Consider the following 144,179-nt stretch of genomic DNA (forward strand, 5'->3'; position numbering starts at 1 on the left):
TATCAGTAGCCACGGAAATGGAGAACAGTGCACCAGGACTAACAGAAATGTACCTTAGGATATAAGCCTCTTGAAGAGTAGGACTTTTGTCTCTTTTGGCGTCTGCTTAGAACAATGCCTGACGTACTAGGCACTCCATAACTGCTTACGGAATGATGAATGAATGAAAGAATGAATGTCTGAGTGGGATCCCAGCCAGGCCCTTAGCCTGCGATGCTGTCTGGGTTTCAGCACCACAACAGGTGTCCTGGCAGGGAGGAAAAGGCCCTGGAGGCCACGGGGAAGGGCAGGCGAAGTCTGAAGTCAGTGATCAATGAGTCAAGCATGATTTACACATAAAAGCAAAACTCTTCACTAGCTGATTCTAGAAGGTCAAGACTAGGGTGCTCTGTTATCCCACTGAGGACCAGGAGTGATTTAACTGACCTCTCTGCTCATGTGTGCCCTCCTGCATATGTGACTCTGCCTAAGAGAGCAATCTTTCAGCACACAGCACAGAGGGGGTTCTAGACAGCATATATATGCCAAGTTTCAGAAACAGAAATGATCACTTTGTGTGGTCCAGAAATGCAGCTGTAATCTTGCTTAGAGTTTTTGGTTTTTGAGGGGAGTGGGGAGGTGGGAAGAATGTCAGGAAATATCCTTTAAAATAATGATATTAAAAAAATTATCTCTTAAATGGATCACATTTATAATTTAATGGTTAGGCTGTAGATGTATGTATTATTCTTCCTGAAAAATGAGGATTTAAGTTCAAAAAGTCTAATAAAATGCCTTATTATATATTTCTCTCTTCTGAACCAAGAAAATGCCCAAGAATGTCATAATTGTCATAATGTTTTATTGCCTAAAAAAAAAGGGAAACTTTTTCTGATTGAAAAGTAGTACAATGCAATCCAGATGACTTAGCTGAGACAAAGAGTAGCCAATAAAATACTTGACTAATGGCAAGAAAAGTTGTCTCTAGGTACTGGTTGGTGTTCTGATTGCATAACATCCACATTCTAAAAAAAAAAAAATTAGTTCATGTGAAAGCTTGGACATGCTTGAGGCATGAAGACAGTAGTAATTGTGTAAAGGGACCAGAAAGGTGATAGTCCTCTTCATACATGTCCCTACTCTGTGATTGTTATGGATATACTCCAAGATGTTAGAGTTTCAGGTAGCACTGAAAATCATTCAGCATACACTGTGGCATACACTCTAAAACAGTAGCATTGCCTACAGGAATCACCTGCAGACCCCAAACTTCTTAGACTCTGGATGCTCACCCTGACTGCTCCCTTCACCTGGAATACCCACTGACCCAAGTCCTCACTTCTTCATCTGGCTAACCCTACTCATCCTTCACAACTCAGGTGAGTAATTGTCTTCGCCAGGAAGCCCTCTGTAACCATGATTCACTTCCCCGCTTGTCTTACAGGCACTTATAAGCTATAAGAATAGCTTTCACATTTCTGTGTCATAACACTTTTTATAGTATATTTTGTTTATTTGTCTTTCTCCCTAACTAGAATGTAAGCTTCTTAGTCTATCCATGCACCTAGTACAATGGCAGTACCATAGTAGGCAATTCAATAAATGTCTATTAATAAATGTTATTCAGAGCCTTGAAAAGTGGTGAATTTGTTTAACCAAATAAAAGCCGTTGCTTAGAGAGCTCTATCAACAACAAACCTCGATGATGCAGTTTTCAGTGGTCATTAAAAGAAGAAAAAATTGAGAAGCACTGTTCAGTTTTCTTTCAGTTTCTTCTTTCCAAAAGGACACTATGAATTCACTATGGCTTAATTTTTATGCTCAGAAAAATCTAAGAATGAGGATAATCACCTTTTTTTTTCCATTTTCAGCAAGGGTTCTTGCTGTGTGGAAAATGACTAGCAGGAAATTATAACCAGGTACTGCTCTGCAGAATCTGGACCCTTTCTTTCTCTTCCAAGTTCAGGATGGCACATTCCCAATTCCTTCTTGACCACAAAAAATAAGAATCTAGCCTCAAATCTGCAACACCTATGGCTATGGAGAAAAATTGTTCTTAAATTTCCATTTGATGGAGAAATACAGATGCAGAGCAGCATAACCACTGGTCTCTGATCAGTCAGCAAATCACAGAACCTGTAACAGACCCCAGAAGGGAATTGCGGGGAAGGATTTGGTCCTATAGGCCGAGGAACCTCAAAATGGAGCTGAAAGATTTTACCATATTAATTATAAGGCAATCAAGGGACAGATTTTTATTTTTTAGTCCGATCTTTTTTAAGAAATTGTAAAAGATGGCAAGCATGTACTTTTCTTGGGATACTTAGCTAGGGCCTTATATAAGTATTATTTGTCCTAAAGTCAGTTAGATCTTTCTTTATCCTCATCCCACATTTTACATTTCTGAAAATAAAGCAGGAAATTACTTCAAGAAAATGCCTGGAAGAAAATCAAATATTTGCAAACCACGCAGAGAAAAGGAATTTTTTTTTTAATTAAAACTTGCCAAAGGGGAAAAAAGCAAATAATGTCTAATTCTTAAAATCCCAAAGAGGAAAAACCCAACTCTATTATTGTGATATATATGCCATCATGATTAGACACTCCTTTCATTGAGTTATTTATCGTTTGTATCTGGGAACACACCAGGACTCTCTCTGATCTCCTACGTCCCAGCAGTCCAAGGAGGGGGAAAGGCAACTTCTCGTCTGTGTTTTCTGGCCATGGAGAATACTTTGCTGTTACTTGCAGCTCTGCTTCCAAGTCTGTAGTGACTGGGGAAGTGCCTGGCTGGTTTTATCTTTTCTGAGTGTGGAGGATGCAACAGATATCCAGAAATACCTTCCAGAAAATGCCATTTATTCCTGTTTTCTGGGTCTCCTACAGAGTTCTCTGGGACTCAATGCAGGGAGGCAGAAAAGGATTCTGTCTGTGATTTTTCCTCAGTCCTAGGATTTCAAGATGTAGAAGTGGGGCTCCTTCTCATCGTAATTGAATGAATTCTCATTTTCTGCATTTCTTTTTCATGTTAAAGAAACATAATATTTGTGCTCCTTTAAAACTAAAATTACGACTGAAATCAGTGTAGTGAGTGGTTAACTTTGAGTGGAAGGTTTAAAGTACTAGAAGAGTTTATATTTAATAAAATTACTCATGAATTAATTATTGCTTCTTCTTTCTACCTGTTTTTACATTTTCCTATATTCATTTTCACAGAGTACAAATGTGATTTATTGCAAGTTACTGTAAATACCTTTTGTAGTCCAGATAAGTAATACTAGAAGTGAATAACAACAAATGTAAAATTACATTTCTTTAATCATCATTAACTAACTTTGAGTGCATATGTGTCCTGACACTATTCCGTATACTGTGGAGGAAGGCTAAGGAGACCTTTTCTGTCCCATGTAGATTGTAACCCAGAGACTCACATAAGGAGTGATATCCTATTATACTATTTATCCACCATAAGTCAGGCATTACCTTTGAGATGTTTTTCCAGTAGTACTCATGAGTTTGTGCTGCACCAACCACCTTCTCCTAAGTGGCCCTTTCTTTGACTAAGGGCGTACATTTTTCTTGAAGTCTTATAGTTGGGAATTTGAGTTTTGTTCTTGGAGCAGAGCAGAGATAACTAGAAGATAGGGGGTACTAATTCACAAGCCTGGCCTGATTTCCATCACCCTCTACCTGCTGGAAGGGAGCTGCATGCAGAGAGTAACATGTTTTCCAGTTTTAATTGTGACAATTATATATCAGCGTGTGACACTAAGCTCTAACGAATTGACAAAGATCAAATCAACAAATACATAGTGCAATATATGATGGTATATGATAAATATATAATGCAAGTTTATTTTATTTCTTTTGGGGATAATGGTGAAAGGAAGAACAGAAATAGATTCAAGGGAGAAAATAATTTATTTTCAAATATACAGAATGGCCTCTGAAAAGGCCAAGAGATGGAAAGGAAATGGAGACTATGGAAATGACTTTTTTAAAATAAGGAAACAAAAGTACCTGATAGAATCATAGATTGTGAATCAGCAAAGAAATGATGGATAATGAAAGCCATTAGGACAGAGCCCACTGGAGGAAAATGCTGGAGCCTCAGTCAACACCTTTAACTTTTTTAGAAGGGTATTGTAGAATTTTTGAAGCCTAAAAGACAATAGATGTGGCATTCGAGAGAAGGATTTTAAAATCAGTAAGAAAATAAACCACCTAGAATCAACTAGATTGATAGATAAGGGTAACACTCTATTTATGGAAGAAGACCTATGGGAAGTTAAGAGAAAGAAACAGTGTAATTTAATTATTAATTGTAGGGCAAGGGGCAGAAAATAAGTCAAAATTCCTCAGACATGAAGTCCATGACTTGCCTTACTCTTCAGTAGGACTCTGGGCACTGTAGCATTACAGAGATTTCAGATCAGATGCCATGTCTGCCTTTAAGACAAACATGGGTTCCCAGCCTGCTGGCAGCCATTTACTGTCAGACTAGGTCCCTTATGACAGCAAGGATTCTTCCTTCCACCCATTCTCAGAGGCGCAGTGATAATCTCAACTCTTTAGAGTCAGAGGAAACTTAGAAGACATTCTAGTTCAATCTTCTCACTAACAAGTTAGGAAACTGAGGTCCAAGAGAGGATACATGATTCTTTCAAGGTCACACAGTCAGTTCAGTGCTGAAGAAGAGTGAAACCCAGGCTTCCAAGTTCACCATGTGCTATACGCCAAATGCATTCTTTTTTCTGTTTCAGGAGGGCAAATTAGCTAATATTCTTCTTGATTTTGAAAAGAGATAAAAAGTACAGTGTTAAACATAAACCAGTAAGGTTTTCTCACTTTTACCTAACATTTTTATTTCAAAATATTTCAAACATGCAGAAAAGGATAGAGAACAGTATAATGAATACACATGTACCCACCATCTTGCTTTGGAATAACAACATTTTGCAATTTTTGCTTTACTTTTTTTTTGGGGGGGGTGGGAGGAAGATTGGCCCTGAGCCAACATCTGCCAATCCTCCTCTTTTTGCTGAGGAAGACAGGCCCTGGACTAACATCCATGCCCATCTTCCTCCACTTTATATGGGATGCTGCCACAGCATGGCCCGACGAGCGGTGCGTCAGTGCGCGCCTGGGATCTGAACCGGCAAACCCTGGGCCTCCACTTCGGAGGGCGCGCACTTAACCACTTGAGCCACCCGGCCAGCCCTGCTTTACATTTTTTTAAAGAAATAAAGCAATAAAAATATAAAATCCCTTGTGTATCTTTCTCCGAGCTCATTCCTCTCCCTTCCTCCCTGGAGGTAACCACTACTCTGAAATTGTATGCATCACCTCCATGCATATATTTATAATTTTATAATATGCATAGGTATCTACAAACAACAGAATATTTTTCTTACCTTTTTTTGGGGGGGAGGAAGATTTGCCCTGAGCTAATATCTGTTTGCAATCTTCCTCTTTTTTTGCTTGAGGAAGATTAGCCCTGAACTAATGTCTGTGCCAGTCTTCCTCCACTTCATAGGTGGGATGCTGCCACAGCACGGCTGACGAATGGTGTATGTCCACGCCCAGGATCTGAACTCATGACTCCTGGGCCGCCAAAGTGGAGCGTGCTGAACTTAACCACTACACCATGGGGCCAATCCCTCTTATTTTTAAGTATAAGGCATAATACACTACATACAACTTGCGTTTTCCACTCAATATTAGATTTCTGAGATTTATCCATGTTGATACAGGTAGTTCTATTTCTCTCATTTTCACTGCCTTATACTACTCCCATTCTTTTTTTTCCCCACTGCTTTTCTGCTTATACAAATAAAAATGTATAGGGCCAGCCCCGTGGCTTAGCGGTTAAGTGCTCGTGCTCCGCTACTGGCGCCCGGTTCGGATCCCTGACACGCACTGACTCACTACTTCTCCGGCCACGCTGAGGCCGCGTCCCACAGACAGCAACTAGAAGGATGTGCAACTACAACATACAACTATCTACTGGGGCTTTGGGGGACGAAAAGGAGGAGGATTGGCAATAGATGTTAGCTCAGAGCCGGTCTTCCTCAGCAAAAAGAGGAGGATTAGCACGGATGTTAGCTCAGGGCTGATCTTCCTCACACACACAAAAAAAGTATAAACCTCCAATTTTTTAATTCATTATTGATTACAAGAAAAGTTGAAATAATAGGTCCTAAATTTCAATGGCACTTAATGAAAAATGTTAAGAAGCTATTGAAACAAGAGATTTTGAGAACTTCAAACACCAAATTAACAAGTATCCTAAAAGGATAATATCTAAAAGAAAAAAATATAAAGATGAATATTATATTTGCATACCAGTTACCAAAACTTTAAATGAAATCTATATATTTTTCTTATCTTGTCAATGGAAAATTGGTATTCTTCGTTTGTTTACTAAAAATGGCCGAAAAAAACCTTTCCAGTAATATTTCAAGGTTTATTTCAATCAGCAAGTACATTGGTTAAAATGTTTGCTGTGATAAACTGTTTACTTCAAATTATAAATTATGTTTGTTATAGGAGGTTGATTTTGCTCAATAACTTGGTCGTGTTTAACCACTGACTATCACCTAACTGATAATGTAAAACATTAAACTTTTCTTATTAATGTAACTATATAATTAATATGTAATGTATATATAATATATAGGGGTATTTCTCTTTATAAATAAGTTCTTTTCCTAGAAAAATAAATAAGGGACTCAAATAGATTAACTTTAATATCCATGCAAAATCTCAAGTTTTCAGGAGACAACTGTATCAACAAACCATGAATTATTTCTCCACTTTCTATTGATACTCATTTAGATTATTTCCAATTTTTTCACTATTACAAACAGTGTTTCTGTGACCATTCTGGTACATATCATCTTGAGCACATGTGAGAGTTTCCATCGGATATATACCTAGGAATGGAATTGCTGGGTCACAGGGTGTGAGTATCTTCATTTTTACTAGATACTATCAAATTCCTTTCCAAATTGAATCTACCAATAAGCATTAAATATACAAACATCACTTAATATTATGAGATTTTTGAAAATTTTGCAATTCTGATGGGTATAAAATTTTTGCATATTATTGTTTTTTTGTGTTTCATTGGTTACCAGTGAAGTTGAGGATCTTTTCGTATATTTATTAGCTATTCAGCTTTCTTCTTCTATGAATTCTTATCCTTTGTGAATTTCTACTTACGGTGTCTCTCTTTTTCTTATTTATTATTAGAAATTCTTCAAATATTCTGGATTCTTATACTTTGTTGGTTTTATATCTTGCAAATATCTTCTGCCTGTGGTTTATCTTTTCACTTTCATCATAGTTATTTTTGTCATATAGAAGTTTTTTACATTAATCAAATTTATCATTCTTTTCCTTCTGTTTTGTAATTTTGTGTCTTGAGCTATCCTTCCCTTTTCTGAAGTCATAGAAATATTTTTTTCTAAAAATTTTAGAATTTTTATTCTCATTTTTAAATTGTTAACCATTTGGAATTTTGTGTGTGTATATTATGAGGTAAGAGGCTAATTTCATTTTATTTTTCATATGGATACCCAATAGTCCCTGCACCACTTACTAAAAAGTCATCATTTCCTCAATGATTTCTCATCAGTCACAACACTCCTTTCCACATATGTTCCGGCTTGTTTCTCAGCTCCCTACTCTTTTCCATTGGCTATTTGTTTATCCTTCCACCTATACCAACTCTCTTAGTTGCTATAGCTTTATAAGTCTTTATATTTAGTAGAGTAAGTTCATAGACACACACATAACTTCCTTCATTTTTTAACCATATATTTTTATCCATATATTTATATTAGACTGAAAACTATGGGGACTTGACTAGATGAAACTCATCCACACAAAGATATTCCACAGAGTCCTGATGATGGGCAACTGCATGCACTGACGAGAGTATGAGAGATTCTGCTTCCAATTAATACTGAGTTGTAAGGAAACAGGAAATTGACTTTTAGGGAGAGGCAGGAAATATTACTGTAATCAAAATAGCCAATAGGTAAAAAAGAGTTAAGATGACACTGGGAACCCTGCCTCACTACTGCTGTTTTCATGGAAAAATCTTTTGAAGTGAGTTATTGTCAGACAAGAAATGTCTTTGCAAGAACTTATATAAGTTTTCATATCAACTTTATTATATTGGCTTGATTTATGAATGAGTTTTAAGGAATAGTATGAAGATATTGGGTGTTTCTGTTCAACTTTCAGCTTAGGAGAAAGACAGTCACTGGTATGAAGAGTCATGTTTAAATACTTGGGACACAATCTCTTCAGGAACAGTGAAGCTAAAATAATGTGAGATGGCACGTGTAATTGCACTGGAATCTGCCTGCAGCTACAGTTCTCATGTAAATTGATTAACGTGGTGATGCTTGTTCTAAAGCTGAAAAGGCTTCCCAGAGCACTGTTGAACCAAAACTGTATGTTTGCTCTCTTTAGCTTATTAACAAAGACCTGAGCGAGATATCTATAAATGTAATGCTTTCTAAAAAAAAAAAAAAGTAAAATGGCAGGAAAATTCCATTCAGAATAACAAGTGGGCTTTGTACTAAGAGAAGAAAAATATAGGCTGATTTTTTATGGAAAAAACACATTTATATTTGGGAATTTCTTTAGTTCAGTTTCCATATAATCTAAGAAAATTCTATGTTTACATTAGAAGTTATAATTATTTTAGTGAAGTTAACAATCTGAACTCTTGTCAAGATTTACCTCTTGGAATATATTTAGGTTGAACCCCGTGAAATTGCTGTTTTTGTAGGTCAAAAATGGCCAAATATCAGAGTTTCATAGAGTTCAACTCGATAAAACAGGCCATAACTCCCTGTACCTCATAATTTCATTAAACAAATGTTTATTGAGAGTCCTAATATGGTCTTTCTTCTCAGGCAGCTCCTATTCTATTTGGCAATTCTAAAATATAAACAAATAATTGGAAAACAGAATGATAAATGCAGTAATAGAGTAAGGTAAAGAATGACACAAAGGAAGATGTGATAGATTCAGCTCAGTCAGGTGAGGAAGGCTTTTGCAAAGCAGATGAGGTTTGAGCTGAGTGAATAGAAAGAAGTTGAGCCAGTTGAGGGATTGGGAGTGTCTTTCCAAATGGAGTAAACTCTATGTACAAGATCTATGAGGCATAAAACAGAATGGCAAGTTCAAGTAATGAAGCTGTTAAATCATTTAGGCTGTGTGGATCATATGGGAGGGAAGGTGGCTGGAGGCTACAGGAAAATAGGAGTAAGAACAGAAAATAAGTTTGGAGGGAGTTTGGCCAGTTGTGGTTTGTGGAGAGCCTTGAATGTTGTACTACAGACTAAGAATTTTGGCTATAAATTAACAACAAATTTAAATATCCTCAATCAGATAATGGTGGGCCAGTGAAGAGTTTTAAACTGGGAGGTAACATGATCAAGTACCATTTTAGAAGGATAACTCTGTGAATTGAACAATTAGGGGGACTTGCTAAGTTGCTACAGATGTGAGAAATTGAACCAAGGTAGCAGTTTGGAGATTGAGAGGACTGTGAGGAGAGAGAGATGGTGGTAAATTCAAAAGGGCTTAGTTCCAGAATATTTTGCTAATATTTGAGTTCTTTTTAAAAACGTAACATTTTCTTTATTGAAAGTTTATATGACTAAAATAACTGGGTTGAGGCTTACATAAAACCTGTTCTTCTAAATATCTTAATAATAGAATAAAATCACTGCATGATTAATTCAATTATCATCTAACCTAAAGATGAATTTTAAAAAATCAGTTTAGGGGCCGGCCGAGTGGCACAAGTGGTTAAGTGTACGTGCTCCGCTGCGGTGGCCCAGGGTTCGCCGGTTCAGATCCCAGGCGCTCACTGAGGCACTGCTTGTAGAGCCATGCTGTGGCAGCGTCCCATATAAAGTAGAGGAAGATGGTCACAGATGTTAGCTCAGGGCCAATCTTCCTCAGCAAAAAAATGAGGATTGGCCTCAGATGTTAGCTCAGTGCTGATCTTCCTCACAAAAAAAAAAAAAAGAAAAAATCAGTTTAATTAGTTATTCTATTTGGTTTCTGGTTGAGACATAATAGACATAACCGCAGTCTTCATAGACTCTTCCACTCCAAAGGAAGATTCCTTTTCCTAGTTCTAAATGAAAGCATTTCTGATATGTGAGGAGAAAGTCTCTTTTTTTTTTTTCTTTCTTTTGGGAAGGATTAGCCATGAGCTAACATCCATTGCCAATCCTCCTCTTTTTGCTGAGGAAAATTGGCCCTGGGCTAACATCCCATCTTCCTCTGCTTTATGTGGGATGCCACCACAGCATGGCTTTGATAAGCAGTACAAAGGTCCATGCCTGGGATCTGAACGCATGAACCCCAGGCCACTGAAGCAGAGCCATGAACTTAACCCCTATGCCACCCGGCTGGCCCCAGGACTTCTCCTTCTTAAAGGGGGAGTAATAATACCCACAATCTTCTCATCTTCATGTCACTTGATAAATGAAAAAGCTAATTTTCTCTTCAATCTTCCCCACCCCAGAAATCACTATCCATAAGAAATAATTTCAAAAAATAAAAGTTAAGATTTTATATTAGTTTAATCATTAATTTGGGCAATGATGGATTAAAATTATATCCATCTGAAAAATTCAAATAATAATATTTAACTTTCCAAATTCCTCCAACTTGTCCACTAAAAACTTACCCCAAAAGTTAAATAAAATAAATCTTTTTCTAGAAATTGCTTTACAGGTATTTGTTACTAAAGAAAAACATTATATAATGTGCTTTATTATAATGGACAGCATTGCCTCTGGTCAACAGATGCTATCTGATGGGACAAATACTTGGCACAGAAATTACTAACACATTCAGAAACTAATCTTGTCTGAATCCAGCTTCAACTCTCAAAGGCTGGCTGTGGAATACACTGTACTTTGTAATAGAAAATTCACGTTAAAAAAAAATAGACAGAGTAGTTATCTCAGATCCATTGTTCAAGACTACTCCATACAGTTCTTTCAATATTAAAGGAATATTTAAATTTCATGGGCATGAAAAGAATTGAGCTGGTTGAGGGATTGGGAATGTCTTTCCAGGTGGAGTAAACAGTCATTGATTGAAGGTGTATTGTATTTTTCTAAACTTCGTCTTTCTTTGTATCCCTGTCTACATCAAAGAGAAGTAACTTGGATATCTGATTCTGCTGCCAATTTTTATCTTTTGCAATGGGTTTTACATTCTACGCCCCGTACTCTATTTATCCCACTTTGACTATTTAAACGTACATTTTTTATTTTATTAAAATCAGTCAATGGTGTAATAATAAAAATGCTGCTTATGTAATACTGTTGTTAAACTTTCATTACATTGGTTGTTAAAGTCGAAAAAGGTTAAAAAAATATAGGTTGCTTTTGGACTTGATAGCTGCTGCTTCTAAAGTTTGTTTTAAATAAATATTGAATTTTAAAAGGAGAAGAAATCCCTCTGTATGTATGCAGTCACATTTGGCATTTAGTAGTTCTAAAAAAATTTCCGAAAAGTCAACAGTTGGCCGGAAAGTTAAGCCAGACAAGTTCTGGATCTGCTGAACTAGAAGAACTAGCACAGCTAATTCTTTCTTCATCCCTGTTGAGGAAGGTGAAGTGCAACAACACCAAAGCTAGTCTGCACCAAAGTCAAAGTTAAGTTTTATTTCCTAACTATCTTAACTACATATTGCTGCTTACACTACCCCAACTTCATGGCTTAATACACAGCCATCTTATTTGCTTACAATTTTGTGGATCAGCAATTTGGTCTGTGTTCAGCTGGGTGGTTCTTTTCTGATTTTGCCTGGGGTCACTCATACAGCTGCAGTTATCTGGCATCGAGGCTGGAGTTGGATGGTCTAGGATGGCCTCACTCACATGTCTGGGATTAGTGCTAGCTGTAGGTGGGGCCTCTCTCTCCATATAGTTTGTCATTCTCATGGAGGTTACCCCAGGTTCTTCACACGGTGGTCTCAGGATCCCAAAAGGGTGAGAACTCTCACAAAGTCACTTCCACGGCGTTCTACCAGTCAAAGCAAAGTACAAAGCAAGCCCATATTTGAGGAGACAGAAAAACAGTTTCCATCTCTTGATGGGAAGAGATATAAAGTCACACTTCACAGGAGTGTGCATACAAAGGTGGGAAGAATTTGTGGCTATTTTTTCCCCTCTACTACACTAACAATGGCCCCAAATTCAGAAACAAAGAGAAAAAGATTGATCAATTTGATTGCATAAAAATAAAAAATCTCTTGTACTATGAAAACACCATAAATAATGTAAAAAGATAAATGACAAAATTGAAAAAATATTTTTAATTTATATCATAGACAACAGTTTACTATTTCTATTATATAAAGAGCTTCCAAAAAACTGAAAAGGGAAGGACTGACAATACTATGAAAAATGTGCTAGAGATATGAACAGTTTGCAGAAAAAGAAATATATGTGGCCCTTAACCATATGAAAAAATGTTCAACCTCACTCTAATAAGGGAAATGCAAATTAAAACTACACTGAGATATTTTTCGTTTATCACATGAGCAAAAATCCAAACGTTTGACCATATACTCTAACAAGAAACAAGCAATCACACACATTGCTATTTTGGGAATGCAAATAGTATGACTTCTATGGAAGGCCTTTTGCAATAGCTGGCAAAATTACATATGTATTTGAGCTAGCAATCCCTCTTTCAGAAATCTATCCCAATGATACACTGGCAAAAATACAAAAAGACATATGCGTGAAGCTATTCATTGCAGTGTTATTCGTAACGGCAAATACTAGAAACAACTCAAATGTCCATCAATAGGAGACTGGTTGAGTAAACTCTGGTACCCACACATGGAGTTCTATGCAACTGTGAAAGGTAATGAGGAGTATCTCTGTGTACTACAATCAAGTGATCTCCAGGTGCATAGTTAAATGAAAAAAGCAAGGTGGAGAAATGTATGTCTAGTATACTACTGTTTATCTAAGAGGGAAGGGTAACAAACATATATATAGCTTATACAAAAAAAAGGAAGGAAAAGCAAACCATAAAGTTTTATAGTTTTTATAGGGAGATGGAAGGAATAAAGACAGAAGGTAGATTTCTCTGTATATGTCTTGTTTCATAGATTTGACTTCAGAACCAAGGAAGTACTTTACATCGTTACTAAGAAATTTGAAATAGTTTAAAAAGGCAATCCCTCAAAAGCAATATGAAACTGAGATTTAAGTTGTGTCGTAACTGCACAGAGAGGAACGGCTCCAAGTGACTTTAAATCACAGTAATTTAACTGCATGTACACCACAGATAACAAGTGCTCCCCAAAACAATCCTGAAGTGTGTTTAATAAGTATATTATTAATGATAGAATTTGTTATTTTGGGACTGCTATTTGTGTTTTGTGGGATAAATCACTTGAGTAATTATGTTGGTGTCTTTGAGATCCAAATTTTTGGAGTGGAATAGGAGATCGATCAGGTTAAATAAAAACCCTGTGGTGCTAACTTTGAATTGGAAGTATCAGCATGAATTCCCAATATATCTTATCTTTAAAAAAAAAAAAAAGTACTTCTTAGCTCTGTCTACTAAAAGGCCTTAATACAATGACCAACCAAGTAGCAATGGGCACCCCATAAACACCCAGATTGTACTTTAAGTACTTAAATCCTTAAATACTACAGTACTTAAATCCTTAAATACTACTACAAACACATTAAAAAAGAAGCAGGGGTCCTTGAAGAAAGTGCTGATCCCAGGTCTAGGGTAGGATATTTACATCTTATCACACCAGAAAGCAAGGAAGCTACCCAAGACTACTAGGGTTGTGTCAAAAGGAATCAGAAGCCCACTTGAAGAATCTCCCATTTGTCAAAGATGGAAAATTTGAGCGTTAATAAGGATAATAACTGCAATTGGACTGAAGCACATAAATCATGTTTAAATTGCTGAGTTCACAACGATACAAAAAAATAATGTATTGGTCGTCTACGGAGGATGCTAGGGAGCTATCTCATTATTTTGAAAACTGGAAATAAAAGGAAAAATCCAAGTATTTATTTTGTCTTTCCTATAAGAACTGTACCTCCGTGCAACCAAATAGTTGGTGAAAGAGGCTCCTCTTTATAGAATTAGTCCAGGTAATAAATAAACAATGATAAAATTACAATATCACTATTTTACAACTCCTAATGAAATAAGATCAACGGATCAACGACTTCTAACGTCACAAAGAGAAAGACAGTCAGATATTGTGTGTCTCTTGATGGAAGTGTGAATACCACCTATTAAGTATTCCTGCCAAAATAATAAAACTAAATCTGATCAAAACTCTAGATCTCAATACCAGCTTATAGGCAGTACAGGGGAGAGGAACACGTTAAAATTAAACAAAAAATTACACGTGGTTGCAATAAGCAAAACCCAGACTGTGAAAAATTCTACAGATCAAATGACCTGGTTTATTCAAAAAATAGAAGACAGATCGAGGGGGAACCTATAGAAAAAGAACTTAAGGATATATTGACCAATTGCAATTTGTGGACTTTAATTGGATTCTGATTCAAAAAACAAACTAAAGGGGAAAAGAAACCCTTTATGAGACAGTAGAGGAAATTTGAGCCCCGAGTAGTTAGTAATACTAAAGAATTATTATTATTATTATTATTATTATTATTATGCATACAGGGAGTGAAGGTGGTAGAAGTTAAGTGGGTGGGACTACGAATACAAGATTTGCCAAGAGTTGATAATTGGCAAATCCGTGTGTAGGGCACATGAAAATTCCTTATACTGTTCTCTCTACTTTTGTTTGAAATTTTCCACAATAAAAAATTAAAAAGAAAAAACAATGTATTTAAATTATTTTTTTAAGACGAGGAAATTCTTCTTTTTGAAAGACTTCTAGTGGACGTTATTGTGGCTGAATAAAGTACCTAGAATTGTGGTGATTCATCCTGTGTTTATGAACCCTTGGCTTATCCTGCCAAGGATAAAGCCAAAACATTCCTGATTGTAGAGCAGAATAATACAAATAACCTGGTTCTTGACAACCCAGCTACAGAATAAATCAGCCCTGGAGCTGCCCGACCTCTGGATATCTGGTTAGATAATAACTCTCTCTGTTGTTTAATCCATTTTGAATTTGTTTCTGTTATTTGCAACAGAAACTATCCTAACCAAAACAATGGAGAAAAATACATTTTTTGGTATGTATTAAGATCATAAGAGTGGTACTGTATAATGTTTCTGCTCTGTTTTACAGAGTGTTTAGTAAAACAGCATCCCTTAATAGACTTCATAATAGACTTATGAGTCTATTGCAACGTCGGTATTGAGACAAATTCAAAACAAATCCAAAGAACCATCCTGTACCTTCGTCACCCTGTTCTGCAATGATTAAGTACTTATAATTACTGTTTTTCTGTACTTTTCAAATTCCAGAGGCATTGAGCCAGCTGGTGTATCACCATCCACCTATATTCAGTCCCAGTTTACCATGGGTGAAAATCTTAGCAATCACGCTGCTACAGAAAGCCAGGGACTAGCAATCCTCCACCTACCACCAGTGATGGGTCCTTGTTGCCTTGTAGCGGAGAGGGATACAATTCCACAATCCAATTCTTAGAGTCTGCTTCCTAGGACCACATCCAGTACCAGTGATATTAGGTGGAGTTCCCTTGAAACAGGAATTTTTGGGCAAGTGATTTATTGAAGGAGGGCCTCAGGAGAATAGGAGGAGGAAAGCAGGATAGAGCAGGGGAGAAAAGCTAAGCAAGGATGTAATTGCAGCTGGAAACCAGCTTCAACTTAAACCCTTGGGAGCTCTGGAGCAGGAGCTGTCCCACAGAGTTGGCCTCACCTGTACCACTATGGCAGTCAGTCATGGTTGTGAGCGGCCTGCGGTAAGGGTGGGGATGGGGTGTGTGTGTAACACTCACAGCAGCTAGAAGTAAATGTACTGGCTCAGTTAAGGGCATCTAGGCAGAGTATAGCATCCACTACAACTTCCCAACTTACTCCAAGTAATAGCCCAAAGCTTACTAGACCCTGCATGATCTATCCCTGCATAACCATTCTCTCTCTCTCTGAAATCATCTCCAACTACTCTCCCTCTTTTTCACTCCACTTTAGGCACACAGGCCAATTCTCAAATTGCAATTCTCAAATTGCAATTTCTCAAATTCTCCAGCATATTCATGCTTCAGATCCTTGCACTTCTCAGTTCCCTCATCTGGAATGATCCCCACCCCTACCCCACCCACCCATGTCCTCATGACTGGGTCCCTTATACATCCTTCAGGTTTTTACTGACAAGACATCTTCGTAGTAAGGCCTTCTCTGTCTGCCCTATCTAAAATCACAACTTCCACCCCTAGCCACACTTATAATCCCTTTACTTTCATTACATTCTTTTTAAGCACTTATCAGTACTTAACATACTATATAGTTTTCCTATTTATCTTGTTTATTATTTGGTCCTACTCTAGAACATAAGCTAAAAAGGGTAACAATTTTTATCTTTTTTTTTTTTTTTTTTTAAATCTCAGCACTTAAAACAGTGCCTGCTAAGTTACAGGTACTCAGTTAATATTTGTTGAATACATGAAGGAATGAATGAATGAATGATTCCTAGCACAAAGTGAAGTCCTCAATAAACATTGCTTGAATTGAACTACACTGAAATGGAAAATATCAGCACAGCCCCCATGTAACAGAGATGGGAGAAAAGACACATATATCACTATATGCAGAGTTCTCCATAGATTATATGTTTTCTTTGATAATGCTGCAGTGGTCATGTGATGTTATGTATGTGTATGCTAATATATATAATGTTATTTATATATATAAATATTAGCAAATAAAAATAGAAACACTAAAGATTTTCCAATTTTATTTGTTGGTTCAAATCAAAACATAGGAATATAGATTTACATACATTAAAGTAACGTAAAGGTATAGCAAAATTAAAGTGAATGCAGGTTGTATAGATAACTCAATTCCTATGATATAACATTTAAATCCAAAGATGAAACTCTTTAAGCTCTTTACTGCAATGTCATATGCTGATCTCAGAGAGTAGAAAACTATTCAGACATGTAAAATCTCAAACCTCTCAATCCTGAACTCTATCAGTAGATACCAAAAATCTTCAAGGCACATTAACATTTTCTAGAAAAAAAGCCTTTTTAAAAACTAAGATTACCAAAACTACAAAAGCATCTCTCAGAAGCTCTGTGGCATTTTTTGCTGAAGCGTCAATCAGCATGAGATTAGCCTTGAACCTAAGCGGCCTCAGAACCAACACCGGCTTCTTCCTGTAAATCATCCCCAGCAGAGGATTCTGACTCAATTGGAGAAGTTTCTTCTTCTAGTTCAGCATATTCACCAGAGCTTTCGTTCTCTGTCGTACCTTTATCATTATTGATAGCAACAGCTTCATCCGGAGCTGCACTCGTAACCTCTGAGGCCGCTTCAGCGCTGACGTCTGCGGTTTCCCGGGTCGCTGCATCTGTAACCTCTGGCCCAGTTTCGGCGCTGACTGCGGCGGTCTCCGCTGGAGCAGCCTCCACATTATGTGGACAGGCTGAAGCCTCTTTCATGACTGCAACCGTAGCATCTGGAATATCTTCAGCATCTACCACCTGAGCTTCCACTAAAGACACTTCCGGGGCTTCTGCACGTGCTTCCTTGGCTCCCGCAGGGTTCTCTTTTTCACCTTTAAGATTTAGTCCATTAAGCAAAGTATTAATTTAAAGAGCATAAGAATACAGTGGAACACTGTGCAGTCATTTAAAAAAATGAGACAGATCTATATGTACTGATATGACATAGTCTTCAAGGTAGACTGTTAAGTGAAAAAAGCAAGGAAAAGAGCAATGTATACAGTATGGAACTATTTGTGTTTAGGACAAAAGGAGGGTAACATATACCTAGATAGTTATATTTGCAAAGACTCTCTTCAGGAGGATACAAAGAAACTGGTATTATTGGCTGCCTCTGGGGAGGGAAAATGGGGAATCTGCTTTTCTGTAAGCCCTTTTGAACCTGTTGAACTTTAAAAAAAAATAATTTACATATATTATTTATTCAAATACAAAGAACATGAAAATAAACAGCCAATCTGTCATGAGAAATAGCATGGAAAAGTAGCCAACTTAGCTGATAACTCTGATGAATCACTAATCCTCTCTCAACCTCAGTTTTGTCATCTGCAAAATGGAGATATTGACAATATTTACCTCACAGAGCTACTGTGAGGATTGATTAAAATAATGTGTTTGAAAAGGAGTTTAAAACCAATGAAATGCTATATTTTATTGTTATTATAATCAGTCTTCTCATAATTATATTTAATAACATTTATTGATGATATTCTGTTTCTTATTGTTGTCATGACTAAAAGGTTAAAACCGGTCCAACATTATCTCTGTCCCTAAATAGTGATCATAGTAACTGATAATAATGGCATTTATAGTTGAGATGGAAAGAAGTATGGTTTAAAGCAAGCATTTTAAGGCAAGAAATATACATTAGGGTGAAAATGTAAAGTTTCTCTTCCTGTAGTTGTCATTTTATCAGTTAGATCAACTGAGAGACTCAATAGACTTAACTGATTCTAGTAATGTCAAATGTACTTTGGGCAAAGACATACAGGTGGTCTTAGCCAAAACTGAAAGAAAAATTAGTTTTATGATTTTAAAAACTAATGAGGGGGGCCAGCCCCGTGGCTTAGCAGTTAAGTGCGCGCGCTCCGCTACTGGCGGCCCGGGTTCGGATCCCAGGCGCGCACCGACTCACCGCTTCTCCAGCCATGCTGAGGCCGCGTCCCACATACAGCAACTAGAAGGGTGTACAACTATGACATACAACTATCCACTGGGGCTTTGGGGAGAAAAAAAGGAGGAGGATTGGCAATAGATGTTAGCTCAGAGCCGGTCTTCCTCAGCAAAAAGAGGAGGATTAGCATGGATGTTAGCTCAGGGCTGATCTTCCTCACACACACACAAAAAAAAACTAATGAGGGAAATGAAATGTCAAGCTGCTGAGAGAGAGAGATACTAAAATTATGCCTGCATGAATGGAAGCCTGAGGAGGGGGAAAGTAATATCACCACACAAAGAACTCAAAGCCACTGGTCAGCAGTACAAATGTAAAACGTTTTCATCTATCAGATGCACTCATCCAAAACGTATAACAATATTCTTTAGGTTTTGGTTAGGCTTTTTTTTTCTGAAGGAACTCCTATCCAGAGCCATTCTGGATTAAGTTAGTAAAAAAGCCAAAAGCAAATAATAGTCATTGACTAAAATGAACTAAGACTAAGATGATGGAAATCAGTGCCACAAGGGAAGAAAATAATAAATTCACTTTACCTTGAAGTGGATGTAACTCTGCTTTGGTTTTTTCTTTCAGATTTGTTATATGTTCCGTGTGTTTGGCTTGCTCTGATGTAACTGTCTTGTAAGTCTGAAAGTAAATGTGTGCTTAAGTTTATTTCTTGAGCTCTAAGGTTCATGATAAAAGGTATATACAATTCAAAGAGGAGAAATCAACGCACACCATCTACTCTTTTGCTTCCCCTTTGGAAACCTTTGTCATTAAGTAAAATACTTAAAAAGGGAAAGAAACAAATGCTCAAATAGAGGTCAAAGATAACTAAAAACACACACAGCAGAGAGAAAGATGAAGACAAACAAGAAAAAAATAAATTATTCTAGAATTAAAATATTTTGACAGGCATTTACAAATATCCTCCAGCTTTTATCCCAGAGAAAAGGAAATTTATGTGCACATGAAAACCTGTACACAAATGTTCATGGTAGCTTTATTTGTAATAGCCAAAAACTGGAATCAGCCCCGATGTCCTACAACAGGTGAATGGTTAAACAAACTGTGGTACATCCATAATGTGGAACATTACTCAGCAATAAAAAGGAATGAACTGTAACAATTTGGACGAGTCTCCAGGTAATTATGCTGAATGAAAAAGCCAGTCTCAAAAGGTTATATACCTTATGATTCCATTTATATAACATTCTTGAAATGACAAAATTATAGAACTAGAGAACAGATTAGTGGTTGCCAGTATCTAGGAGGAAGGGAGGGGAGGGCAGGAGAGAAGTGAGTGCAATTACAAAAGGGCAGCACAAGGGATACTTGCGGTGATGGAACTGTCCTGTATCTTGACAGTGGTGGTGAATATGGAAATCTACACATGTGATAAAATTGCCTAGAACTAAATACACACACACACACACACAAGTGCATGTAAAACTGGTGAAATCTGAATAAGGTCAATGGATTGTATCAATGTCAATTACTTGGTTGTGATATTGCATTATAGTTATGAAATACATTATCACTGGGAGAAATGAGGCAAAGGGTATATGAGATCTCTCTGTATTAGTTCTTATAACTGTATGCGAAACTCAATTATCTTACAATAAAAAATTTTTTTAAAATCTTCCAATATGACATATTTATAGACCCTAATGAAGATTCCTTAAGTAAGTAAGTCATTAAAAGCAACAATATGACCTGATCATGGGTTACTTGAGAAACAGAATTGGAAATAAAGCTGTCTTAATCATAGATACAATGTAGGCTTCCTTTTATTTCATATCCAAGTAATCGTCTCTGGCCTGTATTCATATTACATTATACCATTATTACAATGGTATTTTAAAAATGAAAATCTCACTAGCTAGATAATATTGTTTATATTATCTCACCTTTAAAAAAATGTTGGTAGTGATTTATCTCTTAGTGGTAGGTTTACAGATTTTTAAAATTTGTATATTTATATATGGTATTTCCTAAATTTTTAATAAGCATAAACCAAGCACCTTATTAAAAAATTGTACTATGCAAACTACAAACCATTTTATAGTATGTTAAAATTAGACTCTGGAAATGGAAAATCCATAACCTCAGGGGTGGATGCAAAAGTGGCCCTTTAATAAACTCCTCAGGGTTTGGTGAATTCAGACTTGAATCATCTGACTTTGAAACCTGCAGGGCAAACAGGATGAGGAGGAATGACAATCAACACTTTCGTATCAAAGCAGGGAATATTTTCCTAGTAGGGTGGGAGCTCCTGACAGCTTGCAGGACCAATATACGAAGTCAGCATCCTCAGATCTCAGTACACTAAAGCCAAACCTGTTCACATTCCTGAAATGACCACCCCAGTACAACATCCCAAGGGACATCAGTCTTATTGTTCAAGGGGCTAAAACACAAGGTGAGAAAAAGGACTGCTTTAGGCAGAATCAAAGAGATGACAATATTAGAATAGTTCACATTCACGTGTGGCCCAGATAATCTAGCTTTTCCAAACCTAACATAGTCAAGCACAGAGTAGAAGAAAGGCCTATTAGAAGAGACGGTCTCAAATTCAGACGTTGGAAGTTATTTCCAAATGACATTATTTATTTATTAAATGTAAGCATTTAAAATATACCACAACTTTTATAAACCAATCTGAGATTACATTTTTAAATATACTCAGACACTCAAAAAATTGAAGTGACCTGGGCTTTCCTCAGATTCTAAGAGGCCCCAGTAATAAAAGATTTTACGTGGAAATGAAAAACTGCTCTTGGCTACTGAGCATCTATGGATTCAATTCAGGTAAATCTAATACAGAGCTTATTTTAGTACAGGACGAGGAAGGGACGGGGACTAGAATACAGGTTTTCAAATGCCCCACATTCTGTATTTCCTCCTATAAGTAGCCTAAAATTCCTGGGAATTAAGGCTTCCAATATTCAAAATTAAAACTACTTAATCTTAGAGGTAGAAGGGGACTTAGAGATCATCACCCGTCCAACTTCCACTCTCAGTGGGAGAGAATGATGCCAGATAGGGCTCTCAGGAGGAGCCAGTTGAAGATTACTTTTGCAAAGAAAGATTTAGCAGACTGGAGAGTTTCATGTCTGGCACCGTAAACACAATTAGGGGTATAGTGATGTCCAGATGCAATTCAGTCTTCCAGTGTCCCACATAATCACATGGCCTAGTCCAGTCTCTGTTTTTCCAGTGGCCTATATCCAACTGTCATAGCCCTGGGCAGCAAATTCAACAGTAAGCAATAGAAAGCTGCTAGAAGCAAAGAAAGCTGGGTAGGCTGATAGATGAGTGGAGGACCAGCAAAGGAAGGCCGGTAGATTAGTGGAAGACAATAAAATGTGACATGTTTGAAGTTTCTTGGCTTCTTGAGGCTCTCAAAATTCTGAAGATTAGAATGTGTATTTTGGTTTGGCCACCTATATAGTCCTACAAACTGCTCCTACTTATGACTACAAATCCCTTCATGCATATTTCTGTAGGGTCAAACCAAAATGTAGTGATTGTGTACTCTTATGGTTTCTGAAGAATTTATACTTATTCTACTTTTATTCATAATGAAGATTAGATTTTGATTGAGAAAGGTTATGGCAAAATGGGGAATGATTTGATAGGCTTATCTTATTTAACTCACAAATGTTCCGTTGTTTTTCTCCAAAATCAGACTATTAAAAACTTTGTTTTATAGTGATTACCTGGGGGGAGCTGGATAGAGGGACCAGGGAGGAAAAAATTCCTTTAATTTTATATATGTCTATTTTGAATTTTAAAAAATTTATGAATAAATATTACTTTTAAAAAATAATAAATGTATATAAAGATATAAAACTAATAAAAACTATGGCGACAGTAAAAAGATCGGGGGGAGGGAGGGAGGAATGAATGGGTGGAGCACAGGGGATTTTTAGGGCAGTGAAACTATTCTGTATGATACTATAATGGTGGATACATGTCATTATACATTTGTCCAAACCCATAGAATGTACAACACAAAGAGTGAGCCCTAATGTAAACTATGGACTTTAGTTAATAATAATATATCAATATTGGCTCATCATTTATAACAAATGTACCACATTAATTCAAGATTGCTGACTTGAATTAATGAGGAGGAGAAAGGAGGAGAAAGGCTAAGAGAAGGTATATGGTAACTCTGTACTTTCTGCTCATTTTTCTGTAAACCTAAAATTGCTCTAAAAAATAAAATCTATTAATTTTTTTAAAAGTTAATCTTTCAAAAACAATTCTTATTAAATGTCAATAACAGTACCTACCTTACAGAATTGTTGTAATTATTAAATGAGCCATGAGTCTGTCATATGATAAACACCCAAATGTCAGCTATTATTATTTGTATATATAATAACATTGTTTTTACCGAAAATCACCCATACTTAGTGGTATTAAGAAATGTTGATTTTATACTTAAAAAGAAATCTTCATAATCTTGTATATTTAATTAATCCCATGTCCCAACCTTGACATTGCTTTGAGTTTTACCACAGGTTGTAAAATATATGAATTCCTGAATACTACGGTTATTTAAACACTTACATAATATCCACCAGCACTGACTGTGACACCTACAACCAGATAATAGATCATATTTGATCCAGATGATCCAGGGAATTTGTTAGATGATAGCCAGCGAAGAGATGCTAGGAAAACAAGTTGAAACACAGTTAGCTCCACCACTTAAGCAAAACTATTTTAAATAATTACACCTTTAAAAAATTTTCCCTTGAGGGAACCTAGAATCTAGTAACATCAAGTGATTTTAGCTTAAGGGAATGCAGTATTACAAGGGAGGGTAATAATTCCACTTGACATTTTCCCAATCTAATTTGATATGTACTTATGAAACCTGTCATCTTGATGCTTAGCATCATGCTTCTCTTGGAAGGAGTGCAGGTGTGGGTAAGGAGAAACGACAAAAGCATTAAACAATTTTAACAGTCAAATGAGATGCATATTAGCAAAAGAAATCCATTTACTGTATGTACTGACCACAAAATTCAGTGGAAAAGATTATTTTTCCAAAAGATGAATTAAACACATTTGTACTTAAAATTTGTATGTTAAATAAAACATTTGTGTTGAAACCCAACACATTTCTATAAATCTATATTACAAGTGTAGATATAGGAAGAAACTTTAATTTTTCTAATATAAAGCCTTTAAAAAGGTGCAGATATACACTTTTTTAAGACAAATGGTTGCAAAAAGGTCATATCTGAAATAGAAGTACAATTCTGTACAAGCTAATAGAAATAGATAAAAGTACTGTGTTATTATATTTAAATATATGTACTCTGTAGTGCTAGAATTTGTATATAGCATGTGCCCTAGAATTGAAATTTTTCTAATAGACTAAAAGTTAGAAATAGCTTAAAGTTCATATAGCTCAATTCTTTATTTTAAAGAAAAAAAAGTAGAGACATTTATTCATTCAATAAATATAGTCGACCACCTACTCCATGTTTGGCATTGTTAGAAGCATCAAGAATGTAACTGTGAACAAGACACACGAGGTCCCTAACCTCAAGTAGCTCACAGTCTGGAAGGAGGGAACAGACGTACAAATAAATGTAGACAAATAATTGCAATGCAGTATGACAAATGCTGTAATAGATGTAAGTAGAAGCTGCAACAATAGCGTGAAAATACTCTGCTAGTTGGCTCAAGGTAGCTGTCACAATTGAAGAGACATGACCTGGGGTTTGAAGGAACGTAGCAGTTCGTCAGATAAATAAGGGAAGGGAAAATTGCATTGGAGGCAGAAGGCACAACAGGTGCAAAAGCAAGAGAGTTGTGTGACTGGGAAAGTGCAAAGTAATTTGATGTGGCCTGACATAGTATGGGTGCGGGGACTAGTGAGAAGTTATGATTTGCAGAGGGCCAATCTTAAGATATTTGCACTGATTACAAACCTTTTTAGTAGTAATATTGGAAAGATTTCATATATATGTTCTTAGTTTGGATATAAATGACCATCTCTTGGAAAAAATATTTTTTCCCTACAAATGTGCCCAAAGAGGCTATGCTAAGAGGTTATGGCTTTGACTTATAGTGGGGCTTTTGTGGGTTTAAAAATACATCTGTTATTAAATAGGGAATATGTAGCTTTCATAGTTGTCAATCAGACATAAATATCAAAAAGACTTTTTTAACAGGAAGAAATAAAGAAAACTATCAGAGATTAAAGTAAAGACGTACATACAAATACAATTATGGCAAAGTTATTTAAAAGAGCAATGAAATGGGAAATATTCAATAAAGATTAATTAGACAAATTTTAGCATATTCATACAATGTGAAACAAATAGACAAGATAATTTTTGCAGAAGAATATTTACTTACGAGAGAAAATATTTACAATATATTAAGTGAAAAGTTACAGCAAAATAATCTATATGGGACTAGCCTAGATTTGTGGAAGCAATGTGTATAAGGAAAATAAAATGCACGAAGGAAAACAAAAGTCTGGAACACTATATATACTAAAATGTAAATGGTGGTATTCACTGGGCGGTAGGATAACGGATGACTTCTGTTTTGCCATTCTGTGTTTTTTCCAATGATCTACTATGAACCTAAATTATTTTTTCACAAAAAAGTTACATTTTAAAAGCAAAAACCAGGGAACATTTGATGAGGCACAGTTAAAATTTTATCCTTCAATAAAACTGAAACAATTTTATTTTTCATCAAAGTAGAAAGTACCAATAAAAGGTTAATTAATGTCCATTACTGAAGCCAAATTTCCAGTCAGTCACAGTTTTTAAAATACATAAATCAGCGCTACAAAAAAAGTAATTAGGGGGTGGACCCGGTGGTGCAAGCGGTTAAGTGCGGGCTCCGCTGCCACCGCCCAGAGTTTGCGAGTTCGCATCTTCGGCCTGCACAGACAAACCGATTGTCAGGGCATGCTGTGGCGGAGTCCCATGTAAAGTGGAGGAAGATGGGCATGGATGTTAGCCCAGGGCCAGTCTTCCTCAGCAAAAAAAGAGGAGGATGGGTAGATGTTAGCTTAGGGCTGATCTTTTCCACGGAAAAAAAAAAAAGTAATTAGATGAAAATTAGAGAAAGACCGGTACTGCTACAACCAGTTTTGCTAACTGTTTGAAATTTTAAACTACTTTTCTTTTGCCCCAAGTTGGGGAGGAAATTATTTGAAACACGTGCAGCTACAAAAAAAAAAGTGTGTCTGTTTGTGCGTGATGACTGGGGCGGGTGGGGGGGGGCTGGATGCGGACAGATAAGGCGAAAGGTCACGGTCAGGGGGCTCATCTTTCTCCCCACCCCCGCCCCCAGTAGCAACAGCTCCGTTATTTTCAGAAGTTTAAAATGAATGGCTTCTACTTGTCCCATCAGTGAAAAATTTGCTCTATCTTACTCGGTATAAAGACCAAGGAAAAAGAAGACGCCTCATTTCTGTTACTTGTGAGGCAACTTCTCCCCACCAGCATTTTAAGAGAAATATATAAGCTAGTTGGACAGACCTACCTTCCCTCCCAGCACCACCATCACCCCCACAGGCCTAATTAAAGTGAAAAAGACTGCCCATGGAATTTTCCGCAGGAGTCTTTCTCTCTCTCCGGCTCAAAAGCACGAACTGGGCTAAAGCTACATCACAAGCTTTAGGAAGTGAGGCGAAGTGAAGCGAGACCTCCATGAGGTTGTCTAAGAGCCGCCCCCCTAATCAGGAACAGACGAGAGAGGAGAGACGGACGAGGACTAGAAAAGAAAGGGCTGGGGCAGAACTGCGCCGGCGGCGAAACCCGGTCCCAGGGCGCGGGCCGCGGGGATGGAAAATACCCTCATGCTCACACTGAAGCACCTACGATGTTCCAAGCACTACGCCAGGCGCTTTCGCACATGTCAAGATTTATTTAATAAGCTTCCAGCTCATACTGCAACTTCTCCTCTAGAAAATTTCTTAATGCGCTCCCTTTTCCCCATGCATTCGCAAATCTAAAGGTGATAGATACGCGGACGACAGAGCCAAGCAACTGGAGAGCTCCAAGTGTATCTGCAGCCCCTCAGGAGGGAGCTTCGAAGGCCGCTTCCTCACCGGGGCACGCCAGGGCTCAGGCTTGTGGGCTTCAGGCTGCTGAGCCTTGGCCGATTCCTGAGTTTATTTACTCAAGAGCGTGTACCCAGCATCTGCTGGGCGGGCACTCCCTCCTGCACCTCGCCTCGCTCGCTGATCAGTGTCCATCTTCCCACCCATTCCTCTGCTTCCTCACGAAGCTGGAGAGCGCATTAGTCCCTATGATATAAAAGTGGTAAGATACACGTATGTTAGCCAGGCACTTTCCTAAGCGCTTTTAACTACATATTAACTCATTACAACTCACAGCTATTATTGTCCCCATTTTACAGATGAGGAAACTGAGGTGAAATCACTTGCCCAAGATCAAGATTCGACCTCAGGAAATCTAGTCCGGATTCGGAAGCCGCGCTGGAAAGGTTCCTACTTCCAAAGTCTCCAAGAACTTGGGCGCGTCTTCCCACGCGACTCTCCCGCATTTCTCCCCCCGCTCCCCAATTTCAGGCTTCTGCTGCTCCGGGTCGAGTTTGCCCCACCGGGTGAGGGCGGGGACAGGGGCGCCCGCGGGATCCGCGCGCGAGGCGCCCGTCATCGTCAGGCTCGGACGGCGGGAGAGGCGCCCGGTCCAGCGCCTGACACTCACCGTCATTCCGCAGCGGCGCGGGGCTGAGGGGCGCCCTCAGAGGCAGCGCCAGGGTCTTGGAGACCGCCCTGCGGAGATACATCGCGCCCGCTTCCCGCAGCGCAGCAGCCTCTGTAGCCCCGCGCGGCGGCGGGGCGCGGTGAGCCCGGGCGAGCCCCGCCCCGGGGAGGGGCGCCGACCCCCGCCCAGCCCCGCCCGGGCGGCCCGGGGGAGGTGGGTAGGAGTTGGTCGTCCTCACCATCCTCGGCAATCCAACCTCCAGGCTCTGTTGCTTTCTCCCGGGTCCAAGAAGCTGATGGCGGCATCTCAGAAAAGAGATGGAGAACCGAGGAGCCGCCGTCACCTGCCTGTCCCGTACTGTTCCACTGAGTGGAACTCCTCAGTGTAGGGCTGGAAATGTTTCGGGATTCGCATCCGGAATAAGACATAGACATGGTTTATCATGCCGGGTGAAATGTGAACCCAGTTTATCTCACGCACTCCGTTAGCTTTCCAAGGAGCGGAATGGGTAGCTGGAAGTTTTCTGGAGATGCAGCCAGGAGAGGGTTATCCTCAGCCTTACATTAGTGCACTGGTGATGTTCAGAATCGTAAGAAAATCCCCAGGCAATGGTTGAATCTCTAGGCAATTCACTGTTACAATGACTTTAAATATAAACTCCCCAACTGCTGAATAATCCTTAATGGGGTGTGAAACTAGTATTTCCACATCAACTAAAAATGCTAAATTATTGGTTTCTTCTCCTAGATTTCAAATACTTGCCTCATTGTGGCTACAAGAATTTGTCATGGTTTGAATATGGAAACCAATAATTTATGCTTATAACATTTTCTGAATGATTAATCTTTGAAAGGGACCGTTTCCTATTATAATAGTCCCTCATGTGTGTTTGGCACTTGACAGTTCATAAAGCCCTTTCACAGATACTATCTCCTTTAATTCTCATTTCAACCCTGTGAGGGAGGTGGCAATTCTTCCCTTTAGCAAAGGACCAGGTGGTGGGGAGGAACGTCCAGGGACTGATGGTCATGATTTTTTTCTAAAAGACATGAACATAGTTCTTCTAGTTCCAAGTTCTCCCGACATGTTAGAGGCAAAATATTTGCTCATTTGCGATATGACTCAACATTCCTCAGGGGTTCTAGTACTGAACCCAATTCTAATAATATTTAACATATTCTCATTTGAAGGTACAAACCAATGGTCAGGACTGGTTTTTTGATACTCAGAGTTGCTTGCTATTCCTAGTGATTAAACACTTAACAAGAGCAATTAGGTAATCTGTAGTAAATGAGAGGTCATGTTCAGACTTCCAAGTAGCACAAGAAGGGGCTAAACCCAGACCCTCCACCAAGAAGTTAGGTAGTCCTGAAAGTAACAAAACACTCATTAGTACACTTGCTACTTTTGACCAGCATCCAGTACACCTCCCCGGCAATTTACCATTACCTGTCTCACTGGTTGTGTAGAACATTTAAGGAACTGCTAGCAGCTAGGGCAGATTGACAAATCAAACCAAACCTGTCTGGAGCACTCCTAACCACTTCCCGTTTGGTGCTACCCGATTTAAAATTTAAGAACAAACAAACAAACCTGTATACTGCTAGGCTCATTCTTTCCCAGATGTACTTAGGGCTGCATTTTGTCTTGGTTGCCAGGGAGAGGAAATAGTCAAAGGCAGTAAATGCATTTAAATGAATTAATGCATGTATTATGCTGTTATTTAATGTGTTGGAAGCTCCCCTAAAAAGGATTCTTTTGAGTAAACATTTGTAAATGATGATGGCTCCCAGGACACTGTTTTAGGCTCCTCTTCGGCATTTAGTTGTAGACTCAGGGTCTTCTGGGTCACGCCAGGTTCCATAGCAGCCACCTAATCTCAAATTGTCTGTAAGTATCTGTCAAAATGCCTACAATATGCTGGGGACCGTGCTGTATGCTGGGATTGGTTATAATTTATTTCACAAATATTTATCAAGCATCTAATGTGTTAGGCACTGTTCCAGGGCATTCTTCAATGAACAAGATAGGGATTTCTGCTATCACTCACAGAGGTGATAGTTTCAGGTTAAAGAGACATGGAACCAACATCTTTTCTCAGGGGTAGCTGCCAAGCCCACCATCAATGGAGTCAATGATCACAAAGAAATCTCTGACTAGATATTAATAATTAATGTAATTTAAGGGTTTTAGTTAAAACCAAACTGGTTTAAACAATGCAAAAATAACACACATGTATATAGGGCTTTAAAAACTTTTCCCAAAGTATTGTCACATCTATTTTTGTACTTCACCCTCTTAACAATCCTGAGGAATAGGCAGAGGAATGGTTATTATCCCTATACTACATATCAAAAAAATTGAAGTAGTATAATATTGTGGTTAAGAGCATTAGTTTGAGTCAGATACCTGGTCTGAGTAAAATGTCGATGATTCCTTTATTGATGGGGTTGTTTTGAGCTCTAAAGCCCATTAGGTATGAAATGTGCTCAGCTAGTTGGAGGAGGTAGTGCTAGATTCTGCCTCTCAGCCTAAGCCAAAATCAAGTCTCCCTTACTAGGCTCTGCTGCCTTTCAGTGTGCACATGACAGGATCCATTATATTCCACCATCTTTTCAGATGGCAGGGTCCAGTGGGGAGCTTATCAGGTCCTCTGGATGTGGCCATTCCACCTGGGAGAGGCAAGAACTGTGAGATAAATAGTGCCACTTCTCCAGATCCCTTTTCATCATGCCTCTTGGATCAGAGGGAATTTTCTACCTGTTCTACTGCACCTGTAGGATATGTGTCTTGCCATTTTGATGGCAAACTCTTTTCACATCTTGATGAAACATTTTCCAAGAGAGGACATGCCTGTGGGTTGTCAATTCACTCTGTAGCAAGCTGTTTCTCCCGAACCCGAGAGAATTTTAACATTAGGTCCCTGCTACGAAAGACTGTGAGGCTCCAACAATCGTTTCCCAGCTGTGAGTCATATTGTTTATAATGCTGCCCTTGAGCACATCCTTGACATTTTTCTTGGTTTTGTCAGGAAAACAAGAATCTAGGGTCAGAGGTTTCTTGGCTTGCCTATGATGACCTCCACCTAATTTTGATTGTTGACAAAGATGATATTAATTTTGAAAACATATTGTAAGGGTCCTCTACTGGCAGTATTAATTATACTTATTCAAAGCTTAAGTGCTATATAATTAAAAGCAATTTTTAAAGATTGAGTGATTTCCTAGGCTCCACAGAAAGCTAGAAACAGCTTTGTTTTTCTTAACACTACGTTCTTAGGCTATAACCTGTACTTTCAACAGATAAATATGGATATAAAGTGAAACAATTTAGAAGAGTATCTAGGAAGACAAATTGGCAAGCAATTAAGAAAGTCCTGATAGGCATCCTTTTGATGACCTAAAATATTTAGATAAAATGACGGGGAAAGGGTAATCAGGATGGTAAATTATTAAACTATTTTTGGAGGTCACTAAGTACTCTCCCCATCTATTCACTTTCCCTTCTGTAGTAAAACAAACATGATATTCCCTAACACTTCTGTATTATTTCCTAAGGCTACCATAACAAATTACTACCAACTTGGATGGCTTAAAGCAACAGAAATTTATCCTCTCACAGTTCTGGAGGCTAGAAGTCTGAAATCAAGGTGTTGGCAGGGCCACGCCTGCCCTGAAACCTGTAGGGGAGAATCCTTCCTCGCCTCTTCTCCGGTGTTTGCAGGTAATCCTTGGCTTGTGGGTGCATCACTCCAACCTCTGCCTCCATCATTACATGGCTATCTTCTCCGTGTGTCTCAGTGTCTCTTCTTTTCCTATAACTATACCAGTCATATGGGATTAACGGCCTACCCTACTCCAGTATAAACTCATCTTAACTAACTACATCTGCAACTGCCCTGTTTCCAAATAAGGTCACATTCTGAGATACTGGGGGTTAGGACTTCAACACATCTTTTTGGGGGACACAATTCAACCCATAACAACTTCTTATACTTGAAACTGAGTTCATATAGCCTGTTTTCTTCCATGGCAGAAAGAAAATAATTTAAATGACTACCTCACAGACACTAAATCTGAAAGGTCTGCATGATATTGACCTAACAAAAACCTTGACTGTAGGGGCCGGCCCACTGGTGAAGCGGTTAAGTTTGCTTGATCCGCTTCGGTGGCCCGGTTCGAGCGCCTGGATCCCGGGTGCAGACCCACGCACCGCTTGTCAAGCCATGCTGTCGTGGCGTCCCATATAAAGTAGAGGAAGATGGGCATGGATGTTAGCCCAGGGCCAATCTTCCTCAGCAAAAAGAGGAGGATTGGCATCAGATGTTAGCTCAGGGCTGATCTTCTTCACACATCCAAAAAATTGACTGTATTTGATATAAAATTTTGCCTGCATCCTCTTTTTCATGGAAACTCTTCATCATTTGACCACAGTTCCTCTTGGGAATTCAGAATCAGAATGATTCTTGTTCAGTACGGCTACTTTCTTGAACTGATATCAACTTAGGAACTATTGACTGCAGCCTTCTCTTTACAATGTGACTGGGGAAGAGGACTGTGTGCAAAGGAAATAAAGCAGATACACAGACAGCAGAGCCAAGAGCAAAAGTCTTGATGACATTTGAGTTCTAGGACCCAATTATTCCTGGGCCCAGGTACACTCCTGTTCTTGGGGTCTGTGAGTCACTCCATATCCTCCAAACCTCTTTTTAGCTTAACATAGTTTCAGTTAGGTTTCAATATTTAATTTCGAAAGCATTTTTTACCAGTGCCACAACTCTATGAGGTGTTACTCATAGAATGAATCTACGTCTGTGCTGTCCAATATAGCAGCCACCAGCCCCATGTGGCTATTTAAATTAATTAAAATTAAGTAACATTAAAAATCCAGTCACATTAATCACATTCCAAATGCTCAATAGCCACATAGGAGTAGGGTCTACTGTATTGGATAGCACAGACAGAACATTTCCATCACTGCAGAAAGTTCTTTTGGACAGCCTTGGTCTTCACGAATGGCTCCCCCTGGAGTTATACACGAAAAATCAAGATGAAAGTCCACACAGGGTAACTATAAGCTTAAGGCCTGACACACAGTAGAAATTGTTTATTAAAGTTATATTTTATTTCCAACTGAGGCTATGAGTTTCCAGAATTTCAAGTGTCTCAGAGTTTTCTGTTCCCTTTAGGGATATGAATTTTTAAGTGTTTCTTTTAGTGGAAAGTGCCTTGACCTGGGAGTTGACACCTGACTTCTTGGTCTCTATTACCATGTGACAATATTAGTTTCCTACTGCTGCTATAACAAACTTAATGGTTTAAACCAACACAAATTCACCATCTTACTGCTTTGTAGGTGAGAAATCCGACACGGGTGTCACTGGGCTAAAATCAGGGTGTCAGCAGGCCTATGTTCCTTTCCAGAGACTCCAGGGGAGAATTTGTTTCTTTGACTTTTCCATTCCTTGGCTTTTGGCCCGCTTCCATCTTCAAAGCTAGCGATGGTCAGTTGAGTTTCTCTCACATTGCCTCACTCTGACACACTCTTGCGCCTTCCTATTTCACTTAAAAGGACCCTTGTGATTACATCAGGCCCAACAAGATAATCTAGGATAATCTCCCCATCTCAATGTCAGCTGATTAGCAGACTTAATTCCATCTGCAACCTTAATTCCCCTTTGCCATATAACCTAACATATACACAGATTCCAGGCAGTAGGACATGGTCATCTTTGGGGGTTCATTATTATACCTACCACAGTGATCTCAGGCAATTCACTCTTCACCTCAGGTTTTGCATTTGTGAAATTACGAGATTGGTCTATATGACCCCTAAGGTCCCTTCCAGCTCTATCAGCTAGGACTCCAAATTGAAAACATTAACAGTTACTATTTATCTAGTCTTTCAATGAATTTGGATTACGTTATTATTCTGAAATAATGTAACTCTGAATTTATGTTCAGAAGTGACTTCCGAAGACAGTGGCTCATGAATCTCCCAGAGTAAGTGCTGGCCACAGCCCAAAACACACACAAAATCAATTATAAGGTAATGAGCCTTTCCACTTAACATCTGAATGGAGACCAAATAATGAATTTTTAAATGTATGGTACACTAACCGTTTACACTACAAGTTAATGAAGTGGCATATAAATAAATTTTAACTGATTCATAAAAAAGGGTTTTGATGAGGGATAAATGAAGCGTATTCTAATTTGTGTCTATTAACTCTCATCCTCCTCCCCTTTTTAAATTTTTATTTATTTTTTTGTGAGGAAGATTAGCCCTGAGTTAACATCCATTGTCAATCCTCATTTTTTTGCTGAGGAAGACTGGCCCTCCTTTGCTGAGAAGACACATGCCCATCTTTTTCTACTTTATATGTGGGACGCCTGCCACAGTATGGCTTGATAAGCAGTGTGTAGGTCCACACCCTGGATCAGAACCTGTGAACCCTGGGCCGCCGAAGCGGAGCATGCGAACTTAACCACTACGCCACTGGGCTGGCCCCCTCCCTTCTTTTTTTTAATTTTTTTTTATTTTTATGTTTTGTGAGGAAGATCAGCCCTGAGCTAACATGGTGCATCGGTGTGCGTCTGGGATCCGAACCCTGGTCGCCAGTAGCGGAGCTTGAGCACTTAACCACTACGCCATGGGGCCGGCCCCCCGCCTTTTTTTAAATAGTCAGGAGTTTGCTGATCATTGGGTGAAAGTCATACTAGCAAAAAAGGACAACAAACTTCGTGTTGCCATAACCAGTGAGTAAAAACAGTCACCCAAATGAAAATCGTTCAAATTCAAGGAAATGGAGTCAGAAGAAACTGTGGTAATAGGATTCATCTTTACTTTCTGACTTACCAAAATGCCTCCTCTAGTGGAAAACAGTATTTGGACTCTTTTGTATTTTGAGTAATAAAGTAGTTCTATCACACCAATACACTAAAGAATAAGTGTTTTGATTAGACATTAAAAGTTGATATAAAGAGTAAATTCTTCAGCAGTGATTTTTTAATATGTCTCCTTCACAAATTTTCTTACCATGTTCTTAATTACCACTGACCCTATTATCAGATGATATCTCCCACATTGAAATATATCTAATAATGTACCTTAAAATTGACATTTTCTATACATTGTCACAATATACAAAATCTGAAGAATACAGAAGTATTTTTATTTTTTAACTTAATGATGCAAAACAAATGCTGACTGACATATATTCACATAACTTTCTCTTTCACGTTTACAACTCAACAGATTGGTGAATCGAGAGGAACTGCTATAATCACTTACATGGAGCACACCTATAACGAAGAGAAAAAAATTAAAACTATAGCATTAACCAGTGGAAATAATATTAAAATTAGACCATTCTGAATAATTCACCTTAGAGCATCAAAAAAAGTCTAAAAAACAAATCCACAAAGAGTATCAACCCCTTATTTTACTTAAGTTTTAGCAAAAAATATTTCATCTGATCTATAAAAGGGGAGCAAAAGCATCTGGTTTTGATTTAAATACCAATTTTATTTTTATCTTTTGATTGGCTGAAGGAAGTAGTGAAATGGGCAAGGTGATATTAATAGAAAAAAAGAAGCAAAAAATTTGGATAATCAAACCCAAAAGAGCTGAGTTTGAGAGTTGTTAAATATGAAAAAAAGTGTACATTAGTGATTACTATTTTATTATGCAGCAGATATAAATTACCTACTTTAATCAGCTTAATCCATGAAAGCTGACATTTGGAGGAGTGATTTTTCACTTTACAAAAGGATTAATATAGGATTTCTTTAAAAGGATTTTCAGAAATACACCACATACATACATATAAAATAAACTCACTCACTCTCTTAAATCACAGACCATGCAGAGTATGCTATCTTGTTCACAGCTAGGTTTTATCAGAAATTGTCAAATTGGGTGTTAGTTGTAGTGACAACCATAATCAAATGAAAATGCAGTAAAAGATTTAACGACCTACTACATTTATCCATTCTACAAATATTAAACTCCCAGTTGGGCCAGGCACTGGGCAAGTTGCTGAGTACATGATGATTAACACAACAGACAGGATTCCTGCTCTCATGGAATTTACACTCAAGTGTGGTATATGACAAACAGGTATTAAGAAATACATACACAAATAATGATAACTTGTCATAAGTGCTATGAAGACACTGTGTACAGCACCATTAGATTTAAGAAAATATGATTTGGGTTTCATTCTTTCTTTTTGTTTTTTCTTTTCTTTTTTTTTGGTGAGGAAGATTGGCCCTGAACTAACATCTGTTGCCAATCTTCCTCTATTTTGTATGTGGGACACTGCCACAGCATAGCTTGATGAGCGATATGTATGTCCGCACCCAGGATCTGAACCTGTGAACCCTAGGCCGCCGAAGCAGAGCCATGAACTTAACCACTATGCCACTGGGCTGGCCCCTGGGTCTCATTCTTTTTTGTTGTTCTTGTTAGGAGATCAGCCCTGTGCTAACATCTGCCAATCCTCCTCTTTTTTTTTGCTGAGGAAGACAGGCCCTGGGCTAACATCCATGCTCATCTTCCTCCACTTTATATGGGACGCCACCACAGCATGGCTCGCCAAGCAGTGCGTCGGTGCATGCCCCGGATCTGAATTGGCGAACCCCGGGCCACCGCAGCAGAGCACACGCACTTAACTGCTTGGCGACCGAGCCGGCCCCTGGGTTTCATTCTTAAACACAACTTTCTTTGAACATAGTCCAAGTACAATGATCAAAAACGATTATGCTGGGGCCTCTGGTGGTGTAGTGGTTAAGTTCTCGAACTCCGCCTTGGTGGCCCGGGGTTTGTGCGTTTGGATCCCCAGGGGCAGACCTATACACTGCTTGTCAGGCCACGCTGTGGCAGGCGTCCCATGTATGGGGTGGAGGAAGATGGGCACGGATGTTGGCCTGGGGCCAATCTTCCTCAGCAAAAAGAGGAAGATTGGCAATGGATGTTAGCTTAGGACTAATCTTCCTCACACACACAAAAAAAGATCATGCTAAAAGATGCTTGAGCCAAAGTATTAAAAATTCATAATTTGTCACAGGAATATAGGTGCTAAAAAGTACAAACCTAATTAAAAAAAACTCAAAATACATTATTTAAAAAAAGGCCAAATTAACTTGCATAATTTATTCATCCTATAAAATTACATACTTACTATATTAGTATTTCAAAAGTTTATTCCAACCCATTTCTTCTTTTATACTCTAAAACATCTTCATTATGTTGTTTGATGAGCTAGAAATAGGTAACAGTTAAAATGAGAAATGTAATCTTCCCGGCAAGTTAAAGAGGAGGAGGCTAACTAATGATATTTATATTTTGCAAGAGGAATAAGGATAGATTAAAAGCATTACAACTATTCTAGTTAGACATAAAATGCTAAGAGATGCAAAAGTCCAAAAAACTATGAATAGTATATACTTGTTCACCACAATCTGACATACTAAATTTGAGAAGGCAATCCTTAAAAGTTTAAATTCAACTTCTGCCAAATAAATTATTTCATTCAGTGGGTAATTAATGTAATGGAACGCCTTACCACAGAGGGGCTAAACCAACACAAAAAGGCAGAACTTGGTTATTAAATGGGGTCCAGGCTGGTTGGTGGGTGTGTATTATACTTCTAACGTTAGAAGTTTGATACTGTGAGTGAATGAAGAACCCCACCCCACAACTATATGTGTATTAATTAGATGTCATGGAGGACAGCCACTTTCTTGGAACCACTGTCTGACAGAATATGCAACCGGAACAATGGTTGATATAGAGTGACATTTGTTTCAAAGATCCAATTTCAATCAGAGTTCTCAGTAGGAATCAAGATTTTCTTCAGGAAATCTTTAAATTAAGAACATATAAACTTTCACTATAACAAACATTTTGAAAAAGAATTAGTTACTGTTGTTAAGTTGTAAGTGACTTTGAACGTTTCTTAGTCCTTCCCACGTCAAAGAGCTGACCACTTTAATGAGAAAATCCAAAATAAGAGATCCAAGAGTTGGAGGTGGGGGCCAGTGGAGGAAGCCTCAAACCCATTAGATACAAAACAAAAATTTTAAATACTAATGTAGCACAAATAACTTTGAGTCAATTTTTTTAAAACGTAGATTAAAAAAACGTATCTGCAGGCAGTACTCCACAGTGGTCTATAGTGTAGCTCTGAAGTGAGGGAGAACCAGGTTCAGCAAACTAATTTCTGCAAATGTTTTTTTTATTTTTTTTTGTGAGGAGGACCAGCCCTGAGCTAACATGCCATGCCAATCCTCCCCTTTTTTCCTTGAGGAAGACTGGCCCTGGGCTAACATCCGTGCCCCTCCTCCTCTACTTTATATGGGAGGCCGCCACAGCATGGCTTAGCTAGCGGTGCGAGCCCAGGATCTGAACCTGCGAACCCAGGGCTGCAGCGGCTGCGCTCGTAACCGCTACGCCACCGGGCCAGCCCCTTCTCCAACGTGTTTTCTTCCTCTGCACAAGGTTAACTTGTACAGATACCGTTAACTTGTACAGACACATACCGTCGTTGAAAAGCTTAAATGAGTTTTTACATGTAAAGTATTTGGCATACTATAAAGACAAAAAAAAAAGGCTGCTACACACTAACTACAATTCCAACAATGTATTTATACAACATTGATTAAAATCTTATGTTCTGTAAGTCTAATGGGATTTAATTCGTATAGCTTGTTCATTGATGGTTTGTCCCTATGGTATCTGAAAAAAGTGCCTTCATAAAACCCCAACCAGCCTCCATCTTCATTAAGAAATGAAATATATGATAATTAATCCGTAGTAAAACTGCCCTTCATGACAAACCCATGCTAAGTAATAATGAATGACAGAAATTCCAGTCTCATCATGTTTTACCGATGCTGCTGAAATCTTAATATTTTTTAGTCCCTGGGATTTCCCTCATGGAGAAATATTAGCAATTATATAAATATCCTATTGTATGGGAGATCGGCTCAGCAACATTCACCGTCACACGTATTTCTCCTCCCCACTGTGCTGGGGTCGCACGACATAAGGGAGTAGACTTACATAGATCCACAAGAAGATGGAGGTGCCCAAGGTCAGTCCAACTTTCAGCCAGTCAGGTTGGCCATGCGGCGGCTCCCGAATGTAAAACTTGGACCGCGCTGAAGCTGGAAGGGGACAGAGTCTGTAAATCTATAACTTACCGCCTCGTAGGAAAAACCTAACGTGTATTATCGCTTTTAATTCTCTCTGCAACACTCTCTTCCTTAAACAGCCAAGGAAACAGAGGTTCAGAGAGGTCAAGTAAGTCGTCCTGGGCCACCGGCAGAGCCTGGCCGGTCGTCCCTGTCCTCCAGGACGACTTCAAAGCCTCGCATCCAGGCTCCTGGGGACCCTGTAGACGACTCGCGAGTGGGCGCGTAGGAAGCGCCCCCGGAGGGTCTCCCTTCCGCAGGTCTGCAGGACCCAACCTGCGGGGGGGGGGTGGAGGAGGGACCCAAAGACCATTCGCAGAGACTAAGAGGAGTCGGGTGGCATTTGGCGGAGGGTCGGTGGCGGGTGATGGGGAGCTGGGAGTCGGGGGTGGGGGCAGGCGTGGGCTCGGGGACGCGGGCCGGCGAAGGTCACTGCAGGACGAGCCCAGGCCGCAGTCGCTCCCTGCCCCCCCGGGCTGGGTTCGCCCTGGGAGGGGCAGGCTGGGATGTTGGGTCGGCCTGCTCGAGGAGGGACACTCACAGCCGCTCGGGAGCCTGGCCGGGGCCAGCAGCTTGGAGAAGGGGCGCACCAACGCGGACGGCGCCATCTTGCCGGGCCGGGCTCCGCCTCCCCGCAGCCCTGCCCCTCCGGTGTCGGCGCCCGGCCGAGCGCCCCCTGGCGGCCGGAGGCGCGGGACTCGCCGGCTCCGCAGCCGCGCTCGGGGGGTGTTAACTCCAAGAATCGCAGTCCGGGCGAGGTACTCGAGCTCCCCTTGTCTCAATCCTCAGTCTCTTAAGTGGGGTCTGGAAGGAAATGATTAAAAGAAAAAAAGAAAAGGTCGTTTATCCACTTCTCTGTCCTCTAATAGTTTATTTCAGATCCCCTTCCCAGGGACTCGCCTGAAGAGATTTACTAAAATCTTCCTACATGAGCCAGAAAACTGAAAATGCAGTGTCGTGTTGTATAACAACTAGCATTTTGATTGGATTCTGTGTTCCAGGCACTGAGCACTAATGTCTCATATGGTTTATATGCATTGTCTCATTTCATTTTCACAACGACCGCGTGACATGCCGTGATTATCCTCCCTTTACAGATGAAGCTCAGAGTAGACAAACCATTCATCCAAAGTGATATATTATACGTTATATTTGAAAAGATCGCTTACAGGTCCCAAAGTCTGTTTACACACACTACTCATAGTAAAGCCTCACAACCCTGTGAGGAAAAGAGAATGCTCGTCTGTATTTTAGAAGTGCCCTGACTGGCTCACGATCACACAGCTGGGGGCGGTGGGATTCAGACGGAGGTCTTCTGACCCCAGATCTAGTGATCCCCGTTAGTCCACCCAACAGGCTTGGACAGTCCCCTGAGGGACAGTCCCATGAGCTGTAGAGCAGGGTTCAAAGTGCCAAGCTCAAAGCGCCATTCCTGCTCACCACTTTTTAGCTGTATGATTTTTAGGCAAATCCCTTAACCTGTCTATGCCTCAGTTTTATATCTGTAACATAAAACCTATCCTGTAGGGTTTTGGGGAAGCTTAGAAACTGTCTGGTAGTTGTAAACAACTTGTTTTTGCCTGTCAAAGACATTGTACTGGCCAATAGATTTTATCTTTCACGCCTGAGCCAGATTTTTGTGCATTCAATTCTCAATTCAATCTGATGTCTAAAGACCATGTAAAAATATGTATAGATAAAAGAGATAATAAATTGTAATACTTTAACTCTCATCCTTTAAACATAATGCAGTTTAGGTTTATTTTAAAAGCAAAATAAATGTCAGCAAATCTCTTTTTCCTTCTTTATTTTCTTTAGCAATGTTATTGAAAAAAAATTTTGACCAAAAATTATTGGCCAAAGAGTGAAATAATTGTATTATGCTTTCTGGTTCACTTTTTATGTAACTAATAATAGATTGCTAAACTGTGAGTCACTTTATAGTTGGTAACCTAGTTTAAGCCTCCTCGACTCAAGCTCAAGTAAGCAAACCACCCACTAATAAGCTGACTCAGTTGTTGGTTCTCAACTTCTTGGCTTCTCATCCACTCAGCAACCTGTCAGTTGTCTATCCTTTCTACACCATCCCTTGGAAGATTGTCCTGACACAGCTTTTGCTAGTATCCAACAAGTTGGAACAGAAGCCACATTTAGTCAGAGCATACAGAGCCAGTAAGCAAATTACTAATTTCAGTACTGCTGTTGGAAAAGTGTGTTTTGTTCTTTTGGTCTCTGTATCCTTTTACTAGTGTATATTTTGGGAAAGTGATGAAGTATAAGCACGTTTCTCTCAGCATGTTAGAGCTGATGGAACCCTACACTTGGAGTAGGCAGCTGTAGATGAAACTCCATCTTGAAAAGAATCCTGATGAACCAATTCCAGCCAGGAGCTAACAGCTATGATATTTGGTAGAAGTTACTACATGACATTCATTTATGCATCTCAAGAATTCAAATGAAAAAACCTTATTTATGACCTAGGCAAAGGGAGAGGGATTTGAGTCAGCAGCTAGAAAACTAAAGTTTTAAGCCCCAGATTTTTCAAAACATCTTACTCAACCCACACCTCCCAGGGAGGGTTAAAGAAGAGCAAGAGTTGAAAACAGTATAAAATGTACTACATCTATGTCTATTGATTTATGATGCATGAGAATACCATACATCAAATTCAGGATCTGGAGAGGGATGGAGCTCCTGATATATATGCAAATTTTTATTAAAAAAAAACAGAAGCAATCACAAAATGTTAACATTTGTTAAATCTGGGTGGCAAATAGATTTCTTTTTTGTTGTATTTCTATAAAATTTAAATATTTAATAATTAAGATGTAAAAGTGTCAATAGAGAACATCTTACATATATGAAGATGGAGAAATTTCACTCTACATATCCCTTTTGTAGAATTAAAGTTTGCAAGGTAAATGACTGATTGATTGACTGATTGATTTTTGGTTAATTTTTTCTGGAAGAGCCATTTTGACAATAGTGGTATGCAAATACATCATCATCATCATCTAGCCTTGAATATGTTAACTTCCTGCATAGCTGTCATTCATAGCATAAGTCATTAAATGAGATCTTCATTTGTCAAACAGTGGTGACCTGTCAGAGTAGACATTTTATTGTTGAGTTCAGGCTATAAAGTCACTGACTGTGTGGTCCAACTGTTATCTGTAGGTGCATTTTTACTAGCATATAACTCAGATAAATGTTGAATCAAACTAGTATTCACTGAGTCTTAAAAATTGCTATTTATTCATTATCAGCCAAAAAGAACAGAACATTTGACAAATTATATTGCTTGCTCATCTATTCAGGTACTCAGTTTCTGGTGGAAACTATTGTTTGTTTCAAAGACCAGAAATTTTCTTCCCCTAAGGGGAAAATAGTGTATTATTTATAGGAGAAATTTAGAAAACCATAGCAAATAATATTGCTGTAGGGAATTTTGGATATGAAGCCAGAGATTTGGAAAGCTAAGTTAGTAGCTAAGCTAAAATTATCACCTGAAGTTAGACAATTTTTCTACCTTTTAATAGTTCAGATAGTTATAAGACCTCTTGGGAGCAGTGAAGTTCAAGGTTCTCTCTAAATAACTATTTTTATGAATTCTAAGTTTGCTCTTAGTTTTATTTTTTGTAAAGTTAACTTAAAAAACTGGCCATATTCCAAAACTCAAATGGTTTCCTGTGGATACAATTTTCTTAGTAAAACTTTTGAAGAGAGATTACAGAATTTGAGGCGATTCCAGGATTTGACTGCTAAAACCTTATTTACCACCCAGGCAAAAGGAGAAGGCATTCGAGATGGCAGCTAGAAGACCCAAGGATTAGTCCCAGATTTTTCCACTGGGAAACATCTTACTCATCTCACACCTTCCAGGGAGGGTTAAAGAAGAGCAAGCTGAAAACGGAAAATAACTGTCAATAAATTTAAAAGAGCAAAGCTACTGCACATATTATTTAATGATTCATGATGCAAAGAATATTACAGACGGAATTCAGGATCTGGAGAGAGATCATCAAAAATAATCAAAGGTAAAAATGGGTCATATGATGTGAAAAATTGTAGGTCACCAATGGAGTGCCATTTTTAACACAGTTTTACTGCCGGTCGTTAATGAAATGACATATAGGCGGAAGAGGCCCTATTCGGTATCTAGTCTGACCTTGCCTACTGCAGCAGGTCTCTAGTATTCTTGCCAAATACTCTTCAGCTTCTAAGAGTTGAGGATTTCTGGTGATGGGGAGTTGAACGAGTCTTGAAGCCAGCACCAGGAGAGTCAGTGTCCCTGAACTCTCCACTTCCCCCAGGTGACTCATGCAGTTGTCAACCCTGCATGTACGGACTCAACGATGAAATAAAAAACACACACTTTAACCTTCAGATGCTTCTTTGGCAGTGCAAATATGACATTTTTTAGATCTGGCTAAGCACCTTTCCAGGTTCATCTTAAGTAACAAATTAAATCACCAATATCCCAGCCACGCACATTTAATTGGTCAAGGTCTTTCACGCTTTTCAGATTCCATTAAGCCCCACTCCTCTCCATATCTGTTTACAAGTCCCCACTGGGGGGAAGCCTTCGTTTCCCCTCCGCCTCTGCCGCTTAATGAGGCACTTGGTCCACGATCAAACACAAGGCTTCTTGAACACCTGCTTTTTAGCACTTCAGGCTCGATCTATGATCCTACAGTCTTGAGAGAATCTACTCAATGAATGAAAGGCCAATCTAGCAGGAAGGAACAAAAAAGCTATTTTTAATACGCAGGCGGTCAGACGACCACAGACGACCACTACTCCCTCGCTACCCGGGCGCCTCCAAGATACTCTGCGCCGACAGAATGGGCGGGACCTGCCCCGACCCTCGCGGCCTCCGCCGGCCGGCCGGCCTCCAGATTTCCCAGCAAGCTTCAGGACAGAGGAGGTGGGGAAAGGAGGTCACCGCGCCTGCGTGCTAGGAAGTGTGACCCGGGTGGGAAAGCCCTCCGCGTCCGCCATTTTGGCTGCCTCTGTCGGTCTGTTCAGTTACCACGTGAACCGCCGACGGAGACCCGTAGGGGGGTAGGCGGCGGCAGCGTTAAGTGAAAAAGAAAAAAGACAACGAAGGGAAGGGGGTTTCGGGGTTGGGCAACGCGGTGACACCCGAGGCTTGGTGGCGGCGGTGGATCGGGCAATCAAGGCTGAAGCAGCCAGGGAACGGCGGCGGCGGCGGTCGGACAAACAGACTGACGGAGCCGGGCGGTGGCGGGAGCAGCGGGAGGAGCCGGAACGATGCCGGCCGTGAGCCTCCCGCCCAAGGAGAACGCGCTCTTCAAGCGGATCTTGGTAAGTCTGAGCCTCCGGGCAAGCAGTGGGGAGGATTTAGCCGGTACCCAGGCCTGTCATTCCTAACCTCGGCCCGGCGGGCACCGAGCCGCCCCCGCCCGGGACCCCGCCTTCGTACTCCTCGTCAGGCCGAATGCACTCCCTCGTCCCCTTCCTGTGCTTTCCACTCGGCCCGCGCGCCGAGGACCACAGGCTTCCCCCTCCCGTCCCCACGCTTCGGAGGCCGTGGTTCTGGATTAGGCCCTGTTATCCTAGCTTCTCGACTGTGGGTTTTCATCCGCCCTGAGCGAAGGGAGGAGAGGCCGGCCTTTAGCAGGGTAGCGGGCAACACGGGCAGGAGTCGCGGCCCGGATGGTGCGGGGACCCTGCCGGCAGGCCGGGGTAGCACCCTTGGAAGGAACAGGTGGTGCGGCTGCGGCACAGCTCATTCATTGCTCAAGCGCGGCTCTCCCTCCATCGTCCGTCCCTCCCTCTTCCTCTCCTCTTGGCATTCACCTGTCTCCGCCCGGCCCGGGGTCACTGAATGACCTGGGAGGAGGGAAGGAAGGAAGGAGTTCGGAAGAGGAAAGGAGGCTTTCTAAACGACTACCTCCTTGTAGTAAGTTGCATACTCGAGTCTGCAACTTCTCGTCCTCTCTTTTTTCCTCGGTTCTGGAGTAGGGAAGAGACATCTATTTCTTAGTTTCCGAGCGGGAAACAGCCCCACCCCACCACCCTCCTCGGGAGGTGGGGCGCATTGCGAGGGGGCGGTCCCATAGGAAGTGAAAAGTTAAGAGCTTTTAGTTGAGTCGTTGTAGACACGGATTTTCTTGTAGACTAAAGTGTATTAACACTGATGCAAAAATTTACCAGCAGAGAAAAGAGAATATAAGAACTTTTGAGATGGATCTTTTTGACACTAGCTCAAGCTCACTTGTTCCCTACATTTCAAATGTGTGCAGTTTGCATTTTTTTAATATCATAAATGATATTGGAGGGACTGTTTACATTGTAATATATGTCTTGTAGCCTTGGCGCTATAATTAATACATTGTAGCACAGTTTTTGTTTGGCATTTAGTGTGTGAGTTGCCCCTATCCTGCATACATTTCTTTGTGAAACTGTATTTGCCAAACTTAAGACTTAAAATTTGGAGTGTGTGTTGGAAGTGTTAGCTTTTTCCCTTGCTAGTTTAAATTTATTTCACTTGTTTGGAAAGTAGAACAACTCTGGGGATCCAGTTTTTCTAGAAATAAGAAAGAGTAATCTATGTTGAACTAACTTTGATTTTACAAAAATATCTATATGCCCTACAGATTTAGTCAATTCGTGTTGAAAAACGTATTAGAAAGTTACATCCAACTCTTAAGATTGTAACTTAGTTACAGTCCAACCCTTAGTTACCTTGAAATCCATATTGCCATTTTTTTGTTTTGTGTTAAGACTAATTGGAGTGTGGGTGGGACAATAGCATAGTTTTACCAGAACAGTTTATTTAATTTTAAACATTTTAAAAGACTAATTGGTGGGTAGCTTCGAGGATAACATAGTTTTGGAATAGCAATTTCTCTTTATTCTTACCCCAAACCCCCCCCTCACTCTTTATTTTGAAAAAATTCAAACTGAAAAGTAGAGAGAAGAGTACAAGGAGGGCTCTTTACCTAAGTTTAATATTTAACCTTTTGCCAGATTTGCTTTCTCTGTCTCTTCATTCGTGTAAAAGAGTTACAGGTAAGTTGCAGACATGATACTTCATCCCTAAATGCTTCAACAAGCATCTCCTAAGAATAAGGACATTGTCTTGTCCATAGTACTGTTAACAATCCTTCTCTAATATTGTCTAATATACAGTTCGTATTTATATCCCCCCAGCTGCTACAGTAGCACTTTTTAAAAAATCAAACTTTTTATTGAGATAACTGTAGAGTCACATGTAGTTTTAAGAAATAATACAGAGAGATCCTTTGTACCCTTTACCCAGTTTCCCCAATGCTACTGCCTTGCAGAACTGTAGTTCAATATCATAACATTGATATGATCTGCCAATCTTATTCAGATTTCTCCATTTTACCTGTACTAATTTGGGTATTTAGTTTTATGCAGTGTTATCACATGTGTAGTTTACATAACCACCACTACAGTCAGTGTATAGAACAGTTCCATGAGCACAAGGATCCCTCTGTTGCCTTTTTAGAACCACACTCTCCCACCTTCCTCCCATCCCTTCTACCCCAAACCTGACAACCACTGCTAATCTGTTCTCTGTTTCTATAATTTTGTTATTTCAAGAATGTTTACTAAAGAGAATCATACAATATATAACTTTTTAGAATCGTCTTTTCTTTATGCAACATAATTCCTTTGAAATTCATCCAAGCTGTTGGGTGTATCAATAGTTTGTTCCTTTTTATTGCTGAGTAGAATTCTGTGATATGGACTAGCCACAGTTTGTTTAACCATTCATAGAATAGCAATTTTTGATTAAGCATCTTTTTTTTTTTTTTGAGGACTATTGACCCTGAGCTAACATCTGTTGCCAGTCTTCCTCCTTTTTTCTCCCCAAAGTCCCAGTGGGTAGTTCTATGTCATAGTTGTACATCCTTCTAGTTGCTCTATGTGGGACGCCGCCTCAGCATGGCTTGATGAGCAGGGTGTAGGTCTGTGCCCAGGATCCGAACCAGCAAACCCCAAGCCACCGAAGTGGAGTGCACAAACTTAACTGCTATGCCACCAGGCCAGCCCCATGATTAAACATCTTAATTTTTTTGGTTGGTGATAGTGGGGCAGAACCTTTAAGTTCATTGCTAAAATCAAAGTGCTAAAGGATTTATTGTGACAAGGTGTATGCAGAAGAAATGTGAGAATCCTCAATGAAAGAAAAGGGGATGTAATGTCCTTATTTGTCTCTTCCATTAGGAAAGAAGATATTACTAAGCAAAATTATATTTAGTATTTGCTTTTTCAAAGTTGCTTCTGCTTCCTCAGTTTCGTAATAGTTAGCTCATTTGATTTTAAGCTTTCTTTTTTTCTCCTGTCCAATAAGGTAAAAGTTTGGCATACTCTAATGCCTTATAATTAAGTGTTGCTAGATTGGTAATTGTTAAATCATTCCAGCAGCATTCAGTTTTTGAGCTGTTACTTTGTTAGTTGTACCATACTTATTTGTAGTAAACTTGGTTAGGAAATGAAGTTAGTTTGTATTTTTTTTTAAATTTGAAACCTCAATTTCAAAATAATGAAGTATGTTTTTGCCTCAGTTTTTCAAAGGAAACCTGGCTTACATATCAGTTTGCAAAAAATTTCAGAGTTTCTGTGGTGGATTTGCCTGGCTTGTTCTAGTCTAGTTGATACCTAAAATTCAATTTTGTTACATATTTGGCCCATATTTTTTTCCATGTTGCTCTCCTGTTTTCTGACTAAAGCATTGTCATAAGTTAGTCAAAATGTCTGCAAAATGTGTTTTGTCGATAATTTGTCTAGAGAAAGGTTGGGGGATGAATTTAATGTGATATATATTATGTGGGAGTTTGGTTTAAAAAAAAGTTATTTGTGTTTGCCATAAGCTTTTTTGTTGTTGTAATTACACACTATTTTAACAATTTGGAAAAAACTAAGTCATTAGAAAATTGTGGCTTTACTTACTCTTGATGCTGTTTATCTAAATAGTTTGAAGGGGTGTTACCAGGTCTCTACATCACTTTCTTAGGATATAGGTTAAGGGTAGGAGAAATGAGATTGCCAGGGTAGAACAAAATCCACACCTTTTTAGATTTTAGTCCACTTGGAAAAGTTGAATGTACCCTAATGCGTTGCAGTCAAGGTTGCTACTGCTGCTTTCTTCTCTTTTTTCTCTTCAGATGTTAATGTGAGCTATAAGAAAAAAATCTAAGTTGGGAGTACTTAAAATATTGTACATCGTTAATCTATTTTTGGGCTTTTGCCTTAATGATTTATGTTGTTAGTTAAAAGTCTAAAGGACAGAATTTTCCTTTCCTAGAAAAATGGTAAGAGAAGTTAGTTTAGGGCCGGCCCCGTGGCTTAGCGGTTAAGTGCGCGCTCTCCGCTACCGGCGGCCTGGGTTCGGATCCCGGGCGTGCACTGACACACCACTTCTCCGGCCATGCTGAGGCCGTGTCCCACATACAGCAACTAGAAGGATGTGCAACTATGACATACAACTATCTACTGGGGCTTTGGGGGAAAAAAGGGGAAAATGAGGAGTGTTGGCAATAGATGTTAGCTCAGGGCCGGTCTTCCTCAGCAAAAAGAGGAGGATTAGCATGGATGTTAGCTCAGGGCTGATCTTCCTCACACACAAAAAAAAGAGAAGTTAGTTTAGCATAGTGATAATATTTGTGATTTACTGAAAATTTACCACTTGTACTGCACAATAGAACTTTGCAGTGATGGAAATGTTCTGTATCTGTTGTGTCCAGTATGATAGCCATTAGCCATATATGGCTGTTGTACACTTGAAATATGGCTAGTGCAATTGTGGAACTGAATTTTTAATTTTAATTAATTTAAATTTAAATTCAAATAGCTGCATGTGAATGGTTACCATTTTGGACAGTGCACTTTGTACAATTTTTTTTTCTCAAAACTTCTCAAGGTGGGGACATTTTTGTTAAGGAACAGACTGAGATTAAGGTTAACAGCTAGTGGTCGTGTCAGGAATCAACCTTTTTTTTCACAGCATTTACATCACACCTACCTACTGTTTATCTAGTTTTGAGGGGAGAGGCGTAGGTGGAGTGAGTTCTTTGTTAGTAAAGGAGTTATAATAACTGTTAGGTAGCTATACATATTGTAGATACCTACACATATTGTAGGTAAATTATTTCATATGATTTATTGCTTTTGGAAAAAGTGCTGTTTCTACAGCTAATGATACTTAGGTTGGATTTAGATGTAGATGAAATTAAAATTAGGAATTGTAAACAAGTAGATTCCCGTATGCACATGGAAGGTCAGCTGACTTAAATTTCTATGTGACAATTCTAGCTTTGCAACTGAGTGTGGACAGTAATCTTGAAATTGGTTTTAATATACTTTTGCCTGTACTGCCTGTGTTTAGACTATAACAAAGAAAAAAACAAGAAAAGGAAACAAAGTTTTACCTGTTCTAAAGCCCCCTTTCTTCTGTACACAGTAGGTAATCAAATGTTTAAACTAGAATAAATTTCTGTTTAAAAGTGTACTAGAAAATGAAATGCAATTTTGCTATAAGGTAAATATACTATATTCTTATAAAACTCACAAAATACTTTTTTTAAAAGTCTAAAAATCTTAGGAGAGGAAAAAACCTTTTGATAATGTGGTAAATTCACTGTTTTTCTTTTATTTTTCATTTCTGCCCTAAATCCTTTCTGGAGTGGAGAGTAGTATGAATGAGCAAATAAATATGTTTTTATTTAAATTGACAAAAGCATATATATTTTTGTAAATGCTTTATTTTGTTAGATACCTGAAATGTTTCAAAAATGATTCTTTTGGGTTAAGAGAGTAGGTTAAAATACTTGTTTGTGCAGAAAAACGTAATAGGGAACTGAATTTTAATGATCAATTCTGCAGGTATTTCAAAGCCTTGAAGTCGTGGGTCATTATTGGGGAATACAGAGACTAAGTTATTTGATGATAATAGAGTTGCCATCCCAACTATTACTTTGAAGCACTGGTTAAAAGTTTCCACAGAGGCAGACATGGTGCCCTGTATGATGGGAGGACTGGAGAGCTAATGGCCAACTGGCGTTGACTGAAGGGGTCTCTTTGCTTAGTGTGCATTCTTATTTCCTTTAATTTTTCTGTTTCTGATAATGCAGTTCTCACAGAGCATTGATTCAAATATATCTTTGTTCATAAAAGTGGTTTTGGACATAAAAAGCTAGGACATTTAAGGGATCATATGCAAAGGGCTGTTTGTACAGAACTTTTTCCTCCAGATACCTGCATGGCTCATTTCTTCTTCCTTTTTTTTTTTTTTAGAATTCTGCTCAGATGTCCTGTAAATGTTATATAGAGGCCTTCTGTGACCAGAAGTCCACCTCAGCTCAAACTTTTTATTTTCTTCCTTGCTTTATTTTTCTCCATATCACTTAGCACCATCTGACATATCTTTATAAGTAATTTGTTTATCACGTCTTCCACAATTAAAATGTAGGTTTTATGAGGATAGGGACTTTGTTCTGTTAATTGCTGTACCCTCATTGGTTAGAATAATGTACCGTAATAGATATTTAATAAATATTTGTTGCATGAAATGGGTGTTGAAACAGTGTAGGGCAAGAGAGAAAGATCTTTTGATTGTGTGCTTGCATAAAGATTTTTGGAGAAGTTGGTTAAGGTGGGCCTTGGCATCGTAGAGTACATTATTATATGAGGTAATTGTAGGATATCAGGCAGAACCTGTATTACCTGGTAAGACCTTGGAGGTTTCGTTTATGAATGACTCATAGTATTTATTTGTTTATATGGCCTTTCTCCTTTTACAAAAGCATAATAAGAGGAAAATTTTATTGTTTCTTTTTTGGTTGTTTTAGCATTGGAGGAAAAATGGCATCTGGATTAAAGGAGGAGATTTGTCATGAGAATCCTGCTAAATCAGATAGTAAGGCTCAGTCATTGGTAGTTTGATAAAGCTCCACAACTGATTCTGACATAAAATCAGGGGTGAGAACCACTGCATATGATATTATGAAACAGGAATATAAAATATTAGAAGGGAAAAAATTTGTAGTTTAGAGTTGTTTTGTGAGTGTTTTTCAGAAAACTTAAAAATCAAGTTGAGGGGCCAGCCCCGTGGCTTAGCGGTTAAGTGTGCACGCTCTGATGCTGGCGGCCCGGGTTCGGATTCCGGGCGCGCGCTGACGTACCGCTTCTCCGGCCATGCTGAGGCCGCGTCCCACATACAGCAACTAGAAGGATGTGCAGCTATGACGTACAACTATCTACTGGGGCTTTGGGGGAAAAAAGAGGAGGATTGGCAATAGATGTTAGCTCAGAGCCAGTCTTCCTCAGCAAAAAGAGGAGGATTAGCATGGATGTTAACTCAGGGCTGATCTTCCTCACACACACAAAAAAAAATCAAGTTGAATTCTTGGAATTTGGAAAAGTATGCTGCTAGGAAGCTGGTGGCAGAGCAAGCCACTTAACTAATCATTGAGCCTAGCCAACCATCAGCTTTCACATCTAAATACAACTTTGCTCTCTATTTATAGGCAATAGCTCTATTGAAGAGAGAAAAAACTTAAAATTCTTAGTGAAAAATGGTTTTGAATGTCTGTTGCCAGTGCTGATGGTAAGAAGAGCAAGTGAAGAGGTTTAAAAGAGTGATGGTTCTTAGTATTAATATTAGGGTATGGAGGGGAGGGAACTTCATGCTATGATTGTATTATTGACTTTTGGGAACTTCCGCTGGAATGTCAGCTTTATACTTACATCTAAGCTGTTTTATGATGCATGCTGTACAAACTTGTATTGAAGTTGTAACTTTAAAAAAACTAGTTTAACTTGTTGCGTGTGGTTTTTCCCCTTAGGTAAGATATGAATTATATTGTTCACTACTTAATTTAGAATTAAAGTAATTCCTTAAAATTTTAATTTAATAAAAGCAATCTTTTTGGTTATTTAAAAGTAAAATAAAAATTGCAGTATAGAGATAAATGATGGAGAGGTTAATGTTTTTGTTACCTGGTATGCTTTATTCCACTGAGATTTTCTTTGGTTAGTATAATAGGAACACATTTTCAGTTGAGATAATTTGAAATTTCTAAAACCTAATGGGGAAATTATAATTTTATTTGAAGCTAGTGATATTTTTAGTGTTAAAGGTTTCATTTGATTTTATTACTTAATTTTTTTTTTTCTACTTAATGTTTTTTTTGTGTGTGTGTATGAGGAAGATCAGCCCTGAGCTAACATCCATTGCCAATCCTCCTCCTTTTTTTTCCCCCAGAGCCCCAGTAGATAGTTGTAAGTCATAGTTGCACATCCTTCTAGTTGCTGTATGTGGGACGCGGTCTCAGTGTGGCCGGAGAAGTGGTGCATCGGTGCGCGCCCAGGATCCGAACCTGGGCCGCCAGTAGCAGAGCACGCGCACTTAACCGCTAAGCCACGGGGCTGGCCCTCATTTGATTTTATTATAGAGATTATTTAAACATTCCTGTGTGTCATCTCTAAGAGTTGTTTTATCTGATTGTACATAAAAAGAGAAATTAAAGTTTACTTTTAAAAATATAGACCTGGAGGGCCAGCCCCGGTGGCCTAGTGGTTAAGTTTGGTGCACTCTACTTCAGTGGCCCAGGTTCGGTTCCCCGGGCACAGACCTATACCTGTCATCTGTCAGTGGCCATGCTGTGGCAGCGGCTCTGTACAAAAAGAGGAAGATTGGCAACAGATGTTAGCTCAGGGTGGATCTTCCTTAGCAGAAAAGTAAAAAATAAAAATAAATAAAAATAAAAATATAGACCTGGAAAAAAAAGCCTTAGGGTTGGTTGTCTACTTCCACACATGGTGGTTGTTCCAATTAAAAATTTTTTTTTCCACTTATGATAATGGCTTCCATATTTAATATGATACTCTTTATTTTTCAGAGAGATCTCATTGGAGATTACAAGATCATCTTTGATTATCAGTGCTTGGAAACTGAATCAGAATCTTTTAAGAAGGGGGAAATCTAGTAAATTGGCATTTATTGAGCATCTATTTTGTGCCAGATTTTATATTAGGCTTTTTACACATTAACTGATATAAACATTGCATCACTACTTTAAGGAAATTATATGTATAGCCAATACTTATGATTACATTGTTAAAAGTATATTTCTAATTGCTCTATATACCGTCAGTCATGCTATATCAGGACATATGGGTTCCTAAAAGTCATTGCACTATGCAGAGTCACGCAATGAAAAACCACAGGGCTTGTGGGAAAAATGGGGTTGGGTACAACACTCAAAAACTTTGTTAGTGACAAATTAAAAACAAAGATAAGAACCTAATAAAAATGATAGCAAGTTTTGCATATGTTAAGTGGTTGACGAATACGTAAATACTACCATGTAAATACTGCACTTTACCTTGGGAAAGACCTGAAGTTTGCTTGTGGAAATGGGTGTCAGAAGGATTGCGTGAAGTGATGGAAGGAAAATTTTCTGAAACCTGAGGGAAAGTAGTAATACCAGATGTGGATGAGTGTGGCTCATAACACACAAGGTGAACTGAGTGTCTGGTAGATGTTTCAGGTGTGTGTTTGTGCTGTGTATGCCTATGATGTGGCTCGTTTCGGCTGGGTGCTGTTTTCTGTGTTCACCTAGTATTTCTGCAGTACAAAATTGCAGAGAAGCAAACATGAAATTTGAAGTTTAGTATGCTCAAATGTTCCCTAATATATCAGTCATGTTGGAGCAAATGTGTGTTTTCAAAACAAGCATTATAGCCTGACTGACTGTACGTTATCTAACTTAGTGATGTAAAGATCACACAACCTGGGTTTGGGTAGCTCATCCTTTACTCTGAAGTGTGACTCTTTATTAAGCCAGAATGTCTTGCATCTAGTACCTGAGATATTGTCACCTTCTTTGCTATCTTATTGCCACTGCCTCTAAGGAGACTTAAACTTCTTTCGATGTTTTGTTTGTTAGAAGCAGCTTTGTACCTAGAGTATCAAAAGTTTCAGGCTGATTCACTCTAAAGATTTTTGTGGGGAGACTAAGTAATGTTTTAAAAACAAGGAAATAAACTAGTACACATTTCTTCAGTTTGTGTTCTGAGACAGTTTTGATGCTCAACGGGGAAACCTGGCATGGAAAGAACAATAGAAAGATTCCAGATTTGAATGCTGACTCTGCTTTACTTTATCCCTTACCATTTTAAGACTCTGTAAATCTGAGTCAAAAGGGAAAAAGAATAGTTTTCTGACGTACCTCACTGGTCAGGTAGTGAAATATGTATGAAAGTGCCTGGCAAATAGTAAAGCATGTGTACTAGTAGTACTTGGTCTATTATAGGTGTAGTGTAGTCTCTTAAGAACTTTAGCTTTTTCATTGAATTGATCTCATTATTTTATGTTATCCTTACCATGTGTCCTGTATTCTGTTTGATAATTTTATTTTGTTTTGTATATTTTTTTGTATTTTGGAAGGTTTATATTTTTGTTCTGGTTAGTTATCTTTATTTTTATACCTTTAAAAAATTCCCTTAAACCTCTGTTTTTCTTTTTTCTTTTTTTCTTTGTGAGGAGGATCGGCCCTGAGCCAGCATCTGCCAATCTTCCTCTTTTTTTGCTGAGGAAGACTGGCCCTGGGCTAACATCCATGCCCATCTTCCTCTACTTTATATGGGACGCCGCCACAGCGTGGCTTGCCAAGTGGTGCATTGGTGCGCGCCTGGGATCTGAACTGGCGAACCCCGGGCCGCCACAGTGGAGCGTACACACGTAACTGCTTGTGCCACCGGGCCAGCCCATCTTTTCTTTTTTTTTTTTTTTTAATTTTTATTTATTTATTTTCCCCCCAAAGCCCCAGTAGATAGTTGTGTGTCATAGTTGCACATCCTTTTAGTTGCTGTATGTGGGACGTGGCCTCAGCGTGGCCAGAGAAGTGGTGCGTTGGTGCGCGCCCAGGATCCGAACCCGAGCCGCCAGCAGCGGAGCACACGCACTTAACCACTAAGCCACGGGGCCGGCCCTTTTCTTTTTTTTTTTTGATGAGGAAGATTGGCTCTGAGCTAACATCTGTTGCCAATCTTCCTCTTTTTTTTTGCTTCAGGAAGATTAGCCCTGAGCTAACACCTGTGCCTATCTTCCTCTGTTTTGTATGTAGGCACAGCATCATGGCTTGACAAGTGGTGTAGGTCCTCGCCCAGGATCCAAACCTGCAAACCTGGGCCACTGAAGTGGAGCACACCAACTTAACCACTATACCATGGAACCAGCGTCGTCTTTTTTTCTTATTTATGCTTCTGCTATTTGATTTGTCAGCTTTAAATTAAATCTGTTGAGTCTTATTTTCTTATGTGTGAAGCAGTGAATGAGCTTATTCTACTTTACTTTTTCTCCTATGTCTCTTTTCCTTTGACTTTTTAAAGTTATTTTTACTTTGTGAGAGCATGTCATTTTACATAATATTCTTCCACACTCATTGATACTTTGTTTTAAATTTAGTTCTATAATAAAGTATAGTTAATATTTACCAGCAGACCTTTTGCTAAAGTTTACCCAGTCATCTCTTGGTTGGATGAAGCTCATTGTCTGGTAGAGATTCCTCAGTAATGCTTGTGGAATCTCTTAAGTTCTTACATGTTAAAACTGTTTTCCTATAGCCTTGATATTTGAAGGACAGCTTGGCTGAATATAAAATTCTTGACTCACATCTTAAGTTTCTTGAAAATATTGCCTTGCTGTTGTCTTGCTTATATGTTGCTGATGCCAATCTGATTTTCTTTTCTTTATGGAAGGCTTAGTCTGTCTTTCTGGAGATCTGAGGGGTTTTTCCTTTATCTGTAAAATTGAATTGTTTTATTAGGATATGTCCCTGTCAACTATACTGGATAAATTTTCCCTGGTATGTGGTTTCAGAATGTAGATTGATATTTTCTTTTAATTCAAAAATTATAGCTTTAAGTATTCTGTTCTGTTGTTTCTTTCTTCAGTGATCTTTGCCTGTTGAATCTTTTTGGCCTCGCTTTTATATCCATTACTTTTCCTTCGATTCTTTTCACCTCTGTTTCTTTTCCATTTGTTTGAGAAGTATTCCTGTTTTCTCTTTAGATCATATATCTTGTAATTTAGTCTTCATTTCTGGGATAGTTTTGTGGGGTTTTTTTTTCTGTTTCTTAAGTTCAATCTGTTCCTGTTTTATATCTTCCTATTGTTTGTCCTCTCTATTTTAAAATTTGAATATCTGATTTGAGGTGTTCTTTTATGTCTGCATTTGTTATTTAGTTATTTTTAATTTGTGTTCGGGCTTTGTGTTACATCTTTCCTCTGTTTTATTGCTAGGGTTTTTGGTGTGTTCTCATCTGCCAAAAAGTTTTTCACTTTTTTAATTCCATATAAGTAACTTGGTATGGATGCTGGGTTCTTTTTTTTGTTCAGGTTAGTTGTAATGGATTTTACTGGACCAATGATATAGAATGAGGTTTGGATGGCTTCTTTAGTCTCTTTGTTCAAGAGCACCCTCTTTTGTTGCTACTGTGAAATGGAATTTTTTAAGTAAATGCCAGCATCCTCCTTACCCATTGTTCTATCTTGTTTCAGTAGGGCCTTTGTCTTCAGTTGCTTCCTTCTCTGACAAGCCTTTAAGTGACACTACCTCCTTCTAAGGTGCCTCCAAAGGTTCTCCTTCTAAGGTTCTCCTCCAAAGATGTGCCTTTTTAAAACTGCCACCTTTGGTCTTAGCCTCTTCTTTTTGACTCCCCAGTAGCCATTGCTCTCATTTATCATGTCTCTCAGTACTTCCTCTCCGCCAGGAGTCCTCTCCTTCTGAGGGTGAACCTAGTTAATATTACGTGTCTTCAGTCACCACTAGGCCCCTGCTGTATTGCTCTTTTTGAACAGTTCCCATTGGAGCTTCTGGTCTTGGATGCTTATGCACTTACATGTAAAGCGGAGTTTTTAATTGTCTCATCTCCTTATAATGCTGTGGATGATTTTATTTACTCTATTTCTTGGCCTGTATGGTTTTTAATGAGGATTTGTGGAGTGCTTAGAAATTAGGGGGCAGCCATTATCCTATAAGGAATTCATTTTTGTTTTTATGTGCTATGCTTGAAAATAACAGAGCTTGCTTTAAAATAATTTCCAATTCAGGTTTTATATAATTGAATAATTGGTTATATTTCTGTTTTTGTGTCCCCATGGCCCCTCCAATGTTCTCTTCAGACTCTTCTGGGAGTATTTATCATTGAAATAATTATGAGGTTCTATTATATAGCTGACTTTCCATCATATGCACATACGTTGAGATTGAATTTTGTCCTATCCTTGGCATCAGAATTCATAGCTTATAGCATTCCTTTAGCAGAGTTATACTCATATTAAGCAGGAATCCTGAATCTTACTTCATCTTTTCTTTTCTCAAGTGACATAATTTAATGCTGCAAAATCAAAGAGAGAAGAAGAAAGGTAAGATAAAATCTGGCACATTTTACAATGCATTAATAGGGGTATAGTAGCCAGAAAGCAGTTGGTGATTGTCACCTTCAATTCTGCACCTAGTAAGACCATATCTGCAATTTAACTTCTTGGCTCAAAACTTGGAGAGAGATAGACCAATGACTTTCTAATGCTGATACATTACAAAAATATTGGTGTAAATTTCCCACAGACCTTTCTTGTCTGTTTTATTCTGAGACTGTATACTTAGTACTTTCAGAATATTGAAATGCATTTTGTTTTGTGAAATACTAATGACAGATTTTTTAAAAAATGGTTTATTTAGAAAAATAAAAAATTAACAACCTTATTTATTTATTTTTCTCCCAAAGCCCCAGTAGATAGTTGTATGTCATAGCTGCACATCCTTCTAGTTGCTGTATGTGGGACGCGGCCTCAGCATGGCCGGAGAAGCGGTGCGTCAGTGCCCACCCGGGATCCGAACCCTGGCAGCCAGCAGCAGAGCGCGAGCACTTAACCGCTAAGCCACGGGGCCGGCCCAACAACCTTATTTAAATTATCCAATTTCTTTTGAAATTTTACTAGTTTTAAAAAATATACAAATATGGGAACAATATTGTATCAACTTCACTGAGTGGCCCAGAGTGTCAAAGAACTTAAAACTTTGTTATAAGGAACAGCTGAAAGAACAAAGGTGTTGGGGCCAGCCTGGTGGCGTAGCGGTTAAGTGGGCAAGCTCCACTTCTGCGCTGGGGGGTTTGCGGGCCGGGATCCCCGGTTGCGCACCGACGCACTGCTTGTCAAGCCATGCTGTGGCGGCATCCCATATAAAGTAGAGGAAGATAGGCACGGATGTTAGCCCAGGGCCAGTCTTCCTCAGTAAAAAAGAGGAGGATTGGCATCGGATGTTAGCTCAGGACTAATCTTCCTCACCAAAACAAAAAAAAAGAGAGAGAACAAAGGAGTTTAGCTTGAATGAGAAAACTGAACTCTTACAGAGCTAGAATCAATAACAGAAGTTAGAGGGAGATAGAGTTTGGCTCAGAATACCTAAAAACATTTTAGTAAAGAATGAGCTGGCACCAGACATGAGCTGTGTGACCACTTGCACCAGATGACATTAAGGTTTCTTCTGACTAAGAGATTCTATAAAATGCCCTTGATTTGTTGTCTTATCTCAATGGATCTTTTTTTTTTAAATTTTTTATTTATTTATTTTTTTCCCCCCAAAGCCCCAGTGGATAGTTGTATGTCATAGCTGCACATCCTTCTGGTTGCTGTATGTGGGACGCGGCCTCAGCATGGCCGGAGAAGTGGTGCGTTGGTGTGCGCCAAGGACGCGAACCCGGGCCGCCAGCAGTGGGGCGCGCGCACATAACTGCTAAGCCACGGGGCTGGCCCATCTCAATGGATCTTATTTTGTCTTTTTATTATAGAAGGCAAACTTATTTTTAAAAATAGTATAAAACTAGAAGGAGAAAAATCATCTTAGAATTTGTTTTCGTGGTTCTAGTAGTTTGCCAGAAATCGTATGGTATGAAAAGGACAACATATGTATTGTCTGCAAATGGAAGCTCTAACTAAAAGAATTTTAGGAAAGGGAGGATAAAGGTAGTTCTTCTGAGATTCTATGTTTTCTCTTCAAAAAACATTTAAAGAAATTAAAGTAGAATTTACCTACAGTAAAATGCACAGGTCTTGAGTATACTGTTCTGTTAGTTTTGACAAATGCATACACCCACACAACCTATACTCCTTTCAAGGTGTAAAACATTTTCATCATCTCAGAAAGACCCCATGTTCCCCTTGATTGTATATTTTAATTCAGTTTCTGCTTTCATATTTCTCTATAATCAGTCAAGCTGGGTTGAGTCTAAATATTGTAAGCTGTAACTGATATCATAGTGTTTTATTTAAACATTTTTATTGAGTGCTTACTCAGGTTCTTTATGTACATCTGCATTTAATTCTCACCTAAACTCTGCAAGGTTGTTAATGTCCACATTTTGCAGGTGACACAATTGAGGCTCTAATACCTTTAGTTCTAGGCCAGCAATAACAAAGCTGTTTATTAAGTTGTTGCTAAGATTTGAGATCTATGCTGGTGTTGTCCAATAGAATTTTTTGTGATAATGGAAGAGTTCTGCATCTGAGTTTCCAGTACGTTAGCTACTAGTCACGTGTGGCTATTGAACACTTGAGATGTGGGTAGTGTGACTGAGGAACTTCAGTGAAGAATTTTAAATTTTATTTAATATTAATTAAAATATTAAATAGCTATAGCTCTAGACTCTCTGACTCTTAAGGCTGTATGTATGCCTAATCCATACCTTTCTGTTCTACAGAAGTAGAATTACTAAAGTAGTTCCAATACACTGGGACTACTAAGTGCCAGCAAGGCTCCTGGTAAGTTCTTAATGCTTCTTGATTTGATTTTGGCATACCTAAGGCTCATTTTCTTTTTAACTTTTTAATTATGAAAAATTTCACACATATGATGAAAATAAAGAGATTAATATAATGAACCTATCTCTTAGATTTGACAGGTAACAACTTTGGTTCATTCTTTTTCATCTGTGATCCTTACAGTGGGTTATTTGGAAGAAATCCCAGGCATCGTTTCAACATGGCTAATTTTTAAAGCCAAGTTTGGCTTTTTCATTTAGCTTGATTTGAGGCTGCATTCCTTTTAATCAGTTTTGAAGAATGAAATGTTTTTTGCTTTAGCTGAAAGAAAATGATGGAAAGGTATATTTAATACTAAAGAAAATTATGTAATCTTAATGCCAAATCTAAATTGTATGTATTTTATTTAAATCTTTTGTGTCACTATCTTCTGTTGATGTAGATAGCCTAGTTTCTTTATTTCCCACTTCTAAGGGATGTGTTTTTTCTGTAACAAGGTTTTGAAAAATTTCTTTTTCCAAATGGATGATGAACTTTGTTTCTGCAATAAATCATCTTATGTAGTTTTTCTGGGCTTTTCACAGCTTGTCCAACTGTTCTATTTATATAAGCAGCCAACTGTTTTGGAGATTTCTTAACCTCTTTCAAATTGTTATTAGAAATCCTCTTTCTAGGAAGATCAATGGAATGATTTTCAATGTTATGACAGAAGTTCTGTCTCTTAACATTGTGAGTTTCAGATGCTATGATCTTATGGTACTATAGTGCATGCCTCAGCGCTGCCACAGTGTTGATGGACCACGTTGGGACACCTAGAGGGTACCTTCTGGCATTCCTTTGGCACAGGTGCCTAAGGCTCTGTTCATTTTTTTAAAAATCTCTTCTCTCTCGTCGTTCACATTGGGTAAATTTTATTGATCTGTTTTCCAGTACACTGATCCTTTTCTGTTATCTCCGTTCTGGTATTGAGCCCATACAATGAGTCCCTCCCCCTCCTCAAAAAGTATTGCAAAGGGTTCACTAATTGCTTCCTCCAGCGTTTTTATAATAGCTAATTTAAAGTCTTAACTTGGTCTCTCATCTCTACAGTGGTTTCTGTTGATTATCTTTTCCCAAACACGTTGAGATTTTTCCATTTCTTTCCATGCCACATAATTTTGGATTTTATCCTAGCCTTTTTTTTTTAATTTATTTTATTGAGGTCATATTGGCTTATAACATTGTGTACATTTCAAGTATTCATCATATTTCAGTTTCTGTATAGACTGCATCGTGTTCACCACCAATAGACTAGTTTTTATCTGTCACCATATATATGTGCCTCTTTACCCCTTTTGCCCTCCTCCCACCCCCTTTGTCTCTGGTAACCATCAATCTGTTCTCCTTATCTATGTGTTTATCTTCCACATGTGAGTGAACTCATATGGTATTTGTCTTTCTCTGTCTGACTTATTTTGCTTAGCCTAATACCCTCAAGGTCCATCTATGTTGTTGCAAATGGCACGATTTTGTCTTTTTTATGGCTGAGTAGTATTCCAGTATATATATGTATGTATTTATATACATATATATACACCACATCTTCTTTATCCATCCATCCATTGGGGCACTTGGGTTGCTTCCATGCTGGACATTTTGAATATTAGGTTATCAGACTCTGTTTAAATCCCATGGAGAATGTTAGTTTGTTTTAGCAAATCTGGTTAGGTTCAAGCTGTAAGCCCCAATTTATTCTGTGGGCTGTGATTATAATATCAGTTCAGTTTTCAAAATCTTTGTAGTCCTATTTGGATGTGTCCTGCTTATGTGTCACCCAGTAGCTAGTCTGGAGCCTGGACCGTGTATCTGTTAGTTCAGTTCTCAAAGTCTTTGGTATTGTAAATAGGATCAGATCATGCGTATGCAGTTGGGAGTGAACCCTAGAGTTCGTAAACAACTTTGTGGGGTTGCTTTCCCTAGTTCCTCCTTTTCTGTGATCTTCCTGATAACTTTCTGTTTCCCTGGGGCTCCCCTTTTCATCCTCTAGCTAGAAAGCTGGGGCTCTTGTTATTTCACTGTGTTGTGCACTTTTGTGATTATGCCTGTGTAGAGGTTTATCAATTTTATTAATCTTTTTAAAGAGCCAGCTTTTGGTTTCACTGATTTCCTCTATTTTTCCTTTTTCTATTTCATTGATTCTGCTCTTACTGCTTTAAATTTCCTTTCTTCTGATTACTTTGAATTTAATTTGTGCACATTTTTCTAATTTCTTAAGGTGGAAGCTGAAATGATAGTTGGAGACCTTTTATAAGACAGTCTCTTTTCTGACTACTACAATTGTCTCTTTTGTTGTTATTTTTAAGTAATTGGATTGTGATGTGCCTCTGTTTTTTGTTTCCTATGTTTTTTTTTTAGTTTATTCTGCTTGGGATTTATTGAGATTCTTGGATTTGTGAGTTTAGAGTTTTCATCAAATTTGCAATTTTTTGTATTTTTCCCATTTTGATCTTTTCTATCCACTCTTTCTGATACTCCTGTTACAACTATGTATTAGACCATTAGACCACTTGATATTGTTCCACAGGTCACTGAGTTTCTTTGTTCTCTCTCTCTCTGTCTATCATTTTACTTATTTAGCTTCCATTTTGGATCATTTCTATTATATCTTTTCAAGTTCATTGCAGCCACTTTAAGTTCTCTGCAGTGATTTTACATTCACTGCACTAGCTTCAAATTCACTGCTGTGTCTAATATTTTAAGCCCATATGTTTAACTTTTCATTTTTGGTATTTTTCTATTCTACAATTTCCATATTTTTAATCATTTCCATTTCTCTATTGAGATTTCCTATTAGTTTTCTGATTGTGTCCATGATTTCCTTTGAGTCCTTTAATATTAAATAATAGTAACTGTTTTGAAGTCTTTGCTGTTTCTGTCATTATTATTTCTGAGTCTGTTTCTGTTGATTGATTTTTTTTTTCCCCTGTAGATCATGGGTCAGAATTTCCTGCTTCACATTTCTAGTAATTTTTGTTTTTTCATAATATCGGATATTATGGACACTGGGATCCATGAGTGTCTGGATCCTGTTGTCTTTCTTTCTTTTCTTTTTTTTTCCTGAGTCAGATTCGTCCTGAGCTAACATCTGTTGCCAATCTTCCTGTGGTGTAGGTCTGTGCCCAGGAACTGAAGCTGGGCTGCTAAAGCAGAGTGCACTGAACTTAACCATTAGGCCATGGAGCTGGCCCCATGGATCCTGTTGTCCTTCTTAATAGAGTTTTGTTTTGGCAGATAGTTAATTTGTTGTGTATCGGCTTTTCTTTTCAGGGCTTGTTTTTAAGCTTTAATAAAAGTGAGTCTAGATTAGCCTTGCCAGCCCTGGTGGTCTCGTGGTTGAGATTTGGCCCTCTCACTGCCATGGCCCAGTTTCGCTTCCCAATCAGGGAACCACACCACCTGTCTGTCTGTTGTCAATACTGTTGTGGCTGCATGTTGCTGTGATGCTGAAAGTCTGTGCCACTGGTATTTCAAATACCAGCAGAGTCACCCGTGGTAAATAGGTTTCAGCGGAGCTTCCAGACTAAGACACGGTATGAAGAAGGACCTGGCCACCCACTTCTGAAAAAATTGGCCATGAAAACTCTATGAATAGCAGTGGAGTATTGTCTGATACAAGTCCAGAAGGTGAGAGGATGGTGCAAAAAGACCCAGCAGGGTTCTGCTTTGCTGTTCACAGGGTCACTAGGAGTTGGAATTGACTTCGCCAGTAACAACAACAAACATTAGCCTCATTCCTAAAGTGTGGTCTTTCTGGGTCTCTGTTAAATCCTTAAGGGTTTAATGAAGTCTCTAACTGGATGTTTGGAACTCAGATGTCTCCCAGCTATATATCAGCACCGATAGTTGTTCAGCTCCTGCTACTTGGTAGTTGTTCTTTGCCCAGCTTGAGTAGAATCTTGCAGTGTAGCTGCTCAGCTTAATATTTGATCAAAGATTCCTAGCAAAATTCCAAGCTTCATCTCTGTACAGTTCTCTCTGATGCCCTGCCCCATAAATTCTAGCCATTCGAGCAGTTTCTAACTCAGTTATCTACTTAGATCAGTGAGACTGCCATGCTGTTTGGGTTCCCCCTCCCTATTCTATATAGTCTGGAAAATGCTTCTAGGCAAAAAGAAAAAAAGGATTTTCTTGGGATTTACCTTGTTTTCCTTCTGAGATCACAGTCCTGTGTTGGCTCTTGTCCAATGGCTGAAAATAGTTATTTCATATTTACTTACCAGGTTTATGCTTGGCAGGAGCATGATCTGGTGTCAGTTATTCCTATATATTTGGAAGCAGGAGTCTCAGAGTGTATGGTGCCAGCATTTAGCACATGGGATTTTTTATCTACTAGAACAATTCATTTTGTTTTAATTATATCCTGTTTTACTTTACTGTTTCCATAGCACAGTGTTAATATTTTAAAATTTAACTGCTGGTGAAAGATAATAATCACAGAATTTTAATATTTTTGAAACTGTGTATTATATTTAATTTTGAATTATCATGTGCCCATGTTATAGGCAAGAGGACAAATAGCGTACTATGGCATTCATTCCATACGAAGGGAAATCCTTATTCACAATTCTGAAATTTCAAGAACTCCCCAAATATAAGAGTTTCGGAGACAGGATTGTAGACTTGTATTTTTATTTAATTTGATGATTCTCCTGTGGAGAACTTAATATGTCTGTCTACCATGCCATTATATAAAACCCGTTTTAAACGAATTGAGTATGAAACCTTTGCTCAAAGTAGACCATAAGTAATATTTTGCATCTCTCCTTAAATAAAAGTAACATAAGTTCCCTGCAAACTTACTTTAAGCCTACGGGTTTGGTTAAGGCAGCATTAAAAATCTTGTCATGATAGCTTTCTTCTCACGTAGTTGTGTAGAATGAACGTTAGTTATAGTGTTACATGGGATTTTAAAAAACAAGCAAATAAGGGCCGGCCTGGTGGTGCAAGTGGTTAAGTGCGCAGGCTCCACTGCCGTGGCCCAGGGTTCGCCAGTTCGGATCCCGGTTGCGCACCCACGCACCGCTTGGCAAGCCATGCTGTGGCGGCGGCCCATACAAAAGTAGAGGAAGATGGTCGCGGATGTTAGCTCAGGGCCAGTCTCCCTCAGCAAAAAAGAAGAGGATTGGCATTGGATATTAGCTCAGGGCTGGTCTTCCTCACACACACACACACACAGAGCAAGCAAATAAACCTATTTTTTTCATTTTGTACATTTATACCTTTTGAATGGTTCAAAAGAGGACTCCTTGTGGTTATGTCTCCCTATTATAAGACTGCTTATAAGTTTCCATTTAGTTAGACAAAAACCTTTGAGCTGAATTGTACATAGGTCTGGCCTTAATGTTTGGAGGAAAGGGAAATTGTTGAATGAAATATGATACACTATTTCCTATTTTTCTTGTTAATCCTGTTTGCTTCTAGAGTTTATCCTAGGGCAAGAGCAGACATTTTAAGGAAAATGTATGGGATAAATTAAGTTGAATGTTTATTACTTTTTCCATTAAACTGAGAATACTACTGAGTATTTGTAATGAGTCACCTATTGTAGAAGTAGTGCTTTTAGGAAAAAAAGATATTGAGATCCATTTCCTTAAACACTCACTGATTCTTCTTGGTGAGGGAGAAATTAATTCTTAGCAGTTATTTGGAGGGGTATGCCATTCTGAGTTATTTTTACAGGTAACATTGACAGGAGATAATTGGGTTAATGGCATTGAGTATAATTTTAATATGGAAGACTGCCAAATTTCATTAATTGGGAACATAATCTTTAGGAACTGAAACTTAATTACTGTTCTGAAGTGTGATAAAATAAGAGGCTAAGTGCTGTGGTAATGTAAGATCTCATTCAAAGAAAGTGGAGTTTGGTTTTTAATTTTCATTTGGTAAACTCAGTTATTTGGGGGATTTATCCAACTGATTAATTATTCTGTATGTGTGTGTGTTCATTTTCTCACTTTATTTTTGGTATTTTTATTGCCCATTTGGTAATAATACTGATTACGCAAAACAAAAGGTAAGATAACTGTTGAATGTATTGATTAGAAGATCTGTTAAATGATTAAAACTCTTGGCTTTAATAACATATGTTAATAAAATTTCCGTATATGGTGGAAAGAACTCTCAGCTGGTACTCAGAGGGCTTGGACTTTAGTCTAAATTTTGCCACTGACTAGGTCTGTAATCTCTGGCAAATTGCTTGTTTTCTAAATCTTACCTGTACAGTAAGGATTGAACCTTTTGTGCTGAGTTTACAGGAGTATCATGAAGATTAAATGAGATGTTAGTGTGAAATCCTTTTGAAAAATGTGGTGCTGTAAACAATGTAAGGTATTTCCAGTAAGACCAAGAAAAAAACAACTGAAATCCTGATTATTTTAAGTTGAACTACAAAGTAAAGTCACATTGTGCATGTCAAGTAAGAATATTGTCTATGATTTTTATATGCTAGTTATGAATTATATTTATACAGGTTCACATTTATACCATGGGATAGTAGACTGTTCTGTAAATTTTGGATTAAAACTTTGTTAAAAAAATCAGAATGTTAATAGCAGTTATCTCTGTAATGGGAATATGGATTAATTTTTTTCTCTATTTCTCTCTCTCTTTCTGCTTTCTACAATGTCTTTATGTTATCTGTGTTAGTGGTTTTATTTTTTTGAAAACACCTTTCTCTTTCTTTCTTTTTTTATTGTGCTAGGCTACTCTACTGTAGTGGAGAGGTATTATAATAGTTAACTGTAGTTGTTCTGAATCCAGATTGTCTGAGTTTAAATCGTTTTTCCATTACTTAGTTGCTTTGTGACCTTGGCCAAATTATATAACCTCTCTGGGCCTCAGTTATGTCATCTAAAATAAAGATAAAAAGAGTACCTATTACATACCGTTGTTAGGATTAAATGAGTTTTCCCTTTAAAGCACTTTTAGCACAGTGCCTGGCACACAATAAATGCTCAGTAAATATTAGCTATTATTACTGAGTGTTTTACATGTCTTTTTCTGATGATTTATCTCCATGATTTAAGGATTTTTTTTGATACTTAGTGAAGTACTTAAGATTACAAAACTTATTTTATTGTCTGAAGTCATTGTTTGAAACCAGAGCTATTTGATTCCAAAGGCAGCTCTGTTTCCTGCTTGACTAATTCCTGGAAGTGGATTTTTCCATTCATAGTGTTTCTGGTATGTAAAAATTACCTAGGAATATAATGCTAGAATTATGGCACAGTGATGACACTTTATGATTTGTATATCCTCATGTTTTGCATGACGACATTTCAGTCAGTGATGTACTACATGTATGATGATGGTCCTGTACGATTAGTACCATATAGCCCAAGTGTGCAGTGGCTTATACTAACTAGGTTTGTGTAAGTACTCTATGATGTTCACATCATGACAAAATCACCTAACGATGCATTTCTTAGAATGTAAGAAATGTGCCCGTTGTTAAGCAGTGCATGACTGTACTTTAGTAGAGAAAACCTAGACTCCCTTTGTATCGTGTTTACTGTATTGGCTTTGGTAAATTTAAGCCTTAGGTATAAAAGCAGTTTTTAATAAGTAAATTAAAAGAGACTATTATTAAGTTTTTGATGGCCTGCTACTATTAGTTCAGGTATGTTATTAACTTTATGTCTTCTTTCTTGTCACTTTCATGTTTTTTTTTTGTAATCTCAGCTATTAATAAATGCTGTTCACATTTTTTCTGTCTTTTGGTAAATTTATGTTTGTATTTCTGTTGGGTATATACCTAAAATTGGAATTGCTGGGTCAGTGTTTGTGTATGGTTAGTTTTATGAGATAGTGCGAAGCAGTATTTTTAAAAATCTGATTTGTTGAGGTATAATTTTTATACTATGAAATTCCTTCTGCCAAACAGTTGAACCAATTGGTTAACCAATTTTCCCTTCTACCAGAAATGTAGGCAAGTTCCAGTTGTTCCAAAACTTCATCAGTTGATATTGTCTGATTTATTTTAATTAAATTTAATGGCATGGCATTGTGGTTTGGATGTAATTAAGTGCCTTATGTGTGTTTATTGGCCACTTGGGGGCACTTTTTCAAAGCTCTTGCCCAATTTTTTAATGAGCTATCTGTCTTATAGGAGTTCTTTACATACTCTGTATATAAGAGCTTTATTGGACATATTTTTTGCAGATATCTTTTCTGGCTTGTCTTTTCTTACACTAACTTGAGCATTTAAAATTTCCTGGTTAAGGGATCTTGTCTACCCAACATTATGAAGATATTTTAAAATATTTTCTTTTAGAAGTTTTATTGTGTTACCTTTCACATTTAGATCTGTGATACTTTTAGAATTTATTTTTCTGTTTTAAGAAGGGTCATTGTGGCTCTGCTAATTTATTTTTTCTTTTTTCTCTCTGTACTTCAGTTTGGGTAGTTTCTATTGCTTTGTCTTTCAGTTCACTGATCTTTTCTTCTGCAGTGTCATAATTGCTTTAATCTTGTCTGATGATGTTTTCATGATAGATATTATATTTTTCATCTCTAGAAGTACTATTTGGTTCTTTTCTGTATGTTCCATTTCTCTCTTCGTATGTTTGTATTTTCTTTAAATTCTTGAGCATATTGAAAACAATTGTTTTGAAATCCTTATCTCATGATTCCATTATTTCTCTCTTTTATTTCTCTTGGTTATGGGTCATGTTTTCTTGCTTCTTAGCTCATTTAGTAATTTTTTATTGGATGTTGGGCATTATGAATTTCACATTGTTTTACTGGATTTAACTGTCTTGAAAGAGTGTTGGACTTGGTTGTAGCAGGCAGTGAAGGTACTTGTACATCAGTCTAGGTCTTTGTTAGGGTGGATCTATGTACGCTTACTCTAGGGCTAGTTTTTGTCTACTATTGAATAGACCTTTCTGCAGTATTTACTGAATTCTGCAGCTGTTCATTTCCATTCTAGCTACTTGGAACTCTCAGTGCCATGTGAGCCCTGAGAATTGTTGAACTTGCTGCTTCCTGGTCATACTTTGTTTGACCTCATGAAGTTTCACCCTATGTATGTATGTATTAAGACTGAGTACTTAATTTTCAGTGTGGGAACACCATGCAGATTTTATCTGCTTCTCTGAATAGTTCCATCATTTTTAGTACTGTGCCTTGCAGAGTACCTCACCCTCATTGAACTTAAATCTTTGTCTCTTCAACTCTAGGGACTGTTGTGCTGTGCTTGAGATCCTTCTCCCCATGCTGTGATCTATAAAGCAATGGCATTTCTAGAGTTCATCCTATTTTTTCCCTCTCTCATGGTTCACAATTCTGCACTGCCTGTCGTCCAATGTCTGACCACAGTTATTTCATAAATTTTGTCCAGGTTTATGGTTTATGGTAGAACAGCTCTCCCCTCCTACTTATCCCCCAGATCACTCTGCCTTCTGAGTACATAGTTGACTGTGGGAGGGGCAGAGAGTTAGGAAGCTATTGCAGAGAAACTGGGACTGATGGGACCTACTATAGAATGGAAGTGTGAGGGCAGGAAAGCATCAAGAATAATTAGGTTTTTTGCTTCATCATCTGGTTGGGTGAGTTGAGGGGAGTGCATCTACTAAGAAGGTGAAGACTTGGGGAAGAGAATCAGGTATGTTTTGGATATATTAGGTTTGAGATGTGAAACAACAAAGCAGAGATGGTAAGTACGTAACTGGTTATAGAACAACTCTGTGGTCAGCTGTAGCATTGAGCTTAAGTAATTGATTACTTGATGCAAAATGTTTCACTGCTTTGTTTCTACACATTTTTCTACTATGATTTTGTTATAATTTGCATTAACTATCCCTCCCAGATTTTGAATATATTGTTTCAAAAGTTGGGAGTAAAATCTGTTTAAATTTATGGCAGTGAATTCTGGCACAGATTATCTTTTAAAGATTTTATTTATTTATTTTTTTCCCCCCAAAGCCCCAGTAGATAGTTGTATGTCATAGCTGCACATCCTTCTAGTTGCTGTATGTGGGACGTGGCCTCAGCATGGCCGGAGAAGTGGTGCGTCAGTGCGTGCCCGGGATCCAAACCTGGGCCACCAGCAGCAGAGCGCGTGCGCTTAACCGCTAAGCCACGGGGCCGGCCCTGGCACAGATTATCTTTTAGATGCATGTTTTTTTTTTTTTTTTCCTTGTAAAAAGTATAACACTTTAAAAAATGATTATTATTATGAAAGCACGTGTTGATACCTAAAAGTCAAATAGCACTAAAAGGTTTATGATGAAAAAGATATCTCCCCCCAACACCTTCACACTGCAGAATCAAACATCCTCAATCCTTCTAGCCATTATCTCTGGTATCTGCTTTCTTGTTGCTTAATGTATCACTGTTTCTTGATACATGACTTTTAGACATTTATTGACTCTGAATATAAAAAATGAGGACTAAGCACTTCATCAGTCACACATTTGCCCATTTTCCTTTTCCTCATTCTCCTCATCATAGTTGTATCACAATTTTTTTATAAACTAGCACTGAATATTTACATTTTTATAATTATGCATGTATTGTTCACTGTTAAGTCAAATATTACACTAAAACCACACTTCCTGTCTTATACTAGCCTTTATTTCTCCTGGAGTTAATACCTATTTTATTTATTCTGTTGCCTGGTTTTGTGTAGACATATTGCTCATTTTCCCCAAATGTACCTGTATTTCTGTCATGTGCTTATAAATAATATTTTCCGTATTCTGAAGTATGTCAGTTCCATTTTTGCCCTTGCTGGAAACCTATTCCTTGGTGGGTTTTGGCTTCCTGTTTCATTTTGGAGTGGTTGTTCTCTAGTCCTTTTTTTCTGCATTAGATTCTTTGTTTACTAAGTCCCATGTTGTCTTTTTATTTGTTTTGATTCCTTTTAATAGCTTCCTAAGGAAGAATACATAGAGATAAAATTTTAGCTTTCTGAGAAGCCTTAAAATGTCGTTTTCTTCATATACTTGATTGATACTTTGGCTAGGTGTAGAATTCTAGGTTGAAACTTAATTTCACTCAGAATTTTGAAGGCTCTGTTGTTTTCTAGCTTTCAGCAACATTCCATTATTACTTCAAAATAAAAGTTCAGTGCCATTCTGATTACAGATCCTTTTTATGTGACTTGTTTTGTCCCCCTCTGGAAGTTTTTAAGAACCTTTTATTTCCAGGCTTTGAAATTTCATTATGATGTGCCATGGTCTGGGTCTTTTTTTTTTTCCTTCATTATTTTGCATACACTTAATTGTCTCTTTTGGCTTGAGAGATTTCTTTCCTTCAGTAAAAAGAAAATGTTATTTTAAAGATTTTATTTATTTTTACTTTTTCCCCCCAAAGCCCCAGTAGATAGTTGTATGTCATAGCTGCACATCCTTCTAGTTGCTGTATGTGGGACGCGGCCTCAGCATGGCCGGAGAAGTGGTGTGTCGGTGCGCGCCTGGGATCCGAACCCCGGGCCGCCAGCAGCGGAGCGCGCGCACTTAACTGCTAAGCCACGGGGCCGGCCCAGAAAATGTTATTTTAAAATATAATTTTTCCCCTTTATTATTTTCCATTTTCACTTTCTCTAACACTTCTTGGACCTTCTGGAGTGAGCAAATGATTTTCTTCATTTTCCTAATTTATATTCTGTCCCTTTGTCTTGCTTTTACTTTCTGTGTTCGAACCTTCCGTATTTTTTTTTTACTGGCATTTTGGTGTGATTTAGAAGAGTATGGAAATAACACTGGCTCATTCTATTGTATTTAACAGAATCAAAAATTTAGCACTGAATTTCAAATTGTTTGCATTTCTTGTTAAATCAAATTTTTCTTTTTTGTTTTGACAGAGATGTTATGAACATAAACAATATAGAAATGGATTGAAATTCTGTAAACAAATCCTCTCTAATCCCAAATTTGCAGAGCATGGAGGTAAGTGTAAATACTGTACACTTACTTGTAAGTGTAAGTAGATAAGGCTTTGCTTACTTGTCTGGCTTCACTTATTTGGGTTCTGTTACTCCCAGCTGCCGTAAATATTTTCCAGAGAGAATGGACCTTCTTATCTTTGACTCCTTTGAGAAGTTTAATACTGTATTTTGAATTTAATATCAAGAGAATGATAACACATTCTAATTGAGTTCTGATTTATTCCTATTTTGAATATTAGCACCATAAGTAAGGCAGAAGAACCTACTAGGACAAATATGCTTAAGTTAATAAATAAATTTATTTAAGGTGTTATAAGAAAAATTTGCTTTAGACCTTTGGTTGAGTTGGAGAAATTTTTTTCTTTACAATAAGCTTATTCAGAAAGTGCCCATTTGGTCCTTGGCTCATGAACCAGCATCTTTTTATTTAGCATTGCATCTTAGTTAGTTTTTCAAGACAGTCATGTTTAAGACATGATTTGTACATTGTAAGATTCTGCAAGTTTGCATAGCTCTTGCCTGTGTGAGGTAGAAGATTGGATCGTGAGATGTTTGTAGAATAAGGGGAGAGTGTATAGCTAAACTTGAAAAGAGACAAAGGAAAAATAAGTTTTCATAGGTCTGATTTGTACAGTTAGGAAATATGGCTCTTTGGTAATTATTTGATATTGTTCTCTTAGTATTGAAAAGGGAGAGAGTAGTAGTTCTCTATTAGCTTTCTTTATTCTTGCATACTTTCACCGTAATAATAAAACTATTTGGAGACGGAAAACAATGGGAATAAAAGTATCTAAATCTCTCTCTCTTCTTTTCCTTGTTAAAAAATATTTCTTTTTGTTGGCCAGCTGGATATTGGATTGTTTTATATTTATTTCTAAAGTATGCAGGGCTTGCCCCATGGCCTAGCGGTTAAGTGCGCGCGCTCCGCTGCTGGCAGCCGGGGTTCGGATCCCGGGTGCGCACCAAGGCACTGCTTGTCAGGCCATGCAGTGGCAGCGTCCCATATAAAGTGGAGGAAGATAGGCACAGATGTTAGCCCAGGGCCGGTCTTCTTCAGCAAAAAGAGGAGGCTTGGCATGGATGTTACCTCAGGGCTGATCTTCCTCATAAATAAATGAATAAACAAATAAATAAAAGTAAGTAAATAAATAAATAAATAAAAATAAAAAGTACCTATACTGGTAATGTAGCTTTTAGTAATGTAATCATTATAGAGTTTCGGTACAGCCAAGTACCAAATTTCATTGTTTCTATAATGCAATTTCCCCCATATTGTAACATATCTGAAATCAGGTTGTATATGAAGTGTCATAATTTAATTGAAAATATTTTTTAACAGTACATAAAATGATTGTTTGCCTTAAACTGAATGGCAACCGAGGGTTTCGTTAATTTAGGCACTTTAAGATGTTTGGTAGGGCCGGCCCCATGGCTTAGCGGTTAAGTGCTCGCGCTCCGCTGCTGGCGGCCAGGGTTTGAATCCCGGGCGCGCACCGACACACCTCTTCTCCGGCCATGCTGAGGCTGCGTCCCACATACAGCAACTAGAAGGATGTGCAGTTATGACACAACTATCCACTGGGGCTTTGGGGGGAAAAAATAAATAAAATTATTAAAAAAAAAGAAAAAGATGTTGGGTAAAACCTGTAAGAATAGATTTTACCTGTTTGATAACAAAGGGCTGCTTTTTATGGTACCTTGCTAATTTGGCAACTTCCAAACATATTCTTTTTGTTTACTTCCTTTTCCTTTAAGTTTATACATGATTTATAATGATTTGTACATGATTCCCCCCCCCCCCTTTTTTTTTTTGGTAAGGATGATCAGCCCTGAGCTAACATCTATTGCCAATCCTCCTCCTTTTTTCCCCCAAAGCCCCAGTAGATAGTTGTATGTCATAGTTGCACATCCTTCTAGTTGCTGTATGTGGGACGCGGCCTCAGCATGGCCGGAGAAGCAGTGCGTCGGTGCGTGCCCAGGATCCGAACCCAGGCCACCGATAGCAGAGCGCGCACACTTAACTGCCAAGCCACGGGGCCGGGCCCGCCCCCCCTTTTTTTTAGTTCTAGTTCTTTATCTGTATTTTCCTATAAATGTTGACTCTTCCTCAGGATAATGTCTTTAGTCCTTATCTTATATTCCTAATTAATTTTTCTATAAATTCTAAATTTTAGCCCTAAAAGTTAGGCAAATAAATAATAATGAACATTTTTTATTCCTTTATGCTTCATGCATTATAAAATTAAAAATCTTTTTTTTCCTTTTCTGAAAATGTGCTGATTGTGAATGACAGGTGTCTGACATCTTCTTTTATTTGTATATTTAATAGTAATCCCAAAGAATCATTTTAAAATACATTTATGAAAATCAGAAATATAGATACTAATTTATGTGTATGTCTTAATCGTTGAACAGTGAATTTAATCTTATGTAACTTGGGTTTACAGAAATAAAGTCTGTTTCAAGATAAAGTTTTGCAGACTTCAAAGGAGTGATTATATAAGGTCATCCCATGGACTTCTCCTGAAGAACAATAATAGAGTCATTATATCTTATTAGCCTATGAATTACTAGATATTCATTCATTTTTTATCTTTTTATCTAAAAAAAATCTAGGGAGGCCTGGAGTATAGAAATGTGTGTTTACTTGGTTTGTCAGTTTTTAAAATATTTTAATTCTGTATAAATCCAGAAAATTTCCCAGTAATCTTGAAGTTTTAAATTCTTAGGATGATGTAACAAATTATTTTTAATACTTAATTCCTTTTTTTTTCTTCTTTTCTTCTTTTTTTTTTTAAATAGAAACCCTGGCTATGAAGGGATTAACATTGAACTGTTTGGGAAAAAAGGAGGAAGCTTATGAATTGGTTCGTAGAGGTTTGAGAAATGACTTGAAGAGTCATGTGTGTATCCTTTTTGAGATATATTTAAGGATTGGATTGGGATATTTTGAGCTAAGGCAGCAATTTGGGAGTCAGAAGTTTTAGATTCCTCTTACCATATAACTCCAGAGGAGATGATTCTTTCTTAAATTGAAGAACAGCAACTGCCTTTGTTCAGGGAATGTTTTTATATACCTACCATGTTCTAACATTATATCTATTCACAGATAAATGGGACTTGCCTTTTAAAATATCTAGGAAAGCTCTTTCCATGCTTAAAAAAGAAGAGGTACCCTGCATATTTCCTCATGATCATAAATTTAGGGAAGGATATATTTATTATAAGGAATATTGGAGAGACAATATAGTGTACTGATAATAGCACAGGTTTTGGAGTATGCTTTACTTAGGTTAGAATGCCAGCCCAGCATCTTTCTAACTGTGATCTTAGGGCATAGTTTCCTCATGTGTAACATGAGGTTAATCATACCCACTTCGTTGTGGGGTTGCAAAGATTTAATGAGGCGTAGTCCCTGATAATGCTAAGTACTATACTAGATAAATTTTATCTTATTAAGGGAAGTGTGAGGATAGGAGCAAGTACAAATGTCTGAGGGAAGATTGAGAAAAAATTGTGGGTTGCTATTATTTAAATAGTTTTTTAACAAATTTTTCTTTACCTGTTTTGTGGGCTAACAGAATCGTAAGTGCTGAGATACTTAGCAAATTTTCAAGTGTTTACCAGGCCCCTGGCATAGTATAGACTAAGAAAAGATAGGGATTTTTGCTGTCAAGGAACTTACAATCTAGTGAAGGAAGATACTTATAAGAAGCATATACAGAACACTTCCGAGCATTACATAAAATGTTACAGCTTGTTCAAAAATTATCACTAACACAGTAAAGCAGGAGTGAGTTGAGAGTAACCGAAACTAAAAAGTAAGCAAAGGATTAATTAATAAGACTATTGTAGATATCTTTTCATCACTTTTAATGATTGCGTACTGTTCTCTACATATTTGCCATTATTTATTTAATTAGGTTTCTCTTGATGGATATAAGTTTCTTTAAATTTTTAGCAATGTTAAACTCCTCGAGGATAGATTTTTAGGAGGTGAAGATTAGAGGAAGGGTGTGTGTGTCTTAGGTTTTTAAAAACCATTTTCCAACCAACTGAGAAGATTTATTACTTTGTCATTTATATTATGAAAACAGATTATTTTTCAAATAAAATTTATAATATTAAATATGTATTTTCAGTTATACCTGCCATCCTAGATATTCTGTATTTTACTGACTCTTTTGAGGATCCCTGGGGTAGAAGTTATTAGATTGAACGTTTGAACTTGATCTGAGAGAGAAACATTGTAAGTTTCTGGAAGAGGAAGTGGACTTGTTTCTTTTGATTATGTGTGTTTTAGAAACGTTACTGTGGCAGGAGAAATTAAAAGCAGAGAGACTGAAGATAGGAGGACGGGTGACTATTGCAGTAATCAAGATCTAAAGTGAAAAGGACGTGTATTAGGGGAGTGGAATTATTTATATATTTTTCCCCTTTATAGCATTTTTTACAACTACTGTAACTTTGCTTACTTATCTGTGTCCCTTACTAGACTTGAAGTTCTTTGAAAGCAGAAGGCTGTCCATTTTGGTCACCTATACCCTAATTATTAAGAAATTTTAATAATTATTTGTTAAATGAATGTATGTTTTTATTTTATATATGGTTGATTTTTAGGAACTTTGTAGTGCACTAAGAGTTCTGTTCTAAGGATCTTGTTAGCTAAAGAAAAGCAAATACACATGATTTAAAATAATTATATGTTATGGACACCCATTCCCTCTTTTTTCTTCGAAAAATAAAGATAATTCCTAACATTTATTGAGCATTTATTTTGTGCCAGCCAGTGAGCACTCTATATATGTTATTCCATTTAGTTACCAAACTACTGTGCTTTGTTGTATAGGCTTTCTGTTTACATTTTATAATTGAAGAAACATAAGAAGACTAAATAACTTGTCCAAGGTCGCAGAGCTAATAAGTCAGGCTAGACTTATTTCTTTTTTATGGCTCAGAAAGCTGTGCTGTTTTCCACTGTATTAAACTACCTTCTATCTTTATATTCTCTCGTTTTTTTTAAGCTTGTAATTTTATAAATAGCTAAAGTTCTCCGAGTTTCCTGGGGAATGTTATTGGAATATTATTTCTTGACTTGCAGGTTGTATCCTTAACTAAATCCTTTAGGTTGGCATGTTTATGGCCTTCTCCAGAGGTCAGACAAGAAATACGATGAAGCCATTAAATGTTACAGAAATGCGCTAAAATGGGATAAAGACAATCTTCAAATCTTAAGGGACCTTTCTTTACTACAGATTCAAATGCGAGATCTGGAGGGTTACAGGGTAAGTAAAATAGAGAATTTTTTTATTCTGTGGGAAAAATATTGTTAAAATATTTAAAACTTTTTGGAGTACTTTCTGATAACAAAATTTTCCATTTTTAACAAAGAATTTAATTTAATCTTACCCGCCTTGTCCCAATAGTGATTGTGTTTATGACTGGACTAATCAGATTTTAAAAATAAATTGTTTTTCTGTGAGGCAGAGTTGGATTACTGTATAGGATTGAGTTAATCAATTCAGTGAAAATTAACATTAATACTTGTCAAATAGGCAATGCCTTTGTCTGTTATTAACATGTAAATACAACCTTTAGTTCTCACATTTTTCTGGAAAGCAAATTTTTTTGTTTCTTCTTTTTACCTCCATCGAGACTAATATTCTGTCTTTGTAGCTAGCTACATTTTAACCCTTAAGTAAGTCTATTAAATCACATCTATTTAGTTTCTCTTTTTCTTTTTCTCCATGTACTGCCTGCTGAGTTGTTTTCTATGGATCTTAACTCAGTAATTTGGCACTGTATTAAAAAATGTTTTCCTTTGTACTATCTTTTCCATTTTGTCTCTTTTCTTAGAGTAAGAAGATCAGGAAATAACAAAGGGTACTTGGTCTTAACTTTTTAAAAAATGACAAGATTACCTTGGAGGCTTCATTGTGCTTCTTAAATATTTTTTTGATTCTGTAAAGCTACAAAGTATGAATGTTTGAAACTATTTTCTATTATTATTCCTAGCATTGTGTTCCAAATTGCTCAGTATTGTGGGGTAAATTAATATGATCTTTTTAAGGAGCATTTGCTTTCACTGTAAACCTAAGAAAAAGTGGTCTTTTCCCATTAAAGGAAACGAGATACCAATTACTTCAGCTTCGACCTGCACAAAGAGCATCATGGATTGGTTATGCTATTGCTTATCATTTATTAGAAGATTATGAAATGGCAGCAAAGATTTTAGAAGAATTTAGGAAAACACAACAGGTAACAACCAGAAGTCAGACCTGGTAAACTAGGTCTGATTCTAAGTATAACTAAAAGAAAGAAATGTACGTGGACTTGGTAACCTTTTTTTTTGAAATAGTTTCAAATTTATAGAAAAGTTGCAAAAATAGTACAAAGAACTCCATATGGGAGTTCACTCACATTAACTAGTTATTAATATTTGACACATTTACTGTGCAATTTGTAGATCTGCTTATCTATTTAAATTTTCTTCTTGAAACATTTGAAAGTAATTGCAGACACCATATTCTTTTACTCCTAAATGCTTGTGTGATATTTCCTAAGAATAACTCTATAGTCGTCAACTTTATAGATAGTGTATAGATTATCAAAACATTAGAAAATTTAACCTTGATAGATTATTATTATCTAATCCACAGCCCTTATTCAAAATTTTCTAATTGTTCTATTTATATTCTTTCTAGGATTTTTTTTTTTATTTCGGGATCCAGTTTAGAATCATACTTTGCATTTAGTTATCATTTCTCTTCAGTCTCTTTTAATCTGGAAGTTTCAAAGACTTCCTTTGTATTTCATGACATTGATATTTGTGAAGAGTATAGGGCAGTGCTTTTGTCGACTGTCTGTCAATTTGGATTTGTTTGATGTTTCCTCATTATTAGATATGGTTATGCATTTTTGGCAGGAAACCACAGGGGTGATGTGATGTTGAGCCCTTCTCAGTTCATCTTATTAAGAGGCACATGATGTCTGTCTGTTCCATTCGATTACTTGGTTAAGGTGGTGTCTGTCAGATTTCTTCACTGTAAACTTATTCTTTTCTCTTTGTATTTAATAAACATTTTGAGACTTTATGAATAGCCTGTTCCTCATTAAACTTTAACCACTAGTTTTAGCATTCATTATGATTCTTGCCTGAATCAACTCTTCCTATGATAGTTGCAAAATGGTGGTTCTCTAATGCTCTTATTCCTTCTAGATTTATTATTTGACATTCTACTGTTAAGTAAGAGCTTTCCTTTCTCCTCTAATTATTGATGTAAGGACTTATGGATTCTTATTTTATTCAGTGAGTTTTAAGTTAATATTGTCATTATTTACTTAGTTGCTCCCTAGACAGATATTTAGGAATTTTTAAAAAATGAGTTTTATCAATAAGATATTATCCTTTGACTTCTTGTATATATTTGAGTGTGTAAACAATTTTCTAATATGCAGACAAAATTCTTACTGTTAGTATTCCTTATATCCACATATAGACATCCCCTGATAAAGTGGATTATGAATATAGTGAACTCCTTTTATATCAGAATCAAGTTCTTCGGGAAGCAGGTCTCTATAGAGAAGCCCTGGAACATCTTTGTACCTATGAAAAGCAGATTTGTGATAAACTTGCTGTAGAAGAAACCAAAGGTATTTTTTTAAATAATATCATTCATTCTAGTATTTAATTATGACAAAGAGCAAGGCTGAGAAGTCTAGTTGTTGCTGATAATTGTGTATAATTCAACTTTTTGATGATAGAAAATCTGTTTCTTACTCATGTACATTGAATAATTTGTAATGTGGAAAAATACACATTTAAACAATGAATATTATTGATATAGGAAAAAATAATCATGAACAATAAAATTATTGAAGTGTTCCAAATATGTTTTCTTTTAAATAAAATATCTTTCATCTGAAAATATAGAGTTTGATCAAAACCAGGAGGCGATTGCTTAATTTTATAAGACAGGATTAAATTTCTTAGAAACATATTATTAGCAAAACTGAATGTGTACACCAGATTTCTTTATTGCCAGTAATATATGTGGATAAATCACTCTTTAGTAAAGTACATATGCGACATTCCTAGGGGTCTTTATAGTTTATCTAAATGTCTTTCTGGACATAGAAATAATATCAATTGAAACAAGAGATTTGCGTTTATGTGTGTGGATTGTGATAGGAGGGGTAGATCCCTAAATAAAGATCTCCAATGCTGCTATTTATTAGAGGGCTGAGAAAAAGGAGTCTTATAGTTTTAAAAGTTGAAGGACTGATTATGGAAATTGAAAGAAAAATAACAAGTAATTGAAAATACAAGTACGTTTTAAGAATTATCATCTGAGTAATTTATTTGCCCTTGTTAGTCCAGGGAACTGAAGTTTGTTGGTTTTGGATTCCTTTGGCTCCCCTTGAAGTTGAACACTAGAAAAGCATGGTATCTGTATGGATAGTGGTTATAGCCGTTATTTGCTAGGTGAACTTTTGGCAGAGGATAATGCTACTGGCAAGAAAAAATGGAAGGCTAAGGCTCCTGGAGCTCAGTTGTGAGCTATAGATCAAGGACAGCCCTTTTTTGTTTGAATTGAACATCCCTTAGCAGTCTGTTAGTTATAAAGAGAGATTTCTGACTTAATGGAAAGATCACAAGATTGGAAAAAACTAGTTTGGGTTCTTTCGTTGGCTACTAACTAGCTATATAACCAGGGGCAAGGCGTGGGCCTCAGTTTCTTTATAGAAATACATGACAGTTTTCAAAATACTCTCAAGTACATTATTTCATTTGATCCTTTTGATAACTTTATTAGTGAGGAAGAATGAAAGATCAAGTTTGTTGAGACTCAGAATTGACCAGTGGATTTTAGCCATTTGGAAGTCATTGGTGACCTTAACAAAAGCTCTCTCTGAACATTTGGAAGGAGAGTGGAAAAAGCCCAAACAAATCAAGTAGATTTAAATGGGATTAGGAGTAGACAGATTGAACATAGCATGCATAAATGACTCATACGAGGTGTTTTGCTATGTAGGGAAACAGATATGGGATGGTGGTGGATGAAATGTGATACAGGGTCAAAAGATTTTTTATAGTATGTGCTTATGCTCACTGGAGAATGATCCAGTAGACAAAAAATATTTGATATGGTAGAGGGGATGTGATCTAGTGGACAAGCTGAAGGATTAGCCTTAGATAGCAACATGAATAGTTCATCCACAGTAACGAGATGGTAGAGTATATGGGCAAGTAGGTGTGTAGATATAGTGGGTATTTGGGAGTTCTCTTCTAATTGCTTCCATTTTCTCAGTGAAATAGGAAACAGAGCCATCAGTTCATTCCACAAAATGTGTATTGAATACCTACAGTGAGTCTGGTATTGGGGACAGGATATTTAAAGAGAACAGAAAGAAACTGAGAGTAGAATCATCAGTCTCTGGAAATTCTAGTAATAAAGGCATTGTTGTTAGTTGTGGATGGTCAAAATAATTTGGAAACTTCCTGGTGTGGGTGAGTGGGCATACTTAGGCAGAAAGTTTTATTGTTAATTCTTGTACCACCAGTTCCTTCTGCAAAGAAAAGATAGGAGGGCCGGCCCTGTGGCTTAGCGGCTAAGTGCGCGCGCTCCGCTGCTGGCGGCCTGGGTTCGGATCCTGGGCGTGCACCAACGCACCGCTTCTCTGGCCATGCTGAGGCCGCGTCCCACATACAGCAACTGGAAGGATGTGCAACTGTGACGTACAGCTATCTACTGGGGCTTTGGGGGGAAAAAATAAATAAATAAAATTAAAAAAAAAAAAGAAAAGATAGGATAAGGTTAAGGGAAGGAAATGTGGGTTGGGTGTAGTATAGGGGAGAAAGATTGCAGGATATTTTTTATGTTCTTAGTGAAGTAGGCTTTTGGTTAGTATAGAGCAGGCTGTCAACCTCAGCACTGTGGACATTTTGGCACCGAGATGTTGGGGACGGAAGTCTCCAGTATGTTGCAGAATGTTTAGCAGCATCCCTAGCTTTGACCCATCAGGTGCCAGTAGCACCACCACCCCCTTTACTGTGACAACCAGAAATGTCTCCAGATATTGCCACATGTCCCCTGGGTGGCAGAAGTGACCCTCTCTGGTTGAGAACCACTGGTATAGACATTAAGAATATGGGCTCTTGGGGCCGGCCCGGTGGCGCAAGCGGTTAAGTGCGTGCACTCCGATGCAACGGCCCGGGGTTCGCTGGTTCGGATCCTGGGCGCACACCAACACACCGCTTGTTAAGCCGTGCTGTGGCGGAGTCCCATATAAAGTAGAGGAAGATGGGCACGGATATTAGCTCAAGGCCACTCTTCCTCAGCAAAGATAGAGGATGATTGGCATCGGATGTTAGCTCAGGGCTGGTCTTCCTTACAAAAAAAAAAAAAAGAATATGGGCTCTTTTAGCCAAATTGCTTGGGTTCAAATCCTGACTCCAACAATTAGGCATCTGGATATGTATATTGACCTTTGGCAAGTTTACTTAAGTTCTCTCTGCTTTAAAATGATGAAAATAATAGTAACCCATCTGATAGAGTTTTGAGAATTGAATTAGTTAATGCACGTGAAACATTTAAGAGTCATTGGCCCACAGTTAGCACTCAGTAAGTGTTCATATTTATTATCTGATGGGAGCAAAGCATGCAAGGGTAAAGTCGTGGTTTGAAAAATAATACCTTTGGTGAATGGAAGCCCATTAAGAATAAGGAAAAGGATTTCTGAACAGTGTTTGAGGCTTTATGTGAGTTTGGAGCTCATGTTTCTAGTGAAACCAGTGCCTCTGTCCATTCATCTGACGACTTGCTTCCTTTTGTGAGCAGATGTAGCAAACAAACAATCGGGATGACCCAGGCCTTAAAATAGGTAAACAAAGGAGCCTAGGTTTTGAGATTGATTTTGATATTTGGGGCTGCTAATGTCATCAGAGATGAGATTGGTCATGCAGCCCAGAGGAGACAAGCAATGAGTCTACTGAAAGGCCTGAAGAAAAGGGAATAATTTTTCTCTAAGGTTGAAGGGTAGAGTTAGTGACACAAGAAGAAGAAAGACAAGACAGTTAAGCTTAAAGCAAGATGCCTATTTGGTAGTTGGAAGAGATAGAAAAAGCAGGTTTTGAATGTGGCCATGATTATGGGCTGCTACAGCAGAATCATTTTATAGTTAATTAAGGGATCATAAGGTTAGGGTATTGGATTGGGTCATTAATTTGGATGTTGAAATTGTCCATATCATGTCAGGGATAATTAAGTAGTAGATAATGGCTTGGTGACTGTGTTCAGTGAATTCTGGAAAGTAGCCTGGAGTTAGACAAATACCTGAATACATTGAGAATTTGAAGACAATGGCATTTCTAAATATGAACTCCAAAAAACGAGAGACAATAAAATAACATGGTAAACAGTCTTGCTGAAGGGAATTGGGAACTCCGGAGAATACCACATCCATCTACTTCCCAACGTTGAAGAGGTTTTAAGAGAAAGTTTGAGGAAAAGTGAAAGTTATAATCAGAAGATATTTAGTTAATTTGATTTGATTTTTATCAGGGGAACTTCTGTTGCAATTATGTCGTTTGGAAGATGCAGCTGATGTTTATAGAGGATTACAAGAGAGAAATCCTGAGAATTGGGCCTATTACAAAGGCTTGGAAAAGGCACTCAAGCCAGGTAGTATTGTTTAAAACTTACTTTCTAAATTTTAATTGCTTCTTGTGTTAATATATATTTTATTAACTCATTGAAAGGCATAACTAGAAAAACAGTGGTTAAGACAATAACAACAACAAACAGACACATAAGAGACAGAGATTGGTTTGGTGGTTACCAGAGGGGAAGAGGGGGGAGGGAGGAGGGTGGAAGGGATAATTCGGCACATGTGTGTGGTGGTGGGTTGTAATTAGTATTTGGGTGGTGAACATGATGTAATCTATGCAGAAATAGAAGTATAATAATGTACACCTGAAATTTATACAATGTTATAAACCAATGTTACTGCAATAAACAAAAAATTAGAAAACAAAATCTGAATACAAAAGTACATTTGCAAACTTCCGTTTAATATGGCTGACTGAGCATTTTCTGAAACCTCTTTTCTACTACAAATTCGTAGAAATAGTTGAAAAGAATTTTAGAAACAACTTTTAAAAATTCACAAATGCATAGCAGCATCAAAAACAGGAAAGGGAGGGGCCGGCCAGGTCGTATAAACGGTTAAGTGCGTGTGCTCTGCTGTGGCTGCCCAGTGTTTGCAGGTTCGGATCCTGGGTGTGCACTGGCGCACTGCTTGTCATGCTATGCTGTGGCGGTGTACCATATAAAGTAGAAGAAGATGGGCACGGATGTTAGCTCAGGGCCAGTCTTCCTCAGCAAAGAAAAAAAAAACGTGAAAGGGAAATTTCCACTGACAGAAGTGGAGGTGTCACCCTAAAGGAAAGAAGTAAGCATAACTTCCGTGGTAACCTGTGGGTACAGCAGAGTAGCCTTCTAGGGGCACATGAATGTAGCCAAGCAGAAAGACCAGCACTGTTTCCTATGTGAGAAGGACTAAATTTTGGTCACTCAAATACACTTGGGTCCAGAGACTCTCTTCTTCTCCCCCTCTCCCTCCAGCACCCTTTCCTGTGAATGGGACCCACTTGTGAGGACAGGCCCAGAAACATGTCTTCTACAAATAGGCAGAGTCCTTAGCCAAGATGATCTGATTTGCAGCTATGTTTCCCTCAAGACTGGTAGTAAGCCATTCCTGATACACTGATATATGTATATGCAAGAGAAACCTTGTAGCAAAGAATATCATACTACCTAGGAACACCAGCACAAGAATGATAATCATCAGTGCCAGCAAAAGGGAGATTAGAGATGATGGAGGAATCTAAGATGAAGAGAGGAAATTGCAGCCATGAAATATGAATAGTTATGAGAAAGTACCAATTAAGAATCTGGAAATGAAAAACCTACTTATGGACATAAAAATCTTAATAGATTGAATAGAAGAGAGGCAACAGCTGAGGAAAAATTAATGAAGTAGAAGATTGATTGAACTGAGGAAAGCTCTCAACTGAGAGTAAAAGATAAAGTATAAAAGAAATATGGAGAAATGGAAGATAGGAGATAGATCCAGAAGCTCCAAAATAAATCAAATGAGAGGAGTTAGAAAAGGAGAGACTGAAGAGAATAGTGGAGAAGCCATATATGGAAACATAATAACTGTGCCTTTCTCAGAAGTAAAGGAAGGGAGTCAGATTTTGAAAGGCTACCTAAAGCAGAAAATTATCTATTTTATATGATTATAGGTATTTAAATATGAAAATATTGGAAGGAAATATTCTAAAATAATTATTGATATATTTAGGTGGTTAGATTATAAATAATTTTTTCCCATCTTCAAATTTTTCTTTAATATGATCATTTTATATACTTTGATAAATTTGTAATTTGCTAGAAAAATATACTTTATAATTAATGTAAAAATAATTTTTTTGTCTACAGCTAATATGTTAGAACGATTAAAAATTTTTGAGGAGGCCTGGACTAAATATCCCAGAGGACTTGTGCCAAGAAGATTGCCATTAAACTTTTTATCTGGTAAGTGAGAATAATTGCAAAGGAATGAAAATGATGTTTTGATTTACAGTTTCTTTCCTTGGTTTTGAATATATGAGTATGCATATTAAGATTGAAATGTGCATTATTTGAGTTGTCCAGGTAAATGTAAGTCAATAGGATTTTTTTCTTCCAAGGTGAGAAGTTTAAAGAATGTTTGGATAAGTTCCTAAGGATGAACTTCAGCAAGGGTTGTCCACCAGTCTTCAATACTTTGAGGTCATTATACAAAGATAAAGAAAAGGTAAAGCAAAATAAGATTTTCTTTTGACTGTCATTTCTTTGTGCAGTATTTGGAATAGTTGATTCTTGATTATCTGTGCGCATATTATATGTGATATCAGTCTTCCTAGCTTACAGTTGAAATGCTTCTGTGCCTCTTACTTCCCTTTCATCCTCTTCTCTCATTAGCTAAATAACATTGATTTTTTGTTTTCTCTGGCTTTTGTTTCTGCTGTATACTTTAAAGAGTCATTGTGTATGAAAAGTTAGTAAGGTAGTGATTTCTTCAATATTTTTTCTAATCCCTGCTCATGGTGAAAGTCAGGAGTGACTTTCTTTTTTTTTTGTTTTTTGCTGAGCAAGATCTGCCCTGAGCTAACATCTGTTGCCAGTCTTCCTCTATTTTGTATGTGGGTCGCCACCCTAGCATGGCCACAAGTGGTATAGGTCCACACCCAGGAATTGAACCCTGGGCACCGAAGCGGAGAGCATCAAACTTAACCACTAGGCCACCAGCGCTGGCCCAGGAGCCACTTTTTTTTTTTTTAACTGAGTTTTAGCTTAGTAATCTTTCTGCTTTTTTGTTTGCTAGAATAAAAATTCTGTCAGGAGAGTTTGCTGTGGGAGTAAGTCAACTTACTCTTTCAGTTATATATTATATTCAAAATGCTTGTTAAGAGGGTGTTTTAATCTTTTTTTTTTTTTTTTTTAAGATTTTATTTATTTATTTATTTTTTTCCCCCAAAGCCCCAGTAGATAGTTGTATGTCATAGCTGCACATCCTTCTAGTTGCTGTATGTGGGACGCGGCCTCAGCATGGCCGGAGAATCGGTGCGTCGGTGCGCGCCCCGGATCCGAACCCCTGGCCGCCAGCAGGGGAGCGCGCGCACTTAACCGCTAAGCCACGGGGCTGGGGTGTTTTAATCTTAATTTAGATTATTTTGCTTCCAAGTACAGTGACATCAAGACATGTTGATTGGATTAAAAAAAAATCAGTTACAATGAAGAATCAGAAAGATGGGACAAATTAAACATGCTAAAAACACTTTAACCTAAAGCATGTAAGGTGCACTTATTTGCCAGTCTTTTGTTGAGAGGCCCAAGGTTTGGGCTTTGTTGATGACTGTTTCACTTTTTTTTTTCTTTCCTAAATCACATTCATAATGTAATCCATTATTTCCAGTTTTGGTAGAGAATTTGATGCTTGCAAAACAGTGTTTTGTTTTGTTTAGTGAGGAAGATTGGCCCTGACCTAACATTTGTTACCAGTCTTCTTATTTGCTTGAGGAATATTGTCCCTGAGCTAACATCTGTGCCAGTCTCCCTCTATTTTGTATGTGGGACACCCACAGCATGGCTTGACAAGCAGTGTGTACGTCTGTGCCTGGGATCCAAACCCACGAACCCCGGGCCACTGAAGCGGAGCCTGCGAACTTAACCGCTATGCCACTGTAGCGGTTGCAGGCTGGCCCTGCAAAACAGTCTTGATTGTAGAATCCTATCTATTTTTATGATTTTCATATTGATGGCTGTCTCATTTAAATCTAAATTGGTTAAAAATATCTAATTTATCCTTGAGTCTTTCCACGTTATTCAACTTATAGAAACAGTTCTTTCTTTTCTCATTTCTTAAGTTTACATAATATTGAATTAAATTCCACAATGATGCTAATAAATGCAACTGATTCAAACAGGTTTGGGAAAACAAAACTCTTAGTAAGCATGTAGCTCAACTTGTGGGAGCAGAAGAACATGGGCGCACCAGAATAACCTAGCTGTGACCGTTCAGTCCTCACAATTTTCTGAGGTGATGGAGAGAGCTGGTATTAATCTGTTGAGTCAGTTAAGTTGAAGTCATTTAAGAGAGCTTCTATAGTAACAGAAATTCAGTATAGATGCGTTAAGCAAATAAGAGAATTAATAAATTAAAAGTATTCACGGATCTCTTACAAAGCCAGAAGCAAGTAGTATAGTCATGACTCAGGAGAAACCAGAACCTGGACAGCCACTCATTCTCCTGGACCTCAGAAACCCACCCACCGTTCCATGTTTCAGTTTTACTAATGCTTTCCCTTGGATTGTGAAATTGAGAGTTGATGCTGTCATCTACTTGTGGAATTTCTCTTTTTATATAGTATTTAATTCTTGATTCCTGAAGAGCAAATGTTAACTGTGGTTATGTATGTGAATTGGGATAAAAATGAACCAAGATAAAAATCATCCACAACATTACCTCTTTTTGTCCAGCCTTTTCAGGATTTCTAGTTCAGCTTGGTGCTTTATTTTCTAGCAGGGAAGAGAGTTGCCAGTAAGTTTTTAGCAAGTTATGTCTTAATACACACCCTCAAAAATGTATGGTTTACTTGCTTTTAAATTTTTATCCCTAGGTTAAGAGATTTATAAAAGTGTGTGTATATGTGGTGGAATGTTTATTTAGCCCTTTAATAGTAAATAACACATTTTGCACAAGAATAGTAACAGTGTGTGTATATATATATGTGTGTGTGTATGTATATATTTTTTATTAAAGTCTGCTTATATGGTTGTACTCTAGGTGGCAATCATAGAAGAATTAGTAGTAGGTTATGAAACCTCTCTAAAAAGCTGCCGGTTATTTAACCCCAGTGGTAAGTGCTCAAATTTTATGTTTTAAAAACATCTTGAAAATTTTAATATATTTATGAAATTCTTAGAAGGTCAGTTTTGTTCATTATTTAGGCAGTAAGCTTAGCATATCTAAACTTCTTTTCCCCTTTAGGATGGAGATGCATTAATTTGCACATTTTACGAAAATATTTGGTAAGAAGAAAATCACATTAGCTTATTGAAAAAAATTTTATGTAAAATAGAAAACATCTACAAAACTAGATGTAATAATATAATGATCCTCCAGTTAACCACCACCCAGCTTCAATAATTCTTAACTCATGGCCAGACTTTTCATCTACATTCTTACCTACTTTACTCTACTCCCATGTTATTCTGAGGCAAATCCCAAACACATCATTTCATCCATGCATATTTCAATATTTTAAAGATCATAACCATAATATCACCACACCTGAACATTAATACTGTCTTAATATCAAAGAAAAAAAGTCCATGGTTACATTTCCAGTTATCTTAGAAATGTCCTTTTTTCTTGTTTTTGAAGTTTAAATGAAGATCCAGGTAAAATCTATACTTTTGAGTTTGGTTGATATGTCTCTTAACTCTCTTAATCTATAGATTTGACCTCCGTCTCCTACTCTTCCTGCAATTTATTAGTTAAAGAAATTAGGTTTTTTTTTTCTTAAGTTTTTCTACAGTCTGGGTTTTGCTGAATGCACCCCATGGTGTTACTTAACACGTTAGTCCTCCGAATTTATTATAAATTGGTAGTTGGATGTAGAGCTGTGCTGTCTAGTATGATAGCCATTAGCTACATGTGGCTATTAAATTTTTAAAAATCAAATCAAATAAAAAATTCAGTTTCTCAGTTGTAGTAGCTGCATTTCAGGTGCTGCTCAATAGCCATGTAAAACTAATGCCTACCATATTGGTCAGGGCAGATGCAGAACATTTCTGTCATTTCAGAAACTGATGGACAGATCTGACTGGAGGCTTGATGAGATTCAATTCTTTCTTTTTTTGGTCGTTTGCTTTTTGATTTGTTTTAAATAAAAGAAAGGTGAGCAAGATTATTTCATGGGTCCTGGTGTGTTCTTCCTTGAGGAGGCTTGTAGTGTTTGTTTTATATGTTAGCAAGTGTTACGAATTACAAACTAGGGATACTCTATCAATTCATTTTTTGTTGTCTTAAAAGAGAAATTTCCCTTCATCTATTACTTGGTTATCTAGTTTATATAAGAAAAGGAAAATAAATGCTGCTTTTTCTCCCCTGCATCTCCTACTACTCTTTTTGTTCTTTACCAGTTTTCAAAGTAATGAATTGGTTTAGTAGCATCCTTCAAAGATGGCCAATACACATTTTAAAGGTTTTATGAATTCGTGGATTTAAACATATTTGATACCAGTTTTGGTATGCCGTTCATCTTGTACAGTGCCCATAGCAGACCTGGGATCAATTGTTTTTCCCAAGGAGCCCTGGTTCCTACAGTGGGAAAGCCCAGTATGGGACCTGGGGTGCTCATTGCTGTTGGGTTGATCATTGTTTCTAGGTCTCAGGTTAATTTTAATAGTACTTTTTAGAAGGCGTTACCATAGTTTCATTGGTTAATCATCATGATGTTCCTTTGATTATCAGCATTTTCCTACATATTTTACAAATGTGGAAGAGGTTCAATGACATGCCCAAGAATATGCAGCACTTTAGTTGCAGATCTATCAGATCGGGAGTTGGTGAGTTCCACTCCTATTGTTTGTCCACTGAGCCATCCTACTTTTACTAGGATAAAAATAAGCAATCTGTTGCTTTCTTTGAAAGCAAATAACAGTTGTTAGGTTTTAGAAACTTGTATTAAAAAAACATTTTTTGATGTTAACTTACACATTTTCTTGTAAGCACTATATAAAAATTAAATTATGAACTAAAATATGAAATAAGCATTTTTACTTATCTGAGTTTTTTGGGATAGTTTTTATTTAACTTAAATTATGCATTATTGCATATTAAGCATAATATTAAAATATATTAAGAATATTATAATCACCAAAATTCAAAATAACCACATCACAAGTATATTTATGTATAGTTTAGTGCATTAGCTAGAAACCCAGTTAAGTGGTTGGGCCTTTTTTTTTAACCTCACATTAATGGAAAATTTCTTTTGATTCTTCTTTTTTTTTTTCCCCTTCATAAATAACATCCTGATCAGTATACTCTCATAGTTCTAGTACAACTTGATTCCCCTCACTCCTTTCAGTTTCCTTTTTAGGTAATTTGTTATATCTTTGATCTTATTTTTCTGCCATATTTATTATATAAAGTTCTTACTAGATGCAAGGCATTGTGCTAGGGCCTATAGTGATACAGAACAGAAAGCCTAGTCCCTTCCAAAGATCTTAAAAATTTAGGGGTAGTTTTATAGTTAGATACATAAATAATGTGGTTCAAACTACTTTCCTTATTAAATAAAGATAGACATTTTGAGGTGGGTACTCTCTTAATATATGTAATAACTAATCTTGGTTTCTTTCCTCTCCCACCTCCCTCCCCCACTTTTTAAAGATGATGGAAAAGAGGAACCACCAACCACATTACTTTGGGTCCAGTACTACTTGGCACAACATTATGACAAAATTGGTCAGCCATCTATTGCTCTGGAATACATAAATACCGCTATTGAAAGTACACCTACATTGATAGAACTCTTTCTTGTGAAAGCTAAAATCTATAAGGTAAAAATCTCACCCCCCCTTTTTTTATAAAGTAGTGACACTTATCATAAAAATTTTTTCTATATTTTATAGATTCTAAATGCCATAAGAAAAATGACATTTGATGGCTCATAAAACATGGAATAACAAGTATAGTACATTTCTCAGTTTGATTACTTTTAGACTTGTCATAGTCATGCTAATTTGATCATTCATTGCTCTCTGTGTATGTATACACACATGCGTACACATATATACATACATGTGGTTATTCATATTATACATTCACACATACACATACCTGGTTATTTTCTTGGTTTTAAGTAGTATGAGTATAGATAAAAGAATTACATTTGCTGTGAAATACTTGTTTCTATTAACATTTGAGTATGATCGTAATCAGTATCTGGTAATCTTAATGAAATGAAACTGACGATTCTACTATGAATTCTACATATTATTATCTCTTTTGCCTCTCAACTCCTGGGTCCTGCTTGAGAATCTTTAGTCATATGTTTTAGCGTCATCTTAAAATAAAGTTGGCTCTTCTCTATCTTAATACAAATACAATTTAGTAATAAAAGCTCTTGGGGAAGACATTGTAAACCAATTATTTATCAGAAAATAATGAAATTAAATGATGTTTTAAAAGCACTTTTCAGAGCCAAGTTGTGCTCATTAATTTTGTGGTTGCCAGATGGACTAGTTAGGCGAATTAGAATAAGGATCATAGTAGAATGTCTACTAATGTTTCCATGGTTCCTTTGGAATAGAAATTTGCCCATCCTTTTGCCTTTTATGACCTTTACATTGAGTTATGTTTTTATGACTTAAAGATTTCCATTATTATTTATTCTTTGATTCAACCATTATTTTTGAGTATTCACTGTGTGTCGGCACTGATGTAGACAATGAGGTTATGACAATAGACAAATTGTTAAAACAAGTCTTTCCTGTCAGAGAGCCTATATTCTACATGGCCAGAAAGAGATCAGAACTTATATTATGGTAGAATGTATGCATCTACATTGGTTAGGGTCTTAAGAGACAGAAGAATGCCTTTTATTCCACTTGTGTTTCAGTTATCTACAGGTAACTAATGACCTACCTAGTAAAATTAGCATACTGACCAGTTTATTTTGCTTTTGTACCCTGTAAGCATGCTGGGAATATTAAAGAAGCTGCAAGGTGGATGGATGAGGCCCAGGCCTTGGACACAGCAGACAGATTTATCAACTCCAAGTGTGCAAAATACATGCTAAAAGCCAATCTGATAAAGGAGGCTGAAGAAATGTGCTCAAAGTTTACAAGGGTTTGTACAGCTAGTGCTCTTACTTATGAATAAACAATTTATACTTGTATACCTTCCTTATTTTCCAAAGTTGGTTTTTAATATTTTTAATATCAAAATAGTCAACATTTCAATTAAGTAACCTTATCAGGAAAAAAATGAAATCAGTATTAGCATTAAACATTATTTTCTTTTTAGACAGTTATACAATAGGTTTTTAAAGTCTGATGTATTCCAATGTATGTTCAGATGAATTTTTAGAGGTGAAGGGAACTAATATTGATTGAGAACCTGCTATGTGCTAGTGTTCTATTTCTTATGTTACTCTCCAACCCCAATTATGTAGATCTTTTGATTAATCAGTTACCAAAGTTATGTATTTTTTTAGTATTTTTTTAGTGGTTAGAAATATTCCGATTTCTTTCACATATTAACTATTCTCTTACTCTGAGAGTGGTTAAAAAAATAGAAAATGATTTTTAAAAAATTCAAATCAATTGACTATCTTTTCCTTCTTAAATCCTATGGTGGAATAATATATTTGGTAAGAAATGATCTTAGGGGCTGGCCCGGTGGCATAACAGTTAAGTTCACGTGTTCCGCTTCAGCGGCCTGGGGTTTGCCGGTTCAGAACCTGGCCGCAGACCTACTCACTGCTCATCAAGCCATGCTGAAGTGGCGTCCCACATAGAAGAACTAGAAAGACCTACAACTATGTACTGGGGCGTTGGGGAGAAAAAAGAAATAATAATAAAAAAAAAAGATGATCTTGAATATATGTGATTCTCATATAGGAAGGAACATCAGCGGTAGAGAATTTGAATGAAATGCAGTGCATGTGGTTCCAGACAGAATGTGCCCAGGCTTATAAGGCAATGAATAAATTTGGTGAAGCACTTAAGAAGTGTCATGAGATTGAGAGAGTAAGTACCCTATACATTTGAGTTTCTCATTCTGTTATATATTTAAGGCTCTGGGCAAGTGCTATAGTTTTTTCTTTTCTCTCTTTTTATAATCCACAGTAAGTGATTTGTAGAAATCAGTATTGACATTTTTCAATTTTTATAATGGAAATATTATAGACTATATTTTCAGCAGACTTCCCCATTGTCTACTCTTCCTGTGAGAATTCATGTAAAGAACTTTATGCAAAGTTTGTATCTTGGCTATGTTTTCATTGATTTTGAATGTTGCTTTCAAATTACTGCTGCTTTTTCAGTAATACATACAATGCTTGCACAGTTATCCTAGAAACCTGTTTTTTGTGGGGTTGATTGGTGATGCTATGCCATATACCTTTGATATTTATAAGATATAAGCTTTGAAGCCTTTTCACAATATTTCTGTGGCCTATGTAATTCCTCATTTTCTGATAAATTTATTGTTTTCTTAGTCCTCTTTACTTTTGATTCATTTCATCACGAGTAGTTGGCTTTCGTTTTTTGTGGTTTTCTCAAAGTAGTTTATATAATTTCACGCTTATTCTGTTATCAAGTGGTGAACCCCAGAGCTTAGTTGAAATGTGTTAGTTTCTGGTTGCTTGCCTTACTTGCTAATTGATTTCTCTCCCACATACCAGCATTACATTGAGTAGTGTTCAGATTTGTATTCTCAGAAAAATTTCCAAATACTACATATATTAATCCTTTGCAAATTGTTCTAAATATAAAAACTGCATGTTTTATGTATAAATCTACTGTACCTCACCTAATGTATACTAATAAATGTTTGATTTGTCATGATAGCTTTATTTAAGTATGATTAAGGAAGGAATAAATATATATATTTTAAAGCATTGTGTTTCCTTTTCATTCGCCAAATAATTCAGTGCCTGCTGTACGCCATATGCTGTGGTAGGTGATGGCCAATTGTATTTGCATTTTTGATATGCAAAGTATTTATATTCAATGATTGTCATTTTTTATATTTTTTTGTTTTACTAATTTCTTCATGCCTAAGAAACAAGTAATTCCAAGGCTTTGATTTTTGTAGTTTTCTTTGACATTGCTATACTTCAGTATAATAAAAAAGGTAATTTTGTTAGCATTTTATAGAAATCACTGACGACCAGTTTGACTTTCATACATACTGTATGAGGAAGATTACCCTTAGATCATATGTGGACTTATTAAAACTAGAAGATGTACTTCGGCAGCATCCATTTTACTTCAAGGCAGCCAGAATTGCTATAGAGATCTATTTGAAGCTTCACGATAACCCTCTTACAGATGAGAATAAAGAACATGAAGCTGATACAGGTATAATATTCTAAGATTTCTTATTGTTTGCTATGATGTGTGTATGTGTATTTATGTTTTTGTGTAATATAGATTTTTCCTGAGCTTTTTATTAACCACCTTTTGGGAAGGTGTTATATATGTTTAGAAAATGATTGGGCCAGCCCCGTGGGTTAGCGGTTAAGTGCACGCGCTCCGCTGCTGGCGGCCCGGGTTCGATCCCGGGCGCGCACCGACACACGGCTTCCCTGGCCATGCTGAGGCCGAGTCCCACATACAGCAACTAGAATGATGTGCAGCTATGACATACAACTGTCTACTGGGGCTTTGGGGGAAAAAAAATAAATAAAATTAAAAAAAAAAAAAGAAAGAAAATGATGATGGTCATTTTGTTAATTTCTCTAAGCAACAAAAGAAAAATATTGTCTATTTTATACTTTCAAAAGGTAAGCAAGAATTTACTTTGTAACTGATCATTAGCTTTTAAGAAGTTGGATTTCATGAGTTTTACATTTAATATCTGGTTTACCCAATACTGTAAATTGCTAACTATACAATACTACAATTGCGAACTATATAATTAATGTTGAACTCTGCGTCAGTGTTGGCGCTCTACATTAGTGTTGGCTATCAGTATATGTAGTTATTCCTTTTTAATAGTAATTTATAATTAACCTACTCAAAGATGAATATTGCTTGAACATTACAAGTCAGCTTGGAATTAAGCTGGTAAAATTGCCCAGTGACTTTATCATTTGACCAGTTTTTTAATGTACCATTTTTATAGCAGGATGTCAGGATGTGTAGAGAAGTCTTTCTTAAATAATTATTTGGGAAAGGATCTCAGAATGAAAGTGATCTAAACATATAGAAGGATATAAATTAATCATATATCCAAATATTTTGTGACTTATTCATAGCAAAAATGTTACAGGAGTTGGGGCATTAAAAAATGGGTCAGAGCTTTTTTTATTCCTCTTCTGAGATTGTGGTTAGTTACTTTCTGTATCCTTCCTCCTGCTAAAGACTTTCGAATCATTTTGTTAATTTGTTATTAAATTTTACTTCCAGTCACCTCAGAACAGTTTAGAACTTTCTAAGATCACACATTGAAACCTTGTACAGATTTCACTTGAATCTCTCTATACCTGTTGCTTCTCCAACTAGAAAGAAAATGCTGGTAAGAATATACAGGACAATTTACGGTTGAGACTGAGTTGTGATCCTCTGGCTGCTTTTGTTTACCTTTCTATTTACTCCTCCTGCCTTCCTCTTCTTCAGATTTTACAAATAATACCCAATTAAGTCTAATTATATAAAGTTGAAACAATTCAGAAATATATCTGGCAAATTTGAAAATCCCCTTTCACTTCTCTCCTACTCAGAAGTTGTCTCCTTTCAAAGGGTTAGCCCTATGAAAGGTTCAATTTCATTTGTGCACAGTTACAATTTTCAGAGTTTTATGTGAACATATACTCGACACACAGTTCAGGGTAGTTCTTTGTAGTTGTTCAGTTTTGCTTTGTTTTACTTTTTAGCCCATAAATGGGATGACCCAGTGTTTTGCAACTTGCACTTTTTTTTTCTCATTTCATAGTATTGCTCTGTGCCTGCACATAGCTTATCATCATCAGTCATTTTAATGGCTTTCTAGGAATCCATGTGGATTTTTTTTTTTCACCATTGCAGTGCTATGGTAAATGTCCTTGTACATCATATGTTTATTTAGCATGGAGTGTTAGAAGTGGAAATTGCTGGGTCAAAGAGTATGAGAATTTCAAATAGTGTCAAATCACCTTCCATAAAAGATTTATCAGTTTTTATTGCCACCAACACTGTATTGAGATTGTCTGTCTTTTTTTTTTTTTTTTTTTTTGGTGAGGAAGATTGGCCCTGAGCTAACATCTGTTGCCAGTCTTCATCATCTTCCTCTTTTTGCTTGAGGAAGATTGGCCCGGAGCTAACACCTGTGCCAGTCTTCTTCTACTTTACATGGGACGCTGCCACAGCATGACTTGATGAGCGGTATGTAGGTCCTTGCCCGGGATCCGAACATGCAAACCCCGGGCTGCTGAAGCGGAGCGTGCAAACTTAACCACTATGCTGCCAGGCCCACCCTGAGATTGTCTTTTAATTTATTGCCAACGTGGAAAATTACCTGTCCTTTACATTTTTGTTATTTTGGGGAAAATATCTAATTTATAATTCCTAGATTTTTAAGAGTGGAGCATCTGCATATGTTTTCATGTGGCCTTTGGATTTCTTCTGTGAATTGCCTATTCATATTTTTTGCCCATTTTATTTTTAAACTTTTTGATTTGTAGGAGTTCTGTACATGTTCAGGACTTTAATCCTTGTTTAACAGGTATTGCAAATATTTTCTTCCTGTCACTTAGATCTTACCTTTATTTATGGTGGGTATCTTTCATTATGTAAAAGTTTTAATTTTTATGAGATAAAAGTTTTAGTCTTTTATGGCTCCTGGGTCTTGCTTAGAAAGGCTTTTCTGCTGCAAAATTTAAAATATATATTTTTTTTATTTTTATTTTTTCTGTGAGGCAGATCAGCCCTGAGCTGACATCCGTGCCAGTCCTCTTTTTGCTGAGGAAGACCCGCTCCTAACATCTATTGCCAATCCTCCTCCTTTTGTCTTTTTTCCCCCCCTAAAGCCCCAGTAGATAGTTGTATGTCATAGTTGCACATCCTTCTAGTTGCTGTATGCGGGACGCGGCCTCAGCATGGCCGGACAAGCGGTGGGTCGCTGCGCGCCCGGGATCCAAACCCAGGCGGCCAGCAGCGGAGCGCATGCACTTAACCGCTAAGCCACGGGGCCGGGCCTAAAATATATTTATAGATATCTTCTATGTTTTCTTATAATATTTGTTTCATTATTTTTACGCTTGGCTATTTAATCATCTGGAGTTAATTTTTATATGTTATGTGAGGTGGCAGGTGGGCTTTTTTACCCCTAAATAGACTGCTGACTCCTCAACAGTAGTTATTGACTAGGTCGTCATATTCCTTACTGATTTAATATATCACCTTTATCATGAACCAGACTCTGAAAAAGTAATGTGATGGGTTATGGGCATGGTGTCTTGTTCTAATATATGTCAAAACTTGTTGTAAAGACATATTAAAACTGTATAACATTGACATCAGTATAGGTTTCTGTTCTTATGATCTGTTTTTCTCTTCTTAATCTAATACTATGTCTTTAGAATTTTCTTGGTTTTACATGCAAATTTTGCTTATGTATGAACTGTAGAATTAGCTTGTCTTCTAGAAAGTTTCTTTTTGAGTTTTTAATTTGAATTAGATTTAATGTACAGATTACTATTTGGGGTGGGGAAATCTTAAACAATATTGAGACTTTGTGTACTAGAATGCATGTATCTCCTATTGTTTAGTGTAATTGTTGTCACATAACTTTGGCAAATTTGCTATTAGCATTATCCCTATGTATCCTTTTTTTCCATTACAATATTCTAAGTGAATATAGTTTTTGTATGTCAAGTTAGTATCCTTATTGAACTCTGATATTAGGTTTAGTAGTTTTTTCAGTTGATTTTTAAAAATTTTTTATGTAAGCCATTATATTAATCTGTAAACAACAGTAGTTTTGTTTCTTTCAGTATTTATACCTCTTTTTCTTTTCCATGCCTTATTACATTGATTAGAGTTGCTAAAACAGTGCTGATTAATAGGAACAGTAGTATGCTTGCTGCCTTTTTATCTTTAAACACAGTGCTTCTAATGGTTCACTATAAAGCTTGATATTTATAGTTAATATCTAGTAGTTACCCTTTATTTGGTTGAGAGTTATCTTTTGCTTTTTATGTTTTTATCTTTTCAGTAAACTTAAGAGTCTTTATATGGCCAGATTTCTTTTATTTTGCCTTGTATGGATGTTAGTTTGGCTGAAAAGAGTAGTCTAGGTTCAGATATTATTTCCTATCTATACACGTATAAATACGCATACACATATATACACAGATGCACAGACTTTTTTATTTTAAAGATAGTGCAATATTACCTTCTAAAATAGTAGATTTTCCTCTGGTTCCTCCTAAGCTAAAATTCTCAGCCACTCTTATGTTCACACAAGTAATAGCTAATTCATGTAAAGTTGAGACAGTGCTTATCCAGATAATTAGTGCTAAATTAAGTGAAACAGGATTTGAAATCTTAATTTCTGTATTAATTTCCTATCTGATTTTTTTTTTCTCTATTTTTGTATGGCAACTCTATTATTATGAACTGACGTGAGTCCTTTTAAGGCAGTTTCAGGTATTATAGAATAGGGTAACAAACTAGCCAATGGGCCAAATCCATACTGCAGTTTGTTTTGGTAAATAAAATTTTATTGGGACATAGCTGAGCCCATTCGTTTACATATTATCTCTGGCTGTTTTCGTGCTGCAACAGCTGAGTTTAGTTGCAGCTGAGACCTATGGCTTGCCACGCTGAAAATATTTAGTATCTGGCCCATTATAGAAAAAGTTTGCTGACTCCAGGTGTAGCATAGTGAAAGGAAAGCCTAGATTTTGGAGTCAGAGTGAAATGGATTTAAATCTTTGCTCTGCCTTTTACTGTCACTGAGTCATTATTTTTCCTCTGAAACCTCAGTTTTCTTATACATAAAATATTACACTCGAATATGTGAAGCTGTTGAGAATATTAAATAAAATAATGTATGTATCGTATTTAACATGTAGTAAGGATGCAAGCAGCAGCAATTATTTTACACATCATTAAAAGATCAATTTATGTGGCCACTCATTCATAGTCTTGTGTTTCCAGGATATAATTTTTGGTTGTTTGAAATTTTCTTTTAGTAGTAAGGGATTCTTTACCAGGAAAAAGAGAAACACATATGTATTTGTTTTTGATGGTTGTTCCCTATTGCTGCATAATATATTACTCCCCAACTTAGCAGCTTAAAACAACCATTTCCATAGGTCAGGAATTCAGAAGCATCTAGGTGGTTCTGGCTCAGCGTCTCTTATAAAGTTGTAGTCAGGGTATTGATTGGGGCTACGGTCATCTGAAGGCTTGTCTAGGGATGTTGGATCCATTTCCGACTTGGCTTACTCACATGGCTTTTGGCAGGAGGCCTTAATTCCTTAGTCTTTCCAGAGGGCTTCTTGAGTTCCTCAAGACTTGGTGGCTAGCCATGAGAGAGATCAAGGAAGAAGCCACAACATCTTTAATGTTCTGTTCTCTTGGCATAACACCCTGTTCACTTCCTTCACATTCTGATTTGTAGAACTGAATCACCAAGTGCAACCTATACTTGAGTGGAGGGTAGAATCAAAGAATTTGTGGCCATATTTTTAACTGGCATGTTCTGCATTTTGGATACAAATTATTTATGTTATTCTTACACAAAATACACTTGCCCTTCCCAAGACCTCCAAAAATTTCATCCCATTACAGCATTAGCTCAGAGCCCAGAATGTTATCTTGTAAATGAGGTGCAAGTGCTGATGAGGTTTCTTGAATATGATTCTTTACTATAGCTCAAGTATAGTTCTTCTTGGTATGAAATCCTGTGAACTAAAGAGACAAGTTACCTACTGGCTACACTGTTGTTAGTGCTGTCAAGTCGATCAGACTCCTAGCGACCCTGTGTATAGCAGAGCAGAACCCTGCCCAGTTTTTTTGTGCCATCCTCTCACCTTCTGGTGCTATATCAGACAGTGCTTTGCTGCTATTCTTAGGGTTACATGGCCAATTTTTTTCAGAAGTGAGTGGCCTTCTTCCTAATCTATCTTAATGTCTAAGCTCCACTGAAACCTCTCCACCATGGATGACCCTGCTGGTACAGCTTTCAGCATCATAGCAACACGCAGCTGCAACAGTAAGGACAACCAACAGACAGATGGTATGGTTTCCTGACAGGGAACCCAGGCCATGGCGGTGAGAGCACCAGATCTTAACCACTAGATCACCAGCGCTGGCTGCCAACTACAAATCCAATATAAAATGATGGGAGAGGAATAGAGCACCCACTGTAGACATTCTTGTTCAACAGGGGTGGTAAGGGGAGAACGGGAGGCACAAAGGAGTTGCTGGTTCATGTTAATTCTCAAGTCCACGTGGGTACAGGTTTGCAGTTCTTTGATTAGGACTCAAGACCTAGGAATAATTCTCCATGGCTCTTGACTCTGCCCTCTGGGTTCTTGGTTCTACCTTCTGACTCATCCTTTCTTTTTCTTGCAAGTTAGCATTTGTTTGCAACTGAGTAGTTTTTTAATCTGCTCCCAAAATTTAGGGGATCTAAAGGCCTCTTTTCATTTTATGCTGTCTCTTTTAGTCAAAATTTGCTGTGTTTCTGCTCACATAATTCCCTTAAAAACTTTATGGATCTTTTGTGAATCTTTTTTTTTTTTTTTTTTTTTGCAGATGGTGAATAGAATGTAGGATGCAAGAGTGGAGAATAGACTGTAAGGGAAAATGAGTAGAAGCAGACTTTTTTTTTTTTTTTTTTTTTGCTGAGGAAGATTCCCTGAGCTAACATCTGTTGCCAGTCTTCCTCTATTTTGTATGTGATCTGCTGTCACAGCATGGCCACTCACAGATGAGTGGTGTAGGTCCACGCCTGGGAACCAAACCTGGGCCGCCAAAGTGGAGTGTGCCGAGCTTAACCACTAGGCCGCCAGGGCTGGCCCTAGATCTTTTGTGAATCTTACTGGAATCCACAGGCACAAATATCTTTGTCTGCCTTGAGCTTTTGCTGAGAGGACAACACCCTTAAGTTTCTTACAAGGTCTGTTGTTTAACTGAGAGGAGCTGTGAGTCACACCCTTAAGAGAGCCTTTTGTTTCACTAGTAACTGAGGTACCATCTTGCTGAGTTCTGAGTCTTAACAAAAGATTTTAAAGCCAAACTCTCTGCTTTCCCTCGTGACATGTTTTCTGACAATGCCTTGGATTTGATCTCTGCTCAGTAGCCATTTCTGGAGAGGCTGAGAATTTTCAAAACCGTCAAGTCCCTGCTTCTTCCTTTAGTTTCTCTCTTGCATTTTTACTACAAGCAGCAAGTTGCCACCTTTAACACTTTTTTTTTTTTTTTTTTTTTTGGCTTAGAAATCCCCCTAGCTAGATAACCCAGTTTGATACATTTTATGAGTGTTGCTAAACTTTCTGCCTCTACATGATTATAACATGTTCCTCACTTCACTTGAAGTCCTCACTTGCAGACTCTTCAAAATCCAGACTTCTGTTAATAGTCTAAAGCTCTTTAAGCTTCCATTTATGCTCTTCTCCAAGTCTTTCCACCTTTTGCCACTCCCTGGTTCCAAAGTCACTCCCACATTTTAGGTTTTTATTGCAGCAGCGCCCCACTTCTAGGTGCTGGAATCTATGTTGCTTACAACATAACAAATTGCTTACACTTAGCAGTTTTAGATAACAAAACGTTATCTCAGAGTTACTATAGGGCAAGAATTCAGAAGTCACTTAACTGTATGATTTTGAAAGACTTAGGGTCTTTCAGGAGTCAAGATGTCAGCCAAGGCATCTGAAGGATTCACTTGGGTTGGAGAATCTGCTTCCAAGATGGCTTACTTTCATGGCTGGAGGCCTGTTCTTGGCCACATGGGTCTTTTCATAAGGTAGTTTGGTTTTCTTCACAACATGGCAGCTGGCTTCCTCTGAGTGATCCAAGAGAAAGCAAGGAGGAAAGCATAGTGCTTTTATGTCCTAATCGTGGATGTCATACACTTTGATTTCTAACACATTCTATTTGTTAGAAGTCAGTCAGTAAGTATAGCTCATATTTAAGGGAAGAGGAAATGGGCTTTACCTTTTGGAGGGAAGAATTTGTGGGTATATTTTAAAATCACCACAGTGGTGGTGTATTTTAGAATGACTTTTTTCATTCTCAGTATTAACAGATGTTATCTAAATAAATACTGATCGAACATGTAGCTTTCAGATTTATTGCTTGAAGTCTAAATAAGATAGATTTTTCGTTTTATTATAGCATATTTGTCAGTGATTCCCAGTCTTTGTTTTGAGACATTCCATAGTTTGTACCACAAGGGATATTGTTAATTTTGTGTCAGATTTTTAATTTACCATTTAGTTATGCATTAGTCCATCAACAAATATTTGAGTGTTTTTTGTGTGTTTTGGTATGCTGCTAGGCCCTGAGAATACAAAGATGTTGACTAAGACAATGTCTCTTCCACCAAGGAGCTCACAGTCTAAGGGGGAAACAGATGTATAAACAAAGTATTCTTTTTTTTTTTTGGTGAGGAAGATTGGCTCTGAGCTAACATCTGTGCCAGTCTTCCTCTGTTTTGTGTGTGGGACGCTGCCACAGCATGGCTTGATGAGTGATGTATAGGTCTGTGCCCGGGATCCAAACCCACAAACCTGGGCCACCAAAGCAGAGCGTGTGAACTTAACCACTACGCCACCAGGCCAGCCTTAAACAAAGTATTCTGACAAGCAAAATATATAAGGCATAGTGGCAGCACAGAGTAGAGAATGAATAACTGTTTGACAAAGTTAGAGAAGGTATAACTAAGAGAAAGCATAGTCCAAAGCCATAGAGATATGAAACAGCTTCTTATATTCCTAGAATTGCAAGTAGTTTAATATTGCTGGAGGAAGTCATATGCTTTTATGCTTTGCTGTAGTTACAGCACCAGGTCACCATCTGGTTTCAAAAAAGTTTTTTGAAGAGGTTACAGTGTTCTCTATCAAATGTGGAACCATTTAAAGGCTAGGCACACATAGGCACATGAACATGCATAATGTAATATTTTTAATGGGAGTTTGTATGGGAATATTAAATAGTAGTAATTGATCATTACTAATCTGATTAACATTATGCTTATAATTTCATTAATTAACATTTATTGCCTACAGCAAACATGTCTGACAAAGAGCTAAAGAAGCTACGTAATAAACAAAGGAGAGCTCAAAAGAAAGCCCAGATAGAAGAAGAGAAAAAAAATGCAGAAAAAGAAAAGCAGCAGAGAAATCAGAAAAAGAAGAAGGATGATGATGATGAGGAAATTGGAGGTCCAAAAGAAGAACTTATCCCTGAGAAACTAGCCAAGGTACTTACTAATAGTGTTTAGCACAATTGGGTGAAATTTCATGACCAGCTATTATCATTTTATACTGTCTTATTCAACCAATTTGATTATATATTTTAGAATGAAAAATCATTTTAAGTTTTAGTCTTCCTTGTTTGTTTGTTTCTGATCATATTTCACGTTTAAAACTTGAAATAATGATCCTGGTCCAGAATAATCTAGTATGGTATAGTGGAAGGTTTTGGCGTTTGAGTCATTCTGATCTGGGTCCACATATCAGCTCTTACAGTTCACTGTGTGTCTTGGACACTTTGTCTAACCTCTCTGATGGTTTTCTCATCTATAAAATGGGAGTAGGGAAAATCCTTAATAGGCAGAGATGTTAGGACTAGAGTAAATATATGTGTAAAGCATGTAGTGTCTATTAAAAGTGGTAACATACAAGTTTTTATATCTAGGCTAAATTGAGCTTGTTAAAAATCGAGTTCTAGTTGTGTATCTCCCACTTAGCCATGTTGTCAGTTTACCATATTTCTTTATTGGACTTTGCTATTTGAACCTAATATCTTAAAAGTCCCTAGATATTTTCCCCCAAGCCAAAATCTTATCTACCATTTTTAACCATTAAGCTGAAAACCAAGGTATTCATCGTTATATGAACCATTTTGATTAAAAACATACCTTTGCACTTTTCTTCTGGCCCTTGACATCCTCCTACTCCATGTGAAAATAATTCATAACTTATTATGTTAAACCAAAATAGTAAGCACATTGCCCTAGAGTTCAGTTCTAGCCTCACTAGTAACTAAATATTCAAAATCATTGCTTTATAACTAAGGAAAATTATAATACCTAACAAATAGAGTTGGCAAATATCTTTAGAATTATACCAGAGCAGATGGATGGTAATGTCTCATAGCAATATTGCTATTTAAGAACTATAGAGAAATCTAACTTGGATTTCACAAGGATGTATTGACATTTTTCCACAAATAATTGTGTACTTTATAGGAACAAAGATACTAGCTTTTTATTGTTGTTGGGAGTTTATTGGAAGAAGATACAGGGAAGTGAGGAAGCACAGAAAATGACCTTTTAGGCCTCCTGGAGAATTGCAAAGTTATTCAGGGATAATATCAACTTTTAGGGGCCTTCCATCTTTATGCCTCAGCTTTCTTTATTACTACCGTTTTTACCACCATCACTGACTGCCTGCCACCATCATTCTTTCCGCTTGCTTTTTCTCTATCCCATGACTTTCCTTAGTAACTTTTTTCTTGTAACTCTTAATGTCTTGCATTATAGTTCTTAAAGAGAGGATCTGTTTGGATTGTTTAGTCACGGTCTAATACAGAGTACCCCCCACAGAACAGAATTCTTTTACCAGGCCTCCGTATAGACTCTATTGTGACCAGCCTATAATGGCTGCTTTTGGGCCAGATGTTAAGTTGTAGTCTAATCATTTGTAGCTAGAGGTTGTAGAGTCTCAGAACAAAATAATGCCTATAGAAAGTGCTTCTGACTGCTGTATTTGGAAGGAGCCTCGTGGAAGGCACCCAGTTTCATGCATTGCTCTTCATATACTATTCTTACCTGTTAGGCACTTAACACCCCTCTTTTCCTAGGATAACTGCCTCCAAGATGCCCCCATCTAATAGCATCCACACCTACCCATATTTCCAATATAGTGGCAGTGCCAAGTTATACCAAGCTGTCATAACCAGGAGAGGCATAGTAGGCTATTTTAAAAGCTGCCTGGCAAGTCTGGATCTACAATCTATAGTTGCTGTCAGCATTCTTCCATGAGGTAAATGGTAAATTTAGTGTCACCAGTGCCAGACAGTATATATAAAATAAAATAAAAGCATTATTTAAGTTAGCAGAAATTCCAGTTAAGAAGGAGAAAAGGAAACTAGGAAGAGGTTTAGTTAGTTTAATAGTCAGTTAACTGAATATAAATCTGAAGTCTTGGTGGAAGCTGTGTTGCTTGTTTCTCCAACTTACCTTGCATGAGGCAGTAGTTGGTATTTATTATGAGTTCTCTCATGTACCACCCATCCTATTATGTTCCTCCTTGCCTTCAGTTAGCATTTATCGCAACCTGATTTTTTTTTCCCTGTTTTGCACCCCCATATTCCTTATCAAGGGTAATGAGTCCTTAGTACTCTGTTTGTATAATGTTTTAATCTTTTTGTTGCTATGCTGGGAGTATAGGTTGATATACTCCTATACAACATATCTTAACATGTGGATTAGATTTCAGGTCAGTTTATAAATTAAAATATTGCATATGATCAAAACTGCCCTTGCAAATGTCTTAAATTGCTCGTCAGCTGTCCCATTCTACATCTGTTTAACTTAGGTAAATTCAAATCTTCATGACTGGATGTAATTTATTTATTTATTTATTTATTTTGAGAGAAAGGAGTATGCATAATGCTGGCAACTCCATCCAATACTCCACTCGATGAACATAGGACCCTAACTAAGTTTGAGATGAGGGAGGTATGACTACCATTTGTTTGGTTCATATCAGTTCTTGTGTGCCTCTCATAGTGTGAATATCTTTCTACAATGATTGTGATTTTGGTACTTAAATATATGGTTTTCATACACACAATGCAAACTAGTGATATTATATATTTACATCTATCTGTCTATATGTCTGTCTTTACGACTTCAGGGATTTTCAAGGGTAGTTTTGATGATATTATTTTTCTTTTTTTCTTTCTTTGGTCTTAAGCACTGATTTTAGAACCTCGTTCCTGTTTATATGCTTTAGTATATATAACCCTGTACTGCATTATGTATATATAAATGAAAAATGTAGTTAGCTTTATTGTGGTTATGTGTGTATATTTAAACACTTAGATTTAGCCTGACAAAATCTTACGTGAGAAAACACACAGAAACAGGGACAGCAGATTCAGATCTCCTTTGGGGGCATATGTTCTCATTAGAATTGCAGACAGAATTAATTTCTCTCTTTTCTCTTTCCAAGTTCAAATACTTGATTTCAGTAAGTATAATGCTTGTATTGATTCAACTTCCCTATATTCCTTATTGTTACCATTTTGTAATAGCAGCCGTATCTCCCTGGTAGTAAATTATCCTGGTTAGTAGAGTGACCCTTATTTCAGTCTGTACCCCTAGAGCATGAAAAGCTTGATATAGCTGGGTGGCAATTGCAGTTTCCAGTTTTCTGCCTTCCCTGGTAAGCCTTTCTCCCCTATATACCATAAGTTCCAACTCGGTAGAACATAGAGCCATGGGAATAAGAAGCAAAATATTTATAAATGTGTGAGAAAAGCATACTTATGAGGGCCCCTATTTTCTCCTCTATCTCTTGGTATCTACAGCTATTAGAAAGTCAGTGCCATACACTGATTTCTGGTTTAGAGCCTGTATCTTTCAGACTGATGATAGCTGCTTTACACGCTAGTACAAGATAAATCCCATAGACATCACTTCATTGCTTTCCTTTTTTTTTTAATGCTCTGAAATAATTTCCTTGGCCAGAATCTGTATTGGTGAAACCATAATTACTGTACTGGCAGAGGCATGCTGGACAGATACGGCAAATCCAAATTCGATTGAGGGTAAATTGTTACTGCCTCTCTGATGGGAGAAGGTGAATAAAACCCAGGTGTTCAGTGCCCTTCTGGTAAACATACTATTGTTTCCCACCTCTACCCCAGTGTACAGAAAATAATCTTGTCTCAATACTCAGTCTAGGAGTATAACAATAGCACAGTTATGTAGCAGACCTTACACCTGCCCAATAATGATTACAAATATGTAATTAGTATGATTTTTATATAATTAATAAAGGGTAGTAGAGACAGAGTTCTATAAATATAAATCTTTTCAAATGCCATCTCACCATTAGTATGACATTTGAATGAATATGGATTTCTATAGAATTTGTAGTGGAAAAAGCAACACAGAATAGATACTGTACTATTTTTTTTTTTAATTTTATTTATTTTTTTTTCCCCTAAAGCCCCAGTAGATAGTTGTATGTCATAGTTGCACATCCTTCTAGTTGCTGTATGTGGGACGCGGCCTCAGCATGGCCGGAGAAGCGGTGTGTCGGTGCGCGCCCAGGATCTGAACCCCGAGCCGCCCGCAGCGGAGCGCGCGCACTTAACCGCTAAGCCACGGGGCCAGCCCATACTGTACTATTTTTTAATAGCTTGAATATACTTTGTTTGAATTTAAAAAGAACATTCACTCATTCTATAATGTTCTCTATAGTTTCCTTCTTACCCCTCTTCATCCTGTTTCACATCCCTGCTCTGTCTTTTTTTTTCCCTCTTGGCTATCTTAACTGTTTCTCTTACTGTTTTTCCCTGGTTCTATTTTATCTTCTTCCTTACTTGTTGGATAGATCTATCCAGAGATAATGTAATCTCTGTGGTTAAAAACCAGTGAAGAGTTCTAGAGTTCAAAATCCCCTTCCTTTAGATTATGGGAGGTTGAAATATGACAGTATATTTCTGGGAGACTGGTAAGTGATTTTTACAAAAAAAAAGGTGTTTTTAATAGAAAGAGTAAAATCACATCCCTGAAAAATCTTGCTTCCATTTGTATAATATCTTTTATTTTTGTTAGGTTGAAACTCCATTGGAAGAAGCTATTAAATTTTTAACACCGTTGAAGAACTTGGTGAAGAACAAGATAGAAACTCATCTTTTTGCCTTTGAGATTTACTTTAGGAAAGGTAGGCACTTAGGGTGTAGTGGCCCTGATATAATTGATCACTGTATTTCTTAGATATAGTTGCCCGACTCTGGTAGCCTCACCACTGTAGGATTTTTTAGCAAATGCCAATGCAGCTTCCTCACAGAAATGCCTGCTATGTACAAAATGTTGTGGGGAAGTATGATACAGTTATCTCTTCTAGGACATTAAAATCAACAATAGATGTACATACATAACTAGGATTAAGGTCAAATACAGTAATTAGCATGTACATGTGTGGATAAAATTAGTTAATAAATAGATAGAGCTTAGAATAGTGCCTGATACACAGTAAGCATTAAACAAATGTTAGCTATTATTAGCTGTCGTTATAAATAGAAGATGTGATGTTTGAGGTGTATCTTGAAGATGGATTGTATTTCTAAAAGAAAAGATACATAGAAGGGAAAAATGTCCGTTAAGAAAACACCAGTGTGTGTAAGTAATGTTGAGCTTATTGCCTGAGCCAGGTAAAAAGATAAATGAAGGATCTTGGTTGCTGGGTTTCGAATGCTTAGACTGTATACAGTAGATAGTAAGAAGATTTTATTGTATTGAATTGATGTAATCCAAGTGGTTCATTGAAAAAAAAGCATATTGAAGGGAAGAGAAGCTGGTTAGTAAGATCCGACGGAAGGTTGTTGTTCCAAACAGTGTTGTATCTGTCCTACTAAAAGAGATTGAATAAAATGGTATCTCTATAGAATATCCATTAAAAAATCATGTTTATCAAAGGTAATAATGTTGGAGAAAGGTGGCCATATAATATTGTTTCAAAATAGGATGCAAAACTATAGTGTGATTTTAATTTTTATTAAGATATTTACATAATTTTATTGAGATATTAAGAAAAGTGGCTGGGAAGAAATAGATCAAAAGATAGAGATTGTCTCTTGATGGAATTTGAGTGATTAAAATGTTTTCTATTTTCCACAGTGATTATAATTTGAAAAATAAGTTTAATAAATAGTTTAGTAATTTAAAAACTTTTAACAGTTAATACCACTCCCTTTTTACCAAATATTCTTAAATGGAACCCCAAAGTATAAAATACAAAAGCCATTCTGCTTAAAGTGGGGAAGGGCAATCTAAATTCCATTTGGTTGGCTTCTTGGTTATGTTCTACCCTCTAAAGTGCTCTCCAGCATTTGGAATCCATTGCAGTAGAGTGAAATGGGTAGTGACAAAAGGTCATGGCAGTATTTTTAGCTTTCTGAGTGTTGGGGGTTAGGGAAAAGGAGTTGTCAGAGGAGCCTGGGATTTTGCATTTTCATATTTGGAGAATGGTACCAAATTAGGGCAGTCTTAACAAAGAGGTGGTTATAGATGAGACTTGGAAGTGTGGTGAGTATTCAGGTGCAAATTTACATTCAACAGGTGAAACACTGCTGAAGCTTGGGAAGCATAAGTGATATAGGTGGAGGCATAGCATAGAGAGAGATTAGAAAATGACTGAAAACATAACCTTGGTGAATACTCTACATTTCAAGGGGGAAGAGGAGCCAAGGATTGACTGGAGAGGAATAGTCAGGTAGGAGGGAAACCATTTCACATTGTCACAAAACACAAGAAAGGAGATAGTTTCAAGCATAAACAAGGAAGTTTTCTAAGTAGTGGGGAAGGTCCCTTTATTTTGATTAAAGAAGGTTAAGAAATGAAATGGCTTCACATTTCGTTTCTTTGTTTATATAGCATTAGTTTAAATATTGTTGAATGCTATCTAAATTTTTTATGCTTTGTGAAACCTTTTTTCTTAAAGATTGTTGTGTGGAAAATATTAGCTAACGTTGCTAATTTGAGGAAATTGTTTGCTTCAGTCATATGTTGCAGTTCAGATGTAATTGACTCTAAATTAGTTTTTCTATTTGTAAGGACTTAGTCCTCCAAAGGAGGGCATCTTATTCTATCAAATGATCAAATATATCTTACTTTTTCTTTTTATAGAAAAGTTTCTTTTGATGCTACAATCAGTAAAGAGGGCATTTGCTATTGATTCTAGTCATCCCTGGCTTCATGAGTGTATGATTCGACTCTTTAGTACCGGTATGTTTTTGTTTTCCATTACTTAAGTATTTGATTGCAGTAGTTGATAGTGACTGTAAGTCACCTGTACAAGTTTATCATAAACTCAATCATTTTAAAGCTACTGTGTATTAAATTAGCTGGGGGAAAAAGCAGGGTTCTTTTCTTTGTGATGAAGGTCTTTATTTTAAGGCTAGAAACATTACCTGATTTTGACAGAATTGTTAGTCCAGATATTTGAGAATCAGCTTTGTTTCTGTTTCTGAAAAGTTACATGTAAGTTGAAATTTTGAATCATATTTCATTATGTAAAGCTTCTTAGTAAATTGTTCTAAAATTGAAGAATCTCTTTGAAATTGATGTTATCTCATTTATCTGTCTTTAGCACAATTGAGTCATAAAATTTTTGTTACTAAATATAGCTTAAAAAGAACTTTAAAACAATCTTTGTACTTTTCAAATATTTTGACAATAAGATCCATACATTAGTTTCAATGTGAAATAGAATACAGAATTTTAGAGAGTGAAAGGTGGAATTTTATGCTAATTGTCTCTCATTTTATAGTTGAGAAATATGGGACCTTAAAAGATTAAATTACTTATTCAAGGTAACATATATAATTAGCAATGAGAGCCCAGGTCTTCATATTGTTTTTTCTACTACAAGAGCTTTCAATTAGAAAAAAGTACTCCCGTAGTCAAGTAGTATTGTTGTTATTTTGATTTTTAAGTGACTAGAGAAGGAGAAATTGAATCTTTAATAGAACAGTCTGTAGAATTTGGAAATACTATAGATACTATTAAATTAATTATCTCATTGCTAAATACTAGGGCCCATATGGACCCATAAATTATATAAACATAATGAGATTAAACCAAGCATCTCAATCATTCTTTTGAAAAATGCTAAATTGTCCCAATTAAGAACACTGTTTTGATTTCTAAGAAAAAGTAAAACCTTATTTAAGTTATATTTATTATATTTAAACATTTCTATGATTCACTTTCTATAACAGGGATTATAAATATATTTATATATTTTACATTTATAATTAATTATATTTATAATCCCTGTTATAGAAAGTGAATCATAGAAATGTTTTTCCTCAATTTTTTAAAATTCTGAAAGTATTATATAAGCACATTATAAAAAATAGAAGAAAGAATTGCTGTATTTAGAGAAAATGAATGTTTCCTTTTAGTTTCTTTTTTATCTTAAAAAAACTTTGAAATCATGGATCAGAAAATTAAGGCTAGAAATAATAGTGTGGTTTATTTATTTATTTTTTTGGTGAGGAAGATTGGCTCTGAGCTAACATCTGTGCCAATCTTCCTCTATTTTGTATGTGGGTTGCTGCCTCAGCATGGCTGACGAGTGGTGTATGTCCACACCCCGGATCCAAACCTGCCATCCCAGACCACTGAAGCAGAACGTGCCGAACTTAACCACTATGCCACGAGGCTGGCCCCTAGAAATAATAGTTTTAATCTATTCTTACTTAGGATGGAGTGCACTTAAACTGTTTTCAAAACTAACATACACACTTTGTTTTATACTATCAATTCTTTCCTGAAAGGTAGTAAAATAATACATACAATCCTATGGAATTAGAGACTTTTCTTTGAAATATGAATTAAAGTGGCATATTTAAGTGTATTTGCTTGTAATGATTGTGTAGATTGTGAACATATGACTATTTTCTTGGATCAGTTGTTTCAGAAAAATAAAATGCTCATGGACTTCAGAGGAACAAAGGCAGAATGGTCCTGACATAAAAGTTAGAATTATTGAGTGTCCATGTTAGCTATGCCCATTGCTCCAGGTGTTGAGCTGACATCATTGTCAGGAAGAGCTTTACAAAGTGATCCTTATTTTGATTAAGTTTAGGGAATGAAAGCCGTGATAATTTGTAGTTAAAGATGCACTGGCTCTTTAAAAAGCTTTTGTGGGGCCAGCCCAGTGGTATAGTAGTTAAGTTCACAAGCTCTACTTCGGCGGCCTGGGGTTCACAGGTTTGGATCCTAGGCGAGGACCTATGCACCGCTTATCAAGCCATGCTGTGGCAGACGTCCCACATATAAAGGAGAGGAAGATGGGCACGGATGTTAGCCCAGGGCTAATCTTCGTCAGCAAAAAAAAAAAAAAAAAAGCTTTTACGAAGATGGGTAGACTGCTTATTACCTTTGTTAAGAACTGGTGTGTACTATAAACGCATTTGTGAAACTACAGAGACACACGTACCTCACAGGGTTCCTTCTCTTAACTAATATATTTGATACTTTAAAAAACGATTTAACTTTGAAGTAATGTTTCAGGAACATATTTGTCATGTTAAGTTATGTTGTAGTAACTCCTCCTTTGCAAAGAAATCCTCACAAATAATACCTTGCTGGGGAGTATAGAGAGAAAAAACAATACCTCTACATCTGTTTTATCAGTTGGAGAAACTTCTCTAAAGTGAATATGCGTTTTAACATGGTTATGGGTACCCTCCAAATCTCCAGAATGTTGTTATACTACTGATGTAATTAATGTCTGCTACATATATGGAATAAGTTACCATAAAGGACATCCTCTTCCCCCTTTTTTATGAGGATGATTTGGTACCCTTTTCAAGTTTTTTTTTTTAAGTTGTAGGACTTAAAGCAATTTAAATTACATTTCTGGTCAGTGCTAAGTAAAAGATAGGAGCTTAGGTATTCAGTTGTGTTGTTATTCTGTTACGTGTTTATATTCCATTACATACTTTTATAAAATAGCATTTGGTCACTTTAATCTGCAATGAATCTTATGTATCATTTTCCTCTCATTGTTACAAACTCATTTCATTCTTTCTTTCTTTTTTTTTTTTTTTTTTTTTTTTTTGGTGAGGGAGATTGGCCCTGAGCTAACACCTGTTGCCAGTCTTCCTCTTTTTGCTTGAGGAAGAGTGGCCCTGAGCTAACATCTGTGCCAGTCTTCCTCTATTTTGTATATGGGATGCTTCCACAGCATGGCTTGATGAGCAGTGTGTAGGTCCGCGCCTGGGATCTGAACCTGTGAACCCTGGGCTGCCAAAGCAGAGCATGCGAACTTAACCACTATGCCACCAGGCTGGCCCCTGTACAAACTCATTTCTTTTCTTTTATATGCAGATTATTTTCTTCTGTACTTATGTATTTCCCCAAAAAAGCCTGTTCTTAATATTCTCCTTTATCTATTTTGGCATTTTCAGTGGTAATCACTTAGTAGTTTGTGCTATAACCTAGCAGTGAGTAGTCATTACTGTCTCATGCAAAATATGAACATTTTCTACTCAAATTATTAACAAAAATGCAAGCTAGCCTGGGAACCCAGGGAAAATCCTTTTGCTGAAAATCAGCCCCCTCTTCAATGTAACTTTTAACGGTTAGTGATTACTAAATTTGTTCAATCTGCTAATAAGCTAATAGCATGAATCAAACATTATTTTAATTTGAAAATGTCAGAGAACTCAAACCAAAAGGCCTTTACCAAAGGTTTTATTCCCCTACCCCCAATCATTACTTTTCCTTGATTTCATAAGACTTATTATTATATCATGGAAGGTAATTAAGTAGTCTGAGATATTTTACTTTCCTGAGACCTCAATATTTCCTTTTTAGTTTTTATCACTTTCAAAGATTTTTAGATTGATTTCTTTTCCCCCCACTAGTCTTTAGCAATAAAAGGTTAGCTAATAACCTGTGACATTTGAGGATGCTCCTTTCCCTAAAAGTACAGGTAAAATTTCATTATACAGAATTCCACAGGACATTCTAAGTTTTATTTGAAGTAGAATTTTTTTTTTTAATAATATCTTCCTGGAAATTACAGTTCCGATCTACATGATTTAGAGAAGAAAACCAAATTGACTTCAAACAAGCCTCTTGTGAATTAGTGAGGAAATGTTTTTGGAAACAGCTATTAGTGGAAGTTGGGAGTTAATTAATTATTTCCTCTTTATACATGCTGAACACCACAGATATATATTTATATATTTGTTTTTTTTTGTTTTGTTTTTTTTAATTTATTTTAATTTATTTTTTTTGTGAGGAAGATCAGCCCTGAGCTAACATCCATGCTAATCCTCCTCTTTTTGCTGAGGAAGACTGGCTCTGAGCTAACATCTATTGCCAATCCTTCTCCTTTTTTTTTTCCCCAAAGCCCCAGTAGATAGTTGTATGTCATAGTTGCACATCCTTCTAGTTGCTATATGTGGGACGCGGCCTCAGCATGGCCGGAGAAGCGGTGCGTCGGTGCACGCCCGGGATCCGAACCCGGGCCGCCAGCAGCGGAGCGCGCGCACTTAACCGCTAAGCCACAGGGCCGGCCCAATATATATTTGTTTTTAATTGTGTGGGCTTTTTTTAAAGCAGTTTATTTTTCTGGGGAGTTGTTTAATCTGAGGAAAACAACTTAATGAAGATAATGAAAAACATGAAAAGCTTAGCTTCCACTTATAACCAACTATAATGCAAACTATACAGTTACTTTCCCATCTGCATATAAAGTGTCCTGAAAGCATTTCAGGCAAACCAACAAGGCCTATGGAAATAACATATTTTATAGAAGCCCTATGTTTTTTGATATAATTTTGATTTATTGTAATCAGCTATAACCTATTTTAACAACTTGTCTTCCTATTCTCTCTGTGCTCCTGTGCCCCCTGAAAAACAAATATTGATAAATTGCCAAAACCAAGTTGAAAGTGCAGTCATAATGGAGGTTAAGCTAAATTCTTTAACTAGTAGCTTATTTATTTGAACACTTAATTCTGTAGAATGATAGAAGAAACACTATTTACCCAGCAAAGGGCATATCAATCAATTATTCAGTTAGTAATTATGTGTAGAATATTTCACTTGGATGTTTACTACTCAAGAGTTAAGTGTGTTTTAAACTTAGGGTAGTGACACCTTAGTGAGACAATGAAAGCAGTTTAGTGGGTCATTACCAGCGTTTGGAAACCTAAATAGAATAGAGTAGAAAATACCAGCATGTGTTGCACAAAAGTAAGGATCAGTGAGTGTTTTGCGAAGCTTTTTTGCTTCACATACTAAGTTATGTATATGGGATACATATTCATCAGAGTACAAATACTTGGTTGTAGTCAGAGTTTGAAAGCCACCACCATAGTTCCTAACCATAAGAAAAATCTATTTACGTTTTTAATCTGTGACAAAAATAGTAACTACAGTATATCGAATACCTATTATATAGTTAGCTCTTTTATACGTAGCTTTTCCTTACTGTGATCCTTCTAGGTTAGATATCACCTCAATTTTTACAGGTCAAGAAATAGATTCAGAGAGGTTATGATTTGTCCAAGCCGAGATCCATACCCAGGTCTGTCTGGCTCAAAGCTCCAGACTGTCTCTCTATACTAAAATAATAATGAAACTAAGCAAAACTAGGATTCTATCCAGAGAGGTTGGGGGTCAGCTTTTCCTTCTCCAAATCTCAAAGCCTGGAAATATGACGACGACAGTGTACCCATTACAGGAAAGTACTTTGGTGTTCCTTTGGAGTTTGCTGTATAGTGATAGCTCAGTTCACATAGCCCCTGAAAATAAAGGTCAGTGAAGTCAACCATGTTTTTTTTTTTAATTGATAAATTTATAATGCCTTACTTGGGTGTAGAAGAGGAGGGAGAGGGTGAGGAAAATTCTGTTGTCTTCAGCACTACATGTTTGCTGTGACATTTACCAGGTAGGTGCCATCAAGCCCCTGCTTTGCAGACTCCCTTGAAGGTTGAGGCAGGCAGTCCTTGGGGGCTTAGAAGGCCATGGAACTACATCTTTCATCATCTGTTTTGCTTTCTGTTCTTTTCTGGAAATGAATCATCTGTCAATGAAATATCTTTGAGTGCCTTTAGAAAATCATTAGATTATTCTGCTGACACATATTCTTTAAATTTATATAGGTAAACTCTTCTTTAAATGTCGAATTATCAATAGGCTTATCTAGTCTTTGTTTATAATTGCTTTGTTTCATTGGCCTCATCAAGTAGATAATTTTTTAACTTCTACACACTTTATCAGAGTATCTGACTCCTAATAGAGTTTGTTTTTAATTTGTTCAGCAGTGTGTGAAAGTAAAGATTTACCTGATACAGTTAGAACAGTATTAAAACAAGAAATGAATCGTCTTTTTGGAGCAACGAATCCAAAGAATTTTAATGAAACTTTTCTGAAAAGGAATTCTGATTCATTGCCACACAGGTTATCAGGTAATCACTTTGTTTTGTGCTTATCTTAGCCTTCTAAAACAACTTCAGTTTCTATTTTAATGACTCAATGACAAGGTTACACATTTTTCACGTGGAAGAGGCGATGTCTATTTGTCATATTTTAATCCCATGGAAACAGGCAGCTTAAATTAAATATGCTTCCTATAAATTTTTAAGTTTCTTAGACAAAATTATTACTATGAATCAAGGTCAGTAGTTTCTCCTGGTTCAACATAGGCAATGCGAAGAAGCAAGTATAACTGAATTTAGCTATTTATTACATACAACTAAGGAGGAGCTTTCTTTTCTTTTTCCCATCAACATGCTCTTAAAATTCACTTGGATGTGACTGTTAATCTTCTATTTCTCGTGCTTATGTAAGCACATATGTAAAATATCAAACTTGACAATGCTAAACACCTGAAACCATCTCACAGGCAAGAGTGATCTGGGAAGGGTCTGTGCTAGTGAGCCAGTCTGGACTTGATGGAACCACATGGGTAGTGCTTTAGTAGTGTGCTTTTAAAATACTTGGCTAAGAAGCACAGCAGCTTTGTATGCCTTTGTGAAATTCTGAATTCAGCTTTTTGGCTCATACCATCAAGGTTGGGTCCCGTCCCGTCCCGTCGTCGTCGTCGTCGTCGTCGTCCCCCCCCCCCCCCCCCCCCCGCCGCCTACACACTCTCTCTCTCAATGAAGTATTCCCGTCAACCTCATTTTAGAAAGAAGAAAACTATCCGTAGTCCAACCACACAAAGACAAGTATTATAATATTTGTATTTCTTCATAGTCTCTCTTACCTTAATAATTCTCCTAGTTTGGACAATTAGGCTATTTCTGGTTTATCCTCTCAGGATTATTTTTTTTTAAATAACGGTGTTTCAAAATGGCTTTTCCCATTTTCCTAATAAAGTGCCACACACCATGTGCACACATACCTTGCATTTTATATTTGAATGGATTGAGGATAAGATGCTGGTTTTAACGTGAAATAAAACAACTTTCCTTTTTCCTTCTCATTTAGCTGCCAAAATGGTATATTATTTAGATCCTTCTAGTCAGAAGCGAGCTATAGAGTTGGCAACAACACTTGATGAATCCCTCACTAACAGAAACCTCCAGGTAAAGTTTTTCATAATCTCTCTTTTAGAGTACCTGACTGCTTTTTGTTTCTCTTTCTACCAAGAGAATAATTTTCACCAAATAATTTTTTTTTGTAATTTATGCATACTATTCTCCAAATCATTATGAATCCAGGTCAGAAACTCACCTTATCTTAAATTTATTTAGGATTGTGTGTGTGTGCACACATGCACAGCAGGCTACTTGTCATTCAATAACTATTTTCACATCTGTTACTTAGAATAATTTTTTTAGAAATATGTTTTAGAAAAATCATGTATACATTCCATAGATAATTTTGGATTTCAGTTCATATCTGTGCATTTCTGAGCAAGCAGTGGTCTCAGTGAAGATTTTGACATATTTAAGATATATTTACCAAGGGTTAAATTTAAATCCTCATTTTATAGCTTGTACTATAACATGAGATTAAGTAGACAAAAATAATATGGGTGTGTTGCAAAATACAGATTCTAGTTTAGACTAAAAAACAAAGGATAGCTACTTAGTGTGATAATCTGCCAGATAAAAAAGCACTTGCTGAAAGATGGTTAAATATATTCCTCTAATAGCAAATGAAGGAAATATCTTTAAGAAAGAAAAATTTGACTTGTTGGATGCTAATTAATGCATCATTTAGATTAGAACCTTTCTACACTGGTAAAGTTTGTGGAGTATTATATATCTGGAAACGTAGTGTTTTTAAGCGAAAAGATGAAGAAAGAAAACATAAGAAATGCAGGTCAACATGAATTATTTAAGAATATAAGAAGCAGAACTACCTAGGGGTTTGGTTTTTCATGAACAGATTTTTCTTGCATATATGTACTTTGTTTTGGAGACCCCCTTTCCTGCTTTCTTGCATATACCTTAAGATTCTCTTTAATTTGAATACAAAGTTGAAAAAAAGATGTTTAATTTTGCCAACTGGCTCTAAGCCTCCAAAAAAACTTAAAGGCTTAAGTGTAGTAATTGACAACAGCATGTAAATTTCCACATTTTTACACAAGGCTAGGCTAGGCTGAGGCAAGGTTGGCGCCTGGAGTCAGGCATTTGCTGAAAGCAAATTGTCTCTTTAAATGTAGCACCCTACACAATTTGCTTGCCCCACCTTAGTTCTGGCCCTGTTTATACATCCGTCTTTTTGTATAAACCCTACAATTCTGAAGAAACTAATTCTAATGAAATGTATATGTGGGAGTAAATGCTTTTGTTTTGTTTATCTTAAATATGTACATTTGCCTCTTATTTTGGAAATCTGTTGATAATGAAATGTCTAATTAAGTTCACAGTACAACATTTTTTTGGACAAGTTATAACGTGACCTTTTTCCTTTCTTTAGACCTGTATGGAGGTATTGGAAGCCTTGTGTGATGGTAGCCTGGGAGACTGTAAAGAAGCTGCTGAAGTTTACAGAGCAAATTGTCATAAGCTTTTCCCTTACGCTTTGGCTTTCATGCCTCCTGGGTATGAAGAGGATATGAAGATCACAGTTAATGGAGATAGTTCTGCAGAAACTGAAGAACTGGCCAATGAAATTTGAACATCATTAAACAAGCAAATGGAATGACTTTGGACCATATCTATTATATAATATTTTTGTCACGCACCTGCTGCATTGCTCTAACTTACACAGAATGAGAAGAGTAAATGTTCTTGCCTTCAAATAGTGTTTTACGTTTTTTATCCTGCTGAAAAAATATATATAAAGTATCTAACATATTACAGGATATAGGTTCAGTTTCTTAAAAAATTAAAAGCTGCTAAAATTGAAGGGTTAAAAAAAGATACCTTATCCTATTCCTACCTACCCACCCATGTTTTTAAACTAATTTATATAAAATCTGGAGGCTGTTACAGCTAACAAAGCAGGTGTGTGGCAGAAATATTACTTTAAATTTGTCTTGTGAGATTTTACTATATCTCAGACAGCATAAATGCTGTTTTAGCACTGGATTCTTTCACTGAGCACAAAAAGTTGTTGGGGCTTTAGCATCTGACTGATTTTGTTACGGGGTTGATTCTGACCATAGGAAGTATGCAATGTGAATCACTATTTACAGAGAAACCTACAACGGATGCTTGATGTTGTAGAAGCTGGGACATATAGATACCAAGCAGAATTAGAAGAAACCTAGAGGGTGTTCAATACGCTTGTTGTGTTTCCAAAATTCACTGTACATGATCAGTTTGGTGTTCTTGTACCACAGTTTTTAACTGAAGGAACCAGTTGGAACAATCTCAGTTTTAACTAAAACTTGAAGAACTAAAATAATAATGCAAAACTTTCAGCATTGGTTTGGCCAAACTTGTTAAAACTGTAATGCAAGAACCAAATGCACTGTGATGTGGCACCAACTAATTAGCAAGCATGAATTTTTTTCACCCAGGAGTGAAAAAAGAAAATCTACCATGGCTTGAAGTTAAAGAGCAGAACTCCTGACTACCATTCTATGACTGATCAAGAGACTAATAGTTAAAAACCTCAGCAGGCCTTGTTCATGATATGCAGAAAAAAAGTGCTGCAGTTTAGATACCTCTGGAATTTTTCCACAGTGTCACAGGTTTGTAATACTTGAAGCCCTACATTTCTAAGAATATATTTCTTGCTCAGTTGTTTCAGGCAAGCCCAGACTTTGTAATTTTTAAAGGGCCCAAGATTTTTTTTTTCAATAACAGACCAGCTTCTTTTTCCTGCAGTTACAGATGTAATTTCCTTTTTGTTGTCAAACATAAGGTACCAAATATGATGCAATAAATTGTTTTGAAAAACAGTTGTGTGAATATTTCAACTAATCTGTGTTGGGCTTCTGTGAAAATACACAGGTGGAAACAGAGGTGCAAGCCAGAGGCAGTATAATGTGCTGTAAGGCGAGTGCAGCTGGGAGCTGTATAGAATGGGCTAAGTGCTGGTGTCAGAGAAATTCCATAAAGCAAGTGTAGTGCTGCTCCTGCATTAAGATTTCATTGAGGGCTAGGATGGTAGCAGGTACTATGAATGTAATTCATAATTTGAAAGGAAAACTGAAAATTGCTATTTTGATTGAGAAAATGAGCCTTAAAATGTTAAACCTGTACATTGAGAACTAGTCTCAGGCTCAGTATTCTCATTGCATTTGTAAGATCTGAGCAAATAAGATTAGGTAAAATGAATTGACTGAATATATAATAGACCTTTTTGTGGTACTGTTGGTTCATAGACAGTGTATTCTAAAGGGAATTTCCAGGAAACCTGATCTTTTTACTGATTGAACAGTTGTGCTAAACTTAACCTTTCATAGTACATGACCTGCATTCCACATCCTAGTCTAACAATTTAGTGATGTAAAGAGAAGTACAAACAACTCCAGTGCTTTGTTATGTTTTATTAACTGGCCCTGTCTCAGGAACATCTTAACAGATGGCAAAAAAAAAAAACAAAACTTTTTTTCCAACTTCTCCTATGAGTGGCAACTGAAGTTCTTATTGTTGGGAAAGAACACTAGTGCTACCTCTGCCACTAATGAGGTGTTTGGAGGAGGCACCAGCCATATAATAGGGGGTGTACGTGTGAATTATGTTTAAAGTCTACTGTATATTAAAATGAAATTCATATATTTGTCTTGACAATGTTCAAATGATGTAGATTGTCTTAGAATGAATATTCATAAGTATTCAGAACTCTTGATGCAGATGCCACCCGTGAGGAGCTAAATTCCTAACATGTATATTGTATTCCAACCCAATTTTACTGGAACTATTGAATAAATATTTTATTTTCTTTCAGGTTTACTTGATAGTGGATACATTGTCTGGTGTCAGAGGACCTTGACGGGGTTCATTTTATGTCCAGACATCACCCCTAAAACATTGTACTGTGCCATCTTGCTCTGAGTAGTATCAACTGGATCATCTCACATTTGCCTCATTCACTCTATTAATTCCAAATGATACTGTGGGGGAAAAACAGGGTTAGAAAAACAAGTGGGAAAAAAAATGTAGTGATGTTGTAATCTAAACAAGTGCCTTATGTTTATTGCTAAGAACTGGTGTTATCAACCCTTTTGAGAAGAAAGGGTCCCTTGACCTGTATTAACATAGGAAAGTAAAGTTCTTTTTGTTTTTCTTTATATTTACTACTCTTGTCATTTCTCATTTAAAAATTAAAATCTGACTAGGTTAGTTTATTCAGCTTTAATAAGATAGTTGCCATACATTTTCAACATTTTTCTGTGTCTATTATGTACAAGAATAAAGTGTGATTTATAATAGTATGACTAAAAGTAGTCCCAATATAAGTGAATAGCTTTTCTGTGGGTTTTTTAAGGCCCTGGTTTTACACAATAGCAATAATTTTATTGCTATTAGAGCTGTGAAATGAAAGCTGTGATTATAAGAAGAGGCCAGAAAAGTGTGGTCTAGTTTCAGGTACGCTGTGATAAATTCAGGGAAGTCTCTCTTCTGCACAATTTCTAGGAATATTTCAGTTGCCGTGTGTAGCTTCTGTTTGGAAAAACGTAAAAAATGGTGTTGGATTTTCTTACAAGATGTGTATATACTTGTCTTAGTAATTACCAGCCTTAAATTTTGAAATTACTCTTATTAAGAGAATTCAAAGAAAAACTGACCTTTCAGATGGAAGGTAATCTTCCTCTTCGAGCTCACACTCCACTTCAAGGTACAAAGTTTCTTGATACCATTCTGCTATCATCTAAACTTTGCTGAATCCACTGCCAAACCTAAATTAAAAACAAAGCCCCATAAAATGGCTATGTTGTACTACATAGGGAGCTGAAACCTTAAGTTTTGTTCCGATTTTGATGATTGGAAATCTCACAACTTGTAGCAATAAAACATTTTTGGAAAAGGTTATTTATTGAATTGTACTTTTGCCTTTTCAGTATGCAACCTACAAGATGGATGTTGAAATAAAAATATTGATAGTGTGCAGGAGGTTTGGAGAAAAGAATGCTCTTGTTTTGATAAAGCAGAGGAGTATCTGTTACATACTGTGGGTTATACAGCCTGTTTAACCCTGCTACCTCCATCAGGACATACCCCGACTCATGATAACATAAAAATGGGCAGAAGGAAAGGGAGCAGCATGTGGTAGGAAAAAGGGTCTGAAGGTTTCCAGCCTCCATTTATCCAGTTGTCTTTGAAGTAATGCCATTTGGGATTGTAGCAAGAAGAAAGAAAAAATTGGTAGTATTTTAAATTAGAACTTTCACTAAATTGTCAACTGTAGACAAGCTTGGAATCTTACTGTATTCCAAGTAAGTGTAAAGAGCACTTCAGTGCTCTTTACAGAGTTCCATGTGCCAAAAACAGAATACAGACTTTGTTTCAAGGCTGCCTGTAGCAAAAGTAAAGTTGATACTTGGCAATCTAACAAGACTATAATGTAGTTCTTACATTTTTTATATCAGGCCTTTCTTTGTGTCTATTTTAAGGGTCTACATTACCTCATACAAGTAGTACAATTCTTCCTAACTGAAAAAATATTGATGGTGATAAATGTACGATGGAAATTTTCTTATCTGTGATATAAAGATTTCTGCTGTTGCTAAATCTCCAACTTGGCCTCAATAAGTACAAATTATCTTCTCATTTAGTAACAATATAGGAGTGAAGAGGTTTTTGGAATATGTTCTGGATCCCATGGCTGGCTTTCAGCTAATAATTACATTTGCCTTCTAGATCTAGTTATCTGTGCATTGTCTAACAAACAAGAAGCCTCTCCATACTGTTCTGTGGCTGTCTTTCCAATCTACCATGGTTTTCTAACATTGGGCTTTTCTAAACTTGCCACTTGTTTACTTTGAGCTGCAAGTTTATCGGGTCCACTGTCTAGTGCTTGATGGCTCATCACAACTGGGATAGGAACTGGCTTTTCTAAAGTGTTCTCCCAAAACTCTGGTGTTTCTTCATTAATAGTGAATAACTAAATTAGCAACTACCTCTCTTCTTTCAAACTACTTATTTGCTTTCAAGTAGACATAATGCTGTTTAATGCCTTTAAAAATGAAAAAGGGGCCATTTCAAGAAGTAGGTAATAACAAACCTGTGTCCCAGACCCTTCCCTTCTTTAAGTTCTGAACTATGGAATACTAAATACTAATTCTTCCCTTCATTAGTAAAAAAAATTTACGCATTAAAACAGTAATAGAGGGCCGGACCCGTGATGTAGCTATTAAGTGCGTGCACTCCGCTGCTGGCAGCCCGGGTTCGGATCCCGGGTGTGCACCGATGCACTGCTTGTCAGGCCATGCTGTGGTGGCTTCCTATATAAACTGGAGGAAGACAGGCACAGATGTTAGCCCAGGGCCAGTCTTCCTCAGCAAAAAGAGGAGGATTGGCATGGATGTTAGCTCAGGGCTAATCTTCCTCATAAAAGAAAAAAAAAACTAATAGAAATATTCAGCAACATGTATTTAGCTGGTGGTGGTGTACTGTTAACATTATTTGCTCAGATGTTCATTGAAAAGGACCTGAGAGTAAGTCAACTGCTTCACTTGTAATTTTTTTTAATAACTTAAAAGTTTTATTCCAAGAGACTACTTGTTATTTCAAGCATTCCTTTTTGCATAGCATTTTTCACTCACCTGCTAGGATGCTTTTTATTTGGAGAAATGTCTAATTACAATATGAAGTTAAATAATTAATGCTTTGGTTCAGACTCATGTAAATCCATTTCTAATGTGATGCATGAAATCTTAAGGATTTACACTGGGTACATTTTAGTATAAAGGTATAGTGACTAGGACAGTACATAGTAGTAGATATTGAAATCCTTGTTAAATTTGCTGTGAATACTAATATTGCCCTACAGATTGTAGAAAATAGCAATAAAGTACTATTAACTTTCAGGTCACTTGCAAAGGCTCACAGATTTTTTATCTCTTATCTGTTGATTTAGAGTATTTCCATTCATCTTCCCCTTATCCTTCTCTGTTGGTCTTAAGGAATTTCCTCAAAATACCACAGATCCATTGTATTTTATATATGTTGAATGGATTTCTTACATCTAATTTTTGGGTTTTTTCCTATAGTTTGTCAGAGGAATGGTCATGACTGGTTTTGTAGGAAGCAGATGACTGGAGGACCATCCTCTAACTTTCTCAGTTGCCTGTTCATTGTGGGATTAGTTGCCAGTGAATCTACTCATCCTTCGTGTCTTTAGCAACCAGCCACCCAGGTAACATGTCCAGTGGAATTAAGTTACTACAAAGGTTGTCACTCAGTAGTTGTTTTTCATCTTTCAAACAGTGTGAAGGGACTGGTAACACACCACCTACCTGGAAGGCTCTGTTTTCTACAGCTTAGTGTCTCCACTTTTAATCATTACAAGTAAGGAGACACTAGGTAGGGATCTGCAAAGATTATTTCTAGACACTTGACCTACAGTCAGTGTTCATCACAATGAATAGCTGTGGTCCACAGTTAGTCTCTACTTAGGATAGGCAATTGAATCCTTTTAAGTCATAAACTCAACCCTGTTTGTATATTAGAATCCCAGGGGAACTATTTAAAAAACACACAAACCTCAATGCCCAGGCCCACCTGCAAAGATTCTAATTTAAATGATCAGGAGTCAGGCCTGGGCATTGTTCCTTCTTTCTTTTCTTTTCTTTTTTTCAAAGACTACTCCAGTGACTCTAAGGTACATCCAAAGTTGAGAAGCACTGTCGTTAATAAGGAAGAAGTTTTAAATATTTTATAGTATTGGGTTTCTTCCTTAAAGGGGCAAGCAACTATGTGAGTACAAAATGATTAACCTTCCCCCATCTTACAGTAGGGGAAGAACTTGAAGTTTTCTGTCAAGAGCTTTCTGGTTTTTTTCAAGTCTATGCTTTTCTCTAAATCATGCTGCTACTGTACTACCTGAGATGCTGATAATTCAAAGGGAAAAAAGCCACCTCTCCATAGTTTTGTTAGATGTCATGGTAACTTGTCTCCATTGAAGCAACTTTAGAATATAATTGCCATAGATAGATGCTTGAGTTTTTGAGTGGATGAGTACCAAAGCAAAGTACAGAGTGGCACGCTTTTAAATAAGGATAGGTGGTAGATACTACTCCCTGAAAATCCATACACACCTAACCCCCAATCAAATACATATTTTTTTCCTCCCCAAAAGACTGCATTTTCCATAAACAAGTGAATTACTATCATAAATCTCAGATGTGAAAGGAACCATTATTCTAGGACAGACAATTCAAAGTTAAATGTTGGCCTGTTAGTGTAGAACCTGGAAAGGAGGTTTATATGCTACAAAATCATATTTCAAACTAAAACCTGCTTTATGAGATGTTGAAATAGTAACATTCTGGATAAATCTCCCTAATCTATCCATTCTAGTATTTTTTGTAATAGGAATTGCTTTATAGACTAACCCTCAATTCTACCTAGTTTGTTCTTGACTGGTTAAGGAATTTGACAAATGAGTCTGGTTGTGTTGAGACTGTTCATCGCCATTCTCGAGTTTATAGACATGGATGATTTTCTCTCACCTTCGCAACCTGGAAAGTCTAAGTCATTTCAGTCTCTTCACATGGAAGGCTTGCCTTATGCTTTAGTACTTTTCTCTGATCTTTGTGGCTAAATACCAAATTTCTTATATAAACAATATGTGGCTTGGTACAACAATGATGTGAGGTAGTTAAAACATAAGCTTTTAAGTCAGACAGAAGTAGGTTTAAATCCTGGCTCAGGTCCCTTAGGCAAGATACTAAGAATTTCTAATTCATATGGTTGTTGAAAGTATTAAGTAACACTGTATATAAAGTGATTACCACAAGGCCTGACACACAGTAAGCATTCATTACAAATATTAGTACTATTTGCAAAAGGATGTTCTTTCCTGTTTAAGTGTTAATATTCTACTTGATTATCCTTATTTGTCTATGCAGTACACTGGGCCAGCATATTCAGGAAATGGCTTATAATCTTTTCTTAGATACTAATGGCTCAAATTTTAATTTTCCTAGTGTTTTACTTTATACATGCTAGTGCTTTACACTGTTTTGCCTTTTTACACAGTAGAGAAAACCACTGGTAACACCTCCATCCTCCATCATCATTTTCACATTCATGGAAACTATAACTAGGGTTAGTGAACTTGGCAGATTTCTTGATGCTGCTGTTTAAAATTATGTAGAAAATGTGAAATAAGGCCAGTCCCAGTGTCCTTCCTTCCATCCATCCATTTGTTACTGAGAGCCTACCCACTCCAGGAGCTATGTTTCTTATTGGGGATATATGACATGGTCTTTGCTCTCACCTTTTTCACAGGCTAGTGAAGGAGACAGACAAATCAAGAAATGATTGCAACAGCAATCTATAAACCCCTAGGAGTCAGTACTCATTTCTGTTTGGATGGACTGGGAAAAGCTTAACAGAGAAAGAATGTTCACTTGAGTTTGGAAAGATAAAGATGAATTTCCTAGACAGACAAAAGTTGATAGCATGTGCTGGAAACACAGATACACGAAACAAGATATATTATCATGTGCTGCATAACAACATTTTGGTCAACGACAGACTGCATATTGATGGTGGTCCCATGAGATTAGTACCATATAGTCTAGGTGTGTAGTAGGCTATACCATTTAGGTTTGTGTAAGTACACTCTATCGTGTTCCCACAATAATGAAATCATGTAATAATGCATTTCTCAGAATGTGTCGCCATCGTTAAGTGACACATGACTGTAGTGTATTCAGGGACTTGATGTAAACTAGTGTGAATAGAATCTAGGAAATGAGGCTGGGGCTCAGATTAAAGAGAGACTTACATGACTTACTAAAAGACTGGATTTGTCTTTGTGTAAGCAAAGGACAGCTATTGAAGAATTAGAGAAAGATGATAAGTGCTTCAGAGAATTTGGTTAGCATTGTGATGGTGGGATGGGGAGCAAGATTGGAGGCACCAAGACTACTCAGGAGACTCAAGCTGAACTAATGAATAATAGCTATCACTCACTGAGCTCATACTATGTGCCAGGCAATGTAGTAAGCATTTTGCATCTGTTAGCTCTCTGAATCCTTGAAAAAGCCATATGAGGTAGTTATCATTCCCATTTAACAGAAAACTTGAGGATCATAATTTGCTCATGGTCACACAGCCTATAAGTGATAAAAATGTGCACTCAAGCCCAGGTATGTATAAATCCGAAGTGCTTGCTTCTGATAAATATAATCTCTGGCAAGAAGTGGTAAGGACAACCACAGTAAGTATGGAGAGGAGAGCAAGTATATGAGAGATGTTAAGAAGGTAGGACCTAGATCAGCTGACTCTGTTGGAGGGAAGAGGGTAGTGCATAGAGAAGTAATAGTTAACGATGATGCCAGGGTTTTGGTGTAAAACTATCTTTGATGATATGATTAACAGAGTAAGAATTGGGAAGAAGAAATTGAGAGAAGAGAGGTTTTTTTCAGACATGAATTTTAGGCGCTTATGGGACATGTCAGTCTCTTAAGATGTGTAGTAGGCAGGCAGGTATATGGGTCTGGAACTTAGAAGAAAAGTGACTTGAAGAGTGAGTTGTGGGTGGTGTGGCTTGGACAAGACTGCTCAAAGAGAATGAACAAAGATGATGACTCGCAAATACCAAGAGAAGGGGGTAGAGAAGGAGAAGCGAGCAAAAGAGACCAAGAAAGAGTCAAAAAGCTAGGAGAGGAGAAGGTAATGGTGTTGAGGAATCAAAGTTTTTCAAGGATTGGGGTCAATAGGGTCAAAATCAAGATAGTATAATTCACATCTATCAAGTTGATAACATTTTAAAAGTCTGAATATCAAATGTTGGCAAGGATGTTGGAAAACACATAGGAACCCTCAGGCACTGTTTTTGGGAGTATAAATTGGTATAATCATTATGAAGGCAATTGGCAATATTCATTTACTAATATTAAACATGTGCATATCCTATGAACCAGCAATTCCACTAGGGTATATATATTTGCCCTGTAAACATTCCTACACATTTGCCAGAGAAACATGAAAGAATGTTCATCGCAGAATTGTTTATAAAAATGAAATTTGGAAATAAAATGTCTGTAACATAAGAATGGATGAATTGTGCTATGTTCATTTAATGGAATGCTCTACAGTTAAAATGAATAAGCTAGCATTAAGTGAATGAAGGATTACCCTCCAAAACAGTGGTGATTGGAAAAAAAAGCAAGTTAAATAGCATCATATTTCTTGTATGTAAAATTTTTTAAATGTAAAACAATACTAAATATGGTTTATGGATATATTCCCATAAAGTCAAAGTTTGAAAACAGGTTGAGAATTATAGACACACATTCAGGACAGTGGTTCTCTTTGGAGGAGGGAGAGGCACATAGGTGGCCTATAATTTTTATTTCTTAAAAAACATGTTGGAGGTAAATGTGGCAAAATGTTAAGATTTGGTGTTAATTTTGGGCCTATTTGGGATACTTTTTTTAAAGTTAAAAAAATAATTTAACTTTTTATTTCCCACTGAAAAAGTGGGTGGACAAAAATACTGGATAATACTAATTCACTCAGAAAGTAGGGAATCTACAATTGAAACAAACGTTTCTTTGGTTTCTATACTGTCCCAAAAGGTCAAGGGTAATTTTACTGATTTATCAAGAATGATGAGAGAATGAAAAGCAGGAGCAAGGGTTACCAGGATGTGTGACATAATTTTTCAGGTGGAAAAGAGGCTCAATAATATCTAAAACATTATTACCCTTTGTAATTTCCAAAGTGCCCATATGTAGGTATTATCCCTTCTTTACAGATGAAGTTGTGTGTCTCAGAGATGTTAAATGACTTGCTAAAGGGTACCCAGCCAGTAGCAGAGGGCCAGGTCAAAGAAGCCATGCATATCTTTCCCTGTGTTGCTCCTCCCACTATCAGCTGGATGTTCAAGGTCACAGAACTGTAGATGTTAGAGCAGGAACTTGAACCCAGGTTTTTCATTTCAAGGCAAACTAAACCACTCTATGTTCGTGGATCCCATTATTTCGCGTAGAGAGCTATTACTGAAGTTAAATGCCTTGTGCTATTTAGAACTTCCTTAGAAGAAAGAATTATTGAAATAAAAAATGGATATTTTCTAAACGGCACTTTTACACAGTATTTATTTATCCTTTCTGATATATACAACATTCTTTATGCTGACACTGCTTTATGTTTCAAACTTACCTTTTTTCCCCCATAACTTCTGGTTCTGCTGGCATTTGGATTTCCTTTTACAATGGGAATGTGGATCTTTAAGATGGTGAAGATAAGTGTCTAAGATCATTTACCAATTCCGTGAATTAGAGATTACCATCTCTGTATCCCTTGAGTGAAATACAGTGTCCTGCAAAAGAAACTACTCCAGTGGGTAAGATGCAAGTAGTAAAGTGTCCAAGAGCTGTATGTTATAGATGTATTGACTATTAGAGATTATCGGTCTGTCTTGCTAGAGTATTGCCATTAAAAACCAAGAAAATAGAGTCCATCTGTACCTACCATTCACCCCAACTACAATGTTATATTTTAGGCCAAAGAGTGACTTCTCCTGAGTAAAATTAGAGAAAACATTACCATTACTGAAAACTATTATAAACTCACAAACTCTAATGTTTATTAGATTTTGCAATTAGGAAGTCCTTCATAAACTTAGCAAAATTGGTCTCCACAGAGTAGGTGGATTGAAGCCAAGGAAGTGAGTTGAACATTGAATGGGAGGTGAAGACATAGAGACTTCAAGAGAATGCCACTTTTTCAAAAAGCTTTGAGATGGACAGGAGAGATGGAGGGCAGAAACCAGACGGAGATAAAGTGTAAAAAGAGGAGTCATGATATTTGAGAGATTTGAGCATGACTGTAATTTGAATGAAAGGAACGAACTTGTAGAGAAGGAAGGAGAAAATTTATGGAGCTGGGTCCCAAAGGAGACACAAAAGGTGGGCCTTGAAAAAGATACCTTTTCTCAGAAACTAAAAGGAGGTAAGGGAATAGTTATATAAGTAAACTTATAGCTGTGACAGAAGAGGTTTGTACTAGATGGTCTCAATATTTTTGGTGAAGTAGGAAGTAATAGCTGATGTTATTTATGAAGTAGGAGGGGGTCAAAGATTATTTTAGGGCGTTTGAAGAGAATGGAGATGGTTTGGAAGAGACAGCTGACTAAAGACAATTAATGAACAGTGTTAAGCACCAAATTGAGTTTGGAAATCATGAAAGTATAGTGGTTTTATGATTGTTTCTAGTACCTCAGCTAAATGACCTAGAGGGCCAGGCATATTATGGGACTGATCCAGATTGTGAGTAGGACAACAGATAGAGGAGAAACACAAGGATGAAGGGAGTTGAGGGCAGTGGTGCCAAGCAGAATATAGCACTGTTCTAGAAATGTAAATTGGAAGAGAGATACCAGGGAAGGAAAAATACGGAGGGGGATTGAAAGCACTGGTAAGAGAACAGGTCATATGACCAATTAAGAGATCCAGGTCAGTGAAACTATAAAACTCATAGAAGAAAATATAGGCAACACACTATTTGACATTGGTCATAAAGGAATCTTTTTGGATGACGTGCCTACCCAGACTAGGGAAACTAAAGAAAAAATAAACAAGTGGGACTTTATCAGGTTAAAGAGCTTCTACAAGACAAATGAAACCGGAATAAAGATGAACAGACAACCCACCAGCTGGGAGAGAATATTTGCAAAACATACATCTGACAAGGGGTTGATCTCCATAATATATAAAGAACTCACACAACTGAACAACAAAAAAACAAACAACCCGATCAAAAAATGGGCAGAGGAAATGAACAGACACCTCTCCAAAGAAGATATACAGATGGCCAACAGGCACATGAAAAGATGTTCAACATCACTAATCATCAGGGAAATGCAAATCAAAACAACACTAAGATACCACCTCACGCCCGTTAGAATGGCTATAATAACCAAGACAAAAAACAACAAATGTTGGAGAGGATGTGGAGAAACGGCAACTCTCATACACAGCTGGTGGGAATGCAAACTGGTGCAGCCTCTATGGAAAATGATATGGAGATTCCTCAAAGAATTAAAAATAGAGATGCCCTATGATCCAGCCATCCCACTACTGGGAATCTATCCAATGAACCTGAAATCAACAATCCAAAGAGGCTTATGCACCCCTATGTTCATTGCAGCATTATTCACCATAGCCAAGAAGTGGAAGCAACCTAAGTGTCCCTCGACTGACGATTGGATCAAGAAAATGTGGTGTATATATACAATGGAATACTACTCAGCCATAAAAAAAAGACAAAATCATCCCATTTGCAATAACATGGATGGGCCTGGAGGGTATTATGTTAAGTGAAGTAAGCCAGAAGGAGAAAGACAAACACTGTATGATCTCACTCATATGTGGAATATAAACCAACACATAGACAGAGAAAACTGTATTGTGGTTACCAGGGGCAATGGGGGTGGGTGGTGGGCGCAAGGGGTGAAGGGAGTCATATATATGGTGATGGACAAACAAAAATGTACAACCCCAAATTTCACAATGTTAAAAACTATTAAAACATCAATTAAAAAAGAGATCTAGGTCAGGTATGGAAGGAAGTGTGACCAAGAATAAACTGGAAGAAAAGGTAGTGTTACAGGAATGGAGGTCTTGATAAGATTATGGATCAGGCATATTGGGGTAATATGGATGGAAGGATAAGGGTATTGACATCACTCAGAACTACTCCATAACGAAGTAGAGTGGGGCCAAGGGAATGAGGTTGAAGTGGCCTTGGAACTGTGAAGCTTGGGTGCTCAACAGACCATCCATTTGAATGTTGAAATCTCTTGGGAAATGATGAAATGATTTGAGGTATAAAGGATTAACATAATCCTGGTATAATGTTATTGTAAGGGAATGATCTGGAAGTTAATGGATTATAGGGACAAAGCAAGGTACAGTGTGGCAAAACTGGATGGAATGAACTTCAAAGGAATGGAAGTTTTTATAGGAGAGTGAAATGGTTTGGAAGAGGCTGTGGGACAAAAAATGGCAATACCAATTCCGAGCCTTGTGGCACATAGAGTTTGAGGAAACTACAAAAGAAGTAGTATCTTGGAGAAAGAGCTCAAGGAACTAGGAGACATATTCGAAAAAGCTCTGAGTATAGATGAGTTTATTTATAGTGGAGTAGGTTGCCAAAGCCCACACTGGAAAGGGATGAGGGAGAATACTATGGGAAAGGTGGGAATAAGGGGTCAAGAGGGCATGCTATCAGGTACACAGCAGTTTGGATACAAGAAATGAGATGGGTGAGGGGGCTGCCTTCTGAGCAGTGATCAAGTATAATAGGAATGAAAAGTTTGAATAGAATTATACTTTGTTGGCTTTTGGCCCAGTTGTTTTGAACAAAACTGATAAACTCAGGGTCCCAGGCAGTGTTTGACCTTATCTCTGTAGGAGTGTTTCTAGATCCATGGTGTAGTGGTAATTGCTAGATCCTTGCAGCGGCAGCTGTGCAAAATGCTGAGTGTGGTAGTATTTGGCCTAGTCTCTGCTGGACATCCTAATGGTTTAAGACAAGCAGTCATTGATTTGCCACACTCTCTGGTAGGCGTGGCATGTAGCAGACATCCCAGAAGACAGAACCCAAGGACTTTTCTCTATGGGACTGCACCATCTTTAGCATAACGATCAGTATCTGTGCTTTACATAAGACACAATCTCTTTTTTCCTGCTTTTGTAAAAGATAGATTTCATTTACTTGTCCCTTGGAGAGAATAGAGAGAGTCTTTTGATATAGTGGAAAAAGCACAGACTCATACAGACTTGGCTCTGAATCCTGGAAACTTCTTGGGCAATTCACGTAATTTTTCTTTTAAACAATTTTTTATGGATTTATTTTTTCTCCCCAAAGCCCCAGTAGACAGTTGTATGTCATAGTTGCACATCCTTCTAGTTGCTGTATGTGGGACGCGGCCTCAGCATGGCGGGAGAAGCAGTGCGTCGGTGCACGCCCGGATCCGAACCCGGGCCGCCAGCAGCGGGGTGCACGCACTTAACCGCTAAGCCATGGGGCCGGCCCCTCACGTAATTTTTCTGAGTCTTAATACATCATGAGTATATAACAGATCTTGTATATAAAGTGCCTCAAACACAAAAAGTACTCAATAAATTTTTTCCAATCGTTAATGTTTTCATAAAAGTCTTTTTAAAGACTACCTGCCAGGCACTGTGCTAAATCCTGGGAATCCAATGATGAATATGACATGATCCTTGCCTTAAAATACTTACAGTTGAGTAGAAGCAGAGATGAAGATAAACATATTCAATGGCAGATCAGGGGTGCCTTGATGGAAAGCAGTGGGAGCCCAAGGGAGCAGCAGTAAGTTCTGCCCGCCAAAGGTGGACGGAGAAGGCAGGGAGCCTCCTTGGCTATTTTTTCTCAGTTTTCTCTGTTCATCTTCCTTCCACTCTATGTGCATGTCTATTTTCATTCTATGCACATTTCCTAAAATATATCCAGTGTGACTTTCATCTACTCCCATGGTATCAGTGATAACCAATGTGCTAAAGAATTCCAGATTGCTTTACCAAACATTATACCACATATCCAGTTGTCAAATAGATATATAATCTTGGATGTACCATGAGTGCCTCCAACTTAACCCGAGCTAAAATTGAATATTATAATCTTTTCCTCAAAACCCGCTCCTCCACATTTTGGGCACTTCCATCTGCTCAGCTCTCAAGTCAGAAACATGGAAGTCATCTTTGGTGTTTCCCTCTTCCTAATTCTCCACAGTTGTCTTTTTTGTGTGTGTCTGTGAGGAAGATCGGCCCTGAGCTAACATCTGCCAATCCTCCTCTTTTTGCTGAGGAAGACTGGCCCTGGGCTAACATCCATGCCCATCTTCCTCCACTTTATATGGGACGCTGCCACAGCATGGCTTGACAAGCGGTGCGTCGGTGGCGTGCCCGGGATCCGAACCGGCGAACCCCGGGCCGCCACAGCGGAGCACGCGCACTTAACCACTTGCACCACTGGGCCGGCCCCTCCACAGTTGTCTTTTAGCAAGTCACATTTATTATATCTGCAAGACATCTTTCAAATCCACCCACTTTTCTCCATTTCCATGTTTATAATCCTAGTTTACAATCATCATCTCTTGCCTAAATTACTCCAACAACCTCTCCCTGCATCTAATCTTATCTCCTTTTAATCTATTCTCCATACTGCAACCAGAATATTATTTCTAAAACACAAATCTAATTAATTCATTCCTTGGCTTAAAATCCTTCAAAAGCTTTCCATTGCTTCTAGAGTAAAACAGTTTACAGGGCACCGAGAATCTCATCTTTCCTTACCTCTCTAATCATTATTTTATCACTTCTCTCCTCTTACTCAATGCTTTCATTTTACTTTTTTTGTGTGTGTGCGTGAGGAAGATCAGCCCTGAGCTAACATCTGTTGCCAATCCTCCTCTTTTTTTGCTGAGCAAGACCTGGCCTGGGCTAACATCCATGCCCATCTTCCTCCACTTTATATGGGACGCCGCCAGTGTGGCTTGACAAGTGGTGCATCCGTGTGCGTCTGGGATCCGGACCCGTGAACCCTGGGCCACTGCAGCGGAGCTCGCGCACTTAACCGCTGTGCCACCAGGCCGGCCCCTCAATGCTTTCATTTTAGATAAACTTCTTTCCACTAGTCTCCCCTAAACCCCCCAATTGCTCCTGGTGCTCTTTGGAGCTTACATAGTTTCTGTACTTCTGCTCACATAGCACCCACTACATTGTATTGAAATGTCTAGTTGTTTGTATCCCTGACTAGACTAATCTCCTTAGGGCAGGGATCAAGTTGTTTGTTTTATTTTTGTTTTGCTTGTAGTGTGTGAGTGTGTGTGTGTGTGTGTGTGTGTGAGTGTGTGTGTGTGTGTGTAATAGGAAGGAAATGTAATTGGTTGGGACCTTCTGTATGTTCCTTGAATAGCTGCATAAAAGAAAAAATTTAACGCTGTCAAGAATGGTTCAACAATATACTCAGCATTCAACAACTAGATGGCAATGTAGTCTCTACTGTTTACATCTAAATGAAGAAGTTGATTAAAATTAAATTTTCTCTCTCATTGAATGACCTGTTTCTACATTATTGCATGAGGTAGTAACAGGACTATTTATTCCATTAACTACTTTTACTCTGAATTTTTTGTGAGGAAGATCAGCCCTGAGCTAACATCCATGCCAATCCTCTTTTTGCTGAGGAAGACGGGCTGTGAGCTACCATCTATTGCCAATCCTCCTCCTTTTTTTCCCTTTTTCTCCCTTTTTCTCCCCAAAGCCCCAGTAGATAGCTGTAGGTCGTAGTTGCACATCCTGCTAGTTGCTATATGTGGGACGCGGCCTCAGCATGGCCGGAGAAGTGGTGCGTCGGTGCGCGCCCGGGATCCAAACCTGGGCCGCCAGTAGTGGAGCGCGCACTTAACCGCTAAGCCACGGGGCCGGCCCCCAATATACTCTGAATTTAAATATTCCCTCTAGTATTTATTCCCTAATAAAGTTGAGCAATTTCAATCTGTAGAAATAAAATATTGTGGACCATTTTACATTATGCAAGGTATTTAATCATTTAACTATAATAGTTTATGACTAATCATATAAGTACTTTTGTCTTTATCATAATTATCTTATCTGGTCCAGAAATTAAAACACACACACACTGATCTTATTAAAACACACTAATCTTTTACTCAGATTTGACACAATGGTATAAAAGATGAAGTTGATGGTCCTCAAAGGGAAGCATATTTTTCAAAAACAGTTTTATTGAGGTATAATTTACATACAACAATCTGCTCATATTTAAAATGTGCAGCTGACTCAGGTACACACCTGTGAAATCATCGCCACAAAGTGGTGAACGTATCTATCACCCCAAAAAGTTTCCTCATGCCCTTCTGTAATCCCTCTCTCCTACCCTTCCCAACCCCCAACCTCAGCTTTCTATATCTATAGATTAGTTTGCATTTTCTAGAGTTTTATATAAATGAGATCATACAGTATTTACTTTTTTAAAATCTGGTTTCTTTCACTCAGCGTAATTATTTTGAGAGTCATCTGTGTTGTTGCATGTATCAATGGATAATTCCTTTTCATTGTTGAGTAGTATTTTCTTGGAAATGCTCTAGAAAAACCAATTTTGAGCTTTCTCTGTTAGAAGAAAGAATTATTGTGAAGCTCTTGGACTTCTATCTTTTAAATATTTAAGTATCTTTCTGACCAAAATAGGCTGATATTAATCTATATTAATATTGTGCCTTGTGTGTGCTTTCATTGTTGCTCGTGAAAATTTCAGGGTTAACTTGACTGTGTGGTCAAGAGGACCATACTGGCTGCTGGTTGAAAATATTACCTTTGAAAGACAAAGGAGGGCCGGCCCCATGGCTTAGCGGTTAAGTGCACACACTCTGCTGCTGGCGGCCTGGGTTTGGATCCCGGACGCGCACCGACACACCGCTTCTCCGGCCACGCTGAGGCCGCGTCCAACGACGTACAGCAACTGGAAGGATGTGCAGCTATGACATACAAGTATCTACTGGGGCTTTGGGGGAAAAAAAAAGACAAAGGAAAGGGGTACTTTCATTGTCGTCTTGATGTCTTTCCCTGTGGAACACTGGCACATCATAATTAAAAAATTGGAAATCTGCTTTCCATTCATCTATGAACAAACAAGTCAAGAACTGGGTTATTCGCAGTTCTGAAAACATTCCCAATGCTTTTCCACGCCAAGCTTTGTCCCATTTTTTTCACTCGTGCTGAAATTTTCTTTCCTCTCTTACCAACTGAGCAAATTCTGCCCATTCTTTAAGGTTTTTTTTGTTTGTTTGTTTTTTTATTGTTTTATAACATTGTAAAAATTTAAGGTGTACATAATTGTACTTCTATTTCTGCATGGACTACATCATGTTCACCACCAAAATACTAATTACAACCCATCACCACACACATGTACCAAATTATCCCTTTCACCCTCCTCCCTCCCCCCTTCCCCTCTGGTAACCACCAATCCAATCTCTGTCCCTATGTGTTTGTTTATTGTTGTTATTATCTACTACTTAATGAAGGAAATCATACGGTATTTGACCTTCTCCCTCTGACTTATTTCACTGTGCATAATACCCTCAATGTCCATCCATGTTGTCACAAATGCCTGGATTTCATCGTTTCTTATGGCTGAGTAGTATTCCATTGTGTATATATACCACAGGTTCTTTATCCATTCGTCCCTTGATGGGCACTTAGGTTGCTTCCAAGTCTTGGCTATTGTGAATAACGCTGCAATGAACACAGGGGTGCATGTACCTTTGCAAATTGGTGCTTTCAAGTTCTTTGGATAAATACCCAACAGTGGAATAGCTGGATCATATGGTAGTTCTATCCTTGATTTTTTGAGGAATCTCCATACTGTTTTCCATAGTGGCTGCACCAGTTTGCACTCCCACCAGCAGTGTATGAGAGTTCCCTTTTCTCCACATCCTCTCCAACACATATTGTTTCCTGTCTTGTTAATTATAGCCATTCTGACGGGCGTGAGGTGATATCTCATTGTAGTTTTGATTTGCATTTCCCTGATAGTTAGTGATTTTGAACATCTTTTCATGTGTCTGTTGGCCATCTGTATATCTTCTTTGGAGAAATGTCTGTTCAGGTCTTTTGCCCATTTTTTAATTGGGTTGGTAGTTTTTTTGTTGTTGAGATGCATGAGTTCTTTATATATTTTGGAGATTAAGCCCTTATCAGATGTATGGTTTGCAAATATCTTCTCCCAATTGTTAGGTTGTCTTTTCATTTTGTTGATGGTTTCCTTTGCTTGTGCAGAAGCTTTTTAGTTTGATGTAGTCCCATTTGTTTATTTTTTCTATTGTTTCTCTTGCCCGGTCAGATGTGGTGTTTGAAAAGATGTTGCTAAGACCGATGTCGAAGAGCGTACTGCCTATGTTTTCTTCTAGAAGTTTCATAGTTTCAGGTCTTACATTCAAGTCTTTAATCCATTAGGAGTTAATTTTTGTGTATGGTGTAAGGTAAGGGTCTACTTTCATTTTTTTGCATGTGGCTATCCAGTTTTCCCAACACCATTTGTTGAAGAGACTTTCTTTTCCCCATTGTATGTTCTTGGCTCCTTTGTCAAAGATTAGCTGTCCATAGATGTGTGGGTTTATTTCTGGGCTTTCGATTCTATTCCATTGATCTGTGTGTCTGTTTTTGTGCCAGTACCATGCTGTTTTGGTTACTATAGCTTTGTAGTATATTTTGAAATCAGGGAGTGTGATACCTCCAGCTTTGTTCTTTTTTCTCAGGATTCCTTTAGCTATTCGGGGTCTTTTGTTGTTCCATATAAATTTTAGGATTCTTTGTTCTATTTCTGTGAGAAATGTTGTTGGAACTTTGATAGGGATTGCATTGAATCTATAGATGGCTTTAGGAAGTATGGACATCTTAACTATGTTAATTCTTCCAATCCAAGAGCACGGAATATCTTTCCATTTCTTTGTGTCTTCTTCAATTTCTTTCAGCAATGTTTTCTAGTTTTCGGTGTACAGATCTTTCACCTCTTTGGTTAAGTTTATTCCTAGGTATTTTATTCTTTTTGTTGCAATTGTAAATGGGATGGTATTCTTAATTTCTCTTTCTGCTACTTCGTTGTTAGTGTACAGAAACGCAACTGATTTTTGTATGTTGATTTTGTATCCTGCAACTTTACCATATTCGTTTATTGCTTCTAAAAGTTTTCTGGTAGATTCTTTAGGGTTTTCTATATATAAAATCATGTCATCTGCAAATAGTGACAGTTTCACTTCTTCCTTTCCAATTTGGATCCCTTTTATTTCTTTCTCTTGCCTGATTGCTGTGGCTAGGACTTCCAATACTATGTTAAATAGGAGTGGTGACAGTGGGCATCCTTGTCTGGTTCCTGTTCTTAGAGGGATAGCTTTCAGTTTTTCACCATTGAGGATGATATTAGCTGTGGGTTTCTCATATATGGTCTTTATTATGTTGAGGCACTTTCCTTCTATACCCATTTTATTCAGAGTTTTTATCATAAATGGATGCTGTATCTTGTCAAATGCTTTCTCTGCATCTATTGAGATGATCATGTGATTTTTGTTCTTCATTTTATTAATGTGGTGTATTACGTTGATTGATTTGCGAATGTTAAACCATCCCTGCATACCTGGAATAAATCCCACTTGATCATGGTGTATAATCTTTTTAATGTATTGTTGTATGCGATTTGCTAGTATTTTGTTGAGGATTTTCGCATTGATGTTCATCAGTGATATTGGCCTGTAATTTTCTTTTTTTTGTGTTGTCCTTGCCTGGTTTTGGTATCAGGGTAATGTCGGCTTCGTAGAATGAGTTAGGGAGCTTCCCCCCCACCTCAATTTTTTGGAAGAGTTTGAGAAGGATATGTATTAAGTCTTCTTTGAATGTTTGGTAGAATTCACCAGGGAAGTGGTCTGGTCCTGGACTTTTATTTTTGGGGAGGTTTGTGATTACTGTTTCGATCTCCTTACTGGTGATTGGTCTATTCAAATTCTCTACTTCTTCTTGATCCAGTTTTGGAAGGTTGTATGATTCTAAGAATTTATCCATTTCTTCCAGATTGTCGAATTGGTTGGCATATAGCTTTTCATAGTATTCTCTTAAATTCTTTTGTATTTCTGAGGTGTCTGTTGTAACCTCTCCTCTTTCATTTCTGATTTTACTTATTTGTGCCTTCTCTCTTTTTTTCTTGGTGAGTCTAGCTAAAGGTTTGTCTATTTTGTTGATCTTTTCAAAGAACCAGCTCTTGGTTTTATTAATTTTTTCTATTGTTTTTTTAGTCTCTATTTCATTAATTTCTGCTCTGATTTTTATTATTTCCCTTCTTCTACTGATTTTGGGCTTTGTTTGTTCTTCTTTTTCCAGTTCCTTTAGGTGCATTGTTAGATTGTTTATTTGAGATTTTTCTTGTTTGTTGAGATAGGCCTGTACCGCTATAAACTTCCCTCTTAGAACCGCTTTTGCTGTATCCCATAAATTCTGGCATGTCGTATTTTCATTTTCATTTGTCTCCAGGTATTTTTTGATTTCTTCTTTCATTTCTTCGTTAACCCAGTCGTTGTTCAGTAGCATTTTGTTTAATCTCCATGTATTTGTGGCTTTTCTGATTTTCTTCCTATAGTTGATTTCTAGTTTCATACCGTTGTGGTCAGAAAAGATGGTTGGTATTATTTCAATCTTCTTAAATTTATGGAGACTTGTTTTGTGGCCTAATATGTGATCAATCCTGGAGAATGTCCCATGTGCATTTGAAAAGAACGTGTATTCTTCGGTTTTTGGATGGAATGCTCTGTATATATCTACTAGGTCCATCTGTTCTAGTGTGTCGTTTAAGGCCAATGTTTCCTTATTGATCTTCTGTTTGGATGATCTATCCGTTGGTGTAAGTGGAGTGTTAAAGTCCCCTACTATTATTGTGTTACTGTCTATTTCTGTTTTTATGTCTGTTAATAATTGCTTTATATATTTAGGTGCACCTACATTGGGTGCGTAGATATTTACAAGTGTTATATCCTCTTGTTGGATTGTTCCCTTGATCATTATGTAATGCGCTTCTTTGTCTCTTTTTACAGTTTTTGTTTTAAAGTCTATTTTGTCTGATATGAGTACTGCTACCCCAGCTTTCTTTTCATTGCCATTTGCGTGGAGTATCTTTTTCCATCCCTTCACTTTCAGTTTGTGAGTGTCTTTAGGTCTGAAGTGTGTCTCTTGTATGCAGCATACATATGGGTCTTGTTTTTTTATCCAGTCAGCCACCCTATGCCTTTTAATTGGAGCATTTAGTCCATTGACATTTAAAGTCGCTAATGATAAGTATGTACTTACTGCCATTTTTAAACTTTTTTTTTTTTTCTCAGTGTTTTAGTAGTCCTTCTCTGTTCCTTACTTCTATACAGAATTGATGGTCACTTTAGTTTGACCTCTGTCTGAAAGCTCTACTCTTTAACTCCCCTCCTCCCTCCTTTTATGTTTTTGATATCATATCTAACCTCTTTTTTGTACATTTGTATCCATTACGTTCTAATCATGGAAATAAATAATTTTTCCTATTTATGGTCTTCTGTTTTCCCCTTAAATCAGTCCCTTTAACATTTCTTGTAGCACTGGTTTCTTGGTGACAAACTCCTTTAATTTTTGCTTATGTGGGAAAATTTTGATCTCTCCTTCCATTTTGAATGATAACCTTGCTGGGTAGAGTATTCTTGGCTGTAAGTTTTTTCCTTTTAGCACTTTAAATATATCGTGCCATTCTCTTCTAGCCTGTAAGGTTTCTGCTGAGAAGTCAGCTGATAGCCTTATGGGGTTTCCTTTATATGTAACTTGACATTCTCTTGCGGCTTTTAGGATTCTCTCTTTATCTTTAATTCTGGACATTTTGATTATGATGTGTCTTGGTGTGGGCCTCTTTGGGTTTATCTTGTTTGGTGCTCTCTGTGCTTCCTGTACCTGGATGTCTGTTTCCTTCCTTAGGTTTGGGAAGTTTTCATCTATTATTTCTTGAAATAGATTCTCTGCCCCCTTGTCTCGCTCTTCTCTTTCCGGGACACCTATAACACGGATGTTAGTGCACTTGATGTTGTCCCAGAGGTCCCTTAGACTGTCCTCACTCTTTTTAATTCTTTTCTCTTTTACCTGTTCACCTTGGGTAATTTCTTCTAGTCTTTCTTCTAGCTCACAGATCCATTCTTCTGTATCCTCTACTCTGCTTTTGAGTCCCTCTAATGAATTTTTCATTTCCAGTATTGTATTTGTCATTTCTGATTGGTTCTTTTTTATATCTTCCATTTCTTTGTTGACATTCTCACTGAGTTCATCTATTCTTCTCCCCAGATCAGTGAGCATCCTTAACACTCTTAGTTTGAACTCTCTGTCAGGTAGGTTGCTCATTTCTGTTTCACTTAGTTCCTTTTCTGGGGTTTTGTCCTGTTCCCTTACTTGGAATGTATTCTTTTGCCTCCTCATTTTGCCTCTTTCCCTGTGCTTGTTTCTACATATTAGGTAGGTCAGCTACGTCTCCTGCTCTTGGATAGGTGACCTTATGTAAGTGATGCCTTAGGAGGCTTCCAGTGTGCTTCCCTCAGTTCTCAATGTTCCAGGGGTGACCCCTATGTGGGCTACGTGTGTCCTTCTATTGTGGCCTGTTAGCTCTCCCTATAGGTGCCCAGGGAGGCTGAGTTATGCTCCTGGCCAGCTGTTGTTATGCTCAGCTGCTTGTAGTTGTTGTGGGCCCTTCCGTCTCTTTATCAGGTGTGGGGAGCCCGAGCACGGTTGGCTGTAAGTTCTAATACCACATTTGTGTTGCAGTATTTCTTTTAAGTGAGTAGGCCCCCAGCGTGGCAGGTTGTTAGGCTCAGGGCCTTACAATTGCTGTAAGCCTCTAGCCTATTAGGTCTCTTGTCAGCTCTCTGAGGATTGCAGCTGGGTGGGGCTGGCCTCAGGCACAGGAGCACCCAATTGTTTCAGGCTTTGGAAGGTGGGGCAAACCTCCTATGTGGGTCTTTGAGAAGCACAAGTCTTCTGCAGCTGACAAGCCCTGTTGCCCACAGGTCCACACCACTGCCAACACAGTCCTGCCCCGTGTGAGCGCCCCGACCTCCCCAAGCGGACCCAGTCTCACCACGGCGGGAGCCCCACACACTCCGGCACCGCCCCACACTCTCCACCTGCTCCTTGTGCACACCCTGCCCGCTCAAGTCGGCTCAGTTGCCAGGCTGCAGAGAATCCAGTCACCAATCTATGCAGGCCCACACGTTGCCTGAGGGCTTGTTGTTGGGTGGGGCCAGTCTCTAGAGTGGGCTGTCTGCCCTGGCTGAGCTGGATTAAATCGGTTCACTAGTGGGTGGAGCAGACCCTGGGCTAGCAGGCCTCAGGGAGCACTCCGATGGTGTCTGTGTCAGCACGCTCACACCAGGCCACAACAATGGCCGCCGCCAATGTCCCAGTCCCTGGAGAGGTCTCACCCCTCACCGAGATGCACTCAGGGCCTATTAGGTGAGTCTCTTGTCACCAAAGCACTGTGCACCTTTCTTTCTGGTGATTTTAGGATGCTTTCTGGAACGGGTGAGTTTGTGCGTGGGCCCTTTAAGAGCCAGTTTTAGTTTCTTTGTGAACCGGGTTTTCTAGGGGTGGTCCCCACTGCTTTAGTAGCAGGCAAAGTCAGATATTATGCCGCTGGTCTCGATTTTGCTGGGTCCACAAAATGCCCACAGCGGGGGCGCTCCCCGGCTCAGGGCCCCGCGCCTCCAGGGAGGCTGCGTACCTGTGAGCTGCGCCCGGCGGCCGTGAAGCTGGCGGCTTGTGAAGGCGGCGTTCTTCCTCTCCAGAAGGGGGTCTCTGCCTCTTCTACCTCAGTTAGGATTGTCCGTTGTTGCAGGAGTTCCTCTTATCCAGTTTTCAGTTCTGTCTCAGGGGTAATTTTTCCACGAGTAGTTGTAAATTGGCTGTGTCCACGGGAGGAGGTGAGTTCAGGGTCTGCCTACGCCGCCATCTTGACTCCGCCTCTCTTTAAGGTTTTTTCTCAGCTGAATAGAATTTCTTCCTTCTCTGATCTTTCATAGCACATTTCATCTTTCTTATAGTCATTTTTATATGTAATGTTATCTTAAACTTTTTTGAGTATTTATCTTATTTTTATATGATTATAAGCTCTTTAAGGGCAGAAATCATGTTTATCCATCTTTAAATCCCCCAAGGTGTATACTAAATGCCTTGTACATATTATGCCTTGTACAATAAA

At 37.4% G+C, this 144,179-nt stretch overlaps 3 protein-coding genes across 5 annotated transcripts; 1 reads left to right on the forward strand and 2 right to left on the reverse strand.

Moving 5' to 3' along the window:
• Window positions 1-16,901: 16,901 nt before the first annotated feature.
• On the reverse strand, window positions 16,902-27,654 carry MGARP (mitochondria localized glutamic acid rich protein). Its single transcript, XM_058550100.1, has 4 exons — window positions 27,573-27,654; window positions 23,431-23,534; window positions 19,401-19,494; window positions 16,902-17,743 (listed from the first exon to the last, which is right to left on the reverse strand). Exons 1-4 carry the CDS (start codon window positions 27,652-27,654, stop codon window positions 17,310-17,312), a joined length of 714 nt encoding a protein of 237 aa, XP_058406083.1. The 3' UTR covers window positions 16,902-17,309.
• Window positions 27,655-34,725: 7,071 nt separating this feature from the next.
• On the reverse strand, window positions 34,726-39,417 carry NDUFC1 (NADH:ubiquinone oxidoreductase subunit C1). Its single transcript, XM_058550104.1, has 4 exons — window positions 39,312-39,417; window positions 38,640-38,743; window positions 36,757-36,836; window positions 34,726-34,876 (listed from the first exon to the last, which is right to left on the reverse strand). Exons 1-3 carry the CDS (start codon window positions 39,376-39,378, stop codon window positions 36,777-36,779), a joined length of 231 nt encoding a protein of 76 aa, XP_058406087.1. The 5' UTR covers window positions 39,379-39,417; the 3' UTR covers window positions 34,726-34,876; window positions 36,757-36,776.
• A 4,353-nt stretch (window positions 39,418-43,770) lies between these two features.
• NAA15 (N-alpha-acetyltransferase 15, NatA auxiliary subunit) lies at window positions 43,771-121,160 on the forward strand. Of its 3 annotated transcripts, none has more exons than XM_058550095.1 (20): window positions 43,771-44,098; window positions 71,446-71,530; window positions 74,332-74,436; window positions 76,657-76,814; window positions 77,653-77,787; window positions 79,029-79,182; window positions 83,094-83,213; window positions 85,035-85,130; window positions 85,286-85,392; window positions 87,925-87,997; window positions 90,541-90,710; window positions 91,849-92,001; window positions 92,775-92,903; window positions 94,025-94,238; window positions 103,100-103,293; window positions 107,887-107,995; window positions 109,960-110,058; window positions 116,121-116,267; window positions 117,292-117,389; window positions 118,732-121,160. In XM_058550095.1, the coding sequence occupies exons 1-20, from the start codon at window positions 44,045-44,047 to the stop codon at window positions 118,930-118,932; spliced, it is 2,601 nt and encodes an 866-aa protein (XP_058406078.1). In that variant the 5' UTR covers window positions 43,771-44,044; the 3' UTR covers window positions 118,933-121,160. The 3 variants fall into 3 exon arrangements, with proteins under 3 accessions (XP_058406078.1, XP_058406079.1, XP_058406080.1); XM_058550096.1 differs by having other exon boundaries at window positions 116,124-116,267; XM_058550097.1 differs by lacking the exon at window positions 116,121-116,267.
• Window positions 121,161-144,179: the final 23,019 nt, after the last annotated feature.

Source organism: Diceros bicornis, chromosome 11 (assembly GCF_020826845.1).
Source record: "Diceros bicornis minor isolate mBicDic1 chromosome 11, mDicBic1.mat.cur, whole genome shotgun sequence".
Lineage (NCBI taxonomy): Eukaryota > Metazoa > Chordata > Mammalia > Perissodactyla > Rhinocerotidae > Diceros > Diceros bicornis.

Excerpts from the sequence above, each read along its gene's own strand:
- NAA15 (XM_058550095.1), top strand. The coding sequence starts at position 44,045 with ATGCCGGCCGTGAGCCTCCCGCCCAAGGAGAACGCGCTCTTCAAGCGG. Across the intron at positions 85,131-85,285 it reads GCCATTAAACTTTTTATCTG|GTGAGAAGTTTAAAGAATGT; the intron begins GTAAGTGAGAAT and ends TTTTCTTCCAAG. Across the intron at positions 107,996-109,959 it reads TGAGATTTACTTTAGGAAAG|AAAAGTTTCTTTTGATGCTA; the intron begins GTAGGCACTTAG and ends TTCTTTTTATAG.
- NDUFC1 (XM_058550104.1), bottom strand. The coding sequence starts at position 39,378 with ATGGCGCCGTCCGCGTTGGTGCGCCCCTTCTCCAAGCTGCTGGCCCCG. Across the intron at positions 38,744-39,311 it reads GGCCAGGCTCCCGAGCGGCT|CTTCAGCGCGGTCCAAGTTT; the intron begins GTGAGTGTCCCT and ends GTCCCCTTCCAG. Across the intron at positions 36,837-38,639 it reads CCATCTTCTTGTGGATCTAT|CTCATCAAACAACATAATGA; the intron begins GTAAGTCTACTC and ends ACCTATTTCTAG.
- MGARP (XM_058550100.1), bottom strand. The coding sequence starts at position 27,654 with ATGTATCTCCGCAGGGCGGTCTCCAAGACCCTGGCGCTGCCTCTGAGG. Across the intron at positions 23,535-27,572 it reads CGCGCCGCTGCGGAATGACG|CATCTCTTCGCTGGCTATCA; the intron begins GTGAGTGTCAGG and ends TTGTTTTCCTAG. Across the intron at positions 17,744-19,400 it reads AGAGTTACATCCACTTCAAG|GTGAAAAAGAGAACCCTGCG; the intron begins GTAAAGTGAATT and ends TAAATCTTAAAG.